The sequence below is a fragment of the Aquila chrysaetos genome, chromosome Z (genome assembly GCF_900496995.4).
Source record: "Aquila chrysaetos chrysaetos chromosome Z, bAquChr1.4, whole genome shotgun sequence".
NCBI lineage: Eukaryota > Metazoa > Chordata > Aves > Accipitriformes > Accipitridae > Aquila > Aquila chrysaetos.
In genome coordinates this window covers 49,222,602-49,362,981 of record NC_044030.1, presented here as the reverse complement: position 1 = coordinate 49,362,981, position 140,380 = coordinate 49,222,602, and the positions used below count along the sequence as shown (strand labels likewise).

Genomic DNA, 140,380 nt, shown 5'->3' with positions numbered 1-140,380 from the left:
GAGTAGTAGATACTATAATTGGAACGCAGAATCCAGACTGGAGTGATTTACAGGTGATCTTGGATAATTTGTTGGATGATACAGAAAAGCAGATGGTACTAAAAACTGGCAAAGCACAGGCAGAAGTGGCAGTATTGAGTGAGACAATAGGTGGAACCTTAGAGCAGAATTTTCTGTCTGGGGATCCGCAGTGGGATCCAAATAAAGTAGAACATAGAGAAAGGCTGAGTCGGTATCAGAAATGGATTTTATATGGAGTTAAACATGCTATGCCTAAATCTTTGAATTGGTCTAAATTATATGAGGTGAGGCAAGATAAAAATGAATCTCCCTCAGTGTTTCTGGAAAGATTGAAGGAAGCTGCCAGAAAATATACTGATTTAAGAGTAGAAACAGAGGCGGCTCAGATACAGTTGGCTTTGATTTTTATGGGGCAGTCGGCACCAGACATAAGAAAGAAACTTCAGAAGCTGGAGGGAGAGGATTCAAGGAGTTTGAATAAAATGTTGGAGACAACATGGAAAGTATATAATAACAGGGAAAAAGAGGAAAGGAAAATCAGAGAAAATAGATTACTGGCCGTAATGACAGGAACAACAGACAGAAGACGAGGTGGCAGTGGACAGAGAGAATTTATGAATTTTAGCAATCAGAATTTTAACACCCCCTTAGGAGTGAATCAGTGTGCTTTGTGTCGGGAGGAAGGACATTGGAAAAAAGATTGTCCTAAAAATGTGCAGTGTTCAGGAGGAAATATTCAAAAGAAGGTAGCCAGAATGATGGTTTTGGATGAATGAAGGGGACCAGAGGGGAACCCAGCTGAGCCTCTGGTTATAATTAAGCTGGGAGAAAAAGAAGTCAAATTTTTAATAGATACAGGAGCGACATTTCGGTATTAAATACTTGTAAAGGAAAAATTAGAACAAAAACAACAAACATAGTAGGAACAACAGGGAAAGAAGAAAACAGACCATTCCTGCAACCTCTGGATTTGAAATTTGGAAATAAAATAATTATACATGAATTTTTGTATGTACCAGAATGCCCGATACCCTTGTTAGGAAGGGATTTGTTATCTAAATTAAATACACAAATTGTTTTTGAGGAAGGAGACCTCTTTTTGAAGATACCCGAGTCAAAAACAGGAAAAATCCTAATGATACAAGAAAAAGTGGAGGAGCAAGAAATTCCACCAGAGGTGGATTTTGCAGTGATCCCTACAGTGTGAGAAACAGATATTCCTGGTAAATCAAAATTAACAGCACCTGTAAAAAAAAGAGATCTGAAAAAAAAAAAAAGATGCAAGAACAGTAAAAATTAAACAATACCCAATTAAACCAGAAGTTAAACAAGAGTTAAAGAAATTGATTGACAAATTTTTGAAGTATAAAATTTTGAAAGAATGTGAATCTGAATATAATACTCCTATTTTACCAATTAGAAAACCCTCGGGAGAATACAGGTTAGTACAAGATTTGAGAGCAGTGAATCAAATAGCCAAAGACATATAGCCTGTGGTTGCAAATCTTTATACATTGCTAACAGTATTAAAGGAGACTCATCAGTGGTTTACAGTGTTTGATTTAAAGGATGCTTTCTTTTACATACCCTTGGAGAAGGAAAGCAGAAAGTTGTTTGCTTTCGAATGAAAAAATCCACAAACTGGGTGAAAGATACAGCTGACATGGACAAGACTACCCCAAGGATTTAAAAATAGCCCGACAATTTTTGGAAACCAGCTGGCAAAAGAGCTTGAAATCTGGAAACAGGACAAACCAAGGCCTGAACATTTACTTCTACAATATGTGGATGACATATTGATTGCTACAGAAGAAAGATCTACCTACATACAGGTAACCATTGATGTCTTGAATTTTCTGGGACTAAATGGGTACAAGGTATCCAGGAAGAAAACCCAAATAACATGTCAGACTGTGATATATCTAGGCTTTGAAATTTCAAAAGGGACAGAGACAATTAAGAAAAAGATCGCAAAGAAACCATCTGTAGTATACCTGAACCGAAAAATATCCATGAACTTAGAACGTTCTTGGGAATGGCAGGGTGGTGTCGTCTTTGGATCATGGACTATGGTCTAATAGCTAAACTGTTATATGAGGCCCAAAAGAACTCTTCCTTTGTGTGGGGTCCAAAACAGCAAAAGGCCTTTACAGAGTTAAAACGCGCTTTAATGTTAACACCTGCTTTAGGCCTCCCTGATTTAACTAAAGGTTTTCAGCTGTTCGTTCATGAAAGACAACACCTGACACTTGGTGCGTTAACCCAGAAGATGAGGAGCTGGAAATGACCAATCAGCTACTTCTCCAAACAACTGGACACAGTGAGTAAAGGGTGGCCAAATTGCCTTAGAGCAGTGGCTGCAACAGTGATGATTATACAAGAACCTCGGAAATTGACTTTAAGAAAAACAATAACAGTCTATGTCCCACACATGGTGAAAACTGTTCTAGAACAAAAGGGGGGACACTAACTATCTCTGAGCAGAATGATGAAGTACCAAGTAATATTAACTTAACAAGATGATATAATTTTAAAAGCAACTAACCTGACAAATCCAGCTGTGTTTTTAAGTTCCATACAGGAAAGAGGACAATTGGAACATGATTGCCTGGCTGCTATTGAGTATGTTTATTCCAGTCGTGAAGATTTGAAGGATGTACCATTGGAGCAACCAGACTGAGAACTGTATACAGATGGTAGCAGCTTTGTAGAGCAAGGAGTTCGATACGCTGGATATGCGGTAACAACAGACACCACAGTTATAGAAACAGAAGCATTGCCAAGTACCACCTCAGCTCAGAAAGCAGAACTTATTACTTTGATTCGAGCTTTAGAACTAACTGAGGAGAAGAAAGTAAATATTTGGACAGATTCAAAGTATGCTTTTAGAGTGGTACATGTCCATGCAGCATTGTGGAAAAAAAGAAGATTATTGTCCTCCCAGGGATCAAATATTAAACACCAAGATGAAATTTTACAATTATTACAAGCAGTTCAGAAACCAGATCAGGTAGCAATCATACACTGTAAAGCACATCAAATTAGAAACACAAAAAAAATCACTGGAAATAATTTAGCCGACCAAACGGCAAGAAAGGTAACAAAAAAACCCGAGCATTGCAAATAGCATTAATTCCCTCCAAAACAGTAACTCTCCCTAGAGAAAAACGAAAATACTCAGAGGAAGATGATAAGCTAGGTCAATTATTAAATGCTAAGAAAAACCTAGCCAGATGGTGGGTAACACCTAAAGGACAGGTAGTAGTTCCAGCCTTTTTGATGAGAGAAATAATTCAAACAAAGCATCGGGAGTGTCACTAGAAAACAGAAGCCTTAGTAACTTCCTTACAAAAACAAGTGGTATCACTCAAAATGTTAGGAATAGCTAAAATAATAACTGCAAAATGTGAAATATGTTTGAAAAATAATCCAATAATCAAGAAAAAGGTTCAAATGGGTCGAATAAAATCTAGTACAGGGCCTGGAGATTATTGGCAAGTAGATTTTTCAGAACTACCTAGACAGAATGGGTATCGGTACATCCTGGTGGGAGTTGATACTTTTACAAGATGGCCAGAAGCTTTTCCCTGTCGTTCCACACGAACAAAGGAAGTAGTAAAATGGTTACTACGAGAAATAATTCCAAAGTTAGAGTTCCTATTGGAATTTCTTCTGACAGAGGTCCACACTTTGTTGCAGAAGTGATCCAAAATGTTAACAAAATTCTAGGTATCACATGAGATTTGCATACCCCATGGAGACCACAATCCAGTGGGAAAATAGAAAGAATGAATCAAACCTTTAAAAAACAAATAAGCAAAATTTGTCAAGAGACTAATTTAAAAAGGCCTCAAACACTTCCATTGGCATTATTACGAATTAGAATACAGCCAAAGAGTGGAACCTCAGTCAGTCCTTATGAATTATTGTATGGGAAACCTTATGAATCTCCAGAACCAAACCCGAACATGCAGGTAAAAGGAAAACAAGATGTGTATAACTATTTGCTTTCCTTAGGAAAAACTTTGACTGCAATTCGGAGAGCAGTGGTGTGGAATAGACCATTATCCCTGGAAGTTCCAGTGCATGACTTACAACCAGGAGACTATGTCTATGTGAAAACATGGACTTCCGAACCCCTGCAGGAACATTGGAAAGGACCCTTTCAGATACTGTTAACCACCTTCACAGCTATTAGAATTACAGAATCGGATGCTTGGATACACTACACTTGAGTGAAGAAAACACCTACTCCATAAAAGATTATTAGCCGAGATCCAAAGACTTTAAAACTGACTCTGAAACATGTCTAATTTTTCATATCTGTTTGTGCTTGTTCTTTTTATATTAGTTCGGCAGATAACGATAGTGGAAACCCGGACTGATTTGATGATTAGGAACAAAAGACAAGTAGAAACAGAACAATTGATTGACATTCCTGAAAAAAAAAGTCTGAAGAAAATTTGATGTTAAGATTGATTAAAGGATTTGCCAGCTTGCAAAATGTTACCCAAATTACTGCTTGTTTGCCGATACCAAGAGCAGTGGGGGAATCTATTCTTTGGAGAATTTTAACTATGAATTTACCCTAGAACATAGAAACAAAACCACCTATTGCAAACAAAGGCCAGTGACTAAATACAACCTAGCCATCAGTAGACGACAGAGGCAGTTCATTGTGAAAAAAAAAAAAGAAAATTTAGTATCTTAGTGGAGATGTGAAAAAAATTTATTATTATGGTACTAAAGACCCAGCAATCGAAAGAATTCCTCCTTTAGCTACAGCCTTAAAATATAGCTGCTTGTTTAGAACATTCAAAAATGATCTCAAATTAACTGAAACTATTTGAGAAATATGTCAGAAGATTGGTTAGGAAAAAATTTTAGTAGATTGAGATGAAATCTGAGCTCTTGGTTACAGTCTATAATCAAAACTTTGTTTCTGTTACTAATTGTCTTTTTGATGATCATGCTACTATATGCTTGTCTGAAGAGACAATTTACCAATAGAATTACAGTAAATTGCATGATCATGAAAGAGGTTCCAATTGTTCCACCAGAATGCAGTCCACCACCAGTATATCCCGAAACAAATATTGACTCTCAGAATAATAATAAATAAATATTAGATAGATGATGTGAAAGTACTGAAATAATTTTCAACACTTTCAAAGGGGGGAAATGTTACTGATTTGTCATTAATTTGTTATTAGTTAGAATCAATCATATTTAGTTTTAATATTTTAGCAAAATCATATGTATGTTGTATTTTATATATTTAACCACCAACCAGTGTCTGCTGCAAAATCCCCTGTATAGCCCCGTATCAAGGCCAGAGAAATTGGCTAAATTCATCTAGTAGGAACATTTAGAACTTAAATAACAAGATAAAGAAATACCTGACAACGGGGTGGTGTAAGAGTTGTCAGTACGTTACCTGACAACGGCCTGTTTGGAACGCAGCGGCCGATCCCCAAAGATAGAATGTGCGGTACAAGGCTCCTGGAAGGTCCCTGGCTAGAGCCGTTAGAGATAACCGCATAGCTACTGTCAAAAAGGATGGATTGCACCTGTTGCCATAACATCGATGAAGAAATCATAAACTCTAGACGAACTTTGCTTCATTATAATACCAAAACACACCTCCTGGTCAAAAGCTACCCGCCTCCAAGACTTACCACGCCTCGGAGAGACCTTCACTGTGCCTGCGTAAAGGACATTTACATATGCTAATGATTTCCCGGAAGTTTAATGAATATGTATAACTTTTCTTGGAAATCTAATGAATATGTATCAATAAGTCTTAATATAAGGTGTATTGTTTTAGTGACAGGTGTGCGTGGTTCGTGAGAGGACTCGCCCGCGCACCCGGCCGTCAATAAAGAAGTGTCTGCTTATCTACACTAAATTGGTGTTGATAAGTTCTTCATTCCGAGCTTTTCGGTAACAGCAGGAGCTGGCTCAGACCATTTTGGCAGGTCAGGACAGGCGGGGGCTTGGTAGCACGCATTCAAAGGCCAGGGTTGTATTTTTCCCTTCTGTGGCATGACAAGGGCAAAAAACACAGGAGAGTATCCCTTCAGAAAAAAGGTCTGAGGCAGATGAATGGGGTAGTATACTCCTGGAGGTGGAGGCCTGGGCTGGAAGAGTTCGAAGAAGCCAGTACAGAGACAGGCTACTAAGCAGTAACAGCTGGGATGGAGCATCAGGGGTGCCATGTCCCTGGCAGGCCAGAGGGCTGTGCCTGGGGAGGCACCACGGGCATGGCGGAGGGAGCGGGGAGAGCTGAGCTAGGATGCCCCCGGAGGGCTGGCTGCTCCTCGGCGGAGGGTCCTACGTGGGGCTGCCACACCAGTGCGCACGGATCGGATGCCGATGCCTGGCGGACACTGCCCTGAGCCGGTGACAGCCAGATCCAGCCGCCTCGGCAATGGGCAAAACCGGCCCACCGTGCCAGACACAGCCAAGAAGGCGAGCGGCTTGGTGTGCCCCTCAAACAATCAGAGAAGCTTCTCCCTGGTTGTGCACGGAATTCCTCACGGACACCCCCCTTCGCCCAGGTCTCCGCACGCCTCTCAGGCCCGCCCAGGTTCCCGGCTATGTCTAGACCCCGTGTGGCCTTTGAGAGGGCCCGTGGAAGGACATCGCTCTCCTCCAGACTAACAGCCGCAGTCCTCTGCTCCGGGGATTTCTTCTCGGTTTTTTCATTTTTTATTTTTACAGTAGAAGGTCGTCTCATGCCTGGCCGATGGCGTTCTTTCCCATTGTATTCCCATGAACCTGCACTCGAGAAATGCAGGTGTAGCCTGACTTTCCCCAGGTGCTCCGTACGACAAGCCTGATAAACCGAAAGGCTCTGGGAAGCTCATTCTGCAAAGAAAACAGGGCAGAAAGACACATCACTCCTGGAGCGTAAGGAGCGGCGGGAGGCCCCGCGCGTCTCCCTCTGCCAGCCCGGCCCTTGCTCCGGGAGGCGCAGCTCCCGCCCTGGCCGAGGGGACAGCTTCTCTCTCCTTCCCTTCTCCCACCCAGGACCCCTGTCCCCTGCAGAGCAAACGCCCGACCTCAGAGAGCGGGCCGGGCCGCTGTACAAACCGGAGGCTTTCTGGCCCGGGGGCAAATGGAACCTGGGGGAAGTCCTGCTGCCGGGGCAAGGCCTTGGGTGTCCTCCCTGCCACCGCCTGCCCAGCTCGGGCTCGGGCCCTGTCCCGCCACCCCCTCCCTTCGCTGCGGCCTCTGTGCCGCCAGAGTGGCCGGGGAGCGCTCCGGCGCATGGCATGTGGCAGCACCCAGCAGCTCCTCCACCTGCCTCCCCAGCAAAGCCCAGGCCCAGGGATGCCGGCCACCCTGCAGCTGGGTGCGGGGCATCCCCACGGTGCTGCCCGTTGGCTGTCGCCACCCCGACACTCGCGTTCCAGGGCAGCGCGCAGCACACGTGGGTTGGCAAGGCCGTGGCTGGCTCTGCCAGGAGCAGCAGGCACAGGCAGGGAGCTCCGGGCACCCGCACAGCTGTGGGGCCAACCCGGCTCTCGCTCTACTTTTGCTGCCCTTGCCGGGTGCTGCTCAGCCCTCCAAATTTGGCCTGCCACGACTCTCTCGGCCAGGGTTGGGCCCCTGCCCCGGCAAGGACCGTCCACGCTCCTTCTGCCACTGACTTGCTGGCAAACCCGCGTTTCTGCCCTGGCCTCTTGCCCGCACACGCTTCCCGTACCTGCAGAGGGAAGGTCTGGGTCGGCTCTTTCTCTATGTCGTAGCTGAACGTCCCGAGCAGAGTTCCCTCTTCTCCTTCCTCATCCGCTCCCTCGGAGAGAAAGCACAGGGGAGCAGGTCAGGCCCAAGCCAGCCGTGAGAAAACACGCATGCCGGACCTGGGCCCACGACCCGCCCCCTCTCCCACGGCTCCAGCGCAGTCTGGCGCAGCATGCAGTGGAGCTGAGCTGTCGGGCCAAAACGCACGGAGCAGGTCTTAAGATGGGATGACACCCCCCTGCACCTCCCCTGAAATGTCCCCTCAGGGCACAGCAGTGCTCGGGAGAGACCAGCACCTGACGCTCAGCGGATGCGCAGAGACTAGCACGTCCCCCGTACGGCTTTTCCCCAGCGCCCGGTCCCAAGTGCCTGGCAGAGACTTACAGAGACGGTGAAATCTCGGGGGGCGCTGCTGATGTCCCCGAGCGCAGAGGACTTCTTCAAGGGGTGCTGCACAGTGATCGCGGTTGGTTGGACTCGTGCGGGCAACCTAATGACCAGCTGGCTCCGAGACGTTTGGAAAGGCCAGCAGTATCCCGGGGAAACGTCCAGCTGAAAGCAGAGGGCAACGGCAACGGTTGGGGAGGGCGCGACACGGCCCGCGCTGCTCCCAGTGCGGCCAGAAGCACCGGTGGCACGGCGCCTGCGGGCTGTATTTGTGCTCGAAATGAGTGGCGTGCTGGGAAATGGACAGACGTGCCCGGACGTCTTCCCGGCCAGGGAGAGAGGGCTCACTGAATTCCCCGGGAGAGGAGAATATCCATCATGAAACACCCGATACCCCGCACCTGAGTCAGGGCTGTGAAGAAGGCTCGCTCTTCGCCCAGCAGCTCTGCATCTTCCCCTACCCCCGCCTCGCCCCATCTAACGGAGCCGGGGGAGCCAACTTGGGGTCGCGAAGGAGAATGGTAGAATCGTAGAATCCTTTAGGTTGGAGAAGACCCTTAAGATCATCGAGTCCAACCGTAAAGCTAACAGTGCCAAGTCCGCCAACAACCCGTGTCCCTAAGCGCCACGTCTACACGTCTTTCGAACATCTCCAGGGATGGTCGCTCCACCACTTCCCGGGGCAGCCCAGCCTGTTCCGATGCTTGACAACCCTTTCGGTGAAGACAGTTTTCCTAACAGCCCATCTAAACCTCCCTTGAGCCGTTTCCTCTCGTCCTATCGCTTGTTCCTTGGGAGAAGAGACCGACACCCACCTCGCTACAACCTCCTTTCAGGTAGTTGTAGAGAGCAATAAGGTCTCCCCTCAGCCTCCTCCTCCTCCTCCTCCGGCTACACAACCCCAGTCCTGTCGGCTGCTCCTCACAGGACTTGTTCTCTAGACCCTTCGCCAGCTCCGTTGCTCTGCTTTGGATGCGCTCCGGCACCCCAGTGTCCTTCTTGTAGCGAGGGGCCCAAAACTGAACACGGCATTCAAGGTGCGGCCTCACCGGTGCCGAGTACAAAGGGGTGAGCACTTCCCTAGTCCTGCTGGCCACACTATTTCTGATACAAGCCGGGATGCTGTTGGAGCCAAGTCCAGGAAGCGGCACCGAGCCTTGTTGAGTCTCGTGCGATTGGCCTCAGCCCATCGATCCAGCCTGTCCAGATCCCTCTGTGGAGCCTTGCTACCCTCAAGCAGACCAACCCTCCCGCCCAACTCGGTGTCGTCTGCAAGCTTGCTGGGGGTGCACTCGGTCCCCTCATCCCGATCGCCCCGATCGGAGAAGCTCCTTCACCCAGCGGCGGCCAGGGACGGTGGGCAGGACGCAGCTCAGCTCAGCTCAGCCCAGCTCCTGGGGGAAGCTGCTGGTTTCTAGCGAGCCGAGCCCCGTGTGAGGCCCCAGGTGTCTGGCACCTGACCAGGGCCACGGGCTTCAGCAATACCACTGGCCTGAGGGGAGACGCCCCGGGGCTTGCCCTCACCCTTACCAGGGGGAACAAAACCAGCCCTGATGATTTCTGCTACCATACCTGCACAAAAGTATTCGGACGGTTCAGATCACAAAGGAACCGGAACACGCGGCAGGGCCATGCATAGCTCCTGGGTGATCTCTGCAGGTCGATGGTGACCCCTGAAGGGAGAAGAGAGCAGCTGACTGTCAGAGGCCCCGGGCTCGGAGGGCCCAGTGGCTGTAGGGTATTTCTAAGGCTGCCGGCCAGTGCCGTGCCCAGCCCCGTGCCCTTGGGAGGTGACGCAGGCAAGGAGGGGATCCCCGTGCCCAGTGACAGCCCAGTCTCTCTCACCGCTGCACAGAGAGAAGGCCTGCGGGGGCTGGGAGGCTGCAAGCCCCCACGGAAGGGCAGGGGGCCCAAGCTGAGGCCCTGCTGCATGGAGAGCAAAGGACGACCCGACCACTCGCTTTCAGTCCCCACGAAAGCTCAGCGGAGAGGGCGAGCACAGGAGTGCTGGCAGGGGCACCTGCGTGGGGCCCGAGGGTGAGCCCAAGGGACCCGCTCCGCCACAGGCACGCGGTCGGGCCCTGCGACTCCATCTCACCTCCCCCGGCCTCAGAGAGCAGGGTCTGCGGCTCGGCCTCCTCTGGGGCGTGCCAAGCAGGAGCCCAGCGCAACAAGACCCGCCTGTCCGCATCCATACCTGTGCTTTTCAGAGCCCAGGCAGACACCGGGACGTTCTCTTCCAAAGGCATCGCAGACATTGCCGTTCTCATGTCCTCAAGTTCCTGGGAACGACAGAAATGAACACGGAGGATGACCACATCAGCAGGCCATTCAGCGTGGCCGCGGACGGAGTCCTGCACGGCCCAGAGCAAAGGAAGGAGCCCACGTCAGAAAGCACAGGACAAGCCTTGTCCAAACGGCTGCCAGGCTCAAAGCCTTCTGACGAGAAGAGCGAGGGCTCGGCAAGAGCGTTCGCGTCCACGGCCATAGTGCGGGCGTGGGTCTGGGCCCCGCAGCCTCGTCTCCACCTCCACGCTGCCCATCTCAGCCTGGAGGCGGGCTCGGCCCTGCCAGGGCCAGATGCTCCCGGGAGGGCATTTGTGTCTCGCTGCTCTCTGAGGCCAGGCCAGAACTACCAGAGGCCCCAGCGCGCCGGGAGAAGGATTTCGGCAGTCCTCCCCTGCCGGACGTGGCCCAGTTAAACTTGGCCAGAGGAAGGGGCTTTGTAGCGGAGAAGCTCAACCACCAACCCCCGGTAAGGGGGGCGGGGGTGGAGTGAGCAGGAGAGCCCCGCTAGCAGCCCCAGGAAAGCACCCTGTGCAGGGCCCTGCTTGTCCCAGCCCTCTTGCCCAAAGCGCAGGATCACCTTCTTCACACGGCTCATCTGTGCAACCAGGCACGCCATCTCCTTCCTCAGCTCTTGCACCTCCTGGGCTTGTTCCTCCAGCAGAGCAACCGCGTTCCTGCAGAATGCCGGGAAAGCGGGTCTTGTCAGGGAGCTGCTCAGCCCCTCCCAGAGCCCGCGAGCTCGGAGACGAGCAGAGGCACGGGTGCTCGAGCCCCCTTTCCTTTCCCTTTCCCTTTCCCTGCTCTGCGAGTGCTTCCCTTCAGCTCCAGCTTCAGCAAAAGGCGAAGAGAGAGAAAGGCACGAGGCCTGGGCACTACGCACGGGAGTGCAAACAGCACAAGGCCGGCTCCCGCTACCCCACCGGGTAAGCTGTGGGCCGGGAGAGGGCTCTTACCACATGGCCTTCAGCTCGCCCACAGGCTGCTCCAGCAGCACCTGAAAGGGAAAGGCTCTCCGCTTGAGTCCCAGAGCTGCCGGGGCTCCCCAGAGCCGGCGGCTCTAGCAAGGCCCAGCAGAAGCTGCTGCCGCTTCTTTGGGTCGCAGCCTGGAGACGGAGGATTCGGCCATTTACCCAACCACCGTCAGCAGTGCTCCTCTGTGGGACTTTCCTGCCCCGCAACAACAGTCACTGACCTGTGGCACCTTCTCTGCCCACAGCACCCTCACGGGCAGCGAGGTCCCGCAGTAGGCCCCAGCTGTAATTCACATCACCGAGAGAGAGTTACTTCACTAGCGCTTCTAACGATGCCCGTAGTCCCGCTGTCTCCTCCCGCACCAGGGTGGCAAGAGGTTTGCCGAGAGCTTCGCTCCCTGCTGCCGTGAGCACCGACACCTGGCTCCACAGGCTGCGAGAGAGACGCCTCTCCATCCCCGCCCTGCACGGCACCACCAAGGAGCCTCACTTCAGCTGGGCTCCGCTTCCCAAGCAATGCCCAGCTCTGGCCCTGCCTGTCACCGTTTCCGCTTCCTCCAGCGTGGACGGAGCTCCCTGAGCTGCAGAAGTGGGAGGCTGGAAGGGCCCCACGGGCATTCCAGCACCTCTCCCTCGCACCGAAGCTTGCATCCCGCACCGCCGTGCTACCGTGAGCAGCCGGTGAACACTCACCGAGAGCGGCTACGAAGATGAGGCACAGGATCATAAAGAGCCCGCTCCTCTTCTGGGTGATCTTCTTCCTGCAAAAGAGGGAGTCCTGGCGTTACCAGTGCTCAGGGGCTGGGGCAGACCCCTCCCTGTAGGGAGGCGTTTTCACCTGCAAGCTGAGAAGCACCAGTTCTGGAGGTCAGCTGCTGACAGAAAGCTGACAGGCCAGCCCCCTTCCAGAGGAGCACGGTTTCTGTCTGCACCCTTCGACACGGCAGGCAGAGCTTGTCCAAAAGCGCGCTCCGAGATCGCCCTCGGACACACAGTTAAAATGACCCGGGGCAGTAAGCAGACCTGGCCAGGGAAAGCCGCGCTCGGGCGGTCTCTGCTGTGCGCTCGCCTTCCCTTTCGCTAAGGCGGCAGGCCTGGTTGCGCTTGAGATGAAACACCTCTTGTTTTGGGGTGTTTCCACGGCACTAGGCGGAGCAGCAGGCACTTACTGCTCTCCTTCCACCGCCCCCACGGGTCCACCCCCTTTCCCCCAGCCGCCAGAGGCTGGTCAAGGCCACGGCAAAGCCTTCTGCTGCAGAGGCTCGGCCCTGACCCTGAGCACTCCGCTGCGCCCAAGTTACCTCCCCGGCGGCCGAGGTTTCGGCCGCTGACGCGCGCGCCGAGTGGGGCTGCCAAGGGATTCTGCTCTCGTTGCTCTCCAAGCAGCTGCCCCGGCGCGGGCAGCACCTGACCTGCTGCCAGCAGGAGCCACGCTCTCCCGGTCCGGAGCACCGCCAGCCTCCCCCCGACCCACCGGCACCCCGCTCCGTGTCCACGTCGGACACGTGCTGTACTCACACAGTGGAGACGCAGGTGCTGAGGTGTGCCTGGAGGGACACCAGCGCCAGCGCCAGACGGCCGGAAACGGCCGAGACCAAGCCTGGGAAAGAAACGGGAGAAAACGCTGAGGACCCTTCCTGAGGACACCCGTTGGGACGCATGTCAGACCCTGCGGGGAGGCGGGCGCTGGTCCCACGCACTCCCTCCCCAGGGCAGCAGCAAGGGCAGGGCCAGGGATTTGCCCTGGCGAGGGGGCAGCTGGGTGCACCCTGGGAGGAAAGGACTGAGGGCTGGGCAGGATCCCCTCGCAGGCACGGCACTGACGGCTCGTCCGGGGAAGTAGGGCGGCACGAGGCTCTGGCCTCTGGGCTCCCACCATACGGGTGTACCCCATGGTTGCTAGAGGATCCCCCAAAGACGTGGACATGGTAGCCAGCTCGGTCGTGGTGACGTAGCTGAGACGGCCCCAGGCTTTCCTCGGAGCAGGATGACGCTGGCTCTGCAGGGCTGTCAGGCCCGGCCCCAACCATGGGGTGACAGGCAGCCTCTTCTCCTCACCCCTCGCTGGCTCGTTTGACCCCAGCCCCCGGTGTCCCTGGGGCGGGCAGGAGGGAACAGGAGGCTCTCAGGCGTCTTTCCCGAGGAAGCCGTCTGCCCCGTGGCCAGGTGCTAGCAGCCTGCGAGCGCTCGCCCTCCCCGTTTGATTCAAGCTCCCGGCAAAAACCTGCCGGGCAGAGTCCTGCCCAGAGCAGGGCAGCCTGCAGTCCCCCCTCCCGTGCAGTCGTGCCGGCACCATCTCCTCCAGCTCTGGTGCAGAGGAGCTCTGTGGGCGCATCCCAGAGGACTTTGCGGAGCAAAGCAGCGTTGAACTTACTCTCGTTCTCTCGAGAGCTGTCCCTGCAGCATGCAGGCCCTTGCTGGGTCATGACCTGGGCCGCCTGAGGATGAGTGAGCCTGGGGAAGGAAAAAGACAGAGAGAGCCCTGTCGCGCGCTGCCTCCGCGCCGTGCGACGCGACGCGACGCGACGCGGTGCCGGCGGGAGCTGCCCGCGCAGAGATCCTGGCCAGAAGACAGGCCTTGGGAAGGCTCCCAGGAGACGGCCCGGCCGTGGCGGGAAAGGGAAGCTGCAGCAAGGCGGCAGAGCCGCTTCCACCCTCTCCTCCTCTGCCCACCGGGCCCTGGGGCACCAACCTGCCCTTGGGCGGGCATCCCAGCGGCCCCGTGTCGTCCGGGGAGAGGGCGCAGGCCGCCCTCCTCCAAAGCCCCCCACCTCTTCCCGAGGCCCCTGCAGCTCAAGGGCCAGAGCCCTCCCCAAAACACCCCGTGGCTGCTCTCCGCAGCAGAGACCCGGCGAGGAGAGGGCTGAGCTCTGCCACGGCTCTGCCAGAGGCTGCCGGGACGCACCTGCACAGTGCCTGCGGCAGCAGCCCCCGGAGATGGCTGGTGCGGGAGAGCAGCAGGGATATCCCGAGCCCCCTGGCCAGGACCCCCGGCCGGCGCCAGCAGCAGCACTGCAGGGGTTCACGCCAGGGGGTCGGAGGGGCTTTCAGCGAGTTTCCCAAGCCCCACGGCTGCTGCTCTGCACATAGCCCTTGTCAGCTTCCCCGCCGCGTCCCCCGCCAGCCCCGCATTAGGCTCTGCCTGTGCTACCCCCCAGCTGAGGCCCCCAGGAGGAACAAATCCCCCATACACGTACTCATTCTCCGAGTCGCTGCCAGCGCTCCTGCCTGACGGGGCGCTCGGTGCCCCTTGTGATTTCCGGGGAGCCTTTCTCCGCCTCATGTTGGGGAGAAAGCAAGCTCTCCAGCAATCTTACAGCCTCTCCTTCAGCCCCAGGAGTTTTGCCTGCCCAGGGCACGGCCGCTCAGGCAAAAGCTCCAAACCGATCCCTGGCAGAAGCGCTCCTGCCACAGGCGCACAGCCACCAGGACAGGGTGAGCTGCTTCCAGCCAGGCAGTCGTGGCCCGGGGTGCCACGTGGCTGAGCAAGGCCCTGATCTCACAGAGGCCTGGGCCCGCATGGTGTGAGGTCATGGCTGTGACATCACAGACGGGGCCACGAGGGGGCGGGAGATGGGGAGAGACCCTGCAGTTTTCCTGGCGCAGCCCATCCGCAGCCAGCCCGGGCCCTGACCCGGGGAGTGCTGGGGTGCGGGTGGGGGGCAGCACTGGCTGCCCCGGGAGCTCCCCCGGGAGCCAGTGCATCCGAGCCCCCGAGCCTTGTTGGGCCCTGTGCCGGGTGCCGCACGTTGCGTCCCCTGGGCAGGGCTCAGCACCCCTAGAGAGCCCCCGGGAAACAGAAACGGAGGGTGGGCGGAGGTTTTTGCTCTCGCCTGACCCAACAGCTGCTTCAGGCGGTGTTTCTGCTCCTTGAGTCTTCTCTTCTGCAGAGAAGAAGGGAAACGAAGCATTCCCTTGTGCTGGTGGAGGTGGAACGGTGCCTCTGTGTAAGGCAGAGGGGTTTTTCCCAGCCATGCTGACCCTGCCTTAGTGGCCGTCCCCCCGCACCGGGCCTGCCTGCGCGGGAGTTGACTTTCCTCCTAGCAGCCCGTACGGTGCCGTGGTTTGCATCTGTGGCTGAAAGGGCGTTGATGACGCACCATTGTTTCAGCTACTGCTGAACGATGCTTACGGAGCATCGAGCTGTCTCCGTCTCTCGCTCTGTCCCCTCGAGCGAAGAGGCTGGGGGTGGGCAAGAGCTTGGGAGGGGACGGAGCCAGGACAGCCGACCCCAACTGACCAAAGGGCTATTCCATGCCGTGTAACGTCGTGCTCAGCGATAAAGACGGGGGCTCTGGTCTTTGCAAAGTAGCCGTTGCTTGGAGACTGGCTGGGCATCAGCCTGCCTGCGCAAGGTGATGAGTGACGGCTGTGGCGCGCCTGGGGTTTTTTTTCCCCTCTTTCCTTCGCTTATTGAAGTGTTCGTATCCCGACGCACAAGTTTTCTCCTCTTCTCTTCTTGCCGTGGGCTCCGAGCAGAGCCCCTGGAGACCAGGACGGCCTGGGAAGTCCAAGTGACGTTTCCTGGTGGAGCGGTGGGCTGCCAAGAGGGACGTTAGCCGGTGCTCACGCAAAAGGGAGGCCCCTGGCTAGAGGCAAGCAGCTGGTAGCGCTGGAGCGGCCCCGTAGAGAGCTGCTGGCGGAGCTGCCCAGACAGGAGAAGTCCGAGTAGCCAGCTGGTAGGCACCAGCTGTAATTCCCATCACCAAGAGATCCTGCCATGGTGCTCAGGGCCCCACAGCGACTCCCCGTTTCCCCTCCCTTCTGCGGTGAGCACCAACACCGGGCTCCACGGGCTGGGGGAAGACCCCTCCACCCGCCCCCCCGCACGGTGCCCCTGACAAGCCCCACTTCAGCTGGCCTCTGCTTCTCAAGCGACGGACAGGTCTGGCGCTGGCTGCCCCCCCATCCCTACGTGTCTGGGCCCACAGGCCATCAGGGGGAGCTGTGCCACCTGTGCCAAGGCACTTTGTCCCTTGGGTGATTCCACCAGCACCACCCAACAGCCCTCGTGCCTGCCAGGTGCCCCCGTGTTGCCACCAGCCCCCCGTGGCTGTCCTGGCCCCTACTTCCTTCTCCGGATCCCACAGGTTCCCAGAGGCTCCCAGAGGTTTCCCAGCTGCCCCTACCTGGGACCCCCACTGCCCCCGGGGGCCCCGGGGGACCCCGGACACCTCCGGAGCCCTCCTGTCCTGGCTTCCCTGGCTGCTTCCAGCTGCCGTGAGGCACCGGTGCCCCGTGCCCAGGCACGTGCCCTCCCCTGGTGGCTGCTGCCAGCCCGTCGCACGTTGCGCAGCCCTTCGCATGCCTGTGCCCTTCCACAAGGCCCCCGTGGCGAGGCCGGAGCGTCAGGGGTGCCATGTCCCTGGCAGGCCAGAGGGCTGTGCCTGGGGAGGCACCACGGGCATGGCGGAGGGAGCGGGGAGAGCTGAGCTAGGATGCCCCCGGAGGGCTGGCTGCTCCTCGGCGGAGGGTCCTACGTGGGGCTGCCACACCAGTGCGCACGGATCGGATGCCGATGCCTGGCGGACACTGCCCTGAGCCGGTGACAGCCAGATCCAGCCGCCTCGGCAATGGGCAAAACCGGCCCACCGTGCCAGACACAGCCAAGAAGGCGAGCGGCTTGGTGTGCCCCTCAAACAATCAGAGAAGCTTCTCCCTGGTTGTGCACGGAATTCCTCACGGACACCCCCCTTCGCCCAGGTCTCCGCACGCCTCTCAGGCCCGCCCAGGTTCCCGGCTATGTCTAGACCCCGTGTGGCCTTTGAGAGGGCCCGTGGAAGGACATCGCTCTCCTCCAGACTAACAGCCGCAGTCCTCTGCTCCGGGGATTTCTTCTCGGTTTTTTCATTTTTTATTTTTACAGTAGAAGGTCGTCTCATGCCTGGCCGATGGCGTTCTTTCCCATTGTATTCCCATGAACCTGCACTCGAGAAATGCAGGTGTAGCCTGACTTTCCCCAGGTGCTCCGTACGACAAGCCTGATAAACCGAAAGGCTCTGGGAAGCTCATTCTGCAAAGAAAACAGGGCAGAAAGACACATCACTCCTGGAGCGTAAGGAGCGGCGGGAGGCCCCGCGCGTCTCCCTCTGCCAGCCCGGCCCTTGCTCCGGGAGGCGCAGCTCCCGCCCTGGCCGAGGGGACAGCTTCTCTCTCCTTCCCTTCTCCCACCCAGGACCCCTGTCCCCTGCAGAGCAAACGCCCGACCTCAGAGAGCGGGCCGGGCCGCTGTACAAACCGGAGGCTTTCTGGCCCGGGGGCAAATGGAACCTGGGGGAAGTCCTGCTGCCGGGGCAAGGCCTTGGGTGTCCTCCCTGCCACCGCCTGCCCAGCTCGGGCTCGGGCCCTGTCCCGCCACCCCCTCCCTTCGCTGCGGCCTCTGTGCCGCCAGAGTGGCCGGGGAGCGCTCCGGCGCATGGCATGTGGCAGCACCCAGCAGCTCCTCCACCTGCCTCCCCAGCAAAGCCCAGGCCCAGGGATGCCGGCCACCCTGCAGCTGGGTGCGGGGCATCCCCACGGTGCTGCCCGTTGGCTGTCGCCACCCGACACTCGCGTTCCAGGGCAGCGCGCAGCACACGTGGGTTGGCAAGGCCGTGGCTGGCTCTGCCAGGAGCAGCAGGCACAGGCAGGGAGCTCCGGGCACCCGCACAGCTGTGGGGCCAACCCGGCTCTCGCTCTACTTTTGCTGCCCTTGCCGGGTGCTGCTCAGCCCTCCAAATTTGGCCTGCCACGACTCTCTCGGCCAGGGTTGGGCCCCTGCCCCGGCAAGGACCGTCCACGCTCCTTCTGCCACTGACTTGCAGGCAAACCCGCGTTTCTGCCCTGGCCTCTTGCCCGCACACGCTTCCCGTACCTGCAGAGGGAAGGTCTGGGTCGGCTCTTTCTCTATGTCGTAGCTGAACGTCCCGAGCAGAGTTCCCTCTTCTCCTTCCTCATCCGCTCCCTCGCAGAGAAAGCACAGGGGAGCAGGTCAGGCCCAAGCCAGCCGTGAGAAAACACGCATGCCGGACCTGGGCCCACGACCCGCCCCCTCTCCCGCGGCTCCAGCGCAGTCTGGCGCAGCATGCAGTGGAGCTGAGCTGTCGGGCCAAAACGCACGGAGCAGGTCTTAAGATGGGATGACACCCCCCTGCACCTCCCCTGAAATGTCCCCTCAGGGCACAGCAGTGCTCGGGAGAGACCAGCACCTGACGCTCAGCGGATGCGCAGAGACTAGCACGTCCCCCGTACGGCTTTTCCCCAGCGCCCGGTCCCAAGTGCCTGGCAGAGACTTACAGAGACGGTGAAATCTCGGGGGGCGCTGCTGATGTCCCCGAGCGCAGAGGACTTCTTCAAGGGGTGCTGCACAGTGATCGCGGTTGGTTGGACTCGTGCGGGCAACCTAATGACCAGCTGGCTCCGAGACGTTTGGAAAGGCCAGCAGTATCCCGGGGAAACGTCCAGCTGAAAGCAGAGGGCAACGGCAACGGTTGGGGAGGGCGCGACACGGCCCGCGCTGCTCCCAGTGCGGCCAGAAGCACCGGTGGCACGGCGCCTGCGGGCTGTATTTGTGCTCGAAATGAGTGGCGTGCTGGGAAATGGACAGACGTGCCCGGACGTCTTCCCGGCCAGGGAGAGAGGGCTCACTGAATTCCCCGGGAGAGGAGAATATCCATCATGAAACACCCGATACCCCGCACCTGAGTCAGGGCTGTGAAGAAGGCTCGCTCTTCGCCCAGCAGCTCTGCATCTTCCCCTACCCCCGCCTCGCCCCATCTAACGGAGCCGGGGGAGCCAACTTGGGGTCGCGAAGGAGAATGGTAGAATCGTAGAATCCTTTAGGTTGGAGAAGACCCTTAAGATCATCGAGTCCAACCGTAAAGCTAACAGTGCCAAGTCCGCCAACAACCCGTGTCCCTAAGCGCCACGTCTACACGTCTTTCGAACATCTCCAGGGATGGTCGCTCCACCACTTCCCGGGGCAGCCCAGCCTGTTCCGATGCTTGACAACCCTTTCGGTGAAGACAGTTTTCCTAACAGCCCATCTAAACCTCCCTTGAGCCGTTTCCTCTCGTCCTATCGCTTGTTCCTTGGGAGAAGAGACCGACACCCACCTCGCTACAACCTCCTTTCAGGTAGTTGTAGAGAGCAATAAGGTCTCCCCTCAGCCTCCTCCTCCTCCTCCTCCTCCTCCTCCTCCGGCTACACAACCCCAGTCCTGTCGGCTGCTCCTCACAGGACTTGTTCTCTAGACCCTTCGCCAGCTCCGTTGCTCTGCTTTGGATGCGCTCCGGCACCCCAGTGTCCTTCTTGTAGCGAGGGGCCCAAAACTGAACACGGCATTCAAGGTGCGGCCTCACCGGTGCCGAGTACAAAGGGGTGAGCACTTCCCTAGTCCTGCTGGCCACACTATTTCTGATACAAGCCGGGATGCTGTTGGAGCCAAGTCCAGGAAGCGGCACCGAGCCTTGTTGAGTCTCGTGCGATTGGCCTCAGCCCATCGATCCAGCCTGTCCAGATCCCTCTGTGGAGCCTTGCTACCCTCAAGCAGACCAACCCTCCCGCCCAACTCGGTGTCGTCTGCAAGCTTGCTGGGGGTGCACTCGGTCCCCTCATCCCGATCGCCCCGATCGGAGAAGCTCCTTCACCCAGCGGCGGCCAGGGACGGTGGGCAGGACGCAGCTCAGCTCAGCTCAGCCCAGCTCCTGGGGGAAGCTGCTGGTTTCTAGCGAGCCGAGCCCCGTGTGAGGCCCCAGGTGTCTGGCACCTGACCAGGGCCACGGGCTTCAGCAATACCACTGGCCTGAGGGGAGACGCCCCGGGGCTTGCCCTCACCCTTACCAGGGGGAACAAAACCAGCCCTGATGATTTCTGCTACCATACCTGCACAAAAGTATTCGGACGGTTCAGATCACAAAGGAACCGGAACACGCGGCAGGGCCATGCATAGCTCCTGGGTGATCTCTGCAGGTCGATGGTGACCCCTGAAGGGAGAAGAGAGCAGCTGACTGTCAGAGGCCCCGGGCTCGGAGGGCCCAGTGGCTGTAGGGTATTTCTAAGGCTGCCGGCCAGTGCCGTGCCCAGCCCCGTGCCCTTGGGAGGTGACGCAGGCAAGGAGGGGATCCCCGTGCCCAGTGACAGCCCAGTCTCTCTCACCGCTGCACAGAGAGAAGGCCTGCGGGGGCTGGGAGGCTGCAAGCCCCCACGGAAGGGCAGGGGGCCCAAGCTGAGGCCCTGCTGCATGGAGAGCAAAGGACGACCCGACCACTCGCTTTCAGTCCCCACGAAAGCTCAGCGGAGAGGGCGAGCACAGGAGTGCTGGCAGGGGCACCTGCGTGGGGCCCGAGGGTGAGCCCAAGGGACCCGCTCCGCCACAGGCACGCGGTCGGGCCCTGCGACTCCATCTCACCTCCCCCGGCCTCAGAGAGCAGGGTCTGCGGCTCGGCCTCCTCTGGGGCGTGCCAAGCAGGAGCCCAGCGCAACAAGACCCGCCTGTCCGCATCCATACCTGTGCTTTTCAGAGCCCAGGCAGACACCGGGACGTTCTCTTCCAAAGGCATCGCAGACATTGCCGTTCTCATGTCCTCAAGTTCCTGGGAACGACAGAAATGAACACGGAGGATGACCACATCAGCAGGCCATTCAGCGTGGCCGCGGACGGAGTCCTGCACGGCCCAGAGCAAAGGAAGGAGCCCACGTCAGAAAGCACAGGACAAGCCTTGTCCAAACGGCTGCCAGGCTCAAAGCCTTCTGACGAGAAGAGCGAGGGCTCGGCAAGAGCGTTCGCGTCCACGGCCATAGTGCGGGCGTGGGTCTGGGCCCCGCAGCCTCGTCTCCACCTCCACGCTGCCCATCTCAGCCTGGAGGCGGGCTCGGCCCTGCCAGGGCCAGATGCTCCCGGGAGGGCATTTGTGTCTCGCTGCTCTCTGAGGCCAGGCCAGAACTACCAGAGGCCCCAGCGCGCCGGGAGAAGGATTTCGGCAGTCCTCCCCTGCCGGACGTGGCCCAGTTAAACTTGGCCAGAGGAAGGGGCTTTGTAGCGGAGAAGCTCAACCACCAACCCCCGGTAAGGGGGGCGGGGGTGGAGTGAGCAGGAGAGCCCCGCTAGCAGCCCCAGGAAAGCACCCTGTGCAGGGCCCTGCTTGTCCCAGCCCTCTTGCCCAAAGCGCAGGATCACCTTCTTCACACGGCTCATCTGTGCAACCAGGCACGCCATCTCCTTCCTCAGCTCTTGCACCTCCTGGGCTTGTTCCTCCAGCAGAGCAACCGCGTTCCTGCAGAATGCCGGGAAAGCGGGTCTTGTCAGGGAGCTGCTCAGCCCCTCCCAGAGCCCGCGAGCTCGGAGACGAGCAGAGGCACGGGTGCTCGAGCCCCCTTTCCTTTCCCTTTCCCTTTCCCTGCTCTGCGAGTGCTTCCCTTCAGCTCCAGCTTCAGCAAAAGGCGAAGAGAGAGAAAGGCACGAGGCCTGGGCACTACGCACGGGAGTGCAAACAGCACAAGGCCGGCTCCCGCTACCCCACCGGGTAAGCTGTGGGCCGGGAGAGGGCTCTTACCACATGGCCTTCAGCTCGCCCACAGGCTGCTCCAGCAGCACCTGAAAGGGAAAGGCTCTCCGCTTGAGTCCCAGAGCTGCCGGGGCTCCCCAGAGCCGGCGGCTCTAGCAAGGCCCAGCAGAAGCTGCTGCCGCTTCTTTGGGTCGCAGCCTGGAGACGGAGGATTCGGCCATTTACCCAACCACCGTCAGCAGTGCTCCTCTGTGGGACTTTCCTGCCCCGCAACAACAGTCACTGACCTGTGGCACCTTCTCTGCCCACAGCACCCTCACGGGCAGCGAGGTCCCGCAGTAGGCCCCAGCTGTAATTCACATCACCGAGAGAGAGTTACTTCACTAGCGCTTCTAACGATGCCCGTAGTCCCGCTGTCTCCTCCCGCACCAGGGTGGCAAGAGGTTTGCCGAGAGCTTCGCTCCCTGCTGCCGTGAGCACCGACACCTGGCTCCACAGGCTGCGAGAGAGACGCCTCTCCATCCCCGCCCTGCACGGCACCACCAAGGAGCCTCACTTCAGCTGGGCTCCGCTTCCCAAGCAATGCCCAGCTCTGGCCCTGCCTGTCACCGTTTCCGCTTCCTCCAGCGTGGACGGAGCTCCCTGAGCTGCAGAAGTGGGAGGCTGGAAGGGCCCCACGGGCATTCCAGCACCTCTCCCTCGCACCGAAGCTTGCATCCCGCACCGCCGTGCTACCGTGAGCAGCCGGTGAACACTCACCGAGAGCGGCTACGAAGATGAGGCACAGGATCATAAAGAGCCCGCTCCTCTTCTGGGTGATCTTCTTCCTGCAAAAGAGGGAGTCCTGGCGTTACCAGTGCTCAGGGGCTGGGGCAGACCCCTCCCTGTAGGGAGGCGTTTTCACCTGCAAGCTGAGAAGCACCAGTTCTGGAGGTCAGCTGCTGACAGAAAGCTGACAGGCCAGCCCCCTTCCAGAGGAGCACGGTTTCTGTCTGCACCCTTCGACACGGCAGGCAGAGCTTGTCCAAAAGCGCGCTCCGAGATCGCCCTCGGACACACAGTTAAAATGACCCGGGGCAGTAAGCAGACCTGGCCAGGGAAAGCCGCGCTCGGGCGGTCTCTGCTGTGCGCTCGCCTTCCCTTTCGCTAAGGCGGCAGGCCTGGTTGCGCTTGAGATGAAACACCTCTTGTTTTGGGGTGTTTCCACGGCACTAGGCGGAGCAGCAGGCACTTACTGCTCTCCTTCCACCGCCCCCACGGGTCCACCCCCTTTCCCCCAGCCGCCAGAGGCTGGTCAAGGCCACGGCAAAGCCTTCTGCTGCAGAGGCTCGGCCCTGACCCTGAGCACTCCGCTGCGCCCAAGTTACCTCCCCGGCGGCCGAGGTTTCGGCCGCTGACGCGCGCGCCGAGTGGGGCTGCCAAGGGATTCTGCTCTCGTTGCTCTCCAAGCAGCTGCCCCGGCGCGGGCAGCACCTGACCTGCTGCCAGCAGGAGCCACGCTCTCCCGGTCCGGAGCACCGCCAGCCTCCCCCCGACCCACCGGCACCCCGCTCCGTGTCCACGTCGGACACGTGCTGTACTCACACAGTGGAGACGCAGGTGCTGAGGTGTGCCTGGAGGGACACCAGCGCCAGCGCCAGACGGCCGGAAACGGCCGAGACCAAGCCTGGGAAAGAAACGGGAGAAAACGCTGAGGACCCTTCCTGAGGACACCCGTTGGGACGCATGTCAGACCCTGCGGGGAGGCGGGCGCTGGTCCCACGCACTCCCTCCCCAGGGCAGCAGCAAGGGCAGGGCCAGGGATTTGCCCTGGCGAGGGGGCAGCTGGGTGCACCCTGGGAGGAAAGGACTGAGGGCTGGGCAGGATCCCCTCGCAGGCACGGCACTGACGGCTCGTCCGGGGAAGTAGGGCGGCACGAGGCTCTGGCCTCTGGGCTCCCACCATACGGGTGTACCCCATGGTTGCTAGAGGATCCCCCAAAGACGTGGACATGGTAGCCAGCTCGGTCGTGGTGACGTAGCTGAGACGGCCCCAGGCTTTCCTCGGAGCAGGATGACGCTGGCTCTGCAGGGCTGTCAGGCCCGGCCCCAACCATGGGGTGACAGGCAGCCTCTTCTCCTCACCCCTCGCTGGCTCGTTTGACCCCAGCCCCCGGTGTCCCTGGGGCGGGCAGGAGGGAACAGGAGGCTCTCAGGCGTCTTTCCCGAGGAAGCCGTCTGCCCCGTGGCCAGGTGCTAGCAGCCTGCGAGCGCTCGCCCTCCCCGTTTGATTCAAGCTCCCGGCAAAAACCTGCCGGGCAGAGTCCTGCCCAGAGCAGGGCAGCCTGCAGTCCCCCCTCCCGTGCAGTCGTGCCGGCACCATCTCCTCCAGCTCTGGTGCAGAGGAGCTCTGTGGGCGCATCCCAGAGGACTTTGCGGAGCAAAGCAGCGTTGAACTTACTCTCGTTCTCTCGAGAGCTGTCCCTGCAGCATGCAGGCCCTTGCTGGGTCATGACCTGGGCCGCCTGAGGATGAGTGAGCCTGGGGAAGGAAAAAGACAGAGAGAGCCCTGTCGCGCGCTGCCTCCGCGCCGTGCGACGCGACGCGACGCGACGCGGTGCCGGCGGGAGCTGCCCGCGCAGAGATCCTGGCCAGAAGACAGGCCTTGGGAAGGCTCCCAGGAGACGGCCCGGCCGTGGCGGGAAAGGGAAGCTGCAGCAAGGCGGCAGAGCCGCTTCCACCCTCTCCTCCTCTGCCCACCGGGCCCTGGGGCACCAACCTGCCCTTGGGCGGGCATCCCAGCGGCCCCGTGTCGTCCGGGGAGAGGGCGCAGGCCGCCCTCCTCCAAAGCCCCCCACCTCTTCCCGAGGCCCCTGCAGCTCAAGGGCCAGAGCCCTCCCCAAAACACCCCGTGGCTGCTCTCCGCAGCAGAGACCCGGCGAGGAGAGGGCTGAGCTCTGCCACGGCTCTGCCAGAGGCTGCCGGGACGCACCTGCACAGTGCCTGCGGCAGCAGCCCCCGGAGATGGCTGGTGCGGGAGAGCAGCAGGGATATCCCGAGCCCCCTGGCCAGGACCCCCGGCCGGCGCCAGCAGCAGCACTGCAGGGGTTCACGCCAGGGGGTCGGAGGGGCTTTCAGCGAGTTTCCCAAGCCCCACGGCTGCTGCTCTGCACATAGCCCTTGTCAGCTTCCCCGCCGCGTCCCCCGCCAGCCCCGCATTAGGCTCTGCCTGTGCTACCCCCCAGCTGAGGCCCCCAGGAGGAACAAATCCCCCATACACGTACTCATTCTCCGAGTCGCTGCCAGCGCTCCTGCCTGACGGGGCGCTCGGTGCCCCTTGTGATTTCCGGGGAGCCTTTCTCCGCCTCATGTTGGGGAGAAAGCAAGCTCTCCAGCAATCTTACAGCCTCTCCTTCAGCCCCAGGAGTTTTGCCTGCCCAGGGCACGGCCGCTCAGGCAAAAGCTCCAAACCGATCCCTGGCAGAAGCGCTCCTGCCACAGGCGCACAGCCACCAGGACAGGGTGAGCTGCTTCCAGCCAGGCAGTCGTGGCCCGGGGTGCCACGTGGCTGAGCAAGGCCCTGATCTCACAGAGGCCTGGGCCCGCATGGTGTGAGGTCATGGCTGTGACATCACAGACGGGGCCACGAGGGGGCGGGAGATGGGGAGAGACCCTGCAGTTTTCCTGGCGCAGCCCATCCGCAGCCAGCCCGGGCCCTGACCCGGGGAGTGCTGGGGTGCGGGTGGGGGGCAGCACTGGCTGCCCCGGGAGCTCCCCCGGGAGCCAGTGCATCCGAGCCCCCGAGCCTTGTTGGGCCCTGTGCCGGGTGCCGCACGTTGCGTCCCCTGGGCAGGGCTCAGCACCCCTAGAGAGCCCCCGGGAAACAGAAACGGAGGGTGGGCGGAGGTTTTTGCTCTCGCCTGACCCAACAGCTGCTTCAGGCGGTGTTTCTGCTCCTTGAGTCTTCTCTTCTGCAGAGAAGAAGGGAAACGAAGCATTCCCTTGTGCTGGTGGAGGTGGAACGGTGCCTCTGTGTAAGGCAGAGGGTTTTTTTCCCAGCCATGCTGACCCTGCCTTAGTGGCCGTCCCCCCGCACCGGGCCTGCCTGCGCGGGAGTTGACTTTCCTCCTAGCAGCCCGTACGGTGCCGTGGTTTGCATCTGTGGCTGAAAGGGCGTTGATGACGCACCATTGTTTCAGCTACTGCTGAACGATGCTTACGGAGCATCGAGCTGTCTCCGTCTCTCGCTCTGTCCCCTCGAGCGAAGAGGCTGGGGGTGGGCAAGAGCTTGGGAGGGGACGGAGCCAGGACAGCCGACCCCAACTGACCAAAGGGCTATTCCATGCCGTGTAACGTCGTGCTCAGCGATAAAGACGGGGGCTCTGGTCTTTGCAAAGTAGCCGTTGCTTGGAGACTGGCTGGGCATCAGCCTGCCTGCGCAAGGTGATGAGTGACGGCTGTGGCGCGCCTGGGGTTTTTTTTTCCCCTCTTTCCTTCGCTTATTGAAGTGTTCGTATCCCGACGCACAAGTTTTCTCCTCTTCTCTTCTTGCCGTGGGCTCCGAGCAGAGCCCCTGGAGACCAGGACGGCCTGGGAAGTCCAAGTGACGTTTCCTGGTGGAGCGGTGGGCTGCCAAGAGGGACGTTAGCCGGTGCTCACGCAAAAGGGAGGCCCCTGGCTAGAGGCGAGCAGCTGGTAGCGCTGGAGCGGCCCCGTAGAGAGCTGCTGGCGGAGCTGCCCAGACAGGAGAAGTCCGAGTAGCCAGCTGGTAGGCACCAGCTGTAATTCCCATCACCAAGAGATCCTGCCATGGTGCTCAGGGCCCCACAGCGACTCCCCGTTTCCCCTCCCTTCTGCGGTGAGCACCAACACCGGGCTCCACGGGCTGGGGGAAGACCCCTCCACCCGCCCCCCCGCACGGTGCCCCTGACAAGCCCCACTTCAGCTGGCCTCTGCTTCTCAAGCGACGGACAGGTCTGGCGCTGGCTGCCCCCCCATCCCTACGTGTCTGGGCCCACAGGCCATCAGGGGGAGCTGTGCCACCTGTGCCAAGGCACTTTGTCCCTTGGGTGATTCCACCAGCACCACCCAACAGCCCTCGTGCCTGCCAGGTGCCCCCGTGTTGCCACCAGCCCCCCGTGGCTGTCCTGGCCCCTACTTCCTTCTCCGGATCCCACAGGTTCCCAGAGGCTCCCAGAGGTTTCCCAGCTGCCCCTACCTGGGACCCCCACTGCCCCCGGGGGCCCCGGGGGACCCCGGACACCTCCGGAGCCCTCCTGTCCTGGCTTCCCTGGCTGCTTCCAGCTGCCGTGAGGCACCGGTGCCCCGTGCCCAGGCACGTGCCCTCCCCTGGTGGCTGCTGCCAGCCCGTCGCACGTTGCGCAGCCCTTCGCATGCCTGTGCCCTTCCACAAGGCCCCCCGTGGCGAGGCCGGAGCGTCAGGGGTGCCATGTCCCTGGCAGGCCAGAGGGCTGTGCCTGGGGAGGCACCACGGGCATGGCGGAGGGAGCGGGGAGAGCTGAGCTAGGATGCCCCCGGAGGGCTGGCTGCTCCTCGGCGGAGGGTCCTACGTGGGGCTGCCACACCAGTGCGCACGGATCGGATGCCGATGCCTGGCGGACACTGCCCTGAGCCGGTGACAGCCAGATCCAGCCGCCTCGGCAATGGGCAAAACCGGCCCACCGTGCCAGACACAGCCAAGAAGGCGAGCGGCTTGGTGTGCCCCTCAAACAATCAGAGAAGCTTCTCCCTGGTTGTGCACGGAATTCCTCACGGACACCCCCCTTCGCCCAGGTCTCCGCACGCCTCTCAGGCCCGCCCAGGTTCCCGGCTATGTCTAGACCCCGTGTGGCCTTTGAGAGGGCCCGTGGAAGGACATCGCTCTCCTCCAGACTAACAGCCGCAGTCCTCTGCTCCGGGGATTTCTTCTCGGTTTTTTCATTTTTTATTTTTACAGTAGAAGGTCGTCTCATGCCTGGCCGATGGCGTTCTTTCCCATTGTATTCCCATGAACCTGCACTCGAGAAATGCAGGTGTAGCCTGACTTTCCCCAGGTGCTCCGTACGACAAGCCTGATAAACCGAAAGGCTCTGGGAAGCTCATTCTGCAAAGAAAACAGGGCAGAAAGACACATCACTCCTGGAGCGTAAGGAGCGGCGGGAGGCCCCGCGCGTCTCCCTCTGCCAGCCCGGCCCTTGCTCCGGGAGGCGCAGCTCCCGCCCTGGCCGAGGGGACAGCTTCTCTCTCCTTCCCTTCTCCCACCCAGGACCCCTGTCCCCTGCAGAGCAAACGCCCGACCTCAGAGAGCGGGCCGGGCCGCTGTACAAACCGGAGGCTTTCTGGCCCGGGGGCAAATGGAACCTGGGGGAAGTCCTGCTGCCGGGGCAAGGCCTTGGGTGTCCTCCCTGCCACCGCCTGCCCAGCTCGGGCTCGGGCCCTGTCCCGCCACCCCCTCCCTTCGCTGCGGCCTCTGTGCCGCCAGAGTGGCCGGGGAGCGCTCCGGCGCATGGCATGTGGCAGCACCCAGCAGCTCCTCCACCTGCCTCCCCAGCAAAGCCCAGGCCCAGGGATGCCGGCCACCCTGCAGCTGGGTGCGGGGCATCCCCACGGTGCTGCCCGTTGGCTGTCGCCACCCGACACTCGCGTTCCAGGGCAGCGCGCAGCACACGTGGGTTGGCAAGGCCGTGGCTGGCTCTGCCAGGAGCAGCAGGCACAGGCAGGGAGCTCCGGGCACCCGCACAGCTGTGGGGCCAACCCGGCTCTCGCTCTACTTTTGCTGCCCTTGCCGGGTGCTGCTCAGCCCTCCAAATTTGGCCTGCCACGACTCTCTCGGCCAGGGTTGGGCCCCTGCCCCGGCAAGGACCGTCCACGCTCCTTCTGCCACTGACTTGCTGGCAAACCCGCGTTTCTGCCCTGGCCTCTTGCCCGCACACGCTTCCCGTACCTGCAGAGGGAAGGTCTGGGTCGGCTCTTTCTCTATGTCGTAGCTGAACGTCCCGAGCAGAGTTCCCTCTTCTCCTTCCTCATCCGCTCCCTCGGAGAGAAAGCACAGGGGAGCAGGTCAGGCCCAAGCCAGCCGTGAGAAAACACGCATGCCGGACCTGGGCCCACGACCCGCCCCCTCTCCCGCGGCTCCAGCGCAGTCTGGCGCAGCATGCAGTGGAGCTGAGCTGTCGGGCCAAAACGCACGGAGCAGGTCTTAAGATGGGATGACACCCCCCTGCACCTCCCCTGAAATGTCCCCTCAGGGCACAGCAGTGCTCAGGAGAGACCAGCACCTGACGCTCAGCGGATGCGCAGAGACTAGCACGTCCCCCGTACGGCTTTTCCCCAGCGCCCGGTCCCAAGTGCCTGGCAGAGACTTACAGAGACGGTGAAATCTCGGGGGGCGCTGCTGATGTCCCCGAGCGCAGAGGACTTCTTCAAGGGGTGCTGCACAGTGATCGCGGTTGGTTGGACTCGTGCGGGCAACCTAATGACCAGCTGGCTCCGAGACGTTTGGAAAGGCCAGCAGTATCCCGGGGAAACGTCCAGCTGAAAGCAGAGGGCAACGGCAACGGTTGGGGAGGGCGCGACACGGCCCGCGCTGCTCCCAGTGCGGCCAGAAGCACCGGTGGCACGGCGCCTGCGGGCTGTATTTGTGCTCGAAATGAGTGGCGTGCTGGGAAATGGACAGACGTGCCCAGACGTCTTCCCGGCCAGGGAGAGAGGGCTCACTGAATTCCCCGGGAGAGGAGAATATCCATCATGAAACACCCGATACCCCGCACCTGAGTCAGGGCTGTGAAGAAGGCTCGCTCTTCGCCCAGCAGCTCTGCATCTTCCCCTACCCCCGCCTCGCCCCATCTAACGGAGCCGGGGGAGCCAACTTGGGGTCGCGAAGGAGAATGGTAGAATCGTAGAATCCTTTAGGTTGGAGAAGACCCTTAAGATCATCGAGTCCAACCGTAAAGCTAACAGTGCCAAGTCCGCCAACAACCCGTGTCCCTAAGCGCCACGTCTACACGTCTTTCGAACATCTCCAGGGATGGTCGCTCCACCACTTCCCGGGGCAGCCCAGCCTGTTCCGATGCTTGACAACCCTTTCGGTGAAGACAGTTTTCCTAACAGCCCATCTAAACCTCCCTTGAGCCGTTTCCTCTCGTCCTATCGCTTGTTCCTTGGGAGAAGAGACCGACACCCACCTCGCTACAACCTCCTTTCAGGTAGTTGTAGAGAGCAATAAGGTCTCCCCTCAGCCTCCTCCTCCTCCTCCTCCTCCTCCTCCTCCGGCTACACAACCCCAGTCCTGTCGGCTGCTCCTCACAGGACTTGTTCTCTAGACCCTTCGCCAGCTCCGTTGCTCTGCTTTGGATGCGCTCCGGCACCCCAGTGTCCTTCTTGTAGCGAGGGGCCCAAAACTGAACACGGCATTCAAGGTGCGGCCTCACCGGTGCCGAGTACAAAGGGGTGAGCACTTCCCTAGTCCTGCTGGCCACACTATTTCTGATACAAGCCGGGATGCTGTTGGAGCCAAGTCCAGGAAGCGGCACCGAGCCTTGTTGAGTCTCGTGCGATTGGCCTCAGCCCATCGATCCAGCCTGTCCAGATCCCTCTGTGGAGCCTTGCTACCCTCAAGCAGACCAACCCTCCCGCCCAACTCGGTGTCGTCTGCAAGCTTGCTGGGGGTGCACTCGGTCCCCTCATCCCGATCGCCCCGATCGGAGAAGCTCCTTCACCCAGCGGCGGCCAGGGACGGTGGGCAGGACGCAGCTCAGCTCAGCTCAGCCCAGCTCCTGGGGGAAGCTGCTGGTTTCTAGCGAGCCGAGCCCCGTGTGAGGCCCCAGGTGTCTGGCACCTGACCAGGGCCACGGGCTTCAGCAATACCACTGGCCTGAGGGGAGACGCCCCGGGGCTTGCCCTCACCCTTACCAGGGGGAACAAAACCAGCCCTGATGATTTCTGCTACCATACCTGCACAAAAGTATTCGGACGGTTCAGATCACAAAGGAACCGGAACACGCGGCAGGGCCATGCATAGCTCCTGGGTGATCTCTGCAGGTCGATGGTGACCCCTGAAGGGAGAAGAGAGCAGCTGACTGTCAGAGGCCCCGGGCTCGGAGGGCCCAGTGGCTGTAGGGTATTTCTAAGGCTGCCGGCCAGTGCCGTGCCCAGCCCCGTGCCCTTGGGAGGTGACGCAGGCAAGGAGGGGATCCCCGTGCCCAGTGACAGCCCAGTCTCTCTCACCGCTGCACAGAGAGAAGGCCTGCGGGGGCTGGGAGGCTGCAAGCCCCCACGGAAGGGCAGGGGGCCCAAGCTGAGGCCCTGCTGCATGGAGAGCAAAGGACGACCCGACCACTCGCTTTCAGTCCCCACGAAAGCTCAGCGGAGAGGGCGAGCACAGGAGTGCTGGCAGGGGCACCTGCGTGGGGCCCGAGGGTGAGCCCAAGGGACCCGCTCCGCCACAGGCACGCGGTCGGGCCCTGCGACTCCATCTCACCTCCCCCGGCCTCAGAGAGCAGGGTCTGCGGCTCGGCCTCCTCTGGGGCGTGCCAAGCAGGAGCCCAGCGCAACAAGACCCGCCTGTCCGCATCCATACCTGTGCTTTTCAGAGCCCAGGCAGACACCGGGACGTTCTCTTCCAAAGGCATCGCAGACATTGCCGTTCTCATGTCCTCAAGTTCCTGGGAACGACAGAAATGAACACGGAGGATGACCACATCAGCAGGCCATTCAGCGTGGCCGCGGACGGAGTCCTGCACGGCCCAGAGCAAAGGAAGGAGCCCACGTCAGAAAGCACAGGACAAGCCTTGTCCAAACGGCTGCCAGGCTCAAAGCCTTCTGACGAGAAGAGCGAGGGCTCGGCAAGAGCGTTCGCGTCCACGGCCATAGTGCGGGCGTGGGTCTGGGCCCCGCAGCCTCGTCTCCACCTCCACGCTGCCCATCTCAGCCTGGAGGCGGGCTCGGCCCTGCCAGGGCCAGATGCTCCCGGGAGGGCATTTGTGTCTCGCTGCTCTCTGAGGCCAGGCCAGAACTACCAGAGGCCCCAGCGCGCCGGGAGAAGGATTTCGGCAGTCCTCCCCTGCCGGACGTGGCCCAGTTAAACTTGGCCAGAGGAAGGGGCTTTGTAGCGGAGAAGCTCAACCACCAACCCCCGGTAAGGGGGGCGGGGGTGGAGTGAGCAGGAGAGCCCCGCTAGCAGCCCCAGGAAAGCACCCTGTGCAGGGCCCTGCTTGTCCCAGCCCTCTTGCCCAAAGCGCAGGATCACCTTCTTCACACGGCTCATCTGTGCAACCAGGCACGCCATCTCCTTCCTCAGCTCTTGCACCTCCTGGGCTTGTTCCTCCAGCAGAGCAACCGCGTTCCTGCAGAATGCCGGGAAAGCGGGTCTTGTCAGGGAGCTGCTCAGCCCCTCCCAGAGCCCGCGAGCTCGGAGACGAGCAGAGGCACGGGTGCTCGAGCCCCCTTTCCTTTCCCTTTCCCTTTCCCTGCTTTGCGAGTGCTTCCCTTCAGCTCCAGCTTCAGCAAAAGGCGAAGAGAGAGAAAGGCACGAGGCCTGGGCACTACGCACGGGAGTGCAAACAGCACAAGGCCGGCTCCCGCTACCCCCACCGGGTAAGCTGTGGGCCGGGAGAGGGCTCTTACCACATGGCCTTCAGCTCGCCCACAGGCTGCTCCAGCAGCACCTGAAAGGGAAAGGCTCTCCGCTTGAGTCCCAGAGCTGCCGGGGCTCCCCAGAGCCGGCGGCTCTAGCAAGGCCCAGCAGAAGCTGCTGCCGCTTCTTTGGGTCGCAGCCTGGAGACGGAGGATTCGGCCATTTACCCAACCACCGTCAGCAGTGCTCCTCTGTGGGACTTTCCTGCCCCGCAACAACAGTCACTGACCTGTGGCACCTTCTCTGCCCACAGCACCCTCACGGGCAGCGAGGTCCCGCAGTAGGCCCCAGCTGTAATTCACATCACCGAGAGAGAGTTACTTCACTAGCGCTTCTAACGATGCCCGTAGTCCCGCTGTCTCCTCCCGCACCAGGGTGGCAAGAGGTTTGCCGAGAGCTTCGCTCCCTGCTGCCGTGAGCACCGACACCTGGCTCCACAGGCTGCGAGAGAGACGCCTCTCCATCCCCGCCCTGCACGGCACCACCAAGGAGCCTCACTTCAGCTGGGCTCCGCTTCCCAAGCAATGCCCAGCTCTGGCCCTGCCTGTCACCGTTTCCGCTTCCTCCAGCGTGGACGGAGCTCCCTGAGCTGCAGAAGTGGGAGGCTGGAAGGGCCCCACGGGCATTCCAGCACCTCTCCCTCGCACCGAAGCTTGCATCCCGCACCGCCGTGCTACCGTGAGCAGCCGGTGAACACTCACCGAGAGCGGCTACGAAGATGAGGCACAGGATCATAAAGAGCCCGCTCCTCTTCTGGGTGATCTTCTTCCTGCAAAAGAGGGAGTCCTGGCGTTACCAGTGCTCAGGGGCTGGGGCAGACCCCTCCCTGTAGGGAGGCGTTTTCACCTGCAAGCTGAGAAGCACCAGTTCTGGAGGTCAGCTGCTGCCAGAAAGCTGACAGGCCAGCCCCCTTCCAGAGGAGCACGGTTTCTGTCTGCACCCTTCGACACGGCAGGCAGAGCTTGTCCAAAAGCGCGCTCCGAGATCGCCCTCGGACACACAGTTAAAATGACCCGGGGCAGTAAGCAGACCTGGCCAGGGAAAGCCGCGCTCGGGCGGTCTCTGCTGTGCGCTCGCCTTCCCTTTCGCTAAGGCGGCAGGCCTGGTTGCGCTTGAGATGAAACACCTCTTGTTTTGGGGTGTTTCCACGGCACTAGGCGGAGCAGCAGGCACTTACTGCTCTCCTTCCACCGCCCCCACGGGTCCACCCCCTTTCCCCCAGCCGCCAGAGGCTGGTCAAGGCCACGGCAAAGCCTTCTGCTGCAGAGGCTCGGCCCTGACCCTGAGCACTCCGCTGCGCCCAAGTTACCTCCCCGGCGGCCGAGGTTTCGGCCGCTGACGCGCGCGCCGAGTGGGGCTGCCAAGGGATTCTGCTCTCGTTGCTCTCCAAGCAGCTGCCCCGGCGCGGGCAGCACCTGACCTGCTGCCAGCAGGAGCCACGCTCTCCCGGTCCGGAGCACCGCCAGCCTCCCCCCGACCCACCGGCACCCCGCTCCGTGTCCACGTCGGACACGTGCTGTACTCACACAGTGGAGACGCAGGTGCTGAGGTGTGCCTGGAGGGACACCAGCGCCAGCGCCAGACGGCCGGAAACGGCCGAGACCAAGCCTGGGAAAGAAACGGGAGAAAACGCTGAGGACCCTTCCTGAGGACACCCGTTGGGACGCATGTCAGACCCTGCGGGGAGGCGGGCGCTGGTCCCACGCACTCCCTCCCCAGGGCAGCAGCAAGGGCAGGGCCAGGGATTTGCCCTGGCGAGGGGGCAGCTGGGTGCACCCTGGGAGGAAAGGACTGAGGGCTGGGCAGGATCCCCTCGCAGGCACGGCACTGACGGCTCGTCCGGGGAAGTAGGGCGGCACGAGGCTCTGGCCTCTGGGCTCCCACCATACGGGTGTACCCATGGTTGCTAGAGGATCCCCCAAAGACGTGGACATGGTAGCCAGCTCGGTCGTGGTGACGTAGCTGAGACGGCCCCAGGCTTTCCTCGGAGCAGGATGACGCTGGCTCTGCAGGGCTGTCAGGCCCGGCCCCAACCATGGGGTGACAGGCAGCCTCTTCTCCTCACCCCTCGCTGGCTCGTTTGACCCCAGCCCCCGGTGTCCCTGGGGCGGGCAGGAGGGAACAGGAGGCTCTCAGGCGTCTTTCCCGAGGAAGCCGTCTGCCCCGTGGCCAGGTGCTAGCAGCCTGCGAGCGCTCGCCCTCCCCGTTTGATTCAAGCTCCCGGCAAAAACCTGCCGGGCAGAGTCCTGCCCAGAGCAGGGCAGCCTGCAGTCCCCCCTCCCGTGCAGTCGTGCCGGCACCATCTCCTCCAGCTCTGGTGCAGAGGAGCTCTGTGGGCGCATCCCAGAGGACTTTGCGGAGCAAAGCAGCGTTGAACTTACTCTCGTTCTCTCGAGAGCTGTCCCTGCAGCATGCAGGCCCTTGCTGGGTCATGACCTGGGCCGCCTGAGGATGAGTGAGCCTGGGGAAGGAAAAAGACAGAGAGAGCCCTGTCGCGCGCTGCCTCCGCGCCGTGCGACGCGACGCGACGCGACGCGGTGCCGGCGGGAGCTGCCCGCGCAGAGATCCTGGCCAGAAGACAGGCCTTGGGAAGGCTCCCAGGAGACGGCCCGGCCGTGGCGGGAAAGGGAAGCTGCAGCAAGGCGGCAGAGCCGCTTCCACCCTCTCCTCCTCTGCCCACCGGGCCCTGGGGCACCAACCTGCCCTTGGGCGGGCATCCCAGCGGCCCCGTGTCGTCCGGGGAGAGGGCGCAGGCCGCCCTCCTCCAAAGCCCCCCACCTCTTCCCGAGGCCCCTGCAGCTCAAGGGCCAGAGCCCTCCCCAAAACACCCCGTGGCTGCTCTCCGCAGCAGAGACCCGGCGAGGAGAGGGCTGAGCTCTGCCACGGCTCTGCCAGAGGCTGCCGGGACGCACCTGCACAGTGCCTGCGGCAGCAGCCCCCGGAGATGGCTGGTGCGGGAGAGCAGCAGGGACATCCCGAGCCCCCTGGCCAGGACCCCCGGCCGGCGCCAGCAGCAGCACTGCAGGGGTTCACGCCAGGGGGTCGGAGGGGCTTTCAGCGAGTTTCCCAAGCCCCACGGCTGCTGCTCTGCACATAGCCCTTGTCAGCTTCCCCGCCGCGTCCCCCGCCAGCCCCGCATTAGGCTCTGCCTGTGCTACCCCCCAGCTGAGGCCCCCAGGAGGAACAAATCCCCCATACACGTACTCATTCTCCGAGTCGCTGCCAGCGCTCCTGCCTGACGGGGCGCTCGGTGCCCCTTGTGATTTCCGGGGAGCCTTTCTCCGCCTCATGTTGGGGAGAAAGCAAGCTCTCCAGCAATCTTACAGCCTCTCCTTCAGCCCCAGGAGTTTTGCCTGCCCAGGGCACGGCCGCTCAGGCAAAAGCTCCAAACCGATCCCTGGCAGAAGCGCTCCTGCCACAGGCGCACAGCCACCAGGACAGGGTGAGCTGCTTCCAGCCAGGCAGTCGTGGCCCGGGGTGCCACGTGGCTGAGCAAGGCCCTGATCTCACAGAGGCCTGGGCCCGCATGGTGTGAGGTCATGGCTGTGACATCACAGACGGGGCCACGAGGGGGCGGGAGATGGGGAGAGACCCTGCAGTTTTCCTGGCGCAGCCCATCCGCAGCCAGCCCGGGCCCTGACCCGGGGGAGTGCTGGGGTGCGGGTGGGGGGCAGCACTGGCTGCCCCGGGAGCTCCCCCGGGAGCCAGTGCATCCGAGCCCCCGAGCCTTGTTGGGGCCCTGTGCCGGGTGCCGCACGTTGCGTCCCCTGGGCAGGGCTCAGCACCCCTAGAGAGCCCCCGGGAAACAGAAACGGAGGGTGGGCGGAGGTTTTTGCTCTCGCCTGACCCAACAGCTGCTTCAGGCGGTGTTTCTGCTCCTTGAGTCTTCTCTTCTGCAGAGAAGAAGGGAAACGAAGCATTCCCTTGTGCTGGTGGAGGTGGAACGGTGCCTCTGTGTAAGGCAGAGGGTTTTTTCCCAGCCATGCTGACCCTGCCTTAGTGGCCGTCCCCCCGCACCGGGCCTGCCTGCGCGGGAGTTGACTTTCCTCCTAGCAGCCCGTACGGTGCCGTGGTTTGCATCTGTGGCTGAAAGGGCGTTGATGACGCACCATTGTTTCAGCTACTGCTGAACGATGCTTACGGAGCATCGAGCTGTCTCCGTCTCTCGCTCTGTCCCCTCGAGCGAAGAGGCTGGGGGTGGGCAAGAGCTTGGGAGGGGACGGAGCCAGGACAGCCGACCCCAACTGACCAAAGGGCTATTCCATGCCGTGTAACGTCGTGCTCAGCGATAAAGACGGGGGCTCTGGTCTTTGCAAAGTAGCCGTTGCTTGGAGACTGGCTGGGCATCAGCCTGCCTGCGCAAGGTGATGAGTGACGGCTGTGGCGCGCCTGGGGTTTTTTTTTCCCCTCTTTCCTTCGCTTATTGAAGTGTTCGTATCCCGACGCACAAGTTTTCTCCTCTTCTCTTCTTGCCGTGGGCTCCGAGCAGAGCCCCTGGAGACCAGGACGGCCTGGGAAGTCCAAGTGACGTTTCCTGGTGGAGCGGTGGGCTGCCAAGAGGGACGTTAGCCGGTGCTCACGCAAAAGGGAGGCCCCTGGCTAGAGGCGAGCAGCTGGTAGCGCTGGAGCGGCCCCGTAGAGAGCTGCTGGCGGAGCTGCCCAGACAGGAGAAGTCCGAGTAGCCAGCTGGTAGGCACCAGCTGTAATTCCCATCACCAAGAGATCCTGCCATGGTGCTCAGGGCCCCACAGCGACTCCCCGTTTCCCCTCCCTTCTGCGGTGAGCACCAACACCGGGCTCCACGGGCTGGGGGAAGACCCCTCCACCCGCCCCCCCGCACGGTGCCCCTGACAAGCCCCACTTCAGCTGGCCTCTGCTTCTCAAGCGACGGACAGGTCTGGCGCTGGCTGCCCCCCCCATCCCTACGTGTCTGGGCCCACAGGCCATCAGGGGGAGCTGTGCCACCTGTGCCAAGGCACTTTGTCCCTTGGGTGATTCCACCAGCACCACCCAACAGCCCTCGTGCCTGCCAGGTGCCCCCGTGTTGCCACCAGCCCCCCGTGGCTGTCCTGGCCCCTACTTCCTTCTCCGGATCCCACAGGTTCCCAGAGGCTCCCAGAGGTTTCCCAGCTGCCCCTACCTGGGACCCCCACTGCCCCCGGGGGCCCCGGGGGACCCCGGACACCTCCGGAGCCCTCCTGTCCTGGCTTCCCTGGCTGCTTCCAGCTGCCGTGAGGCACCGGTGCCCCGTGCCCAGGCACGTGCCCTCCCCTGGTGGCTGCTGCCAGCCCGTCGCACGTTGCGCAGCCCTTCGCATGCCTGTGCCCTTCCACAAGGCCCCCCGTGGCGAGGCCGGAGCGTCAGGGGTGCCATGTCCCTGGCAGGCCAGAGGGCTGTGCCTGGGGAGGCACCACGGGCATGGCGGAGGGAGCGGGGAGAGCTGAGCTAGGATGCCCCCGGAGGGCTGGCTGCTCCTCGGCGGAGGGTCCTACGTGGGGCTGCCACACCAGTGCGCACGGATCGGATGCCGATGCCTGGCGGACACTGCCCTGAGCCGGTGACAGCCAGATCCAGCCGCCTCGGCAATGGGCAAAAACCGGCCCACCGTGCCAGACACAGCCAAGAAGGCGAGCGGCTTGGTGTGCCCCTCAAACAATCAGAGAAGCTTCTCCCTGGTTGTGCACGGAATTCCTCACGGACACCCCCCTTCGCCCAGGTCTCCGCACGCCTCTCAGGCCCGCCCAGGTTCCCGGCTATGTCTAGACCCCGTGTGGCCTTTGAGAGGGCCCGTGGAAGGACATCGCTCTCCTCCAGACTAACAGCCGCAGTCCTCTGCTCCGGGGATTTCTTCTCGGTTTTTTCATTTTTTATTTTTACAGTAGAAGGTCGTCTCATGCCTGGCCGATGGCGTTCTTTCCCATTGTATTCCCATGAACCTGCACTCGAGAAATGCAGGTGTAGCCTGACTTTCCCCAGGTGCTCCGTACGACAAGCCTGATAAACCGAAAGGCTCTGGGAAGCTCATTCTGCAAAGAAAACAGGGCAGAAAGACACATCACTCCTGGAGCGTAAGGAGCGGCGGGAGGCCCCGCACGTCTCCCTCTGCCAGCCCGGCCCTTGCTCCGGGAGGCGCAGCTCCCGCCCTGGCCGAGGGGACAGCTTCTCTCTCCTTCCCTTCTCCCACCCAGGACCCCTGTCCCCTGCAGAGCAAACGCCCGACCTCAGAGAGCGGGCCGGGCCGCTGTACAAACCGGAGGCTTTCTGGCCCGGGGGCAAATGGAACCTGGGGGAAGTCCTGCTGCCGGGGCAAGGCCTTGGGTGTCCTCCCTGCCACCGCCTGCCCAGCTCGGGCTCGGGCCCTGTCCCGCCACCCCCTCCCTTCGCTGCGGCCTCTGTGCCGCCAGAGTGGCCGGGGAGCGCTCCAGCGCATGGCATGTGGCAGCACCCAGCAGCTCCTCCACCTGCCTCCCCAGCAAAGCCCAGGCCCAGGGATGCCGGCCACCCTGCAGCTGGGTGCGGGGCATCCCCACGGTGCTGCCCGTTGGCTGTCGCCACCCGACACTCGCGTTCCAGGGCAGCGCGCAGCACACGTGGGTTGGCAAGGCCGTGGCTGGCTCTGCCAGGAGCAGCAGGCACAGGCAGGGAGCTCCGGGCACCCGCACAGCTGTGGGGCCAACCCGGCTCTCGCTCTACTTTTGCTGCCCTTGCCGGGTGCTGCTCAGCCCTCCAAATTTGGCCTGGCACGACTCTCTCGGCCAGGGTTGGGCCCCTGCCCCGGCAAGGACCGTCCACGCTCCTTCTGCCACTGACTTGCTGGCAAACCCGCGTTTCTGCCCTGGCCTCTTGCCCGCACACGCTTCCCGTACCTGCAGAGGGAAGGTCTGGGTCGGCTCTTTCTCTATGTCGTAGCTGAACGTCCCGAGCAGAGTTCCCTCTTCTCCTTCCTCATCCTCTCCCTCGGAGAGAAAGCACAGGGGAGCAGGTCAGGCCCAAGCCAGCCGTGAGAAAACACGCATGCCGGACCTGGGCCCACGACCCGCCCCCTCTCCCGCGGCTCCAGCGCAGTCTGGCGCAGCATGCAGTGGAGCTGAGCTGTCGGGCCAAAACGCACGGAGCAGGTCTTAAGATGGGATGACACCCCCCTGCACCTCCCCTGAAATGTCCCCTCAGGGCACAGCAGTGCTCGGGAGAGACCAGCACCTGACGCTCAGCGGATGCGCAGAGACTAGCACGTCCCCCGTACGGCTTTTCCCCAGCGCCCGGTCCCAAGTGCCTGGCAGAGACTTACAGAGACGGTGAAATCTCGGGGGGCGCTGCTGATGTCCCCGAGCGCAGAGGACTTCTTCAAGGGGTGCTGCACAGTGATCGCGGTTGGTTGGACTCGTGCGGGCAACCTAATGACCAGCTGGCTCCGAGACGTTTGGAAAGGCCAGCAGTATCCCGGGGAAACGTCCAGCTGAAAGCAGAGGGCAACGGCAACGGTTGGGGAGGGCGCGACACGGCCCGCGCTGCTCCCAGTGCGGCCAGAAGCACCGGTGGCACGGCGCCTGCGGGCTGTATTTGTGCTCGAAATGAGTGGCGTGCTGGGAAATGGACAGACGTGCCCGGACGTCTTCCCGGCCAGGGAGAGAGGGCTCACTGAATTCCCCGGGAGAGGAGAATATCCATCATGAAACACCCGATACCCCGCACCTGAGTCAGGGCTGTGAAGAAGGCTCGCTCTTCGCCCAGCAGCTCTGCATCTTCCCCTACCCCCACCTCGCCCCATCTAACGGAGCCGGGGGAGCCAACTTGGGGTCGCGAAGGAGAATGGTAGAATCGTAGAATCCTTTAGGTTGGAGAAGACCCTTAAGATCATCGAGTCCAACCGTAAAGCTAACAGTGCCAAGTCCGCCAACAACCCGTGTCCCTAAGCGCCACGTCTACACGTCTTTCGAACATCTCCAGGGATGGTCGCTCCACCACTTCCCGGGGCAGCCCAGCCTGTTCCGATGCTTGACAACCCTTTCGGTGAAGACAGTTTTCCTAACAGCCCATCTAAACCTCCCTTGAGCCGTTTCCTCTCGTCCTATCGCTTGTTCCTTGGGAGAAGAGACCGACACCCACCTCGCTACAACCTCCTTTCAGGTAGTTGTAGAGAGCAATAAGGTCTCCCCTCAGCCTCCTCCTCCTCCTCCTCCTCCTCCTCCGGCTACACAACCCCAGTCCTGTCGGCTGCTCCTCACAGGACTTGTTCTCTAGACCCTTCGCCAGCTCCGTTGCTCTGCTTTGGATGCGCTCCGGCACCCCAGTGTCCTTCTTGTAGCGAGGGGCCCAAAACTGAACACGGCATTCAAGGTGCGGCCTCACCGGTGCCGAGTACAAAGGGGTGAGCACTTCCCTAGTCCTGCTGGCCACACTATTTCTGATACAAGCCGGGATGCTGTTGGAGCCAAGTCCAGGAAGCGGCACCGAGCCTTGTTGAGTCTCGTGCGATTGGCCTCAGCCCATCGATCCAGCCTGTCCAGATCCCTCTGTGGAGCCTTGCTACCCTCAAGCAGACCAACCCTCCCGCCCAACTCGGTGTCGTCTGCAAGCTTGCTGGGGGTGCACTCGGTCCCCTCATCCCGATCGCCCCGATCGGAGAAGCTCCTTCACCCAGCGGCGGCCAGGGACGGTGGGCAGGACGCAGCTCAGCTCAGCTCAGCCCAGCTCCTGGGGGAAGCTGCTGGTTTCTAGCGAGCCGAGCCCCGTGTGAGGCCCCAGGTGTCTGGCACCTGACCAGGGCCACGGGCTTCAGCAATACCACTGGCCTGAGGGGAGACGCCCCGGGGCTTGCCCTCACCCTTACCAGGGGGAACAAAACCAGCCCTGATGATTTCTGCTACCATACCTGCACAAAAGTATTCGGACGGTTCAGATCACAAAGGAACCGGAACACGCGGCAGGGCCATGCATAGCTCCTGGGTGATCTCTGCAGGTCGATGGTGACCCCTGAAGGGAGAAGAGAGCAGCTGACTGTCAGAGGCCCCGGGCTCGGAGGGCCCAGTGGCTGTAGGGTATTTCTAAGGCTGCCGGCCAGTGCCGTGCCCAGCCCCGTGCCCTTGGGAGGTGACGCAGGCAAGGAGGGGATCCCCGTGCCCAGTGACAGCCCAGTCTCTCTCACCGCTGCACAGAGAGAAGGCCTGCGGGGGCTGGGAGGCTGCAAGCCCCCACGGAAGGGCAGGGGGCCCAAGCTGAGGCCCTGCTGCATGGAGAGCAAAGGACGACCCGACCACTCGCTTTCAGTCCCCACGAAAGCTCAGCGGAGAGGGCGAGCACAGGAGTGCTGGCAGGGGCACCTGCGTGGGGCCCGAGGGTGAGCCCAAGGGACCCGCTCCGCCACAGGCACGCGGTCGGGCCCTGCGACTCCATCTCACCTCCCCCGGCCTCAGAGAGCAGGGTCTGCGGCTCGGCCCTCCTCTGGGGCGTGCCAAGCAGGAGCCCAGCGCAACAAGACCCGCCTGTCCGCATCCATACCTGTGCTTTTCAGAGCCCAGGCAGACACCGGGACGTTCTCTTCCAAAGGCATCGCAGACATTGCCGTTCTCATGTCCTCAAGTTCCTGGGAACGACAGAAATGAACACGGAGGATGACCACATCAGCAGGCCATTCAGCGTGGCCGCGGACGGAGTCCTGCACGGCCCAGAGCAAAGGAAGGAGCCCACGTCAGAAAGCACAGGACAAGCCTTGTCCAAACGGCTGCCAGGCTCAAAGCCTTCTGACGAGAAGAGCGAGGGCTCGGCAAGAGCGTTCGCGTCCACGGCCATAGTGCGGGCGTGGGTCTGGGCCCCGCAGCCTCGTCTCCACCTCCACGCTGCCCATCTCAGCCTGGAGGCGGGCTCGGCCCTGCCAGGGCCAGATGCTCCCGGGAGGGCATTTGTGTCTCGCTGCTCTCTGAGGCCAGGCCAGAACTACCAGAGGCCCCAGCGCGCCGGGAGAAGGATTTCGGCAGTCCTCCCCTGCCGGACGTGGCCCAGTTAAACTTGGCCAGAGGAAGGGGCTTTGTAGCGGAGAAGCTCAACCACCAACCCCCGGTAAGGGGGGCGGGGGTGGAGTGAGCAGGAGAGCCCCGCTAGCAGCCCCAGGAAAGCACCCTGTGCAGGGCCCTGCTTGTCCCAGCCCTCTTGCCCAAAGCGCAGGATCACCTTCTTCACACGGCTCATCTGTGCAACCAGGCACGCCATCTCCTTCCTCAGCTCTTGCACCTCCTGGGCTTGTTCCTCCAGCAGAGCAACCGCGTTCCTGCAGAATGCCGGGAAAGCGGGTCTTGTCAGGGAGCTGCTCAGCCCCTCCCAGAGCCCGCGAGCTCGGAGACGAGCAGAGGCACGGGTGCTCGAGCCCCCTTTCCTTTCCCTTTCCCTTTCCCTGCTCTGCGAGTGCTTCCCTTCAGCTCCAGCTTCAGCAAAAGGCGAAGAGAGAGAAAGGCACGAGGCCTGGGCACTACGCACGGGAGTGCAAACAGCACAAGGCCGGCTCCCGCTACCCCACCGGGTAAGCTGTGGGCCGGGAGAGGGCTCTTACCACATGGCCTTCAGCTCGCCCACAGGCTGCTCCAGCAGCACCTGAAAGGGAAAGGCTCTCCGCTTGAGTCCCAGAGCTGCCGGGGCTCCCCAGAGCCGGCGGCTCTAGCAAGGCCCAGCAGAAGCTGCTGCCGCTTCTTTGGGTCGCAGCCTGGAGACGGAGGATTCGGCCATTTACCCAACCACCGTCAGCAGTGCTCCTCTGTGGGACTTTCCTGCCCCGCAACAACAGTCACTGACCTGTGGCACCTTCTCTGCCCACAGCACCCTCACGGGCAGCGAGGTCCCGCAGTAGGCCCCAGCTGTAATTCACATCACCGAGAGAGAGTTACTTCACTAGCGCTTCTAACGATGCCCGTAGTCCCGCTGTCTCCTCCCGCACCAGGGTGGCAAGAGGTTTGCCGAGAGCTTCGCTCCCTGCTGCCGTGAGCACCGACACCTGGCTCCACAGGCTGCGAGAGAGACGCCTCTCCATCCCCGCCCTGCACGGCACCACCAAGGAGCCTCACTTCAGCTGGGCTCCGCTTCCCAAGCAATGCCCAGCTCTGGCCCTGCCTGTCACCGTTTTCCGCTTCCTCCAGCGTGGACGGAGCTCCCTGAGCTGCAGAAGTGGGAGGCTGGAAGGGCCCCACGGGCATTCCAGCACCTCTCCCTCGCACCGAAGCTTGCATCCCGCACCGCCGTGCTACCGTGAGCAGCCGGTGAACACTCACCGAGAGCGGCTACGAAGATGAGGCACAGGATCATAAAGAGCCCGCTCCTCTTCTGGGTGATCTTCTTCCTGCAAAAGAGGGAGTCCTGGCGTTACCAGTGCTCAGGGGCTGGGGCAGACCCCTCCCTGTAGGGAGGCGTTTTCACCTGCAAGCTGAGAAGCACCAGTTCTGGAGGTCAGCTGCTGCCAGAAAGCTGACAGGCCAGCCCCCTTCCAGAGGAGCACGGTTTCTGTCTGCACCCTTCGACACGGCAGGCAGAGCTTGTCCAAAAGCGCGCTCCGAGATCGCCCTCGGACACACAGTTAAAATGACCCGGGGCAGTAAGCAGACCTGGCCAGGGAAAGCCGCGCTCGGGCGGTCTCTGCTGTGCGCTCGCCTTCCCTTTCGCTAAGGCGGCAGGCCTGGTTGCGCTTGAGATGAAACACCTCTTGTTTTGGGGTGTTTCCACGGCACTAGGCGGAGCAGCAGGCACTTACTGCTCTCCTTCCACCGCCCCCACGGGTCCACCCCCTTTCCCCCAGCCGCCAGAGGCTGGTCAAGGCCACGGCAAAGCCTTCTGCTGCAGAGGCTCGGCCCTGACCCTGAGCACTCCGCTGCGCCCAAGTTACCTCCCCGGCGGCCGAGGTTTCGGCCGCTGACGCGCGCGCCGAGTGGGGCTGCCAAGGGATTCTGCTCTCGTTGCTCTCCAAGCAGCTGCCCCGGCGCGGGCAGCACCTGACCTGCTGCCAGCAGGAGCCACGCTCTCCCGGTCCGGAGCACCGCCAGCCTCCCCCCGACCCACCGGCACCCCGCTCCGTGTCCACGTCGGACACGTGCTGTACTCACACAGTGGAGACGCAGGTGCTGAGGTGTGCCTGGAGGGACACCAGCGCCAGCGCCAGACGGCCGGAAACGGCCGAGACCAAGCCTGGGAAAGAAACGGGAGAAAACGCTGAGGACCCTTCCTGAGGACACCCGTTGGGACGCATGTCAGACCCTGCGGGGAGGCGGGCGCTGGTCCCACGCACTCCCTCCCCAGGGCAGCAGCAAGGGCAGGGCCAGGGATTTGCCCTGGCGAGGGGGCAGCTGGGTGCACCCTGGGAGGAAAGGACTGAGGGCTGGGCAGGATCCCCTCGCAGGCACGGCACTGACGGCTCGTCCGGGGAAGTAGGGCGGCACGAGGCTCTGGCCTCTGGGCTCCCACCATACGGGTGTACCCCATGGTTGCTAGAGGATCCCCCAAAGACGTGGACATGGTAGCCAGCTCGGTCGTGGTGACGTAGCTGAGACGGCCCCAGGCTTTCCTCGGAGCAGGATGACGCTGGCTCTGCAGGGCTGTCAGGCCCGGCCCCAACCATGGGGTGACAGGCAGCCTCTTCTCCTCACCCCTCGCTGGCTCGTTTGACCCCAGCCCCCGGTGTCCCTGGGGCGGGCAGGAGGGAACAGGAGGCTCTCAGGCGTCTTTCCCGAGGAAGCCGTCTGCCCCGTGGCCAGGTGCTAGCAGCCTGCGAGCGCTCGCCCTCCCCGTTTGATTCAAGCTCCCGGCAAAAACCTGCCGGGCAGAGTCCTGCCCAGAGCAGGGCAGCCTGCAGTCCCCCCTCCCGTGCAGTCGTGCCGGCACCATCTCCTCCAGCTCTGGTGCAGAGGAGCTCTGTGGGCGCATCCCAGAGGACTTTGCGGAGCAAAGCAGCGTTGAACTTACTCTCGTTCTCTCGAGAGCTGTCCCTGCAGCATGCAGGCCCTTGCTGGGTCATGACCTGGGCCGCCTGAGGATGAGTGAGCCTGGGGAAGGAAAAAGACAGAGAGAGCCCTGTCGCGCGCTGCCTCCGCGCCGTGCGACGCGACGCGACGCGACGCGGTGCCGGCGGGAGCTGCCCGCGCAGAGATCCTGGCCAGAAGACAGGCCTTGGGAAGGCTCCCAGGAGACGGCCCGGCCGTGGCGGGAAAGGGAAGCTGCAGCAAGGCGGCAGAGCCGCTTCCACCCTCTCCTCCTCTGCCCACCGGGCCCTGGGGCACCAACCTGCCCTTGGGCGGGCATCCCAGCGGCCCCGTGTCGTCCGGGGAGAGGGCGCAGGCCGCCCTCCTCCAAAGCCCCCCACCTCTTCCCGAGGCCCCTGCAGCTCAAGGGCCAGAGCCCTCCCCAAAACACCCCGTGGCTGCTCTCCGCAGCAGAGACCCGGCGAGGAGAGGGCTGAGCTCTGCCACGGCTCTGCCAGAGGCTGCCGGGACGCACCTGCACAGTGCCTGCGGCAGCAGCCCCCGGAGATGGCTGGTGCGGGAGAGCAGCAGGGATATCCCGAGCCCCCTGGCCAGGACCCCCGGCCGGCGCCAGCAGCAGCACTGCAGGGGTTCACGCCAGGGGGTCGGAGGGGCTTTCAGCGAGTTTCCCAAGCCCCACGGCTGCTGCTCTGCACATAGCCCTTGTCAGCTTCCCCGCCGCGTCCCCCGCCAGCCCCGCATTAGGCTCTGCCTGTGCTACCCCCCAGCTGAGGCCCCCAGGAGGAACAAATCCCCCATACACGTACTCATTCTCCGAGTCGCTGCCAGCGCTCCTGCCTGACGGGGCGCTCGGTGCCCCTTGTGATTTCCGGGGAGCCTTTCTCCGCCTCATGTTGGGGAGAAAGCAAGCTCTCCAGCAATCTTACAGCCTCTCCTTCAGCCCCAGGAGTTTTGCCTGCCCAGGGCACGGCCGCTCAGGCAAAAGCTCCAAACCGATCCCTGGCAGAAGCGCTCCTGCCACAGGCGCACAGCCACCAGGACAGGGTGAGCTGCTTCCAGCCAGGCAGTCGTGGCCCGGGGTGCCACGTGGCTGAGCAAGGCCCTGATCTCACAGAGGCCTGGGCCCGCATGGTGTGAGGTCATGGCTGTGACATCACAGACGGGGCCACGAGGGGGCGGGAGATGGGGAGAGACCCTGCAGTTTTCCTGGCGCAGCCCATCCGCAGCCAGCCCGGGCCCTGACCCGGGGAGTGCTGGGGTGCGGGTGGGGGGCAGCACTGGCTGCCCCGGGAGCTCCCCCGGGAGCCAGTGCATCCGAGCCCCCGAGCCTTGTTGGGCCCTGTGCCGGGTGCCGCACGTTGCGTCCCCTGGGCAGGGCTCAGCACCCCTAGAGAGCCCCCGGGAAACAGAAACGGAGGGTGGGCGGAGGTTTTTGCTCTCGCCTGACCCAACAGCTGCTTCAGGCGGTGTTTCTGCTCCTTGAGTCTTCTCTTCTGCAGAGAAGAAGGGAAACGAAGCATTCCCTTGTGCTGGTGGAGGTGGAACGGTGCCTCTGTGTAAGGCAGAGGGGTTTTTCCCAGCCATGCTGACCCTGCCTTAGTGGCCGTCCCCCCGCACCGGGCCTGCCTGCGCGGGAGTTGACTTTCCTCCTAGCAGCCCGTACGGTGCCGTGGTTTGCATCTGTGGCTGAAAGGGCGTTGATGACGCACCATTGTTTCAGCTACTGCTGAACGATGCTTACGGAGCATCGAGCTGTCTCCGTCTCTCGCTCTGTCCCCTCGAGCGAAGAGGCTGGGGGTGGGCAAGAGCTTGGGAGGGGACGGAGCCAGGACAGCCGACCCCAACTGACCAAAGGGCTATTCCATGCCGTGTAACGTCGTGCTCAGCGATAAAGACGGGGGCTCTGGTCTTTGCAAAGTAGCCGTTGCTTGGAGACTGGCTGGGCATCAGCCTGCCTGCGCAAGGTGATGAGTGACGGCTGTGGCGCGCCTGGGGTTTTTTTTCCCCTCTTTCCTTCGCTTATTGAAGTGTTCGTATCCCGACGCACAAGTTTTCTCCTCTTCTCTTCTTGCCGTGGGCTCCGAGCAGAGCCCCTGGAGACCAGGACGGCCTGGGAAGTCCAAGTGACGTTTCCTGGTGGAGCGGTGGGCTGCCAAGAGGGACGTTAGCCGGTGCTCACGCAAAAGGGAGGCCCCTGGCTAGAGGCGAGCAGCTGGTAGCGCTGGAGCGGCCCCGTAGAGAGCTGCTGGCGGAGCTGCCCAGACAGGAGAAGTCCGAGTAGCCAGCTGGTAGGCACCAGCTGTAATTCCCATCACCAAGAGATCCTGCCATGGTGCTCAGGGCCCCACAGCGACTCCCCGTTTCCCCTCCCTTCTGCGGTGAGCACCAACACCGGGCTCCACGGGCTGGGGGAAGACCCCTCCACCCGCCCCCCCGCACGGTGCCCCTGACAAGCCCCACTTCAGCTGGCCTCTGCTTCTCAAGCGACGGACAGGTCTGGCGCTGGCTGCCCCCCCATCCCTACGTGTCTGGGCCCACAGGCCATCAGGGGGAGCTGTGCCACCTGTGCCAAGGCACTTTGTCCCTTGGGTGATTCCACCAGCACCACCCAACAGCCCTCGTGCCTGCCAGGTGCCCCCGTGTTGCCACCAGCCCCCCGTGGCTGTCCTGGCCCCTACTTCCTTCTCCGGATCCCACAGGTTCCCAGAGGCTCCCAGAGGTTTCCCAGCTGCCCCTACCTGGGACCCCCACTGCCCCCGGGGGCCCCGGGGGACCCCGGACACCTCCGGAGCCCTCCTGTCCTGGCTTCCCTGGCTGCTTCCAGCTGCCGTGAGGCACCGGTGCCCCGTGCCCAGGCACGTGCCCTCCCCTGGTGGCTGCTGCCAGCCCGTCGCACGTTGCGCAGCCCTTCGCATGCCTGTGCCCTTCCACAAGGCCCCCCGTGGCGAGGCCGGAGCATCAGGGGTGGCCATGTCCCTGGCAGGCCAGAGGGCTGTGCCTGGGGAGGCACCACGGGCATGGCGGAGGGAGCCGGGAGCTGAGCCAGACCAACATTTGGCTGCCACACCTGTGCACATGAAATGCCTGGGGACACTGCCAATTCCAGCCTTCTTAGGTGGAGAAATAGCCCTCCATGGCGTTACATCATGGTTATGATATCACAGCTGGGGCCACGAGCAGGCAGGAGTTGCGGAGGGATCGTACAGTTTTCCTTGCACAGTTGATCTGTGACCACCTCAGGCCCTGAAGCAGCAGTAGCCCAGAATTCATGTGGAAGAAGAAACTGTGTCAGACAAGATAGTACCAGTGTAGGGTGCTCTGGTGCATCTCCATAAAAGTAGTGGTGGGCCTGGAGCCTATATGTGGTGGAAACAGCACCATGGTATCCTTGTTCCAGATACCATAGGAAACCATCTTTTACACTTAAATCTTTGCCTCACTTCAAACCAATTGGAGTCTAAATATAGAAGGTGAGAAACCTTACACAATTTTTAAGAAATCAGTCCAAATTTGTTTCATTCATATCAGATTTAATTCATCAGAATACACATCTGAAGGTACTGTAAAGCTTTTGGAAGGGTTAAAGTGCCATGTGTTTGTCTATCAGGAAATGGAGCAAGTTCTTATCAAAAGTAAGAATTATACAGGGCAGAATTTATTCCCTACTAAGGTTTCTACTTCCTTTTGAACAGTTTTGTGGAGCTTGGGAATATGTTATATACTGAGCCCCTGTACATAGAAAATAAATCAATTCTACCTGCTGTGATATTTCTTAACTCCGCATACTGTTTGCCTGACTAGCCTCTGATCTCTGGCTGGTAATCAGAAGTTAAGTGTTTGCAGGTGGCTATATGGTTGCACCAGTTATTTTAGCTTTTTAACGATGAGTTATACCAAACATGTCAATTGAAATAGGGCAAACTTAAGGTTTTTTTTTCCTGTAATAGTGCTACAACAGATAAACATTATTTTCTTTTCAGTGCTAAAACCCTACGTCCCTCTTTTTAAGTGACGCAAGAAGCCCCAGGAAGTTTTAAGTGTCTTAATTTTGTCTGCAAAATAGTATGAGCAGTTATTAAAATAAAATCAAATTTAAATAAACATTCCACTGTCTTGAAAAGTAGGTGGACCTCTGGTTTTCCCTACATGTTGTAGTATCTTTGAGACAGCAGAGGCCTTTGGAAGTCCACTAGTATAGTGAGTTCAGATTATTTATGATTTCTTTGCCTGTTTGGCTAGCCCAAGTAAATGAGTTGTATGCTGATGAGCCCCAGAAAGATTTGGAATCTTTACTGGAATCTGGTGGAGATCACACAGCTAGAATACAGCCTTTTAGCTCAGCATTAGACTGTTTATATATAATTTTTAAAATAGTGATCATTTTTTGAAGCCACAAAAATTATCAATCCACAGATAAAATGCTGCTGACACATGCCTAGAACAAGTACATGTGGTTAGACTCATGGCAAACCCTGCCCCCAAACCAAAACCAAAACAAATCCATCAACTTGTTTGATGAAAAATCCCTGCATGCACACAGTTTACATTTCTGCTTCTGACCGCTCTTCAGGATAGCTTAGAAGTCAATGCAATCTTCTACAGGCAGTAGTTGTGGGTAAGCAATGACAGAGTGCACAAATACACAAGTGTTAAATCACATAGAAAGAAGAAATATCTGTCAGCAATAGATAACCTAACTATTAGGAAGGTGGATAGAGTCAAGCATTATAGCAAAACAAAGTCCAGTTTCTCTAAAGTTGCTGGCTTTGTATCTTGAAGGATTTACCATGTTCTAGTTCATCACCTGACCATTCTTCTCCCTTTTATTTTGATGAATTTCTGATATTTTAGAGCAACTGCTGAGATAAAAATGTCCTTGAAAATAAGTATGTTTACTCTGAAAGTGCTTAGATTTTCTAGGTTAGATTTTGACACAGGAAAGGATAGTAAGGATAGACAGAATTTAAACACCTGACTACAACACTCTTGTAGTCTGAGGCCCGTAATAATATTCACCACAATACTTGGGAAAATGCTACTGCTTTTGCCAAGCTGGGCACAGTTGGGCTAGCAGACTTCGCAACATCTTGTTACAATGCTTCTGCACTAAATTCCATATCCTGGAATTAAACAAGGTTGAAATCCCATAGTAAAATTACTGCCTACAAATATGTTCAAGGGGAACTAGCAAAGCAGATTTGGTGCTGGTTAAAGACTTGCGATACCATTGTTTGGGTTTTTTCTTATAGCAGCAGTGAACTTATACATGTCAAACAGCACAAGAATAGGGCAGGCTCATTAAAAAAAGTTTGACTCTATTGAACATGTCACAGATTTTAACTGCTAACTAGTTGTTTTGGGTTGGTGTGGCAGGGTTTTTGGTAGCCGGGGAGTGGCTGCAGGGGTGGCTCCTGTGAGAAGCTGCTAGAAGTTTCCCTGGCTCCAAGTCGGACCCACCTCTGGCCCAGGCTGAGCCCATCAGCGACGGTGGTAACACCTCTGGGAGAACAGATTTAAGAAGGGGAACTGCAGTGGGTAGGGGATTGGAATGTGAGAGGAACCCCTCTGCAGACACCGAGGTCAGTGCAGAAGGAGGGGAGGAGGAGCGCCGGAGGAGGGGATGCCCCTGCAGCCCGTGGTGAGACGGCAGGCTGTCCCCCCCCAGCCCGTGGAGGGGAGTGGGGGAGCAGATGCCCACCTGCAGCTCGGGGAGGAGCCCATGCCGGAGCGGGGGGAGGCCCCCCAAGACAGCCGTGACTCCGTGGGAAAGCCTGAGCTGGAGCAGTCTGTGCCTGTATGATCGGCCTGCGGAAAGGACCCATGCCAGAGAAGTTCATGAAGAACTGTCTCTCGTGGGAGGGACCCCACGCTGGAGCAGGGGAAGAGTGAGGAGTCCTCCCCCTGAGGAGGAAGGAGCGGCAGAGACAAGGTGTGATGAGCTGACCCCAAACCCCATTCCCCGTCCCCCTGTGCTGCTGCAGGGGAGGAGGTAGAGAAAATTGGGACTGGAGTTGAGCTGGGAAGGAGGGAGGGGGTGGGGTAAGGTGTTCTAAGGTTTGGGTTTACTTCTCAGTATCCTTGTTTTGATTTGATTGGTAGTAAATTAAATCGATTTTGTTTCTTCCCCAAGTTGAGTCTATCTTTTGCCCATGACCATAAGTGGTGAGTTACCCCGCCCTGTCCTCGTCTCGACTCACGAACTTTTCTTTATATTTTCTCCTCATCCCACTGGGGCTGGCAGGGAGAAGTGAGCGTGCAGCTTCATGGTGCTTTGTTACCTGCTGGGCTTAAACCACATTACTAGTACAAAAGCCAATAAAATAGGACAATAAAAAAAGACCTATTTCATCTTCAGCATTATATGGGGAAGACAATTCCAAGACCAAAGTCTATTCTGTGGATGTTCAGATTTAAGTTTCCCTTGGCACTCAGAGTGAAAGGAGAATTTATTAGCAACATTGCACAGACTTTCAGTACCCTACAGAATACTGAAACAATCTTCCAGAGTTCAGACACCCTGATACTGCAATGAGAGTGAAAGCTGAACATTTCTCCCCTTGAACTTCTTTGTTAGACAGTGAAGGAGTGGTACTTTTTCTGCATTACATGGCACCTTTAAAAGTCTTCTGAGGTGAGGGAATCAACATGTATCCCCAAAAATTTGGTTGAGCAAAATAAAGCCACAGTACCAGAATTGTTTACAGACTGGATTACAGACTCAGGAACTGGTTGGGAGAAATGGCTCAGTCTTTGCATCTCATTTGTTCCCTCATCAACTTTGAGTCAACCCACACCTCTACTACCAACCCTCTGGACCACTCTTTCTCTGTAGGGAGAGAATAAAAAGAAACAAGATGCAATCCCAAGTTATTTTCTCTCGCTCCTACACCACAGAAAACAAAGAGATGAGCTTCACATCAACACTTACTTTTGTGTGTCACCTACACTGCAGAGTTGCTCTGAAAATGTATTTCCTGATCTTTGTAGAGCTACTCAGGAACAAGCAGGTATTAAGGCATGGCAGCTTGATCAGGAAGCACTGTATTTTAACAGATGCTTCCCTCTAGATTTCCAGAGATAACAGAGACATTTGAATGCACTGATGATTTTGTCTGAAATTATGAAAATAAACAAATATATACCTTTTAATACTATTTGTTGACTGGGATAAAGCGTAGGGTATCCACATACTGAATACCAAGGAGAATAAGCCTCACGGAATAATTACCCACTTGTCCTGGTTTTGGCTGGTATAGAGTTAATTTTCTTTCTAGTAGCTGGTAGTATTACGTCTCGGATTCAGTGTGAGAAGAATGTCGGTAACACACTAATGTTTTCAGTTGTTGCTAAGTAGTATTTATGCTAAGTCAAGGATTTTTCAGCTTCTCATGCCCAGCCAGCAAGAAGGCTGGAGGGGCCCAAGAAGTTGGGAGGGGACACAGCCAGGACAGCTGACCCAAACTGGCCAAAGGGGTATTCCATACCGTGTGATATCATGTCTGGTATATAAACTGGGGGGAGTTGGCCTGGGGGGATCGCTGCTTGGGAACTAACTGGTCACCATTTGGCAAGTGGTGAGCAATTGCATTGTGCATCACTTGTTTTGTATATTCCAATTCTTTTATTATTGTCATTTTACTATTATTATTATTAGTTTCTTCCTTTCTGTTCTGTTAAACTGTTCTTATCTCAACCCATGAGTTTGACCTTTTTCCTTCTGGTTCTCTGCCCCTCCAACTAGGTGGGGTGGAGTGAGCGAGCGGCTGCGTGGTGCTTAGTGGCTGGCTGGGGTTAAACCACACCACCACTAAATAAGAACTGTCCATGAAATGAATGCATCAAGGATCTTGGGTTGTCATGGGGAAAATCACACTGAAGAACTGATGCTTATTTTAGCTTTTTTATTACACAACCAAACCATAAACTACATTCTAATACAGGCAGTACTTAATCATTTGAAAGATAAGAGTTGTGGTACTGAAGTACAGCAAAAGCTACATCTAAAAACATATAGAAAACATAAAAACATATGGAACAGAGGAAGTTTTAATGCTAACAAATTCTCTCCAGCTGAATGTAAAAAAGGCTTAATGAAAGTAATATCTTTAGCAATATTTTTATATTGATATCAATATTTTTATATTAATTTATTTTTAGATAGTCTATATACATTTCTGTATTTTGTTATTTGTATTCTATGTATTTATATTCCTATATATTTACATCAATTTTTAAATTGATATCTTTAAAATCTTTATCAACGATCGGGATGAGGGGACCGAGTGCACCCCCAGCAAGCTTGCAGACGACACCGAGTTGGGCGGGAGGGTTGGTCTGCTTGAGGGTAGCAAGGCTCCACAGAGGGATCTGGACAGGCTGGATCGATGGGCTGAGGCCAATCGCACGAGACTCAACAAGGCTCGGTGCCGCTTCCTGGACTTGGCTCCAACAGCATCCCGGCTTGTATCAGAAATAGTGTGGCCAGCAGGACTAGGGAAGTGCTCACCCCTTTGTACTCGGCACCGGTGAGGCCGCACCTTGAATGCCGTGTTCAGTTTTGGGCCCCTCGCTACAAGAAGGACACTGGGGTGCCGGAGCGCATCCAAAGCAGAGCAACGGAGCTGGCGAAGGGTCTAGAGAACAAGTCCTGTGAGGAGCAGCCGACAGGACTGGGGTTGTGTAGCCGGAGGAGGAGGAGGAGGAGGAGGAGGAGGCTGAGGGGAGACCTTATTGCTCTCTACAACTACCTGAAAGGAGGTTGTAGCGAGGTGGGTGTCGGTCTCTTCTCCCAAGGAACAAGCGATAGGACGAGAGGAAACGGCTCAAGGGAGGTTTAGATGGGCTGTTAGGAAAACTGTCTTCACCGAAAGGGTTGTCAAGCATCGGAACAGGCTGGGCTGCCCCGGGAAGTGGTGGAGCGACCATCCCTGGAGATGTTCGAAAGACGTGTAGACGTGGCGCTTAGGGACACGGGTTGTTGGCGGACTTGGCACTGTTAGCTTTACGGTTGGACTCGATGATCTTAAGGGTCTTCTCCAACCTAAAGGATTCTATTCTATGATTCTAATATATGGTGAGCAATACAAGTTTCCTCATCTGTGATGCATCTATTCCTTCGCTTCAAGAAAATTCTATGTTTTTTTGTTTTAAGAGAGCATTAGAAAACCATGTTTTCTATTGCATGAGCAAAAATAAATTTCTCTATGACCCTTTCAAGAATTTTTATTCTATATAGCAGAATTAAGGGTAAATAGCAGGAATGCGGGGGCAGAAGTTGATACTCTTAAAAGATAAGACTCTTGCAGGAAGTCCATAGCTCCTTGTCAGTTTTCTTTTAAATCACAACAAATTTTGAAATGATGTTCAGAACAGTGGGAAGCAGCATCGACAGTGATGTTTCCCAGTTACTTGAACTGCAGGAGATGAGACCCTGAACTGAACAATGTACTGCTGTAAGTATACTCATGAAAGTCAGAGATTCTAGAAGACTAGTAGAAGAAAAATAAGATACACAAGGTTTGTCTAGAATATATGCTTTATTATTTGCAGTCTGTGTAAATTTTAATACATGATTGAATTTCTACATCATTTTCTCTGTTTAAGCACATCCTGGTCTTTTCCAACAACCCAGTCAGTTGCACCTTTATTATGTACAGTCAGTATTTATGAAATATTGCATATGCACCTATGAACTTAGAAAAATAACATGCAAGGGAAATTGTTACCATGAAACTGATAAAAAAAAAAAAAAAGACAGGTAAAACAGTCTATCCCCTTTTAGTGTGTTACGGCTTTGCACCAAGTATCAGATGTCAAAACAAACAGTTTAAGATGCTTCTTGTTAAAGGCACTTACTGTTCTTCAAATACACTTTCAAATTTAGTTGTATTGCAATAAGAAGTGTATCTCTGGGATCGTACTTTCATAACACAGTAGAACAGTCCAAAAAGGCAGCATTAATACAAGGGAAAAAAGGGTTTTTATGTTAAAATATGAAAATACCAAGAATTAACACAAACTGTCAGGATTTGGTCCTCATAAAACAGGCAACAGCATTCAGGCAATAGTGATTTCTTTTCTTAGATGCTAACAAAAGTAATATCCCCAAAAATGAACTCTTCCAGTTCCAGCGTATAGATATGTCTAAGTTGAGTAGCGTATCCTCTAACACCACCCCCAATAAAAATATAGCTCTTCAAGACTAACTACTGCTCCACGTTGGCTGTGAAGGAAGAAACCTCAAAAGAGCATTATACACGCACATACTAGCAAGCCTACAATTCTGTGTCTCTGTATCTGGACGGCTGTCCATAATACCCCTTCTTAGAGTGGTCTGATAGCTGCCGGCGGTACTCCTCCTCCTCCTCTGCATCGCTGCCGTAGCTGCCACGGTTCTCTAGGTAAGGTCTAATAGGAGGTTTCTGGGGTTCTGGAGCTCTGGAGCTAACACAGCAAGACAAGGAAAGAGAGAGATAATGTTTACTTCCATTCTTAAAAACTCAAAAATAATTAGTATTGGCTTTATGGCCATGTACCACCTAGAAAGGCATATGGGGTAAATAAAACCCCTCCTAGCCCATAAACAATTGCATGGCCACGGTAAGTCTATCTGGTGAGGCATCTTATTTCCATCAAGCTGTGGCCTGATGTTCAGATTTGATCTACTCAACCTACCTGGAAGAATGCCAAATTTAACTAAAACAGCCCAGCATACATACATACACATCAAGAGCTTTACAGCACTTCATTCCCTGAGCAGAAAGGTTTTCAGCCATGGCTGCTACCCCAACTGACATTTTCCTCAATTATTTTTGCACCAGATTCTTTCTGTGCTTGCTGCTTCTTTTGCATCCCCAGTTTCCTGTCTCAAAGTCTGAAGACTACTTATGTGACATTTCTTAAACTGATAGCCTTCTCTCCTCAATCAAGACTCTCACTAGACCTCTTACCCTTAAAAGTGGGCAGAAATAACCCACACATTTGCGTTTTATACACTCTGGTGCTACGCATTTAATGTGACACTAAGCAGATATATAGAAATAAAATCTGCCAAGGAAGGGCATTGCCTCAGTTTTAAAAGCCATGATTTTTGTGGTCCACATTGTACAAAGCCAAGATGTTATCCTCCTTCCACATTGCCCTAGTGCTTAAACACTCCCCCTAGGCCAATCGTTAACATTCCTGTAAAAATGCAACAGCACTGATTTCTGTATGTAAGCAAACACTCTGCATATGTGGTTAAAGGTTACTTTTCACTACTTCTAAAAAGCTTCCAAGGCTATATAAAAAAGTATGCTTTTCTGAACCCCCAAGAAAGCCTGAAAATAATCACTTCATATTTTCCATTTTTGCATTTTAATTATATACTATGACATCAAAGGATTTGATTAATTAGAAAAAAAGTCCCATTTTTATCGGCTATTACTAGGCGGCAAGAAAAACTTAAAAGTCCTGCAGAGCAGAAAACAAACTCCATCATACAGTGTGGTAGCTCTTGCATAGGTGACTGCTCAAGTCACAGAAATATGCAGTGTGTAGTGTAAGATCACACAATGGTCAACCAGTCCAGAACTCATTGAATTTTAACGAAAGACTACTACTTTCACGAGACTTGATGGGTAACTTCAGGGAAGTTTCATCCTCAGTTTCCCTACCCACACAACATATCTGTAACTGAATAAGCATTTAAGTAATTAGGTATTATTAAGTAACCAAAACAGCAATTATTTGTTAGGATAGAATAACAGTCATCAAGTGTCTAGCACAGGAAAAATGGACATCAGAGGACATGAATGCAGAAAAGCTGAGTAATACTGACTGGGGCAAAAAACTGGCTCTGCAAATATTACAGCAAAAGAATACAGTGTTTCTTCCTAGGTAACTCAAATACTATGAATGAACTAAAAGAAAAAAAATATGCTGAAAACCAAGAAGAGTGCACTGAAATTTTGTCCCACCTTTACAGTAATCTTTAAGGCACAACAATGAAGCAATATACCAAGGCAGGATTATTTGTACGAATAAAAAACTGGCAAGATCAGTTTTCCTCCTGCTGGTGAAGCAAACAATCAAGACAGAATACTTTAAACTGGATACACCTTACCTCACAGGCTGGGGCCAGTTCTGTTCTGACTTTGGTGTTTTGACGGGGACAGCATAAATATCCGGGTGCTTCTGGGCTATTTCAAGCTTTAAAAGAAAATAGGAGAAAATAACTGTTCTTTTTAAGTCTATCCATTAGGAATCCTAGACTGTAGATCTAGCAGATCTGAAACAAAGCACAAATTGATAACTGATCTTATTCATACTCCTGCAATTATGTAACTATATAACTATTCTTTTCCTAGAATAGTAATTCAAAGTGCATGTGAAAACAATGGATTGCCGAAAGCAACAGGATTATTAGAAGTCAGCTTTCTATAGTTACAATAGGAAGCCTTAAAATACGCCCTCTTTTTACATTCAAATTCACGCAATAGTATGTCTGTATTTGTGGTTTCCCAAACTTCTCTCCCCAGAGGCAAGACAATGCAAGGGCATGTTTTTCATTTTCAGGATGCAGGCTGTTCTATATGCTGGAAAGGACAGCAGGGGGAGAATGCATCTGTTCGTACCCTGGCATTCTGGGCCTCTTGTAGCTCTTGCATTCTTTGCATCCTTGCCTTATGATCCATCTCCTCAAATATTTTTACTTTCCTCAATACAGATTTTGGAGTATTTTCTTGTTCGCTTCCTTCCTCTTCCAACTTTGCCTCCTCCTCTTCTTCTGCAGCTGGGACTGCTGGCTGAGAGTTTCTCAGGATGGGACGCCCAAAGGCAGGTTTCACAGAAACAGGTGGTGGTGCTGCTTTAGCTGATATAATTGAAGTCTCACTGCTGACAGCAACGTTACTTGATTTGGAGTCATAGTTCTTGGGGAAGTCATATGGATCCTCTTTTTGTAACTTACCCTGTAAGTATAAAACACGCAAACAAAGTCTACATCAGCAACTTCATAATTTTCATTTCAAATGAATGTTTGAATCTGAAATTAATCATTTTTCCTATGTATTTGAGATGTCAACCTTCATCTGAAGTAACACTTGAAAGGTATTTGAACTGCTGCAACATTTTAGCCACACACTCCTACGCTACACATCAACCTATAGAAGACTAGGATATTTACACTTGTTTGTCCCATTTGTTAAGGATTACCAGAACTATGTGTGTTAGGGGGCAGCACAGAGAAAACTGACCTCCTAAATGATTTGTCAGTACTACCTAACATAGAATATCACTACCAGGAGTTTAGAAGTGCACAAGACCCAAGTCTGTTTTCTATTCCATCTTTATTTTCCTTACACATATCCTACTCTGCTCAGTCTCCATTGTCAAGGCATACTTTAATATAATTTGAATATATGCAGTATGTGGGGGTACTCATCTTCATAAAGAAAGGACTTTGGGGTCAGGTGAGATCAGGAATTGCTAAAACAGAGTTTGGTGTCCAAACATCATGATTTTTTTTCCCTGCATCACTCCTGAGCAAGGTTTAAATAAACAGTTAACATCAATTTCTAGTGATAGAGACCGATTTCAGAGGTGGTAGATTCTGGTTTTGTGCTTCACAATAATGGCCGTCAGATACATTAGCCTACATTTGTTCTTGCTGAGCTAAAAAAGTGCCTTTCAATTTGTTAGCACACACAAAAAGGAGTCTACTTTCTTATTCCATACAGAGATTACACATATTTGAAGAGAACTGTTACCCTTTAAGTTTTTTACCTGCTTGGTCCTGCAATACTTTCAGTCATTCCTTCTCTTCACACTTAAAATGTTTTCTAGTCTCTGATCATGCCTATTGCTCTTCTTAATGTGGCACCCTGGAGAGTCCTCCAGAAAGAGGAACTTTGTATTCAGATTTGTTTCTGTAAGTTTACCTTAGGTGGTTCAGGCTTGAATGCTGGAGGTGGACTTGGTTCTCTAAGGATCTCCCTGCTACCAGCTTTTCTCAACTGAGCCCTTGGTTCTGGACTAAATTTTTTTAAACTCTGTGAAAGAAAATAAGAGATAAAATCACTGCATTATCCAGTAATTCTATCATTTTTTCTCTCTCTCAAGTTTACTACTTTGGGAACAGTAACCAGGAGTCAAATGACTGTCAGCAACCTGGCCACAATCACTGCAGATAAAATTGCAAAATTCAAGGTGATGAGACATCATCAGGAAACTTATAGAGTTAGGCAGAAAAGCAGAGCTATTATTATTTTTGCTTTACACGATGTAGCTCTAAAACACTACCACAGGTAAGATAAAGCTGCAGTTTAAAAGCCTCTAATTTTTAAGCCATACATACAGGGCTTTCAGAAAGTCCAAAGTACAGTCTTGTTGAAAATCCAGTCATCTCACCTCCTCATGATGCACAGGTTCAGATGACCGGCTAACAGATGAAATCCTTGGTTCATCCAAGGGCTCATCAAGTTCATTGTCAGTGTATGCCCCCCCTTCTCCATCTGTATCCTCTAGGTCACTGATCAGACGGCTGTCACAACTCAAATAGTCAGCACCCATTGCAGTAAGGTAAGACATACGATCATCTGCATCATCTTCCATGCCATCCATCTAGAGAAAAGTCAGTAAGAATTAAGGAACAAAGATTAAATATACAAAAATCAGAGTCTAGTTAGGTCTCAACATGATGCCAAACAACTCCTTCAGAATGACTTTGCAGAACTGAAAGAAACTCTAATGCAGAATTGTAAAGGAAAGTCCTGTAAAAGTTTATGACTCCTCACCATTCTCCCCTAGCCACAGCATTAGTATAACAGAAAGAACCATAATAAGTAATTTTTTGTTTCCAAGAAAGACATCAGCTGACTACTTGTCTAACCTATCCAGCACTGGCAAACAAAATTCTGAAAAATTTTTACTGGCAAGAGATTATCTTGAGTCATCTGTGTAACTTAGTATAGTATGGACTGACTGCTTACCTTTCCTTCTGATACCCATACTGCTTCTCCTTGCTGTTGCTGAATTGTATCTTTCAGACTACCATACCAGCTATCGTTGGCCGAATTCAAATTGATGGTGGCTGTAAAAATTGAAGGAAAAAGCATATATACACAGCAAATGCAATGTGAACCTTTATCCAGTCTTTGCTGTTTAACACTTTTTGTTTTAGTTATGTGAGAATGTTAAACAGCCATTTCATTTAGATCACTAACAGAAGCATGGTATTGTTATTTTATTGTTTGTCCATTCCCCAAACTTATTAAATCACTTATCTTTTAATGACAGTACACCGATTCAAAATTTCTTTTGTATTAGAATTTGGCAGAACAAGGAACTTTGAAAAAAGTCAAGGAAGGGATTGCTTATGACCATACCTTCACACCCTTTTAGTTCCAGCCTGTATGACTTAATATGCAGAGTAGTAAGTGGATGTCTCAAGACTCACACAGTCACATCCACTACTCTCTTGGTAAGCAGGTTAGACATGCATTCTTCCTTACCTGTAAAGAGGTGGGAACAAGTTTTCTTCAGTTTGTTTGCTTGCTCATAAAGTTTTCTTGAGCTCTTGTTAGATGTGGAACATAGCCTTTGTCTCATGGTTTTCACACCCTGCTTACTGTCTGGGTTAAAGAAGACCACAATTGGAAACCACTGGGTATAATTTAGCAGGTCCACTGCTTTAGGAGTCACATCCAACAGAGCATGTTTATCCTGTTAAGAAGAAAGCCCAGTCAGTGTGCTGCTTATGGGGAACAAGAGGAGGTGGCTGGAACATGGTATCCTAAGAAAACCAGGATATTTTTGTCCAACAAACCCCCACAATTTGTTGGATTTTTTTCCCCGCAGTTGTATCAGATCCAGAAGCCACAGCAGGCAGCCTTTTTCTTTCAGGTCCATTTTTCTGAAGAGCTTTTGCCTGAATGTCCACATTCTTATGTTAACTAACTCTCATGTTAAATAAAATGCAATTATTCCACTTTTTTTTGTTTGGGTTTTTTTTTTTTTAAATAGGTGGTGAAAGTTAACTAGATTTTCTCTCTACCTGTCCCTTCCACAGCTTCTACTACCACAACTATTCTGCGTGCTATCTGTGAGCTTTTATCTACACTTACTAGCTGAGGCAGATCTCACTTTTTTCATTTAATATATTCCTTCTTAGCTACTTCTAGTGCAAAAATGAATGGGATTTTCAAACATGTGCTTCAGTGGGCCTGAGCTCTGAACAGACTTCTGTGTGACATTCTAACCCTCTGGCACCAATTTTATTGCGCAATAAGCAGGGCAATAAGCTGGAGTACGTTCTTTTTGCCTATGTTTTTTAGGCTTCTTTATTACCACCTATTTACTTTATCTCTAAACAGTATTACAAAAAGAGTCAATGCAGTCTCAGTAGATGCCACTTAGCTATCAGTCACTTCCTGTTCAGTTCAACAGTAGTAACTCTGAAACAATCTAGAACATTAAGTTTCTGATGACAGTAACAGCAAGTAGAGCACTGAATGATAGTAAGGCCTCCATGGCAAATTCAGAAAGCGTATAGTAAAACACAGATGCCCCTCTGTTCAAATTTAGAATCGACTAAGGAAGGAGAATTTAATTTCTAATATCAGGGTCACCCTCCCACTTGGAGGACAGCTATCAAAATGATAAAAATCGTTGTTGAACAATTTCAAAACAGTCCTGTCATTAAGCCAAGTCTGCTTATTACAGAAATAGATGCCATGAAGATTTGAGGACTCTGCAAGTTCTAGGAGCAAACATATCAAACAACATGCCTTTGATTGTAAGCAATTTTCACAGAGAAATACTCTACCTGCTCAATGATCTGCCTCACAGTGTTCAAGCGCACTACCCCAGTTGACTTCTCTGAACCTGCATCTCTGGGTTCTGTCTCTGCAAAGACAACATTTTAGCTTATCTAGAATGGTCAGGCAGCTATGATTATTAAGTTATCCATTCTCTCAGTTAAGGATGATAAGGAAGCTAGGAGGGCAACTTACTTGCTGTCTGGTACAGGTGAGGCAAATCATTTGACAACTTCTCCATAGCGACGTCTGCAACAGGGCCAAATATCACCACAGGTCTCTTAAAACCAGCTGAAAGAAAAGTATTTGGAGAAAAGAAGTCTGTGTATTGGCTTTGTGTGGCAAGGTTTTGGTAGCGGGGGTGGGGGGGAGTGTGTGTGTTACAGGGGTGGCTTCTGTAAGAAGCTGCTGGAAGCTTCCCCTGTGTTCGAGAGAGCCAATACCAGCCGGCTCTAAGACGGACCCACCGCCGGCCAAGGCCGAGCCCATCAGCGATAGTGGTAACGCCTCTGCGATAACATTCTTAAGAAGGGAAAAAAAGTTGGGACAGATGGGAAACGGCAGCCGGAGAGAGGAGTGGGAATACGTGAGAGAAACAGCCCTGCAGACACCAAGGTCAGTGAAGAAGAAGGGGAGGAGGTGCTCCAGGTGCCAGAGCAGAGATTCCCCTGCAGCCCCTGGTGAAGACCATGGTGAGGCAGGCTGTCCCCCTGCAGCCCATGGAGGTCCACGGTGGAGCAGATATCCACCTGCAGCCCAGGGAGGACCCCACGCTGGAGCAAGTGGGTGCCCGAAGGAGGCAGTGACCCCGTGGGAAGCCCGCGCTGGAGCAGGCTCCTGGCAGGACGTGCAGATCTGTGGAGAGAGGAGCCCATGGAGCAGGTTTTCTGGCAGGACTTGTGACCCCGTGGGGGACCCACGCTGGAGCAGTCTGTGCCTGAAGGACTGCACGCCATGGAAAGGACCCATGCTGGAGCAGTTCATGAAGAACTGCAGCCCGTGGGAAGGACCCACGTTGGAGCAGGGGAAGAGTGTGATGAGTCCTGCCCCTGAGGAGGATGAAGCGGCAGAAAATAACGTGTGATGAACTGACTGTAAACCCCATTCTCCGTCCCCCTGTGCCACTGGGGGGCGTTGGTAGAGAATCTGAGAGTGAAGTTGTGCCCGAGAAGAAGGAAGGGGTGGAGGGAAGGTGTTGTGAGATTTGGTTTTATTTCTCATTACCCTACTCTGGTTGATTTGTAATAAATCGAGTTAATTTTCATCAAGCTGAGTCTGTTTTGCCTGTGACAGTAATTGGTGAGTGATCTCTCCTGTCTTTATCTCAACCCACAAGCTCTTTGTTATATTTTCTCTCCCCTGTCCAGCTGAGGAGGGGGAGTGATAGAACTGCTTTGGTGGGCACCTGGCGTCCAGCCAGGGTCAACCCACCACAGCTCTGATAAGACTAGTTTTTATATAAAAGTGGCACAGACAAGATCCTCAATTACTATGCAAGGTTATGAGTAAGTTGAAGATATTAAAAAATATATTTTAAAAATTTTATTTCTCAAAAGTTTGTGCAAAAGCGTAACTCAGACAGAAAGCTATTTTTATCAGCTGAGAAAGCAAAAGAAGTGGTTTTAACTTAACAGCTTCCTTCTTGCTTCTAATGAAGATGTATTTAGAGGATTCTATGTTCTGAAAACATACAGCAGATCTTCAGTAATCTTTCCATCCAGCAAAACAGCATGAACCTTGACCCAGTGGGTTTTGTGTGAATAAAGATACAAATGCTAAACCAGCTGCAGTGCAGCTTTAAGAAGCAAAGAAATGCAAAATTCTGTTATGCATATGTCAAAACAAGAGCAAACACAGTCCTCATAAGCTAATGGGGGAATACCATTCTATTGCTCAGTCTTCTTCTTGACATCTGGGAGCTCCTTTAAAATACTTTTTACTATTTGTTTTGTTCCACAATACTGTCATGTGTGAATACCCAGAAAATTATCTTGATTTGCTCAACATCACTAGTAATATAGCTAGTTTAGAGTCACAGAGATGGACCACAACAACCTTGACTACCTTTGGACAATCTGTTGAAAATACTTGGGTTTTATTTGCTCTCAAGGTAATGTTAAAGTGGTATTTATGAGCAAGCTAAAGATTGTGATTGATCTCAGGCATATGGATTGTACTTTCAGAGCTAGCCAAGGGGAAGCTGAGGAAACAAGAAAACCCTGCTTGCTGCTTCTTTTTTTCATTCTAAACCTTGAAATTGGCACATGTAATTTGGAGGCAAAGGAGAACAGCAGCAGTTTAAAAACATAAAAAGCTTCTTTCTTAAAGTAGTTAATAGCATCCAGAAATCTGCATTCTGAGAAAAATGTCATCCCTTCCTGTTGCTCAAACTTAACATTGAACCCCCAAATTGGGTTTGTTCAAAATCACTTACTTAGCTGACCAAACATTTGGACGCTAAATCAGCCAGCAATAAATGGGCAACTGGCTCACAGCAGTCTCACTTACCCTCACGCAACTGAACTCGCTCATAAGCTGGGAATTTTGTGCTCACAGATACAATAGTTGTCAGATCCTCACGACTCTTCCTCAAATTCTTCTTCACTCCAGATCGCTGGCCACGTGTTCTCCAGAAGTCTGCTCTATCACTTGAGCCATCTTTTTGGGCATTTTGAACACTGGCCATCTGCTCAGCTCTGACAGAGAAAGCACAGAGTTCATTTGTGCAGAACTAGTCAAAGAGGGCAAAGGCGCTTTCGTCGAAGAACAACCAATTTTGAATTTGCAACAGGTAAGTTTGCCAGGTAGACAGCCATGAGTGGAGGAAAGAATAGAGAAGTCCAGGTTCTTTTCCCCTGGAGCAAACACAGTGTCAGAACAATGCTCTGACTTGCCATAGCTACAAGATTGCTGGGCAGGAATGAACCCTCAGGTCTTAAAACTGGTAATTCACACAAGCATAAATAAAAGAATGCAACTGCAAAGAGGTGGTGAGAGTGTGCAACTCAGAACTGAAGGCCTAAGAAATTACTGTCCCTGTTTTCTTCTCCATTAGGCTTTATACGTTAAGTCACTACAGCATAGAAGCAAAGGCCAGTTTGGTCAGATCAGTTAACAGAGAGGACAGAATGGACTAACCAGGAAAGAGGCAGAGGAGTCACATAAGAAGCATATTTCAGGAACTTCTGTACAATGCAATTGTGAGCTTTCCATGCTCAAGAACTTAACAGCTACAGTCTAAAAAATACCCTGATTTTTTTGCTGATTAATTTGAATACTTTTACTCATTGTGCATATTTGAACACTTAGTATTACCTTACATTAATTTTGACTAGGAAAGCATATTTAAGCAAAAAACATTGCTGTGGTTCACTCAGTATTTCACACAAAAATAAGGACTACAGCTACCAAGAAATATTAGCCTTGGAATAAATTCTTGAAATATTTTTCCTAAGGATATACAAAAGAAATTCAAGCACTGAAGTTCTTTTAAAAGATAAATCATCAGTCTCCTTGAACAGACAGTCATGAGCTTCCTAAGGTGTACTTTTTTTGTTGTTTTGTTTGGTTTGATTTGATTTGGGGGGGGGGGGGGGGGGGAGGAGGAGTAGAATTGGGGAAAAAGGAAAAAAAAGCCCAAAATAGGACCCTCCACCCATTTTCTAGAAAAGGAACTGAAACAGCTAGTGTTCGAAGCTTGACTGATTGCTGAAACAGGAGTTCTAGGTCTCTTTGCAAATACCTGATCTAGTATGCAGGTAACACCATCCTTTCTCATCTTCTCCTTATGTAATGCCATGGTTCTAAAATCTACATTTTTACAGGCAATTGTTGTGAAAGTAAAGACAAAAGAATTTATTCATTCTTGGGTGGGGTGGAGGTGTGTGTGGGGAAAATTATGACATAGGAAGCAAAAATCATTTGGGGAAAAAAAATATCTTACTTCTAACAATGGATAGGAAGACAGGATGCTACCTTACCTGCTCTTATTTGGAATGAGGCCCTTTTCCAGTTCATTTCCAATTCTCACAGCCAGCCAGTTTCCCAGTTTGCCATCATACAGCGTATCAACTACTCTAAAGATCTCCCCTCTGGTGAATGCTAAGCTCTGTGGTGACTCTTTTTCGCACTCGAAGTGGCTCCTGATGAAGAACGAATCTCCTCTGCCACATGCCATGATGTCTCTGTAGACTAAAACAGGAACTCCCCTTTAGTTTACTTTTTTTTTTTTTCACACTTGAAAGAAAGATTAAGCTGTCATTCTAGAGAACAGTTTTGAAAGCCTTCCCCTCCACTCAGAAAGATGCACAACCACAGCCTTCCCATCCATTGCCCTACACACACATTATCAAGACTGTTCTATACTTGTACATGTACAGCCCTTGCAGCTCTGAGGGAAGGAGGTACTTGCACCTTCCCAAAGCAAAAGGCAGCTATGGTACTTCAATATTACAGTAGGCTGTCTCTCCCAACAGGAAAGCAAGAGGCTTTACTCGCTCCTCAGTTCATCAATAAAACTGTCCATTTGCTGCTGACTGAATCCCTTATGACTGCCAAGATACAGCAGAAAAGGAATGCTAATGCCAGATCTTGGGCTAGCTGCTACAGACAGAAAAGCAGAAAGAACAAGCAGTACATTGTCACTCTTCAGGATTAAGAAGAGATGCTATTTGCTAATAATGAAAGAGATGGACAAGTGCTCTGAAAAACACATCACACATGCACATCTGTATGACCCTCTTAGTATGGAATACAGCTATGTTCTAAACTACTGAAAAGGAGGATAACTAAAAAGCTACCAAGAATAAGCACAAGAAAGATTATTTGTGGTTTCACTGACAAAACAGAGCTTAAAAGCTTCATGAATATACACACATTTTGTTCAAAGCACCTACCTTCATATTTGCTTTGAGCCAAAATTGTCACTGTTTCACCTTTGGGAATTTCTAAGAGATACAAAACAGCATCTTCCCGAACAATGCCTCTGAAGTCTTGAGTGTTCACCTATGTACCAAAAAAACCCAACTTTAAAAAAAAAAGAAAATCAACACCTGAAAAATCAACAATAAAAGGAATAACGAAAGATTTTTCCTTAATCTAAAAAATCTCAAATATTCTCTTCCCTTATTATACTTTTTTTTTAAAAGTCAATATGGATGTCTGTTGCCGCAAGGAATATTTTATTCCAGCCATTAACAGTAATCTTTCTGAAATAACAAAGTCCTGAATGTGCACTGCTAGGTTGTTTCTTCTATTTCAACAGGCTCCAAAAGGCCTTGAAAATCAAGGCTATCACAAGAGAAAAGAGGCAGAAGAGAAAATTACATTAGCCTCCTATTAAAATTTTCAGAAAAAAAGGAGACTGTAAGAGGACAAAATGGCATAGATGATGTAGTTCAGAAACTGGAAAAATAAATCACTGTTACCCATGGAAATTGGAGAAAGATGAAAGAAGAAAAATATGCTGGCCTCAATTTTTTTCCCTTCCAAGACTACAAAGAACCATTATACAGAAAATTTATTCTCCCATCTTGGGGCATTTTTCTTGATTAGTATTTCTCCTGCCTACCTGTTCCACAGAATCTTAAACAAACTAAATTTTGATACACAATTCTCCTTCAAAAACTCATTTCAGTAAGATGCCTCCACTACACATACACACTTCCAAAGCAGTAACTTGACTTCATGAGATCATAATTTCTTCCATATTTCCACTAGGAAGCAAACCAAAAAATACAAAAGTGATTTGCATTTCAGGGACACATACTTATACTCATACCTTAAGAATTTGATCTCCTTCCTGCAGTCCCTCCTGATCAGCTGAAGTGCCTTCTTGAATTCCAGCAATAAATATCCCTACATCATTTCCGCCAGCCAGTCGTAGACCCACGCTGTCCCCCTTCTTGAATCTCACCATTTTTGTATTAGGACTACAAGATTTAGAGGCAAGAAAAGGAATTAAGGGCAAAATGTTAGGCATATGAAAATAACAGGATGTCACGAGGAAAAAATTGCAACCCTTTCAACAAAATTGTATCAATAATATTCTTAGTCCCTTTCTTTCACTCTATAGGCTATATTTACCCAGGTAACTCTTCAGTGAGGGAAGGAAACAGAGAATTTGCATTTTTCAGAGTGGACACTGAGCTAGGCAGAGTTACTAAGTGGCATACACAGACTTGACAGAGGAGGAAAACAGTTCCCTGTTCCTGAAGTCCCAAAATATTTCCCTACCTATTGGACCCTCTCTCAGCTGAGCAGCTGAGCAGTTTTTTTGTAAAAACAGCCTGAGTTGTAAGTAATCATACTAATTGTTTTTTCCTCTATATGCTTCAGAGCTGTCATATGAATTAAATTTATACCTGTTTTCTTTGCTATTTAACATGTTTGTTAGACAGAAGTCTTCAAGTTTTCTTTTAATGAGAAATATTTCCAAGTATACTCTACTGGTATGTTAACAATCAGTCCTTTCATATTGCAGTGGGAGAGCCTACTGGACTAGGTTCAGCTTTTTTGCTGTCAGAAAAGCTGTATGCCTGAGTGACCTTCCAACAGAGAGGACAGTACTTATCTGTCAGCCTTTCTCAGTAATACCCTAAGCCTGTATTATAAACTCCCCTTCACCAAAATAATCACTTGATTAATTTGCACATCAGTGACAACATATGCAGGGTCCAACCCAGAAAAGATCTGAGAAGAGAATAATCCATTTGAGAAAATACTCCAAGCTACAGAATATCTTCAAAACCTTATTTTTAGGCTTCTCCTTCCAATCTCAGTGCTCCTCTCCCTTCAATTTCTGTATTTGGAAACTCTCAAAAGAAAGCATGTTGATTTCCTATTAATACAGTTTGCAACTTTTAGTATCTTAACTGTTAAAGAATCAACAGTACCAGGTTCCATTTGACCACTTATAAAAATCATCAAAAAACCCCACAAAACTAAAACTTTGGAAGCAATATTTTGTTAATTTCTAAGCAGAGACTAGAACTGCAATATGGATTGCACGGCCTTGGATTTGAAGAAAAGATACAAATTTCTGAACTGAAGTTTTCAGCTTGTACAGAAACACACACATGTTTGGCCTTGTCTTGCAACAAGCTTGTTTACAAATTAAATAGAGGACAATCTCTTTGTATCTTAATATCGCAGGGTAGGGGAGGGTTGTCTTTTGTGTGCGTATAAAATAACAGAAGAGGTATAAAATACATTTCCACAGAATTGCACAGCTTAGAACGGCCCTCTGCTCAAAGCAGGTTGTTCAGGGCCTTGACCAGCTGTTTTTGAGTATCTCTGGTGGTGGAGATACCACAAGCTTCGAGGGAAAGCTGTTCCAGTGGTTAACCACCCTCATAATAAGAAGTTTTTTTCTTTATATCAAGTCAGAATTTCCTGCGTTCCAGCCTGGGTCCGTTGCTGTTCATCCTACTACTGTACCCCTCTGAGAAGAGTATGGCTCTGTTTTCTCTACACCCACTACCCATTCAGTCATTGCATGACAGCAGTAAGATGTCCCGTCAGTCCTCTCTTCTCCAGGCTTAAAAAACCCCAGTCTTCTTGGTCTTTTCTTCTATGTCATATGCTGCAGCCACTGACTCCTTACACTTGCTCCAGTGTGTCAATGTCGCTCTTGTCCTGGGGAGCCCCCAAATGGACATAGTACTCCAAATACTATCTCGAAGTGCTAAACATAGCAGACTAAAAATATACCATTGTGTACATTCCCATGCAAGCTCAGAAACAGAGGGTGTTCTATACCTTCCAGGTAGAAGGCAAGCCTGTACCTTCCAGGCAGATACTTCTAAAACTAAGTTTAACTCAAATATGGTCAGTTAAAGGTCATGTCATCTCTTCTTGGCATTAAGCTATAAAGGGAGTATCACTCCAAATGGGCAAAAAAACCCCAAACCCATGCAACCAAGAACCAGGTACAGGTCACTGGAAGAACATGGCGTGCAAAAGAACACAGCAAGTGCCACCTTACCCATATATTGCTTCATCTTCAGGGCTGGGTTTAAGAATCGTTCTTGTAACTGGTTTTGGTTGAGACACTATATGTAAAAAAAGCCAATAGAAGTTACTGAGCTATTAAAAAAGTTATAAATGGCAGCAATTTTAAGCTATCAGATAGCAATCAAACCCCTCCATGCCAAAGATTAATACAGATTTAAGCGTCAAGCATCTCTTTCACTAGAATTTATTTACTTCCCTTTTTTTTTAATACTTGAAAAAGAACAAAACGGTCAAGGGAGGGATACACAAGTCTTTCAGGTGAGCCAGATCAGACTTCAGGAATAGCTTCATTAGTCTGCTTAGGGCAATAGGCTACAGTAGATGCTCTAGGAGAGTACTTGCTTTTTGAGATGGTAATTCTAATAAGCAACTGCCTTCAAATAATCTCCAGTGTTTCTTCTCTCCCTGCACCACAAAGCAAAGACAGACCTCTTCTCCGTGTGTCAGGACGGGGTTGACATGAAGAGTATACTAGATATGTCAACATGATTGGGGGAGTAGAAATTCTGCAGCCAGAGAAAAAAAAGCAACCAAAACCTTCAAACTCTGACCTGCTGGGTCATCTTGGTACTTCAGTTCTTTGTTTGTGTCTACAACTGTAACAGCAGGACTAACAATGTCACCAGTTGATTTGAACGGTGTAGGCATTGCTCCCATCCTGGACATTCTACTGGATGGATCATCTTTTGCACTAAAAGAAATAAAAAGAAAAAAAAAGTGTAGTGAAATCAGATAAGAATGCCATGTATTTTAAGAATTTCTTTGACAAGCATTAGAAAAATGGACTAGAAAAGACCATTTCTTACCTTGGTTTCTCCTTCAGCTTTTCATTGGATGAATGCGAATCTAGATCAGAATGATGTAATCTGTCATCTTGAGGGGAGAATGATCTGTTTGACTCTATTTCAGAAATGTCTGTAAAGAGAGCAGCAAATCAAGAAATGCATGATTTGTTTAAATTATCTGCACATCTGATCATCACATTTATTTACAAAGCTTTCACATATAAGATATGCTGAACCTTTAAGCCTACTCCTTTTCTGAGTTGGATTTGACTAGCATTCAAAAAGTGCTGCACGCCTTTTAGTGCTTCAACCCACCCACCCTCCTGAAAATATCTCAGGAAGGTTTCACCCAACCTTTAGGAAACACATTCACATCACACAACAACTTTGAGCATACCATAGACTCATTAACTAGTGTTAGCAGCCTTTTATTTGAGGTCTCATAAAGGTTCCCAAACAGAAGACCACCTTCACATTAACAGTCCTCACATTGCTTTTCTGTGACAAAAGAAACAGAGTAGCCCTCAGACTTGAACTGTATTTCAGTCTTCACTGTAAAACCTACAAAAAGTTGCACCAACTATTCTGACATCAGAGAAGCAAATACCTTGCACTAAATAATGTAACATCCTGCTCCCCGAAACATTCTGAGCCCTTCCCCAAGCAAGATTATGTTTAGAGATATAGCTCATACACTGTGAGAGATCATTTGTACAGAATAGATACTGGAAATAGAAACCAGTTGTTCAGGGGGACTTAATTTCCTCTTGTCCTGACATTTTTTCCCTCCTGGGGAATGCTGTCATGAATGTTAATGCCCTCAGAAGGAGAAACCAGACCAACCTACCTGTTTTTAAAACTGAAGTCTTTTATTAAAGCAACTGACTTGCTTGTTCTGAGAAGTAAGATTGATTTTGCCAGACCAACATTGCTGCTTCTATCTCTGTCCCTGCCCAAAATGTAATTATGATTACTACAAATTTCTTCTTTCACCTAAAGGAAGTGGGCATGATGCTTATTTGGCTATTACTTAGGTTTGTTTGTGTTTGGGGTTGGGGGGGGGGTTGGCTGGTTGGTTAACAGAGACTAGTACCACTCTACCACAGCAAAACACTATAAGCTTCATTCTGTCCCTGCACAGAGTCCAGAACTTTTTATCCACATCAAAACTCACCATCCATTTCTGAGTCACTGTCATTCAAGGAAGGAATGTTGAGCAGTGTCTGCTTTCTGTCCCTGAGGACAACCAGCTGGAGCTTTCCCCGTGACTTCTCAATCAATTTTCGGGCATCAGCTAAAGACATGTTCTCTGTCACTGTACCATTGATCTGGACAGAAAAAGGCAACATAACACTACAAGTAAACAAACAAGTCCATACTGTGCTCAAGTTTAATAGTAAACTTGACTATAACAGGACTTCCTCCAGAGTAACCACTATAACAACTGCCTGCTGAACTGCTAGCAGTATAACCAGAACAGACCTTGAGAATGATATCCCCTTCATGAAGGTTGCCATCTTTGGTTGCTAGGCCAGTACGTGTCATTTCTTTTATGAAGATCTGACTTCCAAGCCGGAGACCATATTCTGGAATCAGGGAAATAATCCACTGTAGCTTAGAAGGTGAGCAAGGATGCATTTTTTTAAAACTACACAGTGTACATGCAGCACACCCCATTACACCACGAGAAAAGAAAAAAACATGCAGACCTAGTAAACCCACTTAACCCTAGGCTAACTCTCCTATTTCTGTGCTGTCACCACAGTAAGAACAAACAGCAGTCCAAAACCCATCACCAATAGATGATTAGTCTGCACCTTCAATAGCAAAACAATGCCTTCCTTCTGCAGGTGCTTATTAACATGCTGGACTAGATTCTCTCTCTGTATCATATTTTGCATGGCATGGAGAGGGAAAAGGGTCAAAAAGCGCTAATAGAGGAGCTGGGGTTTTTTACCAGTTGCTGCATGCTGACCCTGTCCTATCTGTGCCCCAGTGTCTCAGTTGTTTCAGGCAAAGGATTTTTTTCCCTTCTCCCCATCCTTATTTTCCTAGTTACTTGGATCAGTGTATTTGCAACTTAAAAAGAAAGGCAACACTCTTAATAAAACACACACATCCTAGAACAACAGAAAAGGAAAGAAGCAGCTGTCTGCTTTTAAAAATCACATTTGAGCAAGTCTGCAAAGCATCCATATGAATGGCAGAAATTATTACGGAATTACTAGCTACATATAAAACTTAACAAAGACAACTTAAATTTCTCCTTATTTGTACACCTATCTGTATTATCTTTGCAACTGGAAACTTTATGTGCAGGGGAAAAAAAGGAAGGAGGGAAAGGGAACCTTGCCAGAGTCAATGAAAAAAGAGGTTCGCTCCTGCATACAAAGCTTACATGAGCAGAAAATTCCTACAAATTACCACATGGCACATGAGAAAAAAAACAACCCATAAACCCCCCACAAACCAACCACCACCACCACCCAAACAAAACCTAACAGAAAAGAATGCACAACCTAATCTCAGATATGCTTTATAGCACAAGAGTCTTTATTTCATAGCACACGAAAGATCAGGCTTTTGGCTTTCATTTACACACTCCAATACTCAGCAAGGAAAGGCTGTTTCAGCTGTTGCTATTTCAGTATTCTTTAACTACATTCTGAAGTATTCAGAACCAAACAATCCTTGGAACTAATTTAATTATACTGAAGGGAAGAAGTAAGAGCACTATTAAAGGCAGAGTCTCTTCTTCATGCTTTGTAGCTGTGCCAAGTGTAATCTGAATCACGATCAGATCCATGTTTCCCACCAGAAACAGAAGAACGGGGCAGAGAAAAATGGAAAACCAAAGGACACAGTGGCTTGAAAAAAGCACCCCAAACCAGAATGAAAGAACAACTTAAGTGATCAGTTAGAAAACTCAACATTTAAACTGTAAAAGCAGAGAATATTCAGCTTCTCTCCCTTCCCCAGCAAAATAACATGCTGTATTAAAAGTCAATTCCTCTCTTCCCCTACTATACCTACCTTCATTATGTCTGTCTTTTGTTAACAGAACACTGATTGGGCCATTCTGATCCTGCGGTCCTAGGTACTCATGCTGATGGTGCATTTCAGGTGAAGGACTTCGGGAGCAAAGCCTGTCCCGACTTCGACTCCTCACTTCCCTCGTGTATCTAGGATCAGGTTGAGATCCATGACTATAATTGGGTGGGCTGTAGTCTCCTCTGTAGTCCCGTTCATAGCCACCATCCCTGTCAATGCTCCTTCCCCTGCTCTGATCTCTTCTATAGTCTCGATCCAAGCTCCTGTCAATGCTCCTACCACGGCTTCGATCATGGCTGTAGCTGCATTCCTTATCACGGTCTCTGCTTCGGTTACACCCTCTGTCTTGTTCATCTCTATAGCTCTGATCCAGGCTGTTTCCCCAGCTTTGGCTGCGCCCTCCATTACCAGTATGCCAGCTTCTGTCACTATAGCCACTTCGAGCACTTTTGCCATCAAATTCTGCATGGTCATCCATCACATCTAAAGCTCTGTCCTCATAGTCAAGGGAGGGGCTTCTCTTCAATGCAGCGGCTTGCACTTTCCTTGGTCTTTTCACTACCTGTTCAGTGCAATATGAAACAAACAAAAAAACCCCTCCAATGGTGAGAATGTGAAATTCAACAGATGAATATTCTTTACACTTAAGAGGTTGGGGGGGGGGGGGGAGGGGAGAACAATGTTTTATTTCTAAAACAGCCAGTAAATTAGATTATTTAGGATGTGCAGAAGAAATACTTACTAATTGGGAGGATAAAGAATAGTAGGAGAATTAAAGAAAATAAATCAGATCAGCAACCACATTCTTTTACCTCTGCAAGAGTATGAGCAATGAATACTTTTTTCCTTTTTCTAGACGACTTCTAAAAAATGTGACAAGCACCCCAAAAGAGACAAGTTGCAGATGCTTCTCTCTCAACTAATGAAAGCCAATCTGGACAGCAACTCTTGGACAAAGTCTGTGTATGCAGGACATCATTTGCCTCACATAACACTAGTTTTTTCCAACTACCACTCATTACTCAGTAAAATTAAAGACTGAGGACATACATTTTATTCTCAGTTTTTCAACATGATAACTTTGTGACACTGTTGTTTAATTTCCGTTTGTTTCACCTGTAGAAACTAAGTCTTTGCTTTGTTTTGTTTACTTTGTACATTCTATTGAGCAAAGGCTTGCTTTGCTTTATGCATTTATAGTACACTTCATAGAAGAAAACCAAAATCTTGACTGGTTACACAGGTACATACCACTGTAGAGCGAATAAATTTGTAATTTACTTACAATGGTGGCCACTTTTCCACTTTTCCTAAGCTGTTGGACTGCAAAAGAATGTGGAACATTTTCCATTGGGGTCCCGTTAACTATGACCACCCGGTCGTTTTCTCTGGAAAAGGGGGGGAGGGAAAAAAAGAAGGAAAAAAAAAGGGGGGGGGGGGATTTAAGAGGAGTCTTCATGAAAACACCAGAACAAAATTTCTTTTTTTTTCAGGGGTAACCTATGGATTTCATTCACTTTAACAGGGAGTTTTGCTTAAAAACTGTGTTTGTTATACAAACACTACAGTACCTGAATACTAGAAGAAGCTTTCAGTATGTTTAAAAATTAGACTTTGGGTTCCGGTGTATATCTTTATACATGTACTATGTCCAGCTTAAGTGCCTTGCCATAATGTCAAAGAAGATTTTGTTTTTTTAAAGAGTATTTGTGATGACCATAAAAACTTTTATTCTTTTTTCTTTTGTTCTTTCAGAACTCCTAGTCTTTCACACCTAGTGCTAGACTTTTTTTTCACACGAACATAAGAATTTCAAGAGAGCTTCAAATTGTTGCAGCCGTAGCAGTATTCAGACAAATCTTGACAAGTACCACTCTAGTACGCTTTTCTGAAAGACTGGTATTCAGGTCCCATCTACTCTGAAGAAAAATGATTGGGAGGGAAAAAAACCAACCAAACTATAATACATAAAACGTCCTCCCTGCACTGAAACGCAGGCCGAAAGAGACTACTAACTTGTCTATTCAGATCTCCTGCATGTCAAATAGACCATTAAGAGAACTCAAGTCACCCCCAGGAGACAGCCCCATAACACAAGATTAATTAAAAACCATATCTTCCAGAAAGGCATTTCAGCACAAAAAGTGCAGGAGATTAAAAAAAAGAATCTACCACTCCTCATATTAGTTTATTCTGGTGACTACTCCATAGTACTAACCTTACAGTCAGAGCATTAACTCAACCAAGTACTGGTTACCGTGGCATTTTCTGCTAGATAAAAGAAATCTTTAATACCCATTATTTTCTCTTCACTGTAATCAAGTCACAACACAATCTTCTTTTTAAATAAGAAGATTACATACTTTAAGCTTCTCTTTGTAAGGCACTTTCTCTAACTCCTGAATGACTTTTGTGCCTCTTTTCATACCCTTCCAATTCCTTTTACTGAATGAGTATGCCAGAACAGCATGGTATATTCCAGTAACAGCTTCATCCAGGCTTTAAGTGAGAGTTAAAATAGCTATCTTCACAGTCCATACATCCAAAGATGGTGTCAAACTTAATGTTGTAATACTACATCAAGAGCTCCCATCTATTTATGCTCTCTCTCTACCCTAAAAAGGATTGCAGGATTGTTAATTCCCCCACACTCTGAAGGTTAGGCCTATATTCCTCGGTTTGTTGAAGGAATAGCTTTGCATTTAATTTTCTTTAGAATGTGTTTTGTCTGAATGTGCCCAAATTGCTTGGTATTGCCTTCTCATCATCAATTTACCTAGGATCTTCGGTAGTTTGTGGACATGATTTTATCCCCAAGTCACAGGCAATTATGGAACAGGATGAATCATAGTGGTGTTGTGCAGGGATCACTGCTATAAAATGAAGGTTTTGTACGTTTATGTTGAGAATGGTTTGTTACCTGCTTCACAATAATCCTTTCATCCAGTCCTTCAGTAACTACTCCCATGTCAGCCTTTTCATTACCTCACCAAAAATTAATGCTTGGCAAAATGGCCAGAATCTACTCTTTTGAATTAGTATTACTGCACAACTTCAGCATTCTTCCAGATTGTCTAGTCCTCATCAGGTATTCCAGGTCAAAGGATGAAAAATTGATCAGCAGTAGGCTAAAAACTGTTTATCTCAGCCTACAGATTTAAAATTACTTGTCCATTGTAGATGCTGCCTCACCAAGGGTGATGTTACCAGGAGGACTACAGAAACACTTTATTGCCATTTTTTTTTTCCTTTCAAATATAAAATAAATATTTAGCAAACACTTCTGTTTCTCTTCCTTCCCCCATTATTGCTCCTGACAACTTAGGAGTGAAGACCCTTCTTTGGGCTCACTTAAGCCATTCTCTTGAAGACTGATCACTAAATGTGTTTCCTGGAGGAAGAACAAGGAGAGTGGTTTAAGACAGTAAGTATTTCTACTGTTTCTTTAAAAACAAATGTAATCTTAAGAGAAACATGCATAACTATAAAAGCTTTTCAACACTACTGAAATTTAATTTCTTACAAAATAGCAAATAAAAACACCTCCAAGTGGAGTTTTTTTGGTTTTTTGGTTGTTGTTTTTTTAGTTTAAAACAGACATCTAGGTTTTCAAGAAGGCACCAAATCTTGAGTGGATTAAATCACCAGGATTTCAACCAAGCCTGTCTGATGGTTTTACATATTCTACATCCATGCCCCTCAAAATACATGAGACAGAAAAATAAGAAGTTGCTTACTGAAGTAATCCATCTGCTGGACCACCTGGGAGAACATCTGAAATGACTATTGATGTTTCACCATTTTCAAAGTGAGGGTTATCTCTGCCGCCAGAAACTGCAATCCCAAATCCTCGTTTTGAATCCTTTACAACAAAAACAAATACAATAAAACTCAATTCCATCCACAGGAATTTTGATAGGGAGAAAGAAGAATAACATGAATGTTCCTGTGATGGCACTGTACCTAGGTATTATTTAAAATATGATGGTTGCGTGCAGATAGTTGCAGAAATACACAGATTTAAAAAGGAATGGGTTTACAAATCCGTGCAACAGGACATGTTCCCATGTTTCAAAACCTCGGTCTACAGCCTTGTGATGGTTAGTAATTAAGCAAACGACTCACTAACTTAGCCTGCACTTTGCTCCACCATCCCACTAGTTATTCATACCAAATTTATTGTTAGATAAATCTGTTTTGTTAGTGGTGCCTGGGAAACTGGAACAGCTTTTTCAGGATATCATCTTCATTATGATTGCTGTCTAGTTTGTAATAACTACTTACTCCTCAATCAAATTAAATAAGATCATGGCTGATTACAAAAAGCAAGCAGTGAACTTGTGAATTCTCTATAATTATCCTCTCTCACAATCAACTATTTTAAATACGTAATTTCTGTCAAACCTGTCATCATAGAAATATCAGATCCATGAAAGCCCTAAGATGGCATTCATAAAATCAGGGAAATACTTCATAGGGTGCAAAGGAAGCTTGTCTGTAACACTAGACCTGACAACTGTTAGCGTAACTGAACTGCGGGCAAGAAGGTGTGCACAAACCCATACATTTTGTTAAACACACAGGTTTAATTTTATCAACTATTTAAAATACACCTCCTATCACTATAAAATACAAATTATGCTACATTTAAATAAAATGTTTTAACACAGTGGCAAAGTAATACACCAAATTAAAGTGGTGCTTTTCTTTCAACTCAACACTTAGCGTGTGTGGTTCATCACATGCCAGCTTGTGTTTCACTAATGTCAATATTATGTGGTTACTACTTTAAGGAGGAAAAAAGCAATGTTCTTCTAAAAAAAAAAATTTTTTAAACAGCACTTCACTTACTGTACCTTTGTTTTACAGGAGGCAGTCTGATGCTTCAAGCCAAAACAATACAGAATTCAAAATAATGGTAAAATTCATTGGTAGTGGCTGATGCAAGTCCAATAGCCCTTTGCCACTTCAGTAGTATAAGCCTGTCTCTGAGGCAAAGAAGTAATGCTCATTTACACAATACTGAAGATCTGAAAAGCTGGAAATTACAGGAACTAAGGTCTGTTGCCATGTTTCTCCTGTCTACTTCTATAACCCCAAACCAATCCTATCTCAACAATTCAGCACATAAAACAGGCTGTGTAGGAAAGATCATTATTTTACCTTGGGTTATCAAGTTGAGTTCATTGCAGAACATGTGAAAAAACATAAGCAGTGCAGTACAGGCTGCTCACTGAACCCAGATCATCAGCACAGCTGGGAAGACCACCGCCACCACCAAAGTGCACATCCTGCACCACGGTGTGGCACCCTAGCTGCTAGAGAACTCAGAAACAAGCGGTCTACTTTCTGTAACTCAAAAGGACTCTACATAATGAGATATTCTTCTTTCCTTAGAAGAATTGTTAAAAGTGACATCTGGCGTCCATGTGTTTTAGAAATTTTGATTACAGTAGTTTTCCACTAGATTCTACACTGATATTAAAGTATAAAAAACCCCAAAACATCAGTGGAACCATGTTCAGTGACTATTATAAAGCTTGGACATTAATCACAACTGCTTGATAGAACCATCAGCTTTGTTTTTTATTCAATGATGAATTTAGCTATGTGGCTGGCATATAGTATATTACCTGTCATTACAAAGACCAAACAGTAGCAAATAGAGCACTTCAATTGTTAATTTAATTCACTCTTAATGAATCACACTATTGTATGAGTAACTAGCAGTTAAGCTTTAAAATGAAAAACATATCTGATTTGGACAATGAATTAATCCTATTCTAGACTCAGATACGCTAATAACATCTATCATAAAGCATATTTAGACTAAACCAGTGCTTGAATATTTGAAAACTAAAAATATAACAGGCACTCACTCACCTTTTGTAAGGTCACAGTGTACTGTTCCCATATCAGCTCTTCCATGCCTGGGGCCTGTTACACACAGAAACCAATTAGTAAAACACAAAGCATACAACTGTCTAAATTAAACTGTGAAATACCCCATTAAAACATTAAAAATAATATGCATATTCTAATAATTTGGTAGAGTTAGTATGAAATGTATGTATTTCAATTAATGATGATTTTTCTTTAAAAAGGAAAAAAATATTAATTGGTCCAGTGTGGTAAAATCCCTTCACATTTCACCAATTTAACAGCTCATTCTAATTTTCTGGAAAAGTCTCATTCAGCAAAAGCATTTAATTCAGATCACACTAGCATTATATAGCCCCGATTCAAATAACACACAAAATACTTAAGGAAGACCTCTCCATTCCAGTATACTGTAAGATTAGCAATTGAAACTGAGGTTTTCAGAACAAACTAGCCTTCAGATCTTTTGCTTCTTGCTCATGTGGAGTTAATTCATAGTGGACAAAACTGAGTATTTAGGTTCCCCTCAAGAAATTAAATTTTACAGGAAAACACAGTGTATCACTATATAGCACTGGTGTATCCATTTCTGTGACACTTCTCAGAAACATTTTTTTCCCCACATTTCCAGTTAAAACTGATCCTGAACTGATCAGTTTATCTTACATGATATAACCTGAAATCTTTCCAACATTGCAGCTTAAAATATAATACAGAATAATCACCCAGCTGTGATGCATCATATAGTACACAGCCAGCCCCTTCAGTGCCTGCCTGCTCTGTAAAATGAGGAGAAAAATGAGCCACAATATTTGATGCACAACAAACATTTCAAAATGCAAAGCATCCACTGCAGAAGAAAAATCCAAGCATTGCATGAGTACGTGTATGTACATACTCAACTATAGGTTTATTTGTTTTTACTGCTACAAGTGGTATTCTTTCTTGGGAAACTAAGAGTTTGCTCAGAAAACTGAAGTTCAGACAGAAGCTCAGTTTTGACTTAACGGTCTTTTTAAAGGCCTTAAAGGCGTTACTGGCAACTAAACTCCAAAACAATAGACAGAGAAGTGACACAAGAAGGGTATGCCTGTATTTTACAGCATCCTCCATAATTCCAGAGTAAAAGAGTTCTGGCAGTACACAGCTGTTTAGCAAGCTATGGATGCTGTTCCTCAAATGCAAAGAACCCCCTGATGTATTCTTCCAGTGAATTCTGAGCATCCCAAAGAGGGACAAGGTTTACATTTTCCATTGCACATTCACTGTATTGAAAAACAAACTTAAAACATAAGTCCTGCTCAGACTTTCTGAGGGAATACACAAAACATTGAGTATTCTTAACAGGAATTTTACAACACTGAACAGTCTTAAATTTCCACCATTCTCCCAGAAAACAAACAATGCTCTCCACTTTCCAGAACATTTTGGGTCTAATTAAAAAATTCATTTATAATAGTTGGAGGAGATGATGGCTTATATTAAAAATAATAGAAGTAAGTATTTCTAAATTTTTACTTGTCTAGATCAGACAAGAATGAGTGGCATTTATAACTGTTAGTATTACAAGATACATGTCTTGGATCAGTGAATTACTCTTCTGAAGCACATGGTGAAATTATTTTATCTGATATTCCTATTTAACCAGCTGACATGTCTAACCCTTCCAACTAGCTGACACTGAACTGTCTCGCTACATATATTCTCTTACACAGAGAACCTTCCATAGGTAAAAAAATTTCTCTTTAACTAAGTGCTGCTTCTGAGCTGCTGTGATGCTGTGGTAAATAGAAGTGACTAGGCTTGCTTGTCTGGCATGTATGAAAATGTGTAAACAGTTTACCTACTACTAACTCTTGGCTATACCATCGCTGCCCTGCTTTTCTAGATGACATTTTTGAGCTCTGCAGAAAACCAGTCTGTGCTAAAGAAGGGCCTCAGTGTCATTTAAATTCCAGTTGACTTCACTGAAGAAAGTTTTAGAAATGAAAGACAGTATCAAATAATGGGTAAAATTTGAAGGACAAGTGGGTGGGTTTAATTTTGTAGAAGCAGGGGAGATGGAAAATCTTTTCCATCCTTCTCACTGTATAAAAGCCTCAACAACCTACACGTGTAGCAAGAACATCACTTAAATTCAGTTTGCACTGCATGCAGTTCTTACCAACACTACCTCCCAGCCTAGAATACTGAATCCAGCTATGTGCAGGCAAAATAGCAAGGCAGGCAGGATGCAATTGACAAGAGCTTACTACCCATAGGGCAAAGAGTAGCACAGTTGCCTTACTTTTCCAGAAACTCTTAACACCAGGTCTTTCAATACACTATCTACTAAGGGAAGGCCTGAGAAATTACTGCTTATTCAGTGTAATACCACAGAAAAAGGACTGAAGAAAGCACCATAAAGATATTGGGGATGGATTTGTGGGTATGAAGCAGGCATGCTTACAGGAATTTCCTTCCAGAAAACTAGGCCTCCCATGAGCAGTGGCACAAGTAAATCTGGTGCACAATTGGAGAGACACATTGTGTAGTAAATCAAAGCACTGTAAACTAACAGGGTTAAGTTTATTTTGCTCTGACAAATAAGTCTCATGGTATCTGGTCACAAAAATAAGTAATACTAATGGAAGAGAAACTAGTGCCTACAGATACTACAATTAAGGTCTTGCAAGATGTTGAGCCTATAGTATCATCTCATCTGTGTCTAGAGAAACTTCCTCATAGTATCAGTGACTGTATCAGGTACTTTCTGTGTAAATTCTGGGGGTTTATTTTTAGCTTGAAACTGTTACTGAACATTAAACAAAAGCTAATTAAATAATTCACTTTAACAAATACTTATGAATTGAAAAGTAATACATTTTTAGAAACTTCTTCTTGGGAAACTGTCTCCCATTTGATGTATGCTATATTAGCAAAGGAAAGTACACTATATACTTGCAAAGATGATTTTGTGCAACATAATTTCCAAGACAGCAGGACTAGTTCTGCCATACTTACACTATGCAGGCTCTGTAACACAGTTCAGAGAATTGAATGGTCACCTTGGAAGCCCATAAGGCACAAAACACATCTGCACTCCCTCAAATCTCCAAGCAATAATCTCTTTAACATTATAAAATGTATTGCTGCTTGCCATTGTCACGATGCTAACCCATACTGACAGATTAATGGAGAAGAGAAGACTGAGAGGGAGGGAGGGACTAAAAAAGTTATAAATTATCAGTTGAGGACTTGATCAAAACTAAGATTGAAATCTCCACCATAATCGCAAAATTCCTGTATTCCACGTCTAATAATACGACTCTCCTCTGAATGCATCAAGTGATGGGTTACAAAAAGCCTCCATCACCTTGCCAATTTCTTCATACTTCATCTGTAAGGAAACACAAAGGGATCCTGAGCAGCCTGTGCATCCTTTATAGGATCGCAATTTCACTGCAATATTGCACACCAAACACTGGAGAGAGAAAGGCAGGCAAAATGGTTATGAACCCCACCTCCAGTTACTAATAGTAACTGTTTTGCAAGTCTACCCAGGTTTCACACAGATAGCAGGCTACCTGCACTAAATGCAGGTTACTGTAATTAGCTAGTCTAAATTCATTAGTGACTAAAGTCAGTCCATTTCTAATTGGAACACTGTAGTCTGGATTTGCTTAAATCTGCCTAATGCTCATACACCAAAATGACAGGTGTTTTCTACATACCCCAAATAGACTGCTTAACAGAATCTTTGGCAGGAAACTAGTCAAAGTGCTAAAATCATCTGTGTGCTATGAACAGGCAGCTGTTGCAACTCTCACTGACAGTCATCAGAGATTTATGCAATTACTTGCAACTGAGAGATGACCAAAGACAACTTCATTCACACTGAAAGAACAAAACCAGAAGACCTGCCATAACAGCTATCTGGCTATAAAACTGAGTTGGAGAGGGGAGGGATATTTGAGGGGAAGGGGGGAAGAAAAGACTTGGAGCAAGATGCAACAAAAAGCAACTCACGTGCCCTTTCAAAATCCCCAACTTTTTGACTGCATGTGACCACATTCTCTGCAGAGCTTGAGCTGTCTTCATTGTTGCAGGATATAATCTGTGAAGGGACGCCGTACATCCCCGTCTTTTCATCTGTTTCCACCACTCAACACGGTTATGTAATTCTAATACAATAGTGGCCTACATACTCGAACAAATCCTGCTGTCAGTTTCACACAGAAACACATCAAAACCACAGCAGGGAAATCTACCAGGAGTTTAACTAACTCTCACTTTAAGAGACCCCAGAAAAAAGCAGTACTGTAATCTTATGGTTTTTTTGTTTTTTTTTAAATTAAGTGTCAGATTGATACATGACAACTTATTCATCTTCCAAGCACATATGGGTTCACCTCACCAGGAACCTACTTGAAACTTTACAGAAAAAAGGCTAAAGAAACACAGTGCAGATTATTTGAAAATTCATATTCTGACTATAATATTTTATAGTAAAAATTACCACTTGACTCCATTATCTTGAGTAATGTTGTGGTTCAGCAGCCTCTATCAAGTCTTAGCAATTTAACTGCCGAATCCAGGAAGTCCTTATGCAGAAATAACTGTATACATGCGAGTAATCCCTTCAACTGCATGTGTACAATTACATATAAACACTTGCAGAACTGTGGACTTGGCTCCAGCAAGCACAAAGGGAAAGAGGAACAAAATTATAATAGCTACAAATAGCAGACACTCCCTCTGCCCTCAAACATTTAGTAAGATATTTGTAAGAATGATAAGCTAATCATACAGCCAAACAGATTACTTAATTGGAAAATAGGTCAAGCTATCCATTCCATCTATGCCACATGAATGCTGTGAAATTTAAGCCTTAAGTGAACTTTTCCCCTTGACTTTATATAAGTTTCACAGGCACTGAACAGATAGGAACACATGCCAACTTCAGTACACAATACTAACCAAAACCTCCATCCATAGATTGTATTTTTCATTACTGGAACAATTTTAACTGCTGAAGAGTAAGAATTCAGACAGCAGTGGAAAATGTGGACCTTTTTTTTTTTTTTTTAGATTTTCCCATTTAAAATCAAGACTGAATTCAACATCCTGTGTTTCGACTGTGACCCCATCTCTGCACTAGCCAGCAGAACCAGGATGAACACATGCTTGCTGCACCTTCAGTGCTGAGCTGCCAAGGGTGAACACTGTTCAGCCTGCGTTGAGAGGGTCTAGGAGAAGCGCACTGACACCAGCCTCTGACTGGGACTTCCCACTTCCACAGCACAAGTGTGGATGTAAGTAGTTTAAGACCATCATCAGAGTTCGGGCAAAATAGTTTAGAATCTCCATCAACATTTCTAAAGAAAAAACTCAATCCTCTGAGCAGACTCACACTCACAGCTTCCAAAACCATGTTTTAAGTTTACGTACTTTTTTTTACAAAACCAGCAAGAAGCAGAAACAAATATAAGGATGTATTTGAGACCTCTCTAGCCCTGTCTTAGCTCTCCTGCTTTCCTCCTCCTTGCCCTGACAAAGCTTCAACAGCACTCCAAATACAGAAATATCACCAAAAAAAGACTGTGATGACACGGAGAACAAAAATGGTGAAACATTGTCCATGAGCTGTAGTGGTTGTAACAGCAAGGACTCTTCTTCCTTGGTTTTAGACTGTCTTTTCTGTAAAGGAAAATGAGAAAGACAGATGGATTGACTCCACCAAGATTTAAAAAGAACCTCAAAAGAAATTTAAAAAAAATAATCAGGAAGTCTAGGAATGTTACTGCAAATTTTCTTGCATAGTCAGAATAGGAGCTGTGAAGAGACTGATGAGTTAACAGAAAGATGAAAGCTTTTGCATTTGGGTATTTCATTTTGGAGGAAAACAATTTCTCTAGGATAGGAATTCCTCCATTCAATTTTTTAAAGTAAAATGGAAAAAAAAAATCTTTTTTTTTTAAAAAAAACAACCCAAAACCCTAACAAAGCACTGTTCCAGACACTGTCTTTTGACTTTACCTGTATGCCACACATCTTTACAGAGGGTAAAGGAAACTAAACCCTAACTTCACCCCCAGCACAAGATTACAGCTGCAATTACAAGCCTTTCACATTTCACACCCATTTGACAGCTATTATCCGCAGACATTTAAAACTGGAACTCTTTTTGAAAGCAATGTCAACTCTAACGAGACACACCCACCTTGGTTCTTTGGGGAGTCTATCCAGACAAGAAAATGTTTGTGAATCATTTGGGGAAAAATAAATTGAAAACTAAGCATGATGATCTGTTCTATAAACTCAGACACTGAAAAGAAAAGCAGAGCTCCCAGAAAACTCAACAGAGCAACCTCAGAATGTCACAACAAAGCCTTACAGAAGGCAGCACCTCTCTACTCACCCAGGTGAAGAAAGATCTTCCTTACCTTGGTATGGTCTCCCCAGCAGAAAAGCTAACTAGAAGTCTTACACCTAGCACTGTCTGTTTTGATCTCTTCCTCTCTAGCCAGCAAAGAAAAACGGTATTTCCTCACACATAATCTAGACAAGGCTGTGTAAGTAAGCAGAAGGGAAACCTGAAAAGGTCTTGTTGGCTCCATTATAGAAATGACACAAAAAAAGAGGTCCTTCCCTTCCCTACCCCCTTCATCTGCTACCATGGACTGAAGCATAAAAACTTTGAAAGCTAAGTCCAGGTTTTCCCTCAAGACAGACTCCTATACTGAAGATGATCAAGAAGTTCAACTGAAAGTCACCCACCTGTAAAGGATGGGGACAGAGGCTCTTCTAGCCACTGATATGAGCAGCCAAGTGGAGGGACTCTAGAGCTGCATCAAGATGTTGGCAGCATACCTGGTCTCAAAGACCAGAAACACTATTAGGATATTCAGAAACTGCCCTCACATCACCTGTCTGCATAAAGACAGCTATGACAGGCAAAATTGGATGGCCCTAGATTTATAGGCATTCAAAGATGCTGATCGACTTCAACTTTTGAGTCACCATACCTGGAGGTATTCAAAAAGCGAGTAGACAGGGTACTTCAGGACATGGTTTAGTGGGCATGGTTGATGGTTGGACTCGATGATCTTGAAGGTCTCTTCCAACCCAAATGATTCTATGATTCTATGATTGATTCTGGAGGATCCCCAAGAGATCCCCTCAATAGACAGTGGAGGCTAAGTGAAATGAGAAGCAATCTGTACAACAGTGTGTGGTGTGAAGTTCAGCTGTAGGCCATAGCCTACTAGGCTATTAAAGATGACTATGAAAAGACAATCACATAACACAAGCTGCATATCCAGAGCCTAGCAAGTATTCTTAATTAACATAGTGAAAAAATGACTGAAGAGGAACAGGACCTTTACCAGCCCTGCAGTAAGGAAGGATGCTCAAGCCACTTTGAAGTAAGAAGGTTCCAACTGAAGTGTTTTCATGAAGTATCTGCATATGGTATGGCAGATCTTTGATTAGGATTGAGGAGGATGAGAAAAAACTATTTACCCAAGGATCTTTTACAATACAGCCAACAACTCACAAAAAAGGAGGTACCTTGTTTTCTACCAATAAATGCTCCAATTCACAGAACCATTTCCTACATTTTGTGTAGGCTCCTGCACCAATACAGCAACCCCCAGAAAAGCAACAGATCATCCTGAAGAAACAGGTTCCCAGAATGATGAATGGCTCAGATTAAAGGAAGAGAAGTGATAAAAAATGGTTTGCAAAATATATCCATCCACTAGGAGCAACATACAAGTGCTCTCCAACAAGGCAGGAACTCTTTTTTTTTTTTTTTTTTTTTCCTCCTAGGGTTGTGAAGGAGAAACACACATAAGGGTCAACTCCATGTTAAGAGATCATCAGCTCTACTTTCATATTCAGGTAAAATCAAGATGGTTGTTAACATCAACTTGGTTATATTATCAGGATGCAGGAAGTTTGAAAAAAGTCACATACTGTACAAGTAAGTATACCTCTGCACTGGAATGACAACTTTTAAAGGAGAAAAAAAGTTTCATGTAGAAATGAGCTGCACAGACAACCCTTTCTTCCCCTTCCCTTCAATGTCATTACACAGAAACACAAACAGAACTGTTCTTAATGGAAAAGAAGTAACAATATCAGAAACTTTTCTTAATCGTATTTCACTTACAAGTTACACAATTTGTTTGCTATGATTTGTAAATTCTATCTACAACAGCACTGGAAAATGCTACATAAGCACAACATGCCTATTCCAGACATTCAAAGACCAATCTTTACTTTTTAAGTTGCATGAAAACTTTTAAAACCATCAAATGAGAACTGTTTACGAGACAATAATTAAGTTTTTTTTGTTTTAATTCTTTCAGGAACTGTTTGAATCCAGGATGACAACAACAGCCACAGTCATTACTTGACACTGTGCTTAGCACTATTTCACTATGATTTTTTCTTCCAGTTAGCAAAACTACTCCTTCTTAAAAAATACCCAGTGCCAAAGCTGTCAGCTGCAGAGCCAAGAGCATAATTCAGGCTTCTTGACTTCAAGTCAAGAAGTGTTGTTCAGTTTTATCCACTGAAAAGTGTTGTACAAGGAAGCAAACACACAGATTTCTTCCATTCTGTTGAACAGAAGTCTCACACCAAAAAAGCCCCTGTAACAGGAAAACAGGGGCCAAACTTCTCCCATTGTGGGAGTTGCAGCCAGCTGACTGAGATGGGGGAAAATTCGAGGGTGGCAGAACTTGCATTCATTTCTACCTCTAGTTGCATTATGACACTCCAAATGTCTTACAGACTGCAAACTAAACTAGAATCTAGTACTATGAAGAACTGAGGAGATGAAGGGCAACAGCACTGTTCACCAGACTACTCAAAATATTATTTGCAAGCACATCTAGATCTCATATGCACTGTAGCCCTGTTACTAACATTCACAGTGTGATGCCCCAGATTTTCTAGTGCACAAAAGCTGTTTAAAAAATACGCCAAAGGAGATGGAAAAAAAGTTGCATACACACAGAAGATCTCTGCTGATCTGGAGCTTTGACAACTTGTGTGCTTTTTAATTCAAAATATATCACTTAATCCAGCTCACAGTATGTCAATGACAAATGATCCTTAAATGTAATGAAGGATATCACACAATCCGCCCATAATAGCAGTCCCTGCACTAGTATTCTTCAAATGGTTCACAGTGATGAAATAGCATCCCCAGTTGAAAGAGGTTTTGCAGAAATTTGCCTGAGGACAGGAAAAAACAGATCAAATTAGAGGCATGGTATCTGAGATTTACAAATATTTAATTATTCTGCAATTCCAAAAAATAAAGGGAATAACAAGTAACCTGGACACAGAAAAGAAGCCAGTAAAGAATGTGGCATTAGGCATCTTTTTGCTGGATTACTGAGTAAAACACATAATCTCTGAATAGTTTTATTTGTTTCAACTCTGTATTAAAGAAACACCTAAATAAAACCAGGGAGGCTGCATGTATAAACACATACACTAGTCTCTCGGGGGATGGGGCGGGGTGGGAAATCAACTTTTTCATGGAAATTTTTATCTGTCCATGCCAGTAAGATACTTCCTAGGAAAACTGTTGTTTTCTATGTGTTTCCTATATTTTTAAAGCCAAATATTTACCAACTCTATTGAAGACTTTCAGAAAGCAGGACGAGCACTTTGAAAGGAAGAAAGGGGAGAATCAGGATTTTCTTAAAACATTTTGAGTTCAAGTCACAGTTCACCTTAGAAATAAAGAATAAAAATCCAAGGTGTTTTTTTCTGTTTGCTTGCTTGCTTGCTTTCTTCTTCTCAGGCTCATTAAGGTTTCCTTCCCTCTAGAAACGAGCACCTTTGGAAAGTTCACAGAAGACCAACACTCCTTTTCATCTTTGGCAATGCAGCTTCCTCTTCCCAAACACACATCTACCTCACAGGCTGGGTATGGTTTCACAAGACAGGAATTAACAACTTCCTTTTGACCATAACAATTTCCACATTCCTCCTGCTCATTTACATGCGGCCCCTTGACTCACTCGATGCATTCTGCTGTTTGGCACTTCAAAGTAAGCCAAAACAGCTTCCTAAAGCATTCAGAAAGCTGCTGTGAGCTTTAGGTGAGCTGAACTGGCTTGCCAAGGAACAGCTGAACACCAGGAGATGAAACAGAAGGAATGTTAGAAAGCTGCGCCTAAGATGAACTCAGCCATCAGATGAAGCTTCACCTTCAAGGATACACCAGGGCAGGAAAGCTAGATTTTATTAAAGGAAAACTTAAATATATAATCATAGAATCATTTAGGTTGGAAAAGATCAAGTCCAACCATTAACCTAACACTGCCAAGTCCACCACTAAACCACATCCCTAAGCGCCACATCTACACGTTTTTTTCAGTATCTCCAGGGATGGTGACTCCACCACTTCCCTGGGCAGCTTGTTCCAATGCTTGACAACCCTTTCGGTGAAGACAGTTTTCCTAATAGCCAATCTAAACCTCCCCTGGCACAACTTGAGGCTGTTTCCTCTCATCCTACCACTTGTTCCTTGAGAGAAGAGACTGACACCCACCTCACTACAACCTCCTTTCGGGTAGTTGTAGAGAGCAATAAGGTCTCCCCTCAGCCTCCTTTTCTCCAGGCTACACAACCCCAGTTCTTTCGGCTGCTCCTCACAGGACTTGTTCTCTACACCTTTCACCAGCTTCGTTGCTCTGCTTTGGTCATGCTCCAGCACCTCAGTGTCTTTCTTGCAGTGAGGGGCCCAAAACTGAACACAGTGCCTCGCCAGCACGAAGCACAGGGCAATCACTTCCCTAGTCCTGCTGGCCACACTATTTCTGATACAAGCCGGGATGCCGTTGGCCGCCTTGGTCACCTGGGCACACTGCTGGCTCCTATTCAGCTGGCTGTTGACCAACACCCCCCAGGCCCTTTTCTGCCAGGCAGCTTTCCAGCCACTCTTCCCCAAGCCTGTAGTGCTGCATGGGGTGGTTGTGACACAAGTGCAGGACCCAGCACTTGGCCTTGCTGAATCTCATACAGTTGGCCTCGGCCCATCGATCCAGCCTATCTAGATCCCTCTGTAGAGCCTTCCTACCCTCAAGCAGATCAACATTCCCTCCCAATTTGGTGTCATCTGCAAACTTACTGAGGGTGCACTTGATCCCCTCATCCAGATGATTGATAAAGATATTAAACAGAACTGGCCCCAATACTGAGCCCTGAGGAACACCACTTGTGACTGGCTGCCAACTGGATTTAACTCCATTCACCACAACACTTTGGGCCTGGCCATCCAGCCAGGAGCTGGGAAATAAAAGCAACACAGAAAAACTTTTCCACTAATAGTGGAAAAGACAGGAAAATGAAAGTTCCTGAGTGGCTGTAAGGGTACTTAAGACTATGAGAAAATATATTCTCTCCTGCTTTTTAATGTATCTTTGATAAAACAACAGATTACTACCCTCATGCATATAGTTTACCCTAGCATATCCTGATAGCCATTAACAGGTCATGTATCTTGTCCATTTGCCCATATTCTAGAAGAAACATTTATGAAGGCTTTGCAGGTATTAATGCAATACTAGGATATAATCTGTTACACAAATACATTAATGTATATTAAAAAGACACTTTTATATACATATATACATGCACTAAATATATCTGTCCCTGTAGCACAGATGAATAGAAAGCAAGACTGCTTCTTTTTGCCTCTCAAGCTGCTTATTAAGAAGGCATACAAGCAGCAGGAATTGCATTTCCACCTCCTACTGAATTTGCAGGGCACCTCATATTCCAGAGGAAACCCACCAAGTTTTTGACAAATTATTTTTGCACAATGCAGACAATCATGCAAGCCAGCAAAAACTCAGAGCCGAGGTTGAAGGTGCACAACTTACAGCTAACCCAGAGAGACACTAGGTGGTGCAGTGTTGCTGCAACTGAGGCACACACTGCTTCCCTGCCCCGTAAAAAGACGTTAAATACAGCATTTCTTCCGAGCTTTAGGAATACAACTTCAGGCTATTGCTTTGGCACACAGTATGGTATTACTGCTCTGAAGAACTAGACTCAACATTACATATCTTCATTTATTTATTTCTCAAACAGGTTGGCATTTGAATGATTTTCACAAATACAATTTGTGTAAGTTAAAAAATTCTCAGAAAGGCCTAACACCTTGTTAGGCCAAAACCCTATTTCAAAACTTCCCTTTCAGACTAAAAATGACAGGAAATGTCATGTTAAAACAAGGTGTTATGTGTTTTTTGTTTTGTTTCTTTAATCTCAAGCACATATCCTACCATCAGTCAAACAGACTGGGTTTTTTTGTTTGGGTGTTGTTTTTTTTTTTTTAAATTCCAGCTTTATTAAGTTTAAGTGCCTTTCCACCACAATTATTTCAAGAATTAATTGCACTGTTTATACAAAGGAAATAAAACTTCTTGGGGAATATGTTTATGTTCTGAAAAGAGAGAAACATCTGGTACTCCAAAGATAAACCATGCGTATTACTCATCAGCCACACCAAGACACCATGGAAATGGGTAGCTGAAAAATTCTAAACAAAATTTTGAACTAATACTACATGACAGTTGCACCTAAAGTTAGAAATGCTACATTTTAGCACTAACAATAAAAAGGAAAATTCTAGTTACATTTTTGGAGTGAAGCTTTTTCTTCCAGACTACAAGTTTACACTTTCAAGAAGTACCATGGGGTCTTTTAAGGTCCTGATTTTGCTGACATAAAGGCATAATTTCTCATTACACCAGAAGAGTCAAGCATCACACACACACTGGAATTTTCTAAAATTCATTCACTTGTATTTCACAATACTTGTGATCTCTGCCAGTAAGAACAACAGTTAATCATTTCAATTCAGTACCCAGAAATTACTTAGGATTGCATGGTGCCTCTTCAAAACTATGATGCTTACTGAACAACTGGTTTTTTAACAACCACCTGTTCCCTCTCTAACTATTGTAAGGGGGTAAATACAAGAGCAGCCACCTGAACTGTTTTGATGGTATGCTACCAGGAGCAGGTCCTCATTTACCTCATTATTGGGGGCAAGGAGGGGGGGAACAGTGAGAAGGGCAAAAAGTAGTATTTACCCAGCAGAGTATAACAAATTCAGAACATGAAACCCAACATAAATTTAAAATGCTTCGCATGCTATACAAATGAAAAATTTACATGCAAAAATTCTAAACTTTTCTGGGATGAGGTGGAAGACACCAGCAGAGTAGTTTACACTCATTACAGCTGAATTCTACTGAGCTTAGATGCATACATATGCATCATCAAAACCCAGTACAATATCCCATTACAAACTAAACAAAAGCCTATTCAAGACAGGGAGGAAAAAAAAAAAGAAGAAAGAAAAGAAACTGATTGTATCCAAAACACAGCTGCAAGATACACAGGTCTTACCTACTGAAAATCTAAAACTCATAAAAAACTATAGCTTAGATCTATTTCAGGAGCAAGTTCCCTCCACTATCTTTTGCCCAACAAAAGTTCTGTTATTGCCCTGGTGAAATTATGCTGCAATTGTTCCAGTGCTTCCCCCAACAGGAAGCAACCAATTGTTCAAAATTTGTGAGGGAACAGCTTCAACTGAAATATGCAATTGCCATTTTGGAGAAGAAAATAGATCCCATTCATCCTCCCTCCCCCCACCACCACCCCCCGCCAAAAAAAAAAGCAAGCAAAAGTATTTTAAATTATTTTATTTTTTAGAAAACAATTTCTGCCTCTTGAAAATAACAGTCTGGGAAGTAACTTTTTTTCATCAAAGTTTTCTTCCTTTTCACATCTTGCTTCACAGAGGAAAGCCAGAAGCTGTTTTTCCCAGGTGTTCTGGGACATGCAGCACGAGTCCAGCAGAGGAGCCTTGGAAGCACTAATTTCCTCTCCCATAGGTGTTGAAGGCGTTCTACAGAAAAGAACAAACCTCACCTCTTGGGGCATGGCATGTGCCCAATCTTGCAATAAAGTAGATTTCCCCACCACCCTTTTTTCAAAAAAACAGCAAGGCTTCAGGAAATAAAAACCTGGAAGCCAAGCAATTACAGGTGAAGTTCAAACTTAAACTCGGTAAAAGGCTGACAGATCAATTATGCTTGTGTATGTAGCATATGTATATACACACTAGAATGTGAAGAGAGTTTATTTGCTGTTTGATTTTCCAGTTTTCCTAGACTTTCACATTGTCACACAGACTAAGGTGCCAATAAGTTTTTTTGTATACACTACAGGAAGGTAACATTACTGAAGGGACAATAAACTTTCAGTTCACCTGATGAACACGAGCTTTAAAGGCTATTTCTGACTTAACCACCCCCATTCACTTTAACTGTAAAACCTAACACATTTCTTTCCAGTCACAGTTTCTGTACCTTCTACTCCTTAAGATATCCATGCAAATGAACTCTCAGAAGCAAAATGCTGGAGCAGTTTGTGCATAAGCTAAGTTCAAGAGGACAACTTTTTGCTTGGCATCATTAAAAACCAAGTTTGTTCTGATGTACTTGAAGAATCAGGATTTAATGGGGAGGTAAATTAAACTCACTAGGTGTGCATAATCAATTTAATTATACTAGATAAACTAATAAAAAAAAGTTTAAGTTAACTATGAAAAATGTAAGTGCAGCCACTATTCCTTAAGTGTCTCATTTCAGAATCAATTATTCTCTGCAGCCAAAACATAGCTTTTAGTCTTGTAGCATCTTAAAATAAAAAATTGAAAGAAAATATCAAAGCACCATATGCATTACATGGTCCAAAGCACTGATTACAATCTTATTCCACTTCAGTGATACACCTTCTACTGCTACTATTTTTGAATGCTTTGGCTGCCTGCACCCATATTCAAATAGCAAACCAACTAGTGGAAGTGACCAACTCTAGCATCAAGCTACTACTGGTGAGAAACTGCATTTCTGCTATTCTATGGTCCTTAGAGACTCTCTGATTGCATAAACATTGTTATTCAACAACTACAGCTCCCGAATCTGAGAAAAACAAGCTAGGTACCTGTCTACTGCTTCCTGTAACTGGTTTTTAGAAGGCCAGTTCATTGCTGGGATACAATCCAATCAGGTCAGCATGTATATTTAATCATCTAGTCATAATGCAAGACAATTCAAACAATGGTACGATTGTTAGTTTCTGAGCTTAGTCCAAAACCAGACTAGATTTTCTTTCCCTGTTAAGGTTTCTAGTATCCTTTGTTCTAACTCTATTAATAGAAGAATGATATGCTGTATTCCTGGAAGCATTTTACTTTTGTTTGAGCATTCCTGTGGCAGTAAGATTACATACTGTCACATTAGCTTTCTTTTCTTGGCTGATGCAAATAAACCTGAATACAGTTCTGCATAATGTGTAAATTTTAATGGTACATTTGACCACATCTAAGACTAAAACCCCATAAAATTCATGCAATGCAATGCATTTCATAGAACTATCAATGCCATATCACAAACCTCACAAAACATAAACATCAAACAGGTCATTGATACACAAGGTACATAAATAAAAGCTTCAAATGCATTTAAACGTCCATAACGCTAAGAACCTAGTTCAGATTTCAGTTTAAAAAAACAAGTTAAAAATTTACAATTCAAATTATATCAAATCTCTATAAAATTAAGCTGTTTTGAGCTTGAAGTCCTATGCTCAACATAATTCAGATACATGCCACAACAAACAGCTTATTAGACAATTCTTAACTGTTTTCTACTCACACTAGTCATACCTCTCCGCATTCCTTTCCTTCTACCACCATACTCCTGCCTTCTTGTGGTCTGACCCACATAAAAGAGCATTATACACTTCAAGGACCTTCTGATGCACAACACAGAAGCAAACCATGACAAAGTGTTCTGCTTTTTTCCCCATCTGAAAGAAAAAGTTATGTACCTGCCTATAGACAAACAAGCCTTACAAGAAGGTAAGAAAAATTTAATCCCTTTTCAAATCACAGTGATCCATGAGTTTTAGTCCATCCTTATTACTGCAGAAGACATTAGGAACATATCTACTGGCTTCTACAAGGTAAAGCAGGAAAAGAAAGCTTAGAAAAGAATGGGAAACAAAGTCAAATTATTACAATGGGCAGAGAAGTTAAGGGCTGAAATTTAATGGTTTAACACCATAACAATGTTAAAATTAAGAAGGCATCATAACAACCTGTTAAACAAAAAGCCACACAAAAAAATGACTAAATATACTCAAGGCATCCCCATATGTCAGACTAGATTATAAGTATTTCACATACACCGAAGGGACAGCAAAGACTGATGTACCAACAGTGCTCTGGTACAGGGCTTTTCACATTTTACCAATAGCTTGACAAGTGTGTTGAGGCACATGACTGAAGATCTCCCCACCTTCATCCCCCACCTTAACCTATCCTTAAACCTTTTAGGTGCACTGGGCACTGAGCACAAATAGCTAGGGAAGCATAATTGGGAAGCGAGTGCATAGCAGTTATTGGAAATGCCTGTAGGCATTCAATTGCAATCAACACTATGTCTTTAAAAGTCTGACCGCAGGGTTTCTGCAGCCTGACCTACTGTAACACATCATACAGAGCTAAAGCACATACAAGTATTTGTCAACTATCAGCAACTGAAAGGGAGTTCCTGCCAAACTACCAAACTACTGGGTTGGGAACAACACCCCTACTTTGACACTAAACTGCAAGACTTTCAGGAAACTTTAAGTGCTAGAAAATTTACAGACAAACTGTAACCATTATGTAGTCCACAGATGAAACAATGCAAGTGCAATTCTACACAGAAACCGGAGTTCTGATGGCTTCATCTAAGGAGCATACACACGTGCCACCTGTGAGCTGTGCTACTGCCACTTCAATTGCTTTAAAAATGTATTGACTTAACTCTATGAACAGAATAGCCAAAACCATAAACTATTTTTTATTTCTGGAATAAAAATTACTTAGGAAAACAAAGTAATAAAAAAATTTAAATTGTTTTTCATCCTGTTCTGCAACTCTTCAAGGAGTTTCTGAAACACTGACTGGACAGAAGAATCCTTAGCCCTGGCCTCTAGAAAAAACCCACACTATCCAGCAAATTTTTGCAGTGCTGGAACACAGAAATAAGAGCAGTCAGTGCCAAGCACTGATCCTGGCAGCAAGCTGCTCAGTTCAATCAAAGGCCAACAATTTGCCTCTCACAGCTTTGTTTGTGGAGCCTGGAATGACAGTCTAGCTGGACATCCTGCGATCACTCCAAAAAGCTCACACTAAGAATCATAAGGGGTGAGAGTCCAAAATGCTTTCCCATCACAGAATAGGCATGCATGTGCAAGGGAAAGATATGGCAGACTGAGTACATACATTATAAGTAATAAATAATGGATAGGTGTATCATTTATTGTAGCTGTATAAGGAAGTCATTCGATCACAGCTGTTTTTTGCACGATTTTTTCTTTTTTGATATCGTGGCTTTTTAACAAGCTTCATTTATCCAAAATTCAGTTGTGAAACACTAATGCAGTAGTCTTAATCAGATCTAGAGACTCCAACAGCAGAATATGTAAAAATATACTGCGCTCTGATTACTTAATAGGGCACAACACAAGGCACAAACACCCGGAAAGTTGCTGACAATCATCTGCCTACTTAGTTAACTGCTACCACTGTAGGCCTTGAAGGAGCATTTTCATCTTTACTGCATTTTTAAGTAACTGGATAGAGATGCCTGGAGGGTTCGTGAAGGCATCTCTCCTGCTGTTTAGTAAGTTAGATGATGTTTTATTCTTACATAGCATCAAGAATAATTGCACGCATATATTAGTTTCACTGTACATTCCAGCTAAGATGCATTCAGGAACATAATTCTGCCTTAAGGCTGGTATATGCAACACATGTCTGTCTTACCAGCACGGATCACGCAAAATTCTTGGCGAGTTCTTCATTTTGATGGTAAGGAATACATTCCAAATATGGTTTTAAAATACAAAGTGATTTTAAGTTCATTTGCAATTTTAACACAGTCATGAATTACACTACACTATTTGGCTCATAAACCGTATACAGTTCGGGTAATTCAAAGAAGAGATACCTGCAGCACCAATGACATCAGCTTCCTAAGAAAATACTGCAACTTAACACCTTGTGTTACACAAAGGACTCAAAAAATGTTTCCAGTGTCAGCTGAATCCTCATTTGTCTTATAGTTCTAATAATCATGAGCTATGTAAAACAGAATTCCTAGTATAGTCATAAACTTTATATTGTTTGCATAGCTTCATTAAGAAAAATAAAGAGGAAACTAGAAATCATAGCTGTAGTAGTATCTCTCCAGATTATTTTTCTGTCTTTTTCCACAAAATAATGAACAAACTGTTGTCTTGACAAAAGAAACAGAATTGTGGCCTCATTAATGACTGTAATATAAGGAATGTAACGAATGCAGGAGCCACACTGACAATCTTTCCCTACTTAAGTTCAGTATGCATAAGAAACATAAGCTTTCTCAGTCTCAAACAATACGCAGGAGGAAAATCAGCCAAAGCTCCCTTTTTGCTGACAGAGAAGCTGCCACTGAATTTATAGCCAACACAGCCTACTCCCATACTGCATGGACTCACAGCTGTGAAACAAAAAGAAGCTGCATCCAAACCATTTAATTCCTATTTCTTTACATGAAAGGCAGACTCTAAAACAACGTGAAGAAACCCATACTCTCGGTAGAGACCCAACAACCCACACTTTTCATCAGGCCAACAGAAGTGTTGTCATTAACTTCAAAAGGGCATCAATATTGATAAAAGCAGGTCCAAAAAATGTTGCTATTTGAGACAAAAGGGAGGAGACCGACAGCACGGTCTACCAGTACACCAGTTGCTGAAATATACTGCAAGGTTTCTTACATCAGGAACCATTCCATACTCACTATGATTTTGTTTAAATGAAGTATTTAAACAATAGCCTTGTAAAGTGTACATCTAAAGAGTACATCTGTAAAGACAAGCCCTGTAACTACTGCAGCTCACGTGTGCAGAGTCAAGCTTTCCATCCATCTTAGGTCAACACATTTAACCCTCATCCCCGAGAGACCCCTGCAAGGCAAGTCATGAACACATTGTCACGCATATTTACGTTTCTCTCACCAGAACCATCAGTAAATGATTACACCTACTTACTAAATGTACTGCAGCAACAGAAGTGTCAAATACAATGTGATGTGTCAAAGAGCTTGCAAGATGGATTCAGAAGACATGAAACAGACAAGTACAGGAGATGAAGGTAACAGAACAAGAAAGCTGGAGCAAGAGTGGGCCATTACCCAGATCAACTGCACAACCTCTGCAATTTTTTGGAAAAAAACAACAATCAAAAAAACCCCAAACCAAACAAGCAAGCAAACAAAAACCAACCAACCAACCAAAAAAAAAACCAACCAAACCCCAAAACACACACTCAGAAAATAATCATGTAAAAGAAAGCATCAACTGGTAGTTCACCGATGGCCAATAAATACCCATAACGTGCAATATGTGATATTGGCTAACACACAGAGGCTCCATACACTAAAAGGATACTTACAGTACTAATTATTCTACAGGCGACAAAACAAACTATGAGGCATAACGAAGTTCTGTTTATGGCTTCTATCCACATTTTGGCGGGGGTGGGGGAGGTGACCACAGGTAAATTCAGTTTCCTGCACGCTGGCGCACACACCACACTGCCTCTCCGGTCCTGACAGATGCTGCTTGCTAGTCCTGGGTGCTTCGTAGCTATATTGATTACTGCAGTTCAGCAACAGGTGAAGGAAAACACGTTTTCCCATAAAAACTGAACAGTCTTTCAAAAGAAACCCCCAAAAGCAGGGGCCAGGGAGCGGGAGAAGAGGATTTTATTTTTCAAACTTGGGAGTTTGTTTCTCCACAGAAACAGGGCTATTTTCGGTTAAAACACTGACCTGCATCCTGAGCGCGACCAGTATTTAAAATACAAAATTATGTTTTCTCTTCCACCGCTCAAGACGCAAGGAACAGGCCGGCGCTACAGAGAGGCACCGAGAGCTGAACACCCCTCTGCTCCCGAAGCCTCCCGGCTCCGAACGGGGGATTTCCACCGTCCTCCGGCTCCAGCGGTGCCACTGGCCAGCCCGAGGCGGTGGGGAAGACCGGAGCAAACCCGAAGCCCGCACTAACCGGGTCCTCCCCCTCATGCCAGCGGCTTCTCCGGCTGAAGGGCGGGTGGTCCCGGCCTGGCTCGGAGGCGCCGCCGCAGCTGCGTTCGGCGGGTTTGAAACGCACGTCAACACCTGTAAGTCAGCGCTACACGCACGCACCCGCTCCTCGCGCGGCGCCACACGCGGCCCCCGCGGCCCCCCCGCCCGCCGCCGCCCCCGCCGCCCACCTCACAGCCCCAGCCCCGCGAGCCCCTCCTCTGCCCCCTGCCTGCTGCGGCGGGGTCCCGGCCGGGGTGGGGGGGACACTACCACGGCCGGGGCAGGGGTGTGCCGGCGGGCGAGCCCGGCAGGAGGAGGAGCGCGGTGGGCGACGGGGAGGCTACCGACCTGCTCCGCCCCCCCTGCGGGTTCCCGTGGTTCGCTCCCGGCGGAGCCCTGCGTCGCTCCCATAGTAACATCGCCGGCCCGGCCGGCCGCCCGCGGCCCCGGGCGCTAGCGGTCAAATCCGCCAGCCTCGGGCATGCTTCTCCCCCGCCTCGACCCTGCTGCCCGGGAAGGGCCGGAGGAAAGCGGTCAGGCCGCCGGCCGGCGGGAGCGGCGCGGGCGAGGGGCCGCGGCGAAGGCCCGAGCGGCGCGGCGGCGGGGGCGGCCGGGGCTCGCCGGGGACAAAGCCGGCACTGAGAAGCCCGCCACAGAGCGACTTTGTACTGCCGGGGCCCGGCCGCCCCCCGCCGCCAGCCAATCAAGCCTGCAAACGCCCCGGGGAGGCGAAGAAACATTTTCATTCTCCCTGGGAAGAAAAGAATTGTTATTCTCCGTTTACAAAAATATTTCTTGTATTCTTGCCCTTGGCAGCGGGCAGTCGCTGACGCCTGCCACAGGGCAAACGGGAGAGATGGGCCCTGTGGTCTGAGACCGGGCAGCGTTTCCGACGTGAGGCTTTCGGACAGTATCCACAGCCCCGTTTTGTCACACCGGTCGTTTCCACCTTTTCTGTTTGTGTGTTTCCAGGAGGACACGGATTTCAAAGCCCCCACACGCTCGATGGCTTCCCCAAGTCCGCAGCCTCGGTTGGGTTTCCTTCCCACCACCTAACAGCCCTTCCACATCAGTCTCAAAGTCAACGCTACTGCTGTCAGTTCAGAGGCTGAATTGCTTGGTTTTGAGGCTGTAATTACAGATTTTAAAAAAGCATGTTCCTGAGGTGAAAGTATTCTCAAGAGCTTGCAGAAATGACTGGTCACTAAAAGCACTAAGTAGAAGACTGGCAGAAGTTCTACCACACTTGCATTCAGAAATAAAGATTTCTTTCCCAGTGCTACTGTCTTCCTGGAGTTATATTATTTTGGGTCGATGAGTCAATACTTGAATCAACTCTTGGAAGGAAGAAATCAAGAATGAGGACAAACTAAGGGAAGAGCTTTCTTAAGCCAACGCTTTAAAAAAAAGAATGCAAACAGCATGTTACTTTGTGTGGCCTACCCTCAGATTTGGAGGCAAAAAGGCAGAAAATGCCAGAGCATTCATCTGGTCCCTCCTCTCAGTTTTACAAGTGAGTGATAACATTCAACTTTTGTTGCAACAGTAGCAGTCCAGTCAAAGTCAAGAGCACTTGGAAAAATTAAGCACAGGGGGCCAGGCTCCTCCCACGTATGGCATTCTGTGATAGCATCTGCCATCAAGAGTTTCTCCAGGAGACACAGCAGGGCAAGGCAAAACAGCGGCCACTCTCTGCATCACTCAGCACTTCTGCGCATCTCGGCAATCTAGAGGCAACTTTCCAAAGAGCTAGTACTAGCTGGCAATATCAGCATAGGATGTTACACCATGGCATCAGCAGAGAAAGTCACTGTCCAATACTTACCTCCTTGAAATGAAAAGACACAATGAAAACAAGCTGGTTTTCACTTTGATAGGATATGGCAGGATTTTGCTGCAGATGACTATGTAGTTTTAGATGAAAGATCAATTTTTGGTTTTAGCTGGATGGCAGTATATTTTTTCAAAGACTGCAGTTGTCAGACGCAAGGTGGGGCAGGGAAAGGAGAAGCCACTAGATCCCAGTGACTGCAGTCTCTTAACACACGTACCAAGTTCGTGGCAGCACAAAGCAGAGCACCAGCCTCCTGCAGCCACCTCCCTCCACACAGGCTCTGGCAGAAGATGAAGAGCTAGGACTCGGTTCCCCCACTAGATGCAGCCTGTTGGGGAGTACAGGTAGTGCCAGTCAGAGCAAAGTAAGGGTCTGCCTATCCTGTTCAATGAGGATTACTTCTTGTTCCAGACAAAAGCTGTGGCTTGGCCTAAAGCCTCCTTTTGGCATGTTCTGAGACTTTATGAAAGCCACACAGTGTTACCACTAATAGTGGGGTTATCAGGCTATACTTCCCTGAGCTGTAGGGCAGCAACCAAAGTTAACACACTTCACTAGCCTGAGGTCAGTGCAACACCGACGCAGGTACTGACCAGTTATGCAAGCAAAATAGGCTGGTTTTCAATCCCTTATCACAAATCATCACCTGGGAAGGGCCTATCAGTTTGTCTCCATTCAGTTTCCTGCAGTAACAGATGGGAAACAATCCATGTGGGCTTATCAAAATATTTTCCATGTTTGTCCGCAAAATTTCCCACTTGTAAGAGTACAGAGGACACATATCTTTTCCTGCTTTCTTATTTCTTTTCTCAAACCAAACAGCTACTCTGCCACAATGGGCAGATAAATCATCCCATACCAGCCTGCAAATGTGAGCAGTAATTAACCTCTAGCACTCATGCTCACACTAGAGCTTGGCAAAGTGCCCAGATGCCCATACCAATGGCATGGATTGATGTAACTATCAACGTAAACACAATTTACAAGTTACTTATTCTGCAATTCAACCACAGAGAACAGACTTTCAGGCCTTCCTGGGTACTTTTTGCCCTTTGACAGAGCTATACTCCCAAGACGGATAAGCAGGTAGGCCTTATGAGGGGAGGATGATGCCACCTAGACCAAAAATGGATGGATACAGAACAGCAGTGTAACCAGTGACAAGAGCTGCAGGAACTCCTCCTGCACCACAAGTTCCTGCCTCCTGTGGCAGGAAAAGGGACAGCAGATACTCAGAGCACCCAATTCACCAAACAGCTATTCCATGGGAGCATCACCAGTCTCTTCCCTTGTAAGCCAAAGGAAAACAAAACCCTAAACCACAGCTCAAAGCAGCACATCTTTAAGTGTATGATTCGATACAACTTCTCCTGACTCAGCTTCTCTTAAACGCCACAAGACTCTGCATTGTGGATCACGAATGATTACACAGGATACCTACAAACTAGCCAAAACTGACCTGGGACAGCAGTGCAAGCAGAAGAGGGGCAGGAGACCCAGCAAAATGGTCTGTTCTGCCTATGCAGGTCTCTACGCACTTCAGAGTGTTTGGAGGCATGGCTGCATGCACTTTTCACTCATTGTCTCCCTTTGAAATGGGACGTGCAGGTGCAGTTGTAGTCAGTCCTGGAAGGGATACTGCATCATGAAGAGTAAAGGCTGGGTACCAACACCATGTCAAAATTAGACAAATTGGGTTATAAATGTGCAGCTCTGTCCTCTGCAGTGTTTAGGACCACCTATTCTACATGTGCAATAACCGTACAAAGCAGTTGCATGTGCAGTAACCGTACAAAGCAGTTGCATGTGCAGGGGATTTAATGAAATGTTATGTAGATGTGGAGAGATTTTAAAATTAACTTCTGTGGAAAGATTAATTGGTATTAACTCTATGAGAAACATGCAAATAACTTCTAGTGACCACATTTCCCATTGAGATTTTCAGTTTAAGTAATTAAGGCAGACATTGTTTGCCTACAATCAGATTGAATCTACAGTCTGTGTAGCCCTAATTTAGAGAGATCACTTTCTGTAGCTTGAGTCATGCAAAACCTAGGATGTATTCCATAAATTATCTAATGCTACTGTGAATGAAGCAGTTGTGCTGCTTCCAGCATCAGCAGAGGGAACATCCATTTAACATTACACTACAGGATGCAAATTTAAAACAAGCAGCTGCCTCTCACAGTTACTCCTGCCAACCAAGTAAGGCTATTCAGCAACTTGCCTGCGGCAATCAAGATCGGTTACCGTGCTGTGAGGTTCTCTCCCCATCCTCCCCACCATCAAGCCTTTTAACTGGCCCCTCTGACAATCAGTTCTTTTTCTTTTTTTTTTAAATGTTAAAGTTCAACACTTAGTAGTGCTGCTAGGCAGCATGGCAAACAGGCAACCTCCTTAAAGAACTGGGAACTAATTTCAGCAAGTGATATTGGGAATGTAGGCTGCTAGTCCAGTTGTTGAACTGCCTGAACAGATATGTCAGTTTTGCTTTTGTTTTTAAGAAAGTGTTCATGATCCTCTGATGAAAGGCACTGTAGAAGTTTCTAAAAATACCATGTTGCCAAACAGCCTTTCCCCCTTCCCTTCCAGGCAATCTCTTCAGACTGCTGTTTGTCATCAGCCTGCAAAATCACACAAATCTATCAGCCCAGTCCTACTTAAACGATTCATAAATCCAATTACTTCCACCTCTTTATATAGTAAGCTGGGCCCTAACAGATTCAACCTTCAGGATTAGAGGATGTGTAGGTAGCTGACCTCTGACTCTCAAATTGCTCAGGAGCTACATGGGATTCAGACATGCAGCTCTACACTGGGGTTAAGTCACATGTGTGGCACAGTAATCTCAATCTCTGTTTTGGGGGGACTGGAGAAGAGAAGCCATGAACACTATCTTAGCACTTGTTACCATGTGTAGAAGTGAATCTAATGGAGGGCCACCCAGGTGGTGGAGGCTGAAGCACTGGCCCTGCAAGAGGAGGCTGTGGCAGCTGGGCTTGTTCAGCCTGAAGGAAGGATGGCTTTGGGACACCTAACAGCAGCCCACTCATGCTGACAGGAGGATATCGAGGAGATACAGCCAGGTTCTCAACAGTGGTGCGTGGTAGGAGTATGGGAGAGGATGGGAAATAGTTCAAACAAGAGAGGTTCAGATGGGTATGAAGAGAAAAATTTTTCCCCATGAGGGCAGCCAAGCCATGGATCCAGGGCACAGAGAGGCTGTACCATCTCCATCCTTGGAGATTTTCAAACACCAACTGGGTAAAGCCCCAAGCAACCTGTTCTAATCTCACAGCTGACCCTGTTTTGGGCAAGAAGTTGGACTAGAAACCTCCTGAGGTCCCCTTCCACCTAAATTAGCCTATCATTCCTGGGTTACTGCATGACTCAAGTACCAGCTTAAAGCAGAGTGACAAGTTCATTATCCTGCCCCTTGTCTCCACTTCCAAAGTACAGCTTGTTATTATGCAGCATAAAGGTTTTGGCATGCAGCTTGCACAGTCTGGTACGTTGGCCGTCTCTGGTCTAGTGTAAGGATGCAGAGCCGTACACACTTTCCAGTTTTCAAAGCAGCAATTCTAAGGCTTCTATTTTAGAAAGCACAGATGTCCCTAGAAGAAACACAAAGCCCAACATAAACAGCATCCCACACTTCATACATACTTTTTCTGGGGTAATCAACAGTGCAAAATCCTCTGTGGCTCACCTGGCCACCTATTTTGATGTTCTCATGGTAAGGATTTTTTAAATTTTTTTTTTTTTAAGACGTAGACATACAGATTTAGCTAGACACTTCAACAAAATTTAAAACATGTAGGTAATGATTTAGAGCAAGAAGCAGTGCTGTTCTAAGCCAATTATAAACTCAATTTCATGTTCACAAAAAGTTACTGTGACAAACACTGTTATATGCTGAACAACTAGGAAAAGCACTAGAGATATTAACAATATGAAATATGGTAATATAGTATATTTTTCTCAACAGTTTTGAAATATTAGTCATCAGTTCTACTAGATCTCACACATCACAGGTTTATTCTGCTAAAAAACAGCAGAAGACTGCTTGCTTGTTGCTACATCTTTGCAAAGAATATGTGAATTAGAAAATATAGATGTATAGCATGTTTCAAAGGATAGATAAAAAACAGCATAAGAATATGCAGAGGTGTTTGATAATAGTCAAGAAAAAATTATAGTGGGGAGAATGAAGGAACACAGTTTATTTATTCTAAACACATTTTCATCTGTGCATGAAACACAGTTTTAAACTGTGTTTATAGTTTTAAACTATACTGCAGTGTCCTGAAAATTACATTGGCAAGTAAGGGAAGCAAATGAAATAGTGTGACCTATTGCTAGAGAGTGAAACAGGGACTTAACAGTGACTCTACCTGAACAACTCCCCCCCCCCCCCCCCCCGCCTATGCAAATTGAAGCAACTTTCTTTGGCAAGCACTCTGACCTCTATTAATTTAAGAGGCTACAAAAGCTAGTACTGCTATTCTAAAGAATGAAAGAACAAAGTAGCTTAAACAGACCCAAACCACACAAGCGCATACTGTTTTCCTCCTCAAACACCATACAACAGTGTATATCAACACTTAAAAGGAAATCTCTTTCCCACCCCCAACTTGTTCATTTTAAACAGAAGGCACCACATTGAGCACATTCTATTTGAACATTCATTTTGCTTACATCTCATTTCCTTCCTCTCTTCTTCATGCTTCTTGACTACTCCTTGCAAGGCTGTGAAACAATCCTCTGCTTTTAGCATTTTATCTGCCTTTCCTCACTAGAAGTCAAGCCCTACATCAAAAGCTTTACCATGATAATCAACTATTACGGCTCTAATTAATTAAGACAACACAGCAAAGAAAACAAAGATGCCATTCTCATGGAGATCATTATCCTTACTAAGAACAAGCAAAAGAATATGCAGAACGCACAAGACATAACATACACAAAACTTTGTTAATTTTTTTCTGATACAGAGGTTAATTTAAAAAACAAAGCTCCAGACAGCAGTTCTTCTGCCAAGTTAGTCCTTTAGAGCACTAAAACTATGCTTCAAAGCTCTGCCTCTCCCCATCGTATTTATACTGGCAAACCTCCTGCTGACAAGGTCATTAAGAAACAAAGCAGTTCTGCAGCCCTATTCAGCAACACCAAGGTCCCAGCTAGGGTACCACACTCACTTTTGGGTGCTGTTTTTCAGGAAGGACCAAAAATGAGCTGGTGAGAGTCCAAGGGAGAACAGTGAGAACAATCTTCGGGAAGAAAGCAGATCGACACAGCCACCCCACTCATTCACTTGCCAGTTCCACAACTCCTAGGAGCCCACAGGCAAGGTGGCTGGATGCAGCTTCTGAGGCATCTTTCTCTAGTGGATATGTGGTTCCGGAGTTTCTTCTGCTAAAAGTTGGGCTTGCAAGTATCCACTTTCCCTGGTGCAAGCTTTGCATACCATACCATATCCTTGAAAGTTTTTTATTTTGAGGAAAATGCTAGAGTCTGCTGGACACCTCAACTGGAACATTCCTGCCTAGCTATGCTTCACCGATGTCCTCGTATCATATTTTCCCCCCACACAGTGCCCTAAGCAAACAGGGCTTGCTTGTTTGTTATTTTATATAATGTCAACCTTTTCTTTTCTTTTTTTTTTTTTCTTTTCTATCATGTCTTTAAAGTCTTATTAACCAGCACCCTCCCCCCTCACTCCCAGAACATTAAACTAACAGATGAGTAGCTTTGGTTAAGTATATCACAAATTAGAAAGACAGGGCAACTGATATCCACATTTCCAAGTAAGTTACTAAAGCAGCAATAGCTATTCATCTCTCAAGAATGAAAGATAAGTCAATTAGAATTTTGCGACACACCAGTGTAAAAACCTTTTGCTCTATTAAAATTGTAATCTGTTAATGACTTACAAAAACAAGCCAAGCATGTTTGAGCAACACATAAAACTAAGGACGCATTTTATATTCTTTCTGGAAGCACTTGAGAAAAGGTTTCAAAAGCAAGGTTAAGATGCCAAAAGGATTATATTTACCTTAATGATGTACTATAAGAAACTATGCAGCAAAACAACTCTCCCTGTGTGAGGCTATTCTGTTTCCCAGGACTCTACTGAGTCACTAAGCAATTCCCATTAATGCTACCCTCTGTGCTTAAAAATTTATTTATCCCCAAATCTATGCTAAATATTTGTATTTGCTGAAGACATCACCATAGATTATATCCATTCTTTACCAGTGTTTAGCTAGGAGATGGACTAGTACAGGCCTGTGCATTATTATTTGCATAACTTTAGCAGACTATTCAGTTCATTGCAGAAGCCTCTCCTCTTCTGGAGGCCTGCTGTACATCACCAAGCTTTCAGCAAACGTGCACATGCTCATTCTAAGTTGCTCTGTGAATTCAAAAGAACTGGTTCCGATTTCAATGTATTACTCTATTAATGCACCATTTCTTAAAACTTTTTAAAAACATAGCTAACAGAATGAATATGATAGCTAGCACATGACAAGAATCCACCATTTTAAACTAATGGTCAGTTCTAACTGATGCAACTTGACAAGTACCTTGTGAGGAATGATGATTTTTGAGTGTCTCTGTCTACTTGCTGTGAGATGCTTTGGGCTTGATGTACAGCTGTGCTCCCAGTCCCACTCGCAAGGAGATGGCAGTGCAGTAATTTGCTCCCTGAAAAACAAAGTTTAATTTAAGTCATGTATATCACAGAAGAGTGACTGTGAAGCTTGGGACACTGAAGTCCTAGAGATAAAGAAGACATAAAATATATTTCCCTGGTTAGGTTGGCATGCTTTAGCTTCCCTGGCAATCAAGTGGAACAGTGCTTGAATAAAGGAGATACTTGGTAATATTTACACTTGCAGCAACACTGCAAACTTCAGTTCAAGCACTGTCCCTCATCAGGCATCCACACAAGCCTGCACACAAAGCGACAAGGCATTTTTGCAAATTAAATAGGGTATAGACAGGAAGCGTGCTTATATTCCCTTTGTTGCACTGGTCCTCCCCACAAGGTATTTGGATTTGGGCTTTTTGTTTTAATTTAGTCTTAGTCTGATAGATTAGCTTGCACAAGATTGTACAAAGTTAAGCTAGTGAGAGCATTGTACCTTGAGCATAACCTCAGTAAGAACAATCAGATACACATGCTCCAGTGATTTCAGTTGGTAACTTAACAACTCCAGTTGCCAAATGATGGAAAAGTAACAATTCCCAATGTCATTTTCTACTACTTCCCCTGCTCAACAGGCCTCAGCTACCCCTCTTCTGCACAAGCAGTATGTTAGCTTCCATTCAGCATCCCTGTTAGAGGGCTCCTCCTCTCCCCCACCCCTTGATTATCCTGTGTAGGAAAACAGAAAATGAATGGTTTAACTAAGATGAAAGAGGAACTTTTGACAGAAATAGAAACAGAAGCCAGTGGTTAGGGTTTGTTGGTTGGGTGTTGTTTTTAAAAGAAAACCACCACACATCTTGATCATCTTAATTCCTCTTAAAGAACATCCCTCCAAAGTGTTCCATCTTCAAAGAAGGATATAGCCAGACTTCCCTAGAAGAGTATCTTATCCATACTTGCAACAGGTTTGGGTTCGGTTTGTTTTTTGTTTTTTTTTTTTTTCCTTTCCAATGTATATGGCATTTTTTTTATTCTGGTTAGTACTTCGTTAGCCATTGCTAGATAGCAGGAGAGCCATAAGAACGAGATACTGAAAGAATTCTGCAGAATTTCCCCAATTATCTACAAGCCTACCCCACATTTTATTGATGTGTCTTGTGCGTGGCACCCACTTTTCCTGACCACAATCATTATGATGTCCCAGGTTCAAAAAAGCAAACTTAAAACTTCTAAGATATTTAAAAAATGCATTTGGTCTCAGATTAACTTCTTAAAAACTTTAAAAATGCAAGCACCTGCCAGACATCACATTATCAAACTAGAAGGTCCTTTTCCCTCTCTGCTCATTCTTCCAGCATAATAGCATCTTTCTAAAAGTAATAAATTACTGTTTTAAATCAAGGCATGATTTTGGAAGTCACAGAACAAAAGGATGCTTAGTATGAGTTTCTGTGATCACCAAAGAGCAGCAAGACCTATGCTGTGCTTTATGAGCGAGTATGAGCTTTATTGTTCCAGGCTGTGCACAGAATACTATTCTGGAAGCTGCAGGAAAGTTACACAAGCGAGCTAAACCCAAACTACCACTGCTGTCATAATTTTGCCTCTGTGTGAAGATGCCAAAAGTTATAAAAATCAATCTATCTCTGAAAACACATCACTATTCCGAGCAAAAATGGAGGTAGAAAAAACATGCCTTATAATGCCTTTGATATGGAAATGTAAAATAAAGCCTTAGCAAAATAAAGTATTTGCCTTTCCTGCTTTCTTTTGTACCTTAGTCTGGGTTTTTAATCATGATTTTCACAACTTTCAAGTGATGGCACTGGAACTGGCATCACACCCTAACGCTATTTTTTATTTTAGGAGATGGTTAAGAGAAATAAAGGAAGTATTTGAGATAAGCATGCATCTGAATTTGTGCAGTTAGGAGATGACAAGTGAGGACTTCTATATCCTATATTCTGTATCAGGTTTTGCAAACTGTCTCATGTTTTTTTGGTTGTTCCCCCCCCACCTTTTAAAACACCTTTTTTACATGGGTGTGACAGGGTACCTCTAGAAGTTGAGTGATAAGCTGAAGTTAGCAAAGTGAGTCACTAATTTGCTTATTCCAGTTGTACAGAATAAGCACTTTTTTCTTCAACACAGTTTACTTTGCCACGATTGCTGGTTACCAACCTTTAGTTCCCTGAAACTTTTAATGAAAACATAAAAGGGATCCCTATTACAGTCCAATGACAACAGCTTTTCTGCTTTTGTGAAACTGTTGGAATGGCAAATCCAAACATAATCCAAATACATCTTAACCAGTTTGGAATTCCAAGTGTGTACAACAATCACAATAACTAAACCTCTCCCTGAAAGGAGGGAGATGCCTGATTAGGAATGCTGGAAATAAAAACAAATATTAACAGGGTAGTGTCTTTTGCACTTTGGTACTGACCAATACTAAGCAGAGTAGATGAAAGCCCAGCAGTCCCAGTTACAAACCAAAAAATAATGGATACTACAGTTCACAAGTTTCATTTTTAGATAGCTTGTTTCACGCTGTGACTCTGGCCAAACAAACCTACTTGAAAAAAAGAGGAATTCTGCAAGAATGTACAGTTCCTTTTGAAGGCAGCTCCTCAAAATATCAAGAGCAATCACTTACTGTTTTACCAACGTGTAAAGAGTGGCTGCAAAATTCAAAGAGATTGGCATGTAGATAACTTACAAGAAACAATCAAAGGAAGTCACAGTCTAGGACATTCCACTGTCCTGTGTCCAAATACATTGTACTAAGAACCCCTTCTAATGGGCAGATTTTTAACAAAAAGCCCTACAAGCACTCATTAACACAATACCAGAAACTTAGGACCAACTTGAAGAATACTTGTGTTGATAAGAGGCTGGAAACTGTTGGCATCAGCACATTTTCTAGAGTAGTTTTTGTGGTTCTGGTGATACAACTGAAAAAAAAAAAATCATATGGTACACTGTATTTTAATTGCTTTTACTGTTGCCACCCCCATTAGAGGAAGTGCTCCTGTGGAAAAGTTACAGGATAAATCCGAGTTCAGTTATGGCCAAACAGTCACAGTTTTACTCCAAGGTTTTCTTTGAAGTCTTGCTTACACAAAGCTATTCCAAACCAGTAGAAACATATTAATTGCTCTTGAACAAAAGCTTCTCACACTTTGCACTCCTCTGCAATCTCTGAAACAAGGTGACAGCATTCTAATGTATAACAAAAATACAAGAGACTAGAAGGGCTGTGAAGACACCCATGCATCGAACCTATTCATATAGGGGCAGGTGGGAGACAAGAGCAATCTCCTTTAACATACACTGTCAGTTTCTGAGGGAAACAGTTACGAACAGAAAGAATTTTCCAAAGCCTAATACTCAAGTTGTGTGGTACAAGAAAGCACGCTGGATTGTTTTTAACAAAACCAGAATGTGCAGTATTTCATATTTTGAACATGAATAGCCTTAATTGACTTCTCTTTTAAAAACTGAAACTTTCCTTTAGGGAAATGGTATTCCTAAATATGACGAAGTACTGCTTTCTGGCAGAGAAGGAAAAGTGCGTACACAGAGAAAAGTGTTTTTCTTTTCCACTTTCAGAAGCTGCTAGTTCTCTCATGGATAAAATTAAAATATGTGTATTTTTAAATGGGGGGAGAGGGAATGCACACATACACACATCAGGTTAGTAGTAAGCAATAAACACAAAACACTGTCTCATTTTCATTCTGATGAGTATACACCTGTTTATCCTTTCTCTTCTTCAGCAAACTGCTGATTTAGAAATAACACCTTTTCCTACTTATTCTACCAGCCAAGGACAAGAAGTACACATAAGTCTCTAATGAAACCACAAAGTTTAACCACAACTGCAGAAGATACACCAATTGAAGGTACAAAAAAAGATTACCTGTTTTATGAATGACTCTCCTCTTTCCTGATAACAAGTTTTAAAATTGCATGATTCAAGGTGAGCACACGTTTTCCCATAGTTACTCACTGGTTGCTTTTTAACACTTACCCAGGATGTTGCCACAGATTTGCATGTCTACCCTCAGGAAGCAGCTCCCTCTTGTTAAGGGGAGTAATACCTATTGCTGCTTCTAAGATAGTTATATATTTCTTGTACCGCATCCTGCCTCTCTCAAGAGTTTCACCACGCTAAGTTATCATCCAAATGCAGATGCTGCCTCTTCGCTTATCTGAACTGCTGCTTTTTAAAACATGCTGCAAGTTTGAAGCATAAAAATAATGTTTTTTCCCCTCTCCCAGGCTTGGAGAGTTAGCAGGAGAGAGAAACCAAAGAAAAACACCTACCAGATTCCCCTGAAACGTCATTGTTACATAATTCGATCTTTGAATAAGACACTAATGAAAATGATTGAAGAGACAATCACGGTTCTAAGCCTTGCCGGATAATGCACACTCTCCAATTGACTAATCCTTTGCTAAATCTCTGCTGTCTATAATCTTTCAAGTACTAATGGAGCACTAGGTAACTCCTCTGTCAAATCCATCCAGGGAATAATAGAGATCTGCACAGAAAACTTGAGACTGTTTTAGAAACTGTGATAGACAAAAATAGCTTTTGCTTCAACTTTTCTCCTCAGCACCAGAAAGGTCTGTACACTGGAAGTGTTACAAGGGATTTATCTGATCTGTTCAGAAAAGGCATGGAGAAACATTTCCTTACGTGGCTTGTACAGAATTAAGAAAACTAGAGAGTCCCATTATGATACTCACTAGTCATTCAAATGTGCCTCACACAATGCCAGAAGCCACTTTCCGTGTCAAATTGTTCTAGCCATGAGGTAAGTAACTGTACGTGCCAAAGACCGCGGGTACTAATTACAAAGGTGGAGACAGATGCACATGCTGAAGTAACAGTGATATTTTTGAAACGTTGCAGTACTGTCAAATTGCAGTATTAAAAGAGACATACTTAATAGCAAAAAGACTAAGAAAGGAAATGTTGTAATGCTACTTAGATACTAAGATAGTAAGATATGAATGTTTTATATATAATTACATATATAAATATTATGTACTTATGCAGTAATATAGATAAAAATGTAAAAAGAACAGATGGGAAAGGAAGACTTAAGACTTCAGCCACAACTCCCTCTGTAAACTGCACATTTTAGTTAATCCCTAGTGTTATTAGGCATCTCTATATTTCTGTTGGGGTGACTTTGTATTGCATGCTACTTATTTAGAAACTGCTAAGATGAAAACCACTAGTCTTCATTACTGATACTGTAAAATATTCAGCTCTTAACAAGATTTGTATAACCATTGTCAGGTCCCATATTACTTACAATCCTGTGTTACCTGGTTTTGGTGTTTAATATTCAGTCACGTTTGTTTGTTAACACATGCACACACTGAACTATCTCAAGTTATTACTAAGTAGTAATCCATGGGACTGATCTTAGAAGAGCAAAATAAAATCAAGCATCTTTTAGATTCAGGGAGTACCACTGCAAACTGTCAGAAGAAAAAAATTAGTTTTCACCTACCTAGTTGCATGCTGATATGTAAGGAATATGCAGTCTGAAAATTTCTGATGTGTTAAGAAAATTAATATATTAAAACCACAGAAATTAAATTAAGCAAAGAATTACTATTCCAGGTCCAAAAACCCACTTAACTACAACTTCAACCATCTGTATACAAAGTACTAAGAAGCTTAGGAAAGCGAAGTACTTCTAGATGTCTGCAAGCACAGCTAACACCATTAAGCCTGCATGCATCCTGACTTCTGATAGCATTGGCAGCTCTATTGCAAAGGTAGTACTGACTAGGAAAAGACAAGAAGTGGGCAGGTTTTTTTTGAGTATTCCATTTTTTTAAGAACCTTCTGACTGTAGTAGTCCATGACAATATTCAATTTTACTTAAAAGCAGAAACATTTTGATAAAATCCAGTTTTCCCTCAAAGTCAGTTTTGTTAGCGGCATCAGTATTACCACAGTTTCTCCTGTGAAGTTTTGGTACTTCTTTCTGTCCCCCTTAACACTTTTTTAACCCTAAATTTTCCCCTTATAGATCTAAGAAACAGTTCTTACAAAAACTTCCCCAAAGTACTTTTCAAAGCCAGAGTCCTATGCAAAGTCTAAAAAGCATTTAGTACAGCTCTGATCCATCTTTTGTCTGGGCAAAGCCAGTTAATTCTGACTAGAATAGGTGTCCCACAACTAGCCTTGTACACAGAGAAGCCACGCTCACACAATGAGCACAAGTTACTCCCAAGTACTGCTTCTGGCTAAATGGTTCATGAAATCTCCAGGTATCTAAAGGGAGTAAGACTGACTCACAGTTTATCAGCTTCCTTCAACTTTATTTGAAAACAGAAACTCAAAGCTGCTAGTACCTCCATTGTTAGCGAAGGATGGCTTTTGCAGAGCAAACAAAAGGTCTAAAACATACCTTCATCCATTGTTTCCTGTTGGGGAGTTATCATCCACTCCCCTTCTTCTGGCTTTGTATTTTTTCAGGAAGAACGAATACCAAGTTTTACTGGAAAGAACACAGCACAATTTTCCTAACTGGGAACACACAAGTGAACAAACATAATCTAAGAATTAAGCTGTTAAGAAAAATACTTGTGTCAACTTCAGGAACTCATGTGTCTCAGTCAAATCCAAAAAGATAACAGTAAGAAACCTCCTCACAGTTCAGCTAAAAGATTTCTTTGCTTATTCACTATATTTTCATTCTCTGCTAACCTTCCTACGGATCTCTCACATTAATCATTAATCAGTTTACAAAACAAAGAAAATCCAGTAACACGTATTTCTATCAAACTTATATAGTGCATTGTGGCAACATACCCAAAGGCTTGGAGCGTTTGTCATAGCCTTACCAAGCTACACTGGCTATAGGGAAAGAGGACTCCATGAAAACTGTTAGCTTTCTTTATCTGTTCCAAAGTTCCCTATTCTCTTCTGTGCTTCCTTAGCTGAAACAAGAAAAAAACCCCACCAACATTTCAGTCTTGGGGCAGCGATTTCAATCTGGCTGAAATTCTCCAGATGACTTTTGCAAAAGCAGTTCTGAAGTTCGCTTATTTTCATTCACACTGTAAAAACTGTAGACTCGATTGCAGTGGATGGTTTGGAAAGTAAGATGTATTTCTGGGAATGGGGGAAGAATGACAGAAGCTCTTTTCTGCATTAAAGAAACATTTATGAGACCAAAGCCAAAGCTTCCTTTTGCTCTAATCCTTGACAGATGAAAACAGTCATACTCCCTTAATTAGATGTAGAGCATACTTCATATAAACTGATGACACAAGCATGATCACATCTTCTGTCACTTCAGACCCAACTACAAAGGAGACAACCATTGCCCAATGTAGCCACAAACTACTTTCATCTTTGGAAAGAGACAAAATCCTTTTTCTTCTTGTCTCTCAGCAAAAATCTCTGTAAGAACTACAGACCAAAGAATTCTCTTACTTCTGAAGAAAGCAAAGAAACAAAGGTCTTTTCCTACATGCTTTTTCTATGGTGACAAGAATAACTATGTAACTTCCAGAACACACATGTGTTTTGTTTCAGCCATATAGCTAAGAAATAGCTTGAAGAACAATCAATGCATATGTAAAGCTTGATCTGTTGAAACAACCTTGAGGCAAAGGGGCATGAAGGATCAGATTGGGGGCGGGAATGATTTCATGGAAACAGAAGAGGAGGACATGGAAACTTCTTTCACATGGCTTCATGGATTGCAGTTGCTTCTGGCCCCTCCTTAGGGACAGTCCCTTGCCTGAACAGTCCATATGTTCCTGGAGATTCTCAGAATCAGCTTATACAAAGTTGTGCTAAGGAGGCTAGAGACACCAGCAGTCAAATCTGCTGGCTATTAAGCAGAGCTAGATGGTGAAGCAGATGTTAGAATAGAGAGAGCGAGCTGGACTACAGACAGCCTTGCTTGTTAACAGTGACGTGCAGGAGAGATTTACGGTTTTTCTCTAATGTCTCAAAAAAAACCCCAAAAAACCCAACCCCAAAAAACCCCAACCAAAAAACCAAACAAACTAATGAGGCAAAGCAAATAAAAAATAGCTTGAGCAAATATGTGAAACCTTGGTTTAGATGAAGCCAAACATTATTGAGTTCAGGCTCAGTTTATCAATACAATGCAGGCTGATGTTAAAGAATTAGTTTGGTACAACAGAGTAATGACAACAAAAGACTTTTGGGAGAGGTATTATTGAGCCAATCTAAGGGAAAATCCAAAGTGGTCCAAAATATCTGAACTCATGCCTAGCTTAGTGAAAACATACCCACACTTAACTATACATCCTAAAAGTTACATTTCACATGTATATGGACCACACCAGAGATAATCTGCATACCATAAAAAGAAATTTCTTAAAAGCAGTTCTGGATTGCTAGTGCAAAACAGAAGCAAAGACAGCAGCATGGAAAGGGAGCAGGCATTGGGAAAAATCAGAACAAAAGGGGGTTTATATTTTTCCTTGCACACTTTTTACTGGCGCTCCTTTTGCATCACACAGTATTTTTGTCTGTCATTTTCATGTTATACATGTGAAAATACAGCACTAATGAGTTTCACTTTCTTCCTAGATTAGGAACCATGGTTATCTGAGGTTCCAACACTCAGATACACAATGACAATGCTGACCTAAATTCAGGCAGACTTGGGTAGCTCGCGTTTCCTAAAAAAAAAAAAAAAAAAAAAAAAGCCTGCAGCTGATGAATACACACCAGGGTTGATGCCATGCAAGATACCAGACTAGAGCTCCCACGGCTCACTCCATCATTACTAGGCTTGGATCATAAACATCCTAAACATGTTCACAGCTGCAAGGGTCATCTAATGCTGGACAGAAAGGAGTTGCCACAGTCTGCATTCTCATCTGAAACAGAAATTTACAATATTCCCTAGCAACATGCACTTTGAAAAAGCAATCATCTGATTTAAAAGAAAACAAAATCCAACAGTAACAAACCAACTAAAACCCAACCCAAACATTAATTGTGTAAGTTGTGAAATGACCTAGAGTGGTCTTCACTGCTGCATGAAGCTGTTTAATGTCCATAGTGCAGTCAGTACCCATGTTAATTATGTAATATTTAAGCAAAAAATAACCTCAGCCCTCTACTGTTAAATGCAAACTTTGTTTGCTTTAAAAAAAAAAAAAATCGGGGAAAAAAAAATTACTTTCTGAAGTGGGTCTAGGATAACTCTAGTACTGGTAAAAGGCCATTAAAGGGCAACAGAAGCTCCAAAGACTCTGGGGACAAGAAGTAAGCACGCTTTACAAGGGAGCAAACATAAGGATCTAAACACAGCACTGCTCTTTCTGAGGAGGAGGATAAGTTCAGATAATTGAGAATAGCACCCTGTGGTTGAACAGCTCTATTTTGACAAAAGCATCTGGGAGAGAAATCTGTGTAGAAACTAAACCCGAGTCATTCTCTGGGGATTCCCAAATAACTTAGACTACTTGGTCACGGGACTGAACCCAAACCTTTAACTGTGAAAGACGACACACACTGGTGTGCATATGTCAGCATGGCCATGCAAAACCAGTCATACCCACTTTGGTGCTGCAATCTTTGCAGGTAACTCACCATCTGCAAACATTCTTTACTATGGCAAGATCCATGTATTAGAAGACAGGCCTAAAAATTACGTCCTATATACTTATTGCCGTAAGTATTTGTTTTACAAATAGATTTTCTCATTTTTGAGTGGTCTTCTAAAGTTCACAAAAATTCACTGCAATTTGGGATTAAGGTTCACAGGCCTTATGCAGCTGATGTCAAGGAACAATTGTCAGATTTATAAGTTCATTTTTTCCCAGCAATGAGTATTGTCATACCTGTTTGAAAATAAACCAGACTAGAAAAATCTCTAACATCAACAAACTGTAGCTGTTACACCACATCAGTGCTTTCTTTCCCCTATTACTAGAATGACTGGTTCCAAGATTACTGCAATAGGATGAAACTGATGCAGCCAAGGCATGACAAAAGTTACACTGTCCTTGAGACTCTAAATACTGTTACTTCAGCAATTAAAAGAGAAGAGTTGTAACAGGAGACTTCCTTTACTCTACAAGGAAGTTCTGGAGACAGACAACATAGGTAACTGTTAAAACACACACACACAAATGCTATTATCTAAATTTGCTCTAAGTTAAATGCAGCTTTGAAGTAGTCCTGGAATATCAGGCCGTTCCCCTGTTGAGGATTACTATGATCCAGGAACTTTCTGATGCTTTTAAGCATCTAGGTTTTATAAAGGTACAACACATCCCATTTTGTGAACCATGTCAGTGCCTGAACGTTATTTTAATCACTAAGAAAGATTTCCTGGTTGTCCTTAGAAGACACTAAACCAGGAAAGGGGGGATTAAGCAATCAAAAAAGTATCAGACACTTAATTACTTTGATGCTTCATTCTGAAGAGCTCTGTTGAGATTATAGTTCATGCGAAGTATTGGGATCATCCTAACCCTTCTACATAATTCCCAATACTCATCTTCAGTCTCACAAAACCCCAGTGTAGTGGCACTGAGCACAGCAGCAGTTACCGATATTGTCATACAGGGGAATGCAGAATGCAATTAAAGTTAGATGCAGTTTCTCCGATCCATTGTGACTTCCCTTTGCAAAGGGAAGAGGAGTCACTACTGCTATTTGAATGCAATGTTTAGGGCTTAAGAACATGTTTGCATGTAACAGTCTGGAAACAGCTGTAACAGTAAACTCGCCTAAAAGTCAAATACATGCAGAAAGCTTCCCCAGAAGCCTGATGAAAGCCCTCATAGGCACTAAGTATAAATCTTACTAATGATGTCTAAATGGCACACACACGCTTACCACATGCAAAGCATTTCAAAGTCTCTTCAAGCAGCCCGATGATCTGTCAATGAATATGAATTTACACAAGCAAACTTCCCACGCTTTCCAGTACCTGATCCTTGCCATGCAGATCTCATGGATCCTGACAAGGGTCATTGCTTGCACGACCTTACAGATGGATACTTAGACTATGAATGCTTCAGAAACAAAAGAAGTGATTTCATCAGTCATAGCACGTGTTTTTCTTTTTTCTCTCAACCACAGCTGAATCACAGTCCTAAACCTTTAAAATAAAAATTTGCTGAGCAAAAGAAAAGGTAAGTCATTTTAATTTGTTTCAAACCATCCCACCTTGATAATTACATCCAAAGGTTAAAACAAAGCAGACCTTTGGTGGCCTCTGCTGGAGCACAGCTGTGGGGCTGAGAGCTTTCAGATACCATCCTAGCTGTTGGATTCAACACCAGTTTATAAATCAAGACTAGGGAACAGATTATTCAGAGATTCTGGCCGTTTCAAGTGAGTAACTATTAGAAAGTAACATGGGAGGTGTGAAAGTTTTCAGGTAACCAATCTGAAACAATCTGAACCATGAGTATATGACTCTGACACAAGTTATGTTCAGACAGCACGCACTTTTTCATCCTGGGAAAATATGCAGGGGAAACAGGTTTCAAGTAGGGGGAAAGCAAGGGCAGAGTTGTCTAATAAAGCAAGTGCATGCCACTGCTACATCAACCTTGACACTCCACGATGCAAATCTAATGTACCTGGGCTTCAGCAGGCCAAACAAGGCCGATGCCAAGGCACTTTAACAGGGCAATCAAGCATTTGGTTCCTGGAACTGCCTGTTCCTTTGTTTTACAGTTCCCTGTTAACTTGAAACTTCCCCTGACCCAGTTAGCCAAAGCCCAAGGCACGGCTGGAATCCACTCGGGATGTGCCAACATAAAGATTTCAGGAATTCTGTGTGTAACAAAGGCAGGGCAGCCCCAGCCCCCGCCGTCGGGGGTGTGCGCCCGGGGGAGGGGGGGGGAGATGAGGGGGAGACGGACACACGACACCCGCCCCTCCTAAGGGGAAAAAACCCGGGTAAACAAACCCCCTGATTCATCGGTGACATCTCTCCCACTTCCCACGTAGTATCGCACTCTCCCGGAAAGTACTTAGCACGGAAAAAGTCACCGAGAGCCGCTTAATCCCGTTAGGGAAAAGCCGATCCCCGACCCGAGCCCGGCTGCTCCCGCGCCCCAGGTGCGAGGCGGCGGGAGCGGGGCCGGGCCGGGCCGGGCCGGAGGTGGGGAGGGGGGGGCGGGGGGTGACCCCCGCGGCGGCAGCGCAGAGCGCAGCCCCCGCCTCGGCTCCCGCGGACAAAGAAGGCAAAGCGCGCCCGAGGAATTGAGGGGGGGGGTGGCAGGGGAGAAAAACCCAAAGCACACAAAGGAGGGAGAGGGAGAAGTCGCGCAGCTCTTCCCCGCAGCGCGGCCCCCGGAGCGGGCAGTGGCGGTGCCGGACAAGGGGGGACGAGGGGCGGCGGAGCGCCGCACCTGCCCGAGGAGAGGAGAGGGGACCGGCGGGGCGGCGCGGAGCCGGGGGCAGCCCAGCCCAGCCGAGCCGAGCCCCGCGGGGATACTCGCCTGCTCGCGGAGGTGGCGGCGGCGTCCGGCAGCGGAGGTCCCGGCAGGCGGCCCGGAGCTGGGACTGCGCGCCCTGCCCTACCCCGTCCTCAGCCCTGCCCCGTCCTCCGCCCTGCCCCGCCGCCCCGGAGCGGGCTGCGACGACGACGGCGGCGGCGGCGCCGAGCCCGAGTTGCGGCCGCTCCCGCTGAGTCGGGCGATTTCCTGCGGGGCGCGGGCGGGGGCGGCGCGGCCGCGCTGGGGCGGGCTCCCGCCGCAGGTGCCGGCCTCGCCCCCAGGTGGGGAGATGGCGGAGAGGAGGGCAGGGCAGAGGGAGAGGAGAGGAGGGCAGGGGAGACGAGACGAGACGAGACGAGACGAGAGGAAGGGCGGGCGGCGGCCGGACGGGGCAGGGGGTGGGCGGCGTGCCCCCTCCAAAGGCGCGGCTCCACCTGCGGCCGCCGCCGCCGCCACCCCCCCCAGTTCGGGGGTGACTTCGCCCGGCTGCCCGCGCTCACACACAGTCCCACTCGCTCGCCCGCTCTCTCTCACACACGCGGCGGCGGGCGGGGGAACAGGAAATACCGGTTGCAGCCCGGTCCTCCGCGCCGCTGAGTCACCGCGGCGGGGCCGCCCCGGCCGCCTCGCCCCCCGGCTTTTCTCAGCCCGTCCCTTCTCCTGGGAGGGGGGGCCCGACTCTGCCCCCCCCCGGCCTCCCTTCGCCGCCCGGCACCGCCCGAAGTGCCGCCGCGGCGGGAAGGGGGGCGGAAAGGCGACCGGCCGGCGGCCGCGGTAGGTCCCGCGGCCGGGGCCGGGCCGGCGCAGCCCTTTCCCCGCTGCTGCTCCCGGGGTGCACTGTCACCCAGCCCGGCACCTGTGTGTTTTCCGTGTACATCATCGTTTTCTTAGGAACTTGGGATCATTGCCCATCTAAACTTTTCTCTGGAAGACCTCCGAAACAGCTTCTAAAACCACGGTGCAGTGTTGCACGCCTGCTTCTACATCTGCTTTTTTTTTTTTTTCCCTGCCTTTTATCACAGAAGAATTATGGCCAACTTCCTTCTGCTTTACTGATGTGCCCTGGCAGCTCTGAGGAGCTGGGTGTTCACATCATCAGTTGTGGCTGAAACACCCAGGATTAGCAGAAGGCAGAGCAGCTCCATTTCCAGGCCAGAACACACAGCGTCGTACCAATACTGATGCCGAAACCTTAACTTAGCAAAAGGGAACTGCGCTTAAGACTGGCATTTCCACAGGTATCGGCTCTGCGTCATCACTCATGTCCTGCAGCTGAAATGAGAAAGGCAAGGCCAAACAGCCCTGACAGGATTCTTTGTATTTCTTCTGCATTGTAAAGCACTAAACGTCACCGTCAAGAATTCCTTATCTGCTCTCCTGGGCGGTTAAACCCCGTGCAAGCCCCTCTAAAATGAAACAGTACACTTCACCCAGTATCAGGCCTGTGAAACAAAATCTACTTACGTGTTTTCTGGTTTGTTGTTAGGTGCAGGTGAGAAAGGGCAGATGATTTTTCAACAGGTGCTACATTTTCTAGATTCCCACAGCATTCCTAATTCAGATTGGTTTCTTCCTTGTTAGGTGCAGATGATGTTTGTGCAGTATGCCTCATACGGAAATTAAGATAAAGAAGGCAAACTGTTCTTCATGAAGGTGCTGGACTTTGGAAGGAGGAACTGAAAGAGCCTATTTTATTGACAGCAAATACAAAACTGCATTCAGACAACATATTGAAAAAACCTGCTTGTAGCTATAGTTAATAATTAACATGCATGTGCATACAGTAGTCTTCAAGTGACCTTGCAGTCTAAAAGCCCCAAACAGCAAAACCGAGGGGAAAAAAAAAAAGTACTAACTCAGTAATTGACGTTTTCTGTCAGCTATAGACAGGCTCAGCGATCAGCACATAATACAATATTGCATGCAGGCACAATCAAGGCATGAGGAGTGGAAATTTAGTCTTACTTCCAGGTATGTGTCAGATCATTTGGTTTACACTGTGCTAGGAGTCTGTTTCCTTAATGCATGTTTAAAAACTTCATCTGTTAGCTGTCTAAATGTTTTCCTTTTTCTGAGGCTACTTTTGTAATAATAGTGGTCTTACAGTGCTTGGTCAGTAGTTCTCAAATGCTGTGAAAAGGAGTAATACTATTGACATATTTAATGTATACCTCATTTTTTTTAGTAGAACAGTAGAGAACACGGATGGCTAGCAGAAGAGCCTACATCTGGAAACTAACAATGCTTACAAAATTACTCATTGTAATACTGATCACTTAGCATAATTACCATGACACAAACAATTTTTAAAACAATTCAGCAAATTGGAGAGGGCAGCAACATTATACGGCTTCTTTGAAACATCTATTGTTTCCCATCTAAACTTGTCTTTCTGTTCCGTAACCTGAACTCCCCCCCCCCCCCAAAAGCTTGTCATTAATAACTGTTTAAAAAACTTTATTTGTTCATCGGTCTGTTTATTCTACCCCCAGCAAAACAGCCTCTCCTGGCTATCTCCTTTGGTAGGGGCCATGAATCTTGCCTTTGTTCTACGACTGCCAACAGTACAATTTACGTAAGAGACAATTTGGGACAGAGAGGCATGTAACTCCGAACAACTTTTCCTGATGTTTAAATGGGACTTAAAAAAAAAATCTCAATAGCAAAATGGTCTCGAACGTGCTTGATTGGCTACAATTATAAACAGTGGTGTGCAGTCAATTTAAAATACCATCCCCTAAGGGGCCACAACATGATGCAGCCTGCCCCTAGTCTTTCCTTGCCCTGCCAACGACATCAGCCGTTGGGCAAAGTTAATCTCTTCCTGATAGCCTTCACTTCTGCCCCTCCCATGGTTCCTTTTCTATTTTGAATGCTCTTCCAGGTATTTTGGCAAGCCTCCGCCCTCCTTCCCAGGACTCCCAGACATTCCAGAGCTGGTTAGCACAATCATGGAGTTCAACCATTAACCAGAAGCTAGAAGTAACCAAACACAAACCTCCCTGCAAATTCCCCTTCCTTTATTTGGCTATCACCTCTTCAGGACAGGTCTTCATCCCATTTATTGAAGCTGCTTAAAGTCTTTAGGAATTTTAAGGATAATTTCATCACATGGAACAGTCTTGCAGGGAAGAGGTAATGTTTCCTAAAAATTATCACAAGTGGAAAGGAAAATGAACCAACAAACACCAGACAAGCATTTAGGCACGTTAACTCCTGTCAAGCAAATGTAGTATTTTGTGACCAATACAGACGGCGAGCAGTTGCTGTAAGCTTCACTACATGAATCAATGGAGACTTCCAAAGAACTCACTGGCACACAGGAAACAATGAACTTTAGCAAGGTTGGACATGCTAGGACATTCAGACTGTAGGCCAGAAGCAGAAAAAAAACAATCATCAAAAAGAGTGATTAGCTTTTGGTGAAAACTCTGATATACGTAAAAAACCCCCAACGCACCCACTTCCTCTGCTGAGTCTGAGCATTCAGTACAGCTACAAATCCCATTACTTTTCTTTCAAAAGTACTCTGTATGTTTTCCTTCACTGAAGATGGAGCAACTGTCTTGTGGCAAAAATGCTGCCAGTAATGCGACGGCTCTTACCCATACTAACTGTCCACAGTGTACATCAAAGGATTTTCCTTCAGCTATTTCTTTTGGGAGGTAAAGCAAGAAATGATTGACGTGATGTAAGGTATGTAACCATAGAACTTACTCAAGTAAGTTACAGAAGTAAAAAATAGTATGGAAGAGTTACTTGGGGCAATATGCAAAGTCTGACATTAGGATCAGAGCTTGTCCTGTGCCTCCACTGTACAAGCACGATGGCTGACGGGGTCCTTGCCCTTAATTACACTTTGATGCAAGTATTAGAGCAAAAAATGAGTCACATCCTATGATTCATTTTGTACACCAAGATAAAACTCATTCTAACTTGCTGACGCTATTTATCTTCACCGGTTAGATTAAATCCATTTGTTACTCAGATACCTAAAATCAGGAAATTGTTTGCATAAATAGCAGTAGCATTATGGGTGAAGGGCAAGGCACATCAAATGTGAAAGTTGAAATGCTCTTATAAAATCCACCCTGATTGGCCAAATTTTGAACAGAATCTTTCCAGTCAGTGTTTTAAGAAACACAAAGAATTCCAAACAATACGCTTGTCTGCAGTCTTTAGCTTTATCATCATAGCCTGAAATCACACCTTTACATAATGAATTAAGAATTCTACATGCAACTTTATTTTGGTATAAACATTTGCACAAGATGCAAGGGAATGAAGACTGAACCTGCAAATATGAATCAGATGCATGTTAGTGAATATGTTGCATGCAAATTACTTAAGAAAATAATTTTTTGAAAAGTCAATCAGAAAAATAATGACACAAGCTATACATGATCGGGCAAAGGAAGAACCAGGAGGAAGTATCCTGGATTGAAATATCAAGTCATTAACATCTGTACAAATGTGTTTAAATAGCTATTTGAATGACTAGGAGATTGAGCTAAATACTATCGTTTTCCATATGCTGTAAATTATTTTCAGTATTCTAAATTCAAAACAGTAAAAAGATGTTCTATTTTTAGCTTTCCTTTGTTAAAAAAAACCAAACATCTTCTACTCTTGTACTCATATGAGTTGGTAGTCATTGTATTTACCTGATCCAGTAGAGTTGAAATTTCAGATAATTGTTGTATTTTTTATTTTGATTGAAAAACATGCAAACAGCATGCACAATTAACCAAGAGCTGCTTCTAGTATGATGTTATTCTCTATTTAATGGTGAAAAATGGCAGGTAACAACGCTTATACTTTAAATGCAATTACTGGGCAACAATACTATATAGCTATTGTTTTTCAATGACAAAATTATTCACATCTGAATGATTCTAGCTAGCCAGAGAATCATGTCAAACTAAACACAAACGTCAGAGGAACCAAGAAGAAAAATAGTTTGCACTGAACATCTTTTCATATATTGATAAACAATTTATAAGAGTAGGGTATAACTGTTTCCTCAATAATTAGTCAACAACTTCGTGCTTCCATTTTATAGACAATTAAATCCCACCAGTGGTAATAATACAACAGTGCAAGTGTTGAAGCATTCTTCTTGCAGTTCACGATTTCTTTTAAAGCTTTTTGGTTTAAGATCCAGAGTATATAATTTATTTCATTCTCATTTTTTAACAGACTGAAAAAGACAGCTTCATCAGCCTAAGTACCATACTCAATTCTAAGAAGCAAAAAGGCAAAAGTTTTTGTGTCAGCATGGTACTAAGGGGAGCCTTGTTGTATCATAGTGAAAAAAGATAATCTAAGCCCACTTACTTAAGAAATGCAGCAGAACAAAATTAGTGCAAATTTTGCTCAACTAAAAGAAAAAAGGTCAATAATTTATGCATTTTTACTGTTTGAAGAATAAAAGGGATCAGAAAGAGAAATCCACAGTAACAGAATGAAGTGTTTGCAGAGATACTGCTGCACAACTTAAACATCACATACCAGCCTTTCTAGTTCCATATGATGATTACAGCCACACAGACCTCTAAGTAATTTAAAGTTTAGCTCAAAAAAAAAAAAAAATCCTAACGTGAAAGGAACTAGAATTTAGAATTTGGAGAAAAGTGCAAGTTCTGAAATATTATTACATGCATGATACAAAATGAAAAGTTTCTACCTGCCACAGTAATTCGTTTATGACATGTTTAATTTGGCTGTGATGCGTCATTCACTTGCAATAGCCACAAATTTTACTGCAATGCATTAACAGGACCACGACTTATGTCAATGCAATTCTCAGGCATTTCTTTTTCGGGGTAAATGTCTCACCGAAAGAAGCTTAGCATGTGTGCACTAGTCAGAAGTCACCAGCTGGGTCAGTCCAAACAAGACTACAGTCAGTAAGAATTCATGACTTACGTCTGCAGTAAGAAAGTAAGAAATGCAGTGACAGGAAGGGCAACCTCAACCACCTGTACTACATGGACACAGATTCAAGCGGTGACACAGAAATCCAAAGGCTGAGCACTAGAGAAAAATACATTATTTTCATTTTTGTTGCACAACATAGCGATGTCAAGAAAAACAACAACAGCATTAAGCTCAGGTACTTCAGAAACCAAAGAAGGGCTTGGCTTGTGGTTAAAGTCTTTAAACTTCCATGAGGTAGAATATCATCAAGTATCTTCTTTCCCAGAATATATTAAGCAGGACAAATCCAATTTAGTTTTTAACGCTGTTGAAAATTCTTTTGATAGTAGTTCATGAAGGGATACTCTGTCATGAGAATACACCCAATTCCGTCCAGTCCAGTCATAGCGCTTGGGCCCACTAGAAAACAAAACACACTCTGTTTAAGTACAGATTATTCATGAGTTGCTGCTGGAAGCCTGTATTTATAAAGTACCCCGGAGAGTGCCCAGGAAAAGGAACAGACAGCATGGAGAAGGACTGGTGGGAAGTCTGAGGAATTGGAGCAGAAAAGGCCAGATCTGCCAGGAACCGCTGAGCCATCCAACAGATATATCTGAAAGGTGACAAGACGTATCAGTCACTCCCAGTGGACACAAGCTTCTTCCCTTCTTGCTTTTGGCAGTGATTTCCTCAATTTCTTCCGTTGCCCCCTTCTTCCCTCCATGTATAATTTTCTTGCACACAAATATTACAAGGGATATCTGTATAATACTGAATTAATGCTATTGATTAGTTCTTGCAGCAGTCACATGCAGATAGTCTAAGCACAGCACAACACAGCTTACCACTCTCACTTTCTTTGTAGAGGCAACAAAAGAATTTACCAGCTGAAAGCAAATATATTGGCATGTGGGAGATTTGTATTTAAAATGCTATTTTCCTCTGTGCTATCGTATAGTTGTTGGCTTGATTTCTTCAGTCCTACCATAAGCATCAAGAAGGAAACTTGAACACCTGGGCTCCACTCCAGACCTTACTATCCACTCAATTCTCCACATCTGAAACAGGAGAATGATTGAAAAGTACTACTACTATTAATGTCAGCTAGAAAGACTAAGAATAGAAAAAGGAATTAAATGGTTGACTGGGATAAACAAACAAACCATCAGCCTTATCCTTGAACTCATATGACAAAATGCCTTGGAATTCAGATAATCCACACACAAGGTCTGCTAGAAAACAGTCTTTCCTACATACACACATGAACAATCTGCAGGTTCTCCACAAAAATAAACACTAATCTGAGCTTTGAATATCCTGAATTACTTGCAGTATTCAAATGAAGAACTTTACAACCACTAACCAAACTATGAAAAGTCACAAATACAAACACAAATCAAAGCCACTTCCACTGAAATCTCACTAGCTGTATGTGAACTGGTAAGTATTTGGAATGGAGATTATGTGCTCCAGTTACTTTACTATGCATTTCTCGCTTCTTTGTCTTTGCAGCGCAAGCGTATGTTTATACTGTCTTGCACCTAGAGAATGACAGAATGGGATGCAGCCACTCATGAAAATCAGGCTAAGACAGGCCATTTAATCAACAACGACAAAGAAAAGAAACCTGTAAGTTACTTGAACTGTTTTTAAATGTTACATAGTAAATATCGGTGATACAGTTAGCATATGAAACACCTCCGTAGTTCTCTGAATCTCTAAAATGCTGTACAAATGTGATTTTTTTTTCCATTTAGATTAATAACTTAGGCAAGGATCTTGTGAATTTCATAAAATGCCTACAAAGTTAAATATAGACTAAATATATTTCTCATGGAAAGTCTGCATACATTTTTAAACAGTAAGAGAGAAGAATTAAAATATCACATTAAGGTATTATTGAGAGATGCTGTGTAAGGTTGAAAAGTCTTTTCAGTCAAAGGAGGTACATGAAATTACTGCAATTCCACTGCTGGCAGGTTGCACCCACCCCCTCACCCCCCCTTTTTAAATTGTCAACTAAGTAAAGCTTTACAAACACAAGCTTAAGTTCACTTTGGTATATAGATGCATGATAGCAAACAGAAGGTCAAAAAAATACAAGAAAATCTCTCTGTCACATCTTAAGAATTTGTCTCCCTCAGGATATGTTCTTAAAGACTCAAGATTCTACATTTACTGTACAAATTTCCCAAATATAACATTCAATGCAAGTGATCACTGGCAGTAACATTTGCATCTTTCACTTCCTAGCATATTGCACTTAAGAAGTATGTCACTCCAGATCATACAGTATTTGCTGGGGTTGCTTTTCAGAAGTTAAGGAATAAGTGAACATGTAGCATCATATTTCAGGAAATACCACTGTTTACCATAATACCAGTTAAGGAAGCACAGAACTTGATGTTTGTAGGTGAATCATTTTTCATCACAGATCATGAAAAATACCATCAGAGAATTTTCAAGTTTATCTCTTTCATTGTGTATTTTTATTCACTACTGGAGCAATCAAAAAAAAAAAGTTTAACAATTTTTCACAAATTCCATATTCTGTAGCATGTATGTCTTAGCTCAAGTAGACTTGGCCCCACACATATAGGAATTCTCTGAATTTTGGTTTTCATAAGTAGTTGAAACCTTTGTGTCAGTGACACAAAAATCTTACAGTCATCTTAAACAGAATCAAGGTTCAGAAATTATGCTTGTTGCAAAATATACAGAATGAATAAATTCTGACACACAGCCTGCATCTGTCTAAACAAAAAGGTTTGTTAGCTTGCTAGTCATGTGCCTTAGCAAGACATGTACCTGTTAAGTAAATTATTTAATTAATAAAAGGATTCTGGGATAGGAGTTAGTAGAAAAAATTACTGACCTAGTACACTGTGCACCAGCCAGTACATAAGTACATTAAAGCAGAATTAGAATTTTCTTCAGGTAAATTTTATGTCTATTGTTTCTCTAAAAATCTTAAATTTCATTGTGCTTTCCACCCTCCTCCACCCCCCCCGACACAAACCCTACTACAGAATTCTACTACTGCAAAACCATTCCCGGTTTTGCAATCAATACATTCTTTTTGAACTACATTCAAGAGGTACGCCTGCATAGTTACTGGTAGTACTCATACTTTCCAGCTAGCTGGTTCCTTCACCAGTAACACTGACCAACTCCCTCAGTTCTTTCCCTGGGATAGTGGCACAGAATACAAATTTTTTGGGGAGACAGTTACAACATTTTCCCACATATCTGGCTGCCCTCCCTGCTGAAACCAATCAGAAAACCTCGGATTGAAACACAGCATTAGAGAAGGCAGAGGGAACAGCTAGCCGAGGCTTCCATAAAGTGCAGATGCTTGAGAAAAACAACCAGTGGGAGAGCACATAAACATATAAAGCAGGAAATCCCACAAGTTTAAAGGGGAAGGAGCCACCCTGTTTAAATACAAAGAGATGTTTAGATCATAACATCATCGTCACTTCTTTTCCAACAGAAGCTTTGGTTGTTTTTTTTTCTAATCATGGCTGTTTATTTTTCCTATGAGTAGGCTATATTCCTGTAGACAGTGGTTTTGGATGAGAACAGGGTATGAAAATTCTGTATCACACATTTCCTGGATTAGGTATGTCAGTATATTGCACTGTATCTCAAACCTCTATAACAAGTTATTACAGAACATTTAGATTATATCATGTCCTCAGAATATACTGCGTTAAACGGTTACTTGAAAAGGATATTACATAGCCCATGCCTTGCTATAAAAAAGGGGAAGTACCTTTCCACCCAATCTGCAGACATTACATAACTAACTTACACATAACTTACCTAGTGGGTGAGGACAGCCAAATCTGCCGGTTTGGTGTTTGCTTATTGATTACATATGTTCCCATGTCTCCACCTAATTTAACTGTTAGAACTCCACTCTTAAAACGCAAAGAAATAGAGAAATTAAAAACATGCATCCTGTTACTTGACAAGAATTACATCATCTGCTGTAGCTAAATAGAAACTTACATATCTGTATCACATTCCAGCTATTTCCCAAACAGTAATAGGTTGGAAGAATGATCATTAGGTATCAAAAACTTGTGTTAATACCTAGGAAAACCTGCATATCTTTGAGTCTGATCTATACTTTAAACCTTCTCAGAGGTCAGAGTTTGATTTAGTGTGTTTGCACCATTCACAATGGCACTACTTAAATAATCCTCTTAAGCTTTGACCTGTCATCCTGAAAGGACTGCTAGTTCATTTTGCAATGCTTAAAATATCATCCAACAACAACTTTTTCTATTCATGAACAATACAGGACTGGTGTGGTTAAAAGTCAAGAAGCTTTATGTGTTATTGCTAGATTCCTGAGCCATGCACTTTTACCTAACTTTTCTTAAGTAACTGTAACAGTTTTCCTGTGAATAAACACAATTCTGTCTCCAATAATTCTGACAAAGTGCTTAGATCCTGAATCGTTCCTCAAAAATATTCCTCTTCTAAACTCCATGAGGTCTGGTATGTTTTAGTTAGCTTTAGACCATTATCCTAGTAAGGATTTATTTTCTGTTTCGTACTCACATTTCTTACTGACAACACAATTCACATTTCTCTGACATTTTCACAAGCGCATTTGAAAAGCATATGTAGCTCTGACAAAAATATTTCTGTCCTAACTTTAAGAATAAAAGAACAACACTACTTGGACTAGAGTTAACCTACAGATGACCTGAATTATGCTAATTGAAAAGGGTATCTCTACAGAATACAGTTTGAAGATTCAGCTAATAGGTTATTCATATTTAATCTACAGTTTCTCAAATAATTCATGGCCTGTAGCACGATAAAGCTTCTTTAGGGGAATCATACTTTTCATGCTTTAGTAAGAAGATACTACTAGAGCTACTATCATTGCTAGGGCTATTTTTTATGTATAAACACTTAGTGTGGGGAAAAACCACTTTCATTTATGAGTACCTACAGCCTGGAAACTTACTCTGTAGCACAGGCAGTAGCTTGGAGCTTCATTCCCCTACAAAGTAACTCAGTGTTACTGGTTTCTGACATATCTCAAGGATCACCAGTCATGAAATAACACTCTCAAGGTCTGATTTTTTTACGTTATTTTCCATGCTGTTTCTATGCTTGATAAGGGATTTATAGCTGTGATCAATAAAACAAAAATAAAAGGCTCCCCTGGTTAATATTGCCATCAGGTAGTCCTACCAGTTGTTTTAATTGGATATTGGTTTAGTGCAAAGAAGGACAAGAACAAGCTACTTCTCTGGTTGTCAGAATTCAAACTTTTCTGTATCTCAGCGGTTTTAGATCTGTAGAGATACAGCAGAGTAAGAGCAGGTTGGTGGATTAGGCCTGAATAGGGATATAAAGGTTTCACTATTGTTCTACGTGCTTTTTAGTGCAATATTAAGTATTCAGCATGATGTTATGCTGTATGCTATAGAAACACTCTAAGTAAATAGGTTTCCAAAGTGTTAAAAAAAAATGTATACTATTGCTTACATTGTGTGTCAGCTTTGGCGAGTGTCGTTGCTCTGTCATTGCAAATTAAATAAAGGTTAACTTCTAATGCTGTGTTTAAAACATTTTCCAAGAAATTCTGCAATACTTTTGAAATACTAGAAAATACAACTTGAGTTTTTAAGATCTTAAATTGCAAGATTTTTTTACCATACTTTAAGTTTTGTACTACTAGATGAATTTTTGTTAGCTCCTGGTAACAAGAATATGCTTCGAAAGATTTTTTTTTTTCCCCTGGATATGAAGATATAAATTGCATGAAGAAATCAAGCTTTTAACAATTCACAGGCATAATGTACCTTTATCATGTTCGCCACCTTGTGGCTTGCTATAGCACTAGCCTTGTTTGTTTGGAATTAACTGGTAAACTTGGGACTATTTAACCTTTCGGTCTTAACAGAAACGACAACATATTATTATGTCATCATACAGTCACTGCAACAAAGGAATACTGGTAAAAATTAAGATGGATGTAAAAAGAATTACTTCTGAGCCTCACAGTGAGTCAATGTCAAACACAATCCACACTACAGTGGCTGGAGATAAAATTCTGTTAAGATGACTCATCACCTTCATGTAATGAAGTGTTTAAGAATATTAAAGAGGTAAATTATAATCTTTTTACTAATTCTTGTCCTAAGCTCTTTAAATCAGGCTAATAGGTGCTGATATGTTAAAACATACTGAATAGTAACGGTTAAACAATTCTTTGCTTTTCACCAGAAAAACAATTAGCTATAACTTTAACTACATACTTAAAGCAACAACTAGTATTTGCTAAGGGCAACAACAGAATCCTACTAACAATATGTTATTTTCTATCATAGGTATAAGAAATAAAGAATGAACATTATGATGACAAAGTTAGAGAAGCAAGTCTGAAAACTACAGGGTTGGCTGGGTTTTTGCACAGTGCAACCCAAACCATCTACTTCAATGTACCTGAGCATAAAACTTTAACTGACAGAGCTAGTAGAAAGCAGCCTCCTTGTGGTAAGACATGAAGAGGGAGCAGCAGTTATGTGACCTCAAAAAAATGCAGTAGTGAAAGACTTGTGTTGCAGACAGCAGTGTAGAGAGAAACTGCACTCTCCTCCAAGTCACGTAGAGAGCTGTAACATACAAACCACTTCAGGAATTGTATAAAAAACTAATAAATTCCCTATACAAATAGAATGGACATTTTTAATCCGAGTCTGTCACTCCTGCAAAAGAATTTGAGTGGCTGACCTATTAAAGGATCCAATTATTGGGCTAGCAGCCACCCAATGTCTCCTATGTCAATAGCTTTCTCCCCATTGTATGCTCTGGTCTCACTTTTGCAACCACCTATCCAAACATTGCATCACCTTGTTGCTTCTCTCCATCCACCACAGGCTCTCATCAGTAAAGCCAGGACAAATGTACTCTACCTAGTCAAGTCAAATGCTGCTTCTCAGTATTCAGAGCAATCAAAGAAACTGCTCTACCAATTACACATGATGTACATGTACTATGCCACGTAGGCCTGTCCTACTATTCATCGGGAAGGAAGTGACTGCTGATGTCAGAGGTCTATGCGTGTTTAGAAAAACTTATAGACCACTGTGAAATTAGAAACCACTTTCTGTCTCCTCTTGTGCTGATTTATTATTCTATGTTATGTCTTTATACACTAAACATTTTAAATCCTCAAATCATACAACAGCATGTGTAACTTTTTACCAGAACAGTTGCTCCAGTCAGTATAAACAGGCTTATTTTAACAATAAAGCTGCAAAAACTCATTGTATTTTAAGTGTTTGCACTAAGGTGACTAATTTAAAATTCTCCTTCAAAGAAAAAAAAAATCTACAATAATTACAGTCGTAATAGAATGATTAAAACATACCCCTAAAGAGACATCATAATCTTCTGGGGTAAAGGGCTTATCTGTCAGGTCCTCAAAGAAATCTGCTAAGGAGTCCAGTGTTTCTTCAGCCAGTTTTTCGTAAGTGGTCTCATCTAAAGAGCTACAAATGACATACAAGCCCATAATTAGGAGGAAAAACATGGAAGACAGTATTTTCCCTATAATAAAAACATACCAAGACCATGACCTTGAAGGAAACAGTAAACGTGAAATGATCATACAGAACAAGTAGTAATTTTTCTTAAGGTAATGTAGGTAACAATCCACCTTATAAATGGAGCTGGAATTTTGAAATTTTGGTAGTACAGATCTCTTAACTGAGGAATATGTACTTCTTTCCTTAGATGTACTGACCCCTGTGTACTAAGAGGACAGAGTGAGATTTCCAAAAGAGGCATTTTCATAAAAGGACTTCGTGCAAGAATTACTTAGTTTTGAACTGTACGAATAGAGACAAGCATCTCCTGTTTAGAAGCTTATATCATCTGACTCTAAGAAACACGCTGTAACTACAAGCAGTTTAGAAACATCAATATCACATGCCATTTCTATGTACACCATTTGACTCCTCAACTGGAATTACCAATGCAGCCCAGTAATTAGACATTATTTAAAGTGTGCTTATGAACTAATACATGCAATTACCACCTTCTTCAGAGAGTCTCAAAGCACCCTTGTAGCCATTGTGTAAGGCTTACAGCACTTGTGAGACTGCTTCTGTTATCCTCTTTAAATAAGTAGAAAAAGTTACTGGGAACGAAGTTTGGATCAGTTTAATTAACCCAATGTAATTAAATCACCTAAGTTTTTCCATCCATATCAGTGTCTATTTTTAACTGAGTATGTAGGTGGGTATCTCCAGCCACAGACAATTCAGTGAAATCATTTCAGTTTTTGCTAATGGATATCTCAATACAACAGTTACCATGAACTGTGGTGACTCAGTATCTTTCAGTTGATGATACAGAACATAATTTTTTTTTTAAAGTTTCTTGCTAGCCAGTTACTGAAATAGACTCTATGCCACTTATGTGAGGGACACCACAGAAACACCTAAGGGTGTGGAGAATGGAAATCTTAGGATTAGGCAGGATTCATGTACTGGTTCAGGGTGCAGTTCAGGTCCTTAACGGTAAGAGCCATTTTAGACATCTGCACAATCCTCCAGTGGGCTTCCAAGTGCTGCATCAGAAGAGGAGAAGTCTCCGACAGGTACCATGTCACATCCTCTCAGTGCAAGCAGAAATTTCATGTACCCTGACATGTGGAATGGTGCTAGACACCTGTGTTTAGGTACATGAATTATTTCCTAAGTGATTTCCCAATTCACCCAAAATGCTTTTTGCTAAAACTGTACTTTTCTTTTACATCATCATATCAATATTACATTAGTTTGACAGTCTTTCCATGTCTAGACATTATTTTAAAATGCAGAGATGGTATTTTGATATGAATATCTCAATACAAAATTTACCTTGTGTCATTCAGAGTTCCTGCATTTCTTAAATTCATGAACTGAACAGTCTTGCTCTTCACCTCTGAAGCACATGGTAATTGCTGGTCAAAGTCACCGTAAGTAAAGTGGAATTAAAAGTTAAAACACAAAAAATTATAAACTACATATTTGTCATGTAAATTAAATAGATCCTTGAAGACCTTTCCACCCCCCCCCCGCAAGTGAAATATTCATATTCTATATCATAGAGCTAATATAGAAAGAATTGTGCAGCTTTAGTCCTTGGATGATTGGCAACATAGAATATCGTTGTCTTCTGGTACAAATCAATGACAAAAAAAGAATTTTATTCATAGAATAGTGAACTAGGAAAGAGAAGAACTGTTTTCTCTTCTATTGCTCTGCCACAGAATTACTGAGCAACTTCAGACAATTGGCTTAGACCAAGATTTTTACAAGTATCCACTACTCAGATGCTTCACTATCAACAGCTCGTGTCCCCCTCTTAGAAGCCATGAATATATTCAACTGAAATAAACAGAAGCCCTGAATCCTCCTTACTTACAAAAGAGCTAACATCACACTTAACATTACAGATCTCTTCTGTAAAACAAGCTGTTTCTTTTCTAATTTCTGTTTAAAAAAAGCTTTAAAAAACAAATAAAAATTACAGAAAAGCTCTATCAACATACTGGCAATATAAGACAAGGGAGCAAAATGGGCAACCCCTTTGAGGGGAAGCAATACATCAACACGTGTAAAGATAAAGTTGATCCCCTCGTCTAACACACCAGCAGAAGCACTTATGCTCCCCACCAGGAAGATAGCAGGCTTGCCATTTTCTTCTTAACCTGGCCTATGAAGGTGTGTATTTTTGGATGAATGGTAAGACAGCATTCTTGATTGCTTTTTTGGTACTTGCACAAGGTTTTGAAAACTGAGTGAGCTGAAAAGCAAGTGACCTTTAAAAAGGAACTGTGACAGCCAAGCACACACAAGCAAAACACAAAACCATCTCTCCCCATATGGTTTGACATCTATCCTCAGGCATTACAGATGAACCTGTCTGTTAGTCCAAAGCCGTGACACGGACAGAGGACAGCAAACTCCTGGCACCATCGCGATGACACAGGCTGACACACTACACACACTCATGCCTGCATGCTTTTGACGGTACCGTTCAGCACTTCCTTCACACGCACGTAGGATCAGAAGCTACAAGACCATAAATGCGTTCGGGTTCTGGCCAGACCGAGAGGCCGTACCTGCCTCAGCGCGCTCACACTCAGTTCGTGACTGGAGGCCGCCAGCACCGGTGCTGGCATACAGCCGGTACCACCCCAACACGTTCCAAACCCAGCGCTCGCTAAGTGTGGCCGGCACGCCTCTTCTGCCACTGGAAAAGGCTAGCGAGCGAACAAGCCCGTCGCCCTGGAGCTCGGCAAAGGCTGCGGTGCCTCCCCGCAGGGCAGCCCTCGCCGCTGCCGTCCCGACAGCGCAGCGCGGCTCTACCTGCAAGGGCGGGCAACCACCCAGGCCGCCAGCCCGCCACTTTCGCTCCCCGCCGCCCCCGCTTCCCCCACAGGCGGAAGGCCGAGGCGCGCTCGGGCCAGGAGGGCCGGAGGAGGGAGGGCCGCTGCCGGGCCGCCGCTCAGCCCTCGCCCCGCCCGCCCCGGCGCCGATCGCGCGGGGGCGGCGCAGGAGGGAAGGGGAGCGCAGCGGAGCGGCCTTCCCCCACCAGGGAGGGAGGAGGTGGCCCGCGGGAAGGCCCGGCGGGGGTCCTGGCTGGCCTCGCGGCCGCGGGCCCCGCTGAGGAAACGCCGCCAGCCGCCCTGCCCTTCCCTCCCCGCCCCGCCGGGGTCCGCCCGCAGCGGGAGCCCGGCCCGGGGCCGCCCCGCCCGCCTCCGGGCAGCAGCAGCGCTGCCGGCTCGCCTCCGCCCTCCCTTTCTTCCTCCCTCCCTCTCGGCGGCGCAGGCCGCGCCTCGCTGCCCGCCCCACGCTCACCGTCTGGCGGCGGCCGGCGGCGGGCGCCCCCGCCAGCGGGGCGCCCCCGGGGCCGCCGCTCCGCCGCCGCGCCGCCGCCGCCGCCCGCCGCGCTGCGCGCACGGCGCCGGCCGCGCCCGGCCTCCACATGTCGCCGCCGCTCGCTTACGGAAGCGGCCGGGGAGGAGCCAGCTCGCCGCGGCGGCGCGGCCGCTGCTGCCCTCCGCCGGCGTCGCGGCGAGCAGCGCCGGCCCGGGCCGGGCCGCCTCGGGGCTGGTCGCGGCCAGCCGCCGGGGCGAGGCAGCGGCGCGGCGGCCGGCGAGGCCTGGCCCAGCCGCCCGTTAGGGCGGGGGCAGAGGGCCGGTCCCGGCGGGAGGCAGAGCGCGGAGCGGCCCCTCTCACTGCTCCGCTCCGGGGGGCCCGAGCGGCCAGAGCTCTTTCCCCTTCCCGGCCAGAGGTGGGCAGCACAGGCGGGTCGGGTCCCCCCCGGGCCTTAGCGGGTCCGGGGACTGGCGAGGTGCTTCTGAGGGGCAGCACCGGCGCGAACGGTCTGTGGGGCACCGGGGCACCCAAGCACATGAGCCAGGAGAAGAGCGCTGGGGCGATCGCGCCTGAAGGAGAAAAGCAGAATCGTCTCTTCCCCGCCCCGCGTCCCGTCCCGTCTGACTTCAGCCGCAGTACAGCCAGATCAAATTAAATCCAAATGTTTTGCTACTGAGACAGCCAAGCTGTACTGGAGTCGAGTACGGTCTGTCTCCACGACGTGCCTTTTCCAGCAGGTAGTACTTTCCCCACCAGTCCGGTAGAGGGGGAGGATGTCGTTCGCCTCGCACATGTACTGTTCAACGTAAACGTCGTGCCGCAGCGAGACTTGGAAAAAAGAGGTGCTGGGTCCTGGTGTAGTGCTCGGACTTTTTGGCATACTTAGGAGAACTTGGGGATCTCGACTCTGACTGGTATCATAAAGACAAGTAGCTGCGACGGTCACTTGGTAACCTGACTGCTCCTGCTGTGCACCTTCACCTCAGCTACTATTCTTTTAGACCAGGGAATGAAAGAATGAATGGGTGAATCTCTGCAGGTACCTCTTCAGGCAAAGCAATGTTGCCGGGTAGATTTACAAGGAGCTGGAGCCTGGAAGGGACAGAAATTAAAAGCAACACTACCCCCCCCCCCTTCACTGCTAAAAAAACCCCCAAAACCCCAGGCAGGGCAAAGGAAAGTTGCTATTTATTTCTACCTTGCAAGGATTAGAGATTCTAACATACACGCAGTTCCTACACACCACAGGTGCTGACAGCACTCCAATTGCAGCAGCCTGAGTTACAAAGCAAAATACTTCGAAACTGTGTTGTAATCGCAGTCATTTCCTAAGCTGCATGGTAAGAATCCATGTCCTGTAGCTGTGTGTTCTACAGTTCCTGTCCTCTTCTCTGACGAATTTTTGAAGTACAGTATCTACTGCTTTTCCAGACCTAAGCAGTAATAGAGAGGGATTCCCCCTTTCTTGACAATTTAGGACAGGAACTGTAGGACACACTAGCAGTACAGAGAGGGAGAATGGGACAAGGACCAGAGCTAGTGTCTTAGGTTCAAACGTTACAACAGGCCAGTTGGACAATGGATTCACAGCCCCAAACTGGAGTAGCTGCAACTCACTTTAAAAAACTGTTTAGATTGCAATTCCTGTTAACTGCAGTTAATTAATTCCAGGTAACTGCACTGATGTGAGCAGCTAATATGGACCACTTCAGATTACGGTCACCAGTGTGTTCAGCAGCTATTTTGGCTGTGTGAATACCTGAGTCCATGGAAAGGTACATTATTATAAAATACAGCATCTGCTCAGGGGCCCATTCTAGGACAGTATTTTCTGTGACAGCAAGTGTTCTGATCTATTACCTCCTGTAGGTAAAATGTTACCCTGAGCCAGTAAAGGGAAATAAAGCACATCATTTATCACACCTGACATATGTTTGATAGAACTTCTGATGGTGTGCTTCAAAAAGCAGTGAAGAAAGAGAAGGGAATTAATGTGACTGGCCAAGTTCCTACTGAGTTATTTAAATGCTGGTGATATCGTATTATTAATGATATGTGAAGATGTCAAGAGTCTCACCTAGACATCCTTTATTGTTACTTAAACTGAAAAAATAAAATAGGCTTAAAAGGGAGATGAAAGATAAGAAATAATCCTGATGAAAAAGTTTCTTAAAAAAAAATTTTCTGTGCGAACATAGACAAATTTAATTTCAGATCCTTCCATAGGACATGACTGAAAGATGCAACAGTTACCAGTAAAATCATAAATATGTAACACATAAAAGTATCAAGAAGCTTACCACTGGTTACTGTGTGATGCATTTTTACATTTCTAAAACGCTCACTCAAGTTAGCAGCTGGCATCTTGCAATGCT

The 140,380-nt window shown here is 48.0% G+C and overlaps 6 protein-coding genes and 2 long non-coding RNA genes across 11 annotated transcripts; 2 read left to right on the top strand and 6 right to left on the bottom strand.

Moving 5' to 3' along the window:
* Positions 1–6,240: 6,240 nt before the first annotated feature.
* On the bottom strand, positions 6,241–12,483 carry LOC115336476 (sperm-associated antigen 4 protein-like). Its single transcript, XM_030003502.2, has 9 exons — positions 12,111–12,483; positions 11,639–11,700; positions 11,400–11,440; positions 11,024–11,120; positions 10,355–10,439; positions 9,730–9,830; positions 8,155–8,322; positions 7,733–7,822; positions 6,241–6,891 (listed from the first exon to the last, which is right to left on the bottom strand). The coding sequence occupies exons 1-9, from the start codon at positions 12,142–12,144 to the stop codon at positions 6,757–6,759; spliced, it is 813 nt and encodes a 270-aa protein (XP_029859362.1). The 5' UTR covers positions 12,145–12,483; the 3' UTR covers positions 6,241–6,756.
* A 4,362-nt stretch (positions 12,484–16,845) lies between these two features.
* Positions 16,846–23,033, bottom strand: LOC115336475 (sperm-associated antigen 4 protein-like). The gene is made up of 9 exons (XM_030003501.2): positions 22,661–23,033; positions 22,189–22,250; positions 21,950–21,990; positions 21,574–21,670; positions 20,905–20,989; positions 20,280–20,380; positions 18,693–18,860; positions 18,271–18,360; positions 16,846–17,430 (listed from the first exon to the last, which is right to left on the bottom strand). The coding sequence occupies exons 1-9, from the start codon at positions 22,692–22,694 to the stop codon at positions 17,296–17,298; spliced, it is 813 nt and encodes a 270-aa protein (XP_029859361.1). The 5' UTR covers positions 22,695–23,033; the 3' UTR covers positions 16,846–17,295.
* A 4,365-nt stretch (positions 23,034–27,398) lies between these two features.
* Positions 27,399–33,334, bottom strand: LOC115336477 (sperm-associated antigen 4 protein-like). Its single transcript, XM_030003503.2, has 9 exons — positions 33,215–33,334; positions 32,743–32,804; positions 32,504–32,544; positions 32,127–32,223; positions 31,458–31,542; positions 30,833–30,933; positions 29,246–29,413; positions 28,824–28,913; positions 27,399–27,983 (listed from the first exon to the last, which is right to left on the bottom strand). Exons 1-9 carry the CDS (start codon positions 33,246–33,248, stop codon positions 27,849–27,851), a joined length of 813 nt encoding a protein of 270 aa, XP_029859363.1. The 5' UTR covers positions 33,249–33,334; the 3' UTR covers positions 27,399–27,848.
* A 4,834-nt stretch (positions 33,335–38,168) lies between these two features.
* On the bottom strand, positions 38,169–43,888 carry LOC115336478 (sperm-associated antigen 4 protein-like). Its single transcript, XM_041121113.1, has 8 exons — positions 43,769–43,888; positions 43,296–43,357; positions 43,057–43,097; positions 42,681–42,777; positions 42,012–42,096; positions 41,386–41,486; positions 39,380–39,969; positions 38,169–38,539 (listed from the first exon to the last, which is right to left on the bottom strand). The coding sequence occupies exons 1-7, from the start codon at positions 43,800–43,802 to the stop codon at positions 39,739–39,741; spliced, it is 651 nt and encodes a 216-aa protein (XP_040977047.1). The 5' UTR covers positions 43,803–43,888; the 3' UTR covers positions 38,169–38,539; positions 39,380–39,738.
* An 11,095-nt stretch (positions 43,889–54,983) lies between these two features.
* On the bottom strand, positions 54,984–121,273 carry TJP2 (tight junction protein 2). Of its 4 annotated transcripts, none has more exons than XM_030003490.1 (24): positions 121,183–121,273; positions 108,626–108,746; positions 79,995–80,048; positions 77,849–77,973; positions 75,397–75,499; positions 74,094–74,673; positions 72,543–72,646; positions 72,235–72,388; positions 71,082–71,190; positions 70,827–70,966; positions 70,247–70,313; positions 68,042–68,192; positions 67,158–67,266; positions 66,243–66,453; positions 64,771–64,958; positions 62,458–62,553; positions 62,271–62,350; positions 60,958–61,168; positions 60,436–60,536; positions 59,855–60,067; positions 59,386–59,496; positions 58,081–58,416; positions 57,570–57,655; positions 54,984–55,909 (listed from the first exon to the last, which is right to left on the bottom strand). In XM_030003490.1, exons 3-24 carry the CDS (start codon positions 80,037–80,039, stop codon positions 55,741–55,743), a joined length of 3,489 nt encoding a protein of 1,162 aa, XP_029859350.1. In that variant the 5' UTR covers positions 80,040–80,048; positions 108,626–108,746; positions 121,183–121,273; the 3' UTR covers positions 54,984–55,740. The 4 variants fall into 4 exon arrangements, with proteins under 4 accessions (XP_029859350.1, XP_029859346.1, XP_029859348.1 ...); XM_030003486.2 differs by lacking the exon at positions 121,183–121,273 and adding an exon at positions 112,727–112,949; XM_030003488.2 differs by lacking the exons at positions 108,626–108,746; positions 121,183–121,273 and adding an exon at positions 100,553–100,819.
* On the top strand, positions 99,659–101,483 carry LOC115336484. The gene is made up of 2 exons (XR_003921791.1): positions 99,659–100,299; positions 101,177–101,483. It is a non-coding gene; the product is annotated as an uncharacterized LOC115336484 (long non-coding RNA).
* A 1,763-nt stretch (positions 121,274–123,036) lies between the features above and the next one.
* LOC115336482 lies at positions 123,037–134,455 on the top strand. The gene is made up of 4 exons (XR_003921789.1): positions 123,037–123,150; positions 128,614–128,730; positions 133,034–133,238; positions 133,461–134,455. It is a non-coding gene; the product is annotated as an uncharacterized LOC115336482 (long non-coding RNA).
* On the bottom strand, positions 125,350–138,113 carry FXN (frataxin). Its single transcript, XM_030003506.2, has 5 exons — positions 137,985–138,113; positions 135,999–136,081; positions 134,504–134,624; positions 130,927–131,024; positions 125,350–127,518 (listed from the first exon to the last, which is right to left on the bottom strand). Exons 1-5 carry the CDS (start codon positions 138,111–138,113, stop codon positions 127,365–127,367), a joined length of 585 nt encoding a protein of 194 aa, XP_029859366.1. The 3' UTR covers positions 125,350–127,364.
* Positions 138,114–140,380: the final 2,267 nt, after the last annotated feature.

Excerpts from the sequence above, each read along its gene's own strand:
- FXN (XM_030003506.2), bottom strand. The coding sequence starts at position 138,113 with ATGTGGAGGCCGGGCGCGGCCGGCGCCGTGCGCGCAGCGCGGCGGGCG. Across the intron at positions 136,082-137,984 it reads CCGCCGGCCGCCGCCAGACG|CAATTACCATGTGCTTCAGA; the intron begins GTGAGCGTGGGG and ends GACTTTGACCAG. Across the intron at positions 127,519-130,926 it reads TGGCTGTCCTCACCCACTAG|TGGGCCCAAGCGCTATGACT; the intron begins GTAAGTTATGTG and ends TTTGTTTTCTAG.
- TJP2 (XM_030003486.2), bottom strand. The coding sequence starts at position 112,839 with ATGCGGTACAAGAAATATATAACTATCTTAGAAGCAGCAATAGGTATT. Across the intron at positions 80,049-108,625 it reads AAATCATCATTCCTCACAAG|GCCCCAGGCATGGAAGAGCT; the intron begins GTACTTGTCAAG and ends TGTGTGTAACAG. Across the intron at positions 61,169-62,270 it reads TGAGGCAGATCATTGAGCAG|GATAAACATGCTCTGTTGGA; the intron begins GTAGAGTATTTC and ends TCTTCTTAACAG.
- LOC115336476 (XM_030003502.2), bottom strand. The coding sequence starts at position 12,144 with ATGATCCTGTGCCTCATCTTCGTAGCCGCTCTCG. Across the intron at positions 11,121-11,399 it reads GGCGAGCTGAAGGCCATGTG|GAACGCGGTTGCTCTGCTGG; the intron begins GTAAGAGCCCTC and ends GGCATTCTGCAG. Across the intron at positions 9,831-10,354 it reads CTGGGCTCTGAAAAGCACAG|GGGTCACCATCGACCTGCAG; the intron begins GTATGGATGCGG and ends TTCTCCCTTCAG.
- LOC115336475 (XM_030003501.2), bottom strand. The coding sequence starts at position 22,694 with ATGATCCTGTGCCTCATCTTCGTAGCCGCTCTCG. Across the intron at positions 22,251-22,660 it reads CATCTTCGTAGCCGCTCTCG|CTGGGGCCTACTGCGGGACC; the intron begins GTGAGTGTTCAC and ends TGTGAATTACAG. Across the intron at positions 20,990-21,573 it reads AGATGAGCCGTGTGAAGAAG|GAACTTGAGGACATGAGAAC; the intron begins GTGATCCTGCGC and ends TGTCGTTCCCAG.
- LOC115336478 (XM_041121113.1), bottom strand. The coding sequence starts at position 43,802 with ATGATCCTGTGCCTCATCTTCGTAGCCGCTCTCG. Across the intron at positions 43,098-43,295 it reads GGGCAGAGAAGGTGCCACAG|GTGCTGCTGGAGCAGCCTGT; the intron begins GTCAGTGACTGT and ends TTTCCCTTTCAG. Across the intron at positions 39,970-41,385 it reads GTCCGAATACTTTTGTGCAG|CTGGACGTTTCCCCGGGATA; the intron begins GTATGGTAGCAG and ends CTCTGCTTTCAG.
- LOC115336477 (XM_030003503.2), bottom strand. The coding sequence starts at position 33,248 with ATGATCCTGTGCCTCATCTTCGTAGCCGCTCTCG. Across the intron at positions 32,805-33,214 it reads CATCTTCGTAGCCGCTCTCG|CTGGGGCCTACTGCGGGACC; the intron begins GTGAGTGTTCAC and ends TGTGAATTACAG. Across the intron at positions 28,914-29,245 it reads CCCGAGATTTCACCGTCTCT|GGAGCGGATGAGGAAGGAGA; the intron begins GTAAGTCTCTGC and ends TTTCTCTCCGAG.